The sequence below is a fragment of the Perognathus longimembris genome, chromosome 2 (genome assembly GCF_023159225.1).
Source record: "Perognathus longimembris pacificus isolate PPM17 chromosome 2, ASM2315922v1, whole genome shotgun sequence".
Lineage (NCBI taxonomy): Eukaryota > Metazoa > Chordata > Mammalia > Rodentia > Heteromyidae > Perognathus > Perognathus longimembris.
The window spans coordinates 1,009,756-1,131,651 of record NC_063162.1 but is presented as its reverse complement, the minus strand read 5'-3'; the positions used below and the strand labels follow the sequence as shown (position 1 = coordinate 1,131,651).

Genomic DNA, 121,896 nt, shown 5'->3' with positions numbered 1-121,896 from the left:
TCGGCCGTGAACGCCGAGGGCACCGGCTCGCTCCGGGCCCGCCTCGGGGATGGCACCGCGCCGTGGCGGGACCCGAGACCGGTCTCCAGCTCCAGAGCCCGGGGCGCCTTGGGGACCCCCACACCAGGGACCGCGGCCCAGCGACCCCGAGCCCGGCGCGGGGCGAGCTGCGGGAGATGGGAGGGGCCGCCTGGGGGCGGGGCCGGAGGGCGAGGCCGGGGCGGGGCCTGGCGCGCGGGAGGCGGGGCCTTTGTTCCGGGGGCGGGGCCTCGGAGAAGGGGCGGGGTCTTCTCTTGGGGCGGGGCCGGGGGCGGGGTCGGAGGCGGGGCCGGCCCGCGCCCCGCGCGCTCGCTCACGGACGCCCCGCGCACACGCTGGGCTCCGTGCGTGTCCCCGCCCGCACACCCGCGCCCGAGTTGCCCCGACCCGGTCCAAGGCCAGTCCAGGAGCAAGATGTCCTTCCAGGGCAAGAAGAGCATACCCCGCCTCACGGTGAGCTGTCCCGCCCCGCGCCGCGCCGTCCCGCGCCCGGCCTGCCCGCCCCGCCCGCGGCTCTGGCCCTGGGCTCGGCTCCCGCCCGCGGCTCTGGCCCCGGGCTCGGCTCCCGCTCCCGCCCGCGCCCGGCCCCGGCTCCCGCCCGCGCCCGGCCCCCCCCCCCCGCCCCCCCCCCCCCCCCCCCCCCGGCTCCTCCGCTCCCTGCGACCCCCGCGCGCGGCGGCGCAGGCCCGGGGCTCGCCAGCCTCCTGGAATCTGCTCGGTGGCGGGGTCGGAGCGGCCCGGATCCCGAAGCTCAGGTGTGCGGGGCCGGGAAGGCGGTGACCGGGCCTCGAGCTCCGCCCCCGGCGGCGGGCGGCCCAGGCCTTTGTTGGCCGGGGACGCGCGGGTGCCATTCAGCCGGCCGCCGGGCCGGGACGCGCTGCTGGGGCGTCGGGAGCTCTTTGTCCAAGACAAAGCTGTTAGCCCTGGCCGCTCAGCCCGACCCCGGAGCCCCGAGCCCTCCACGGAGGGGGCTCTGACCACTGCTGGGCCAGCCCCGGCCTTCAGGAGGACAGAACCCCCGTCACAGGTGCGGGCCAGGCTGCCCACTGCCTCGCCAAGAAACAAAGCCTCCCCACTGAGCCCCTGGGGGGCGGGAGGGGGAGGACCGGGCCTCTGCCCGTGACCGCGGTGTGCAGATGGACTCTGACTCTGAGCTTGTCCTCGGCATGGGGGCCGTCCGCTCAGGCCTTTTGGGGGTTCACTCCTTCCTAAGCAACTCAAGAAACTCCTTTATTGCCTGGACTGGAGGAATCCTGCACTGCCCTCGGGGACCCAGGCCAGAGGAGCCCAGCAGCCAGCTAGCACTGGGTGGAGCTTGGGGGGCCTGGACCTCTGAGGTTTACCAGATCCCGGTCAGGATGGGACCCCAGGTAGGGCATCGGTACAGCCCATCGGTTTCCTCTAGGTGCCAAATCCTGGAGAATCACAGAATCCAAGCGTTGGTGCCTGAAAACAGAGACCTGGACCCCAGGCAGAGACCCCAGACCCCAGGAACCCCAGACCACAATCATACCCCAGACCCAGGCAGAGACCCCAGACCCCAGGCAGAGACCCCTAGATCCCAGGCAGAGACCCAGACCCCAGGCAGAGACCCCTAGATCCCAGGCAGAGACCCCAGACCCCAGGTAGAGACCCCTAGACCCCAGGCAGAGACCCCAGACCCCCAGGCAGAGACCCCTAGATCCCAGGCAGAGACCCCAGACCCCAGGCAGAGACCCCTAGATCCCAGAAACCCCAGACCAGACCACAATCATAGACCCCAGGCCACAAGCAGAGACCCAGACCCCAGAAACCCCAGACCACAGTCATATCCCAGACCCCAGGCAGAGACCCCTAGACCCCAGGCAGAGACCCCAGATTCCAGGCAGAGACCCCTGGACCCCAGGCAGAGACCCCTAGACCCCAGGCAGAGACCCCAGATCCCAGGTAGAGACCCCTGGACCCCAGGCAGAGACCCCGGACCCCAGGCAGAGACCCCAGGCCATAAGCAGAGACCCCAGGCCCTAGGTTTCCAGTGGAGCCTTTCCTTCCGGCACCTGTCTTCCTGGGGTTGGCTGAGGATGGTTGGCTCGGGCCCAGGAGCAATGGCCCAGCCTGAGCCCTGGCTATGGCAGCCGGGCCCAACCGGTGGCGGTGGTGTTCAGAACAGGGCCAGTGCTGGCGAGGGGCGGAGGGGTGGGCGGTGACCCCTGTGGGGAGGGGCTCAGCTCCTGAGAACTGGCAGTGCCGGGGACCAAGTCAGCAGGCGTCCAGGAGCAGACACTATTCTGAGCTTGGAGGGCCACTGCCGCCGTCTGTCCCGGCCACGGGCGGGGGGCCTCACGGGCGTGACTGTATTCCCCAACGAAATCACGTTCATTTCACGTATTTCACTCTTTGGCACTGTGGCTTAGTTCACCAACTTTTTGGTGGACTTTGGGGTCGTGGGTTTGCCTTTAATTAATCACATTCTCCAATTCAGCGGAGCAGTCTGCGTCAACAAGACTAGCGAATGGCACAGCCAGGCTCCTCTGCGCGCGCTCCGGGTGGGTCCTCTCGGGGCGGAGCGGCGAGCCGGGCTGAGCCCCGGCCGGGCTCCCGGGGAGGGAGAGCCTCGAGACTGCACGGCAGGCCGGTGCCTTCCTCCCTCCACCCCCGCCCCCTCTCTCAGCCCCACGCCCATCATCCTGGACAGGGTCTCGACCCACGTGGACGACCTCGGAACCCACCCATTTCCTCACTTCACATGGCAGCCTAGCCAGTCTCCTTCCGGTATCGACCCAAGATCCGCGTATGCCCCGCAGCGTCAGCCCAGTGACTCCCAGAACCCTAGATGGCCGCCCCGCCCCCCATCTCGAGGTCCTGCTCCGGCCTCCTGCCCCGACACTCAGAAGCTTCCAGCCCCCCTTTTCTTCTGGGGTCGGATACAGTTCCGGCTCTGTCCCGCGTCCGTTGTGTAGGCTGCTTCCTGGCCGGGGTGGCTTCCGGTTCAGCCCCGAGCAGCCGGGCCTCCTGCCCTGCCCTGCCCCTGCACGTGCTCTGGGGGTGTCACGGGCTGCTGACCCGCGCGTGTGTTCGGCCACTTCCATCTGCCTCCCCGGGGGCCGCGGCCTCCCGCGCTGGGACTGACCGGGTCTCCGCGGTCTGGGCAGCAGAAGCCCAGCACAGTCAGCCCCCAGCCTCCCGGGTGCAGGGGGAGGAAGACGTGGCCTGGGAGGTCAGGCATTTGAGTGTGTGTGTGTGTGTGCGTGTGCGTGTGTGTGTGGTGCTGGGCGTGAACTCAGAGCCTCACGCTCTCCCGTGTGACCGCACCCCTCCCGCCCGCGTTCAGCTTGGTGCCCCGGCCACAAGCGTCTCTTGGGGCTGTGTGGGTGGCGTGGTCTGGGCCGTGGGGTCGCGTCGCCGGCCCCGGCCTGGGCTGGCCCTGGGCGTCGCGGGGCGTCACGGGGCACCCGCGCCTCTCGGGCAACTCCAGGGGAGGAGGAGTCCAGTGGCTCCGTCTGGAGGGAAAAACCCACTTCTTTGTTTCCACCAGAGCGACCGCCTCCTGGTCAAGGGTGGGAAGATAGTGAACGATGACCAGTCCTTCTACGCCGACCTGTATGTGGAAGACGGCTTGATTAAGTGAGTCTCCACCCCACGTGTGTGGCGTACACGGTCACCTGTGTGAGTGTGCTGACACCAGAGGCAGGCTTTATCCTCTCAAAACCCCTCTCCCCAGGGGCTGGGAATACGGCCTAGTGGTAGAGTGCTCGCCCCGTATACCCGAAGCCCTGGGTTCGATTCCTCAGCACCCCATATGTAGGGGGAAAAAAAAAGCTGGAAGGGCGCTGTGGCTCAAGTGGCAGAGTGCGAGCCATGAGCAAAAAGGAGCCAGGGATAGTGCTCAGGCCCCGAGTTCAAGGCCCAGGACTGGCCAAAAACCAAAACCCCTCTCCCCGCACGGATCCGCAGCCTGCGTCCTGACAGCCCCCAGGCAGCGCGAGGCCCCAGGAAACAGAACAGCGGCGGCCACGTTTCTTTTTGAGGATGTGGTGTGCAGTGTTGTGCTTGGTAGATCTCTGTAGGGGCTCAGCTGCTGGTCAGGAAGGGGCCTCCAGTGGGGGAGGGGGAGGGGGAGGGGGTGCACAGGTCAGGGAGGGGGCCTCCAGTGGGGGTGGGGGGCACGGTGGGGGAGGGGTGCACAGGTCAGGGAGGGGGCCTCCGGTGGGGGTGGGGGGCACGGTGGGGGAGGGGTGCACAGGTCAGGGAGGGGGCCTCCGGTGGGGGTGGGGGGCACGGTGGGGGAGGGGTGCACAGGTCAGGGAGGGGGCCTCCAGTGGGGGAGGGGGTGAGGGGTGAGGGAGGGAGTGCACAGGTCAGGGAGGGGGCCTCCAGTGGGGGTGGGGGAGGGGGAGGGGGTGCACAGGTCAGGGAGGGGGCCTCCGGTGGGGGTGGGGGAGGGGGAGGGGGTGCACAGGTCAGGGAGGGGGCCTCCGGTGGGGGTGGGGGGCACGGTGGGGGAGGGGTGCACAGGTCAGGGAGGGGGCCTCCGGTGGGGGTGGGGGAGGGGGAGGGGGTGCACAGGTCAGGGGGGGCCTCCAGTGGGGATGGGGGAGGGGGAGGGGGTGCACAGGTCAGGGAGGGGGCCTCCAGTGGGGGTGGGGGAGGGGGAGGGGGTGCACAGGTCAGGGAGGGGGCCTCCGGTGGGGGTGGGGGAGGGGGATGGGGTGCACAGGTCAGGGAGGGGGCCTCCGGTGGGGGTGGGGGAGGGGGAGGGGGTGCACTGGCGTCGCCCCTCAAGCTGCAGGACGGCAGGCTGTGCTCTCTGGCCTCTCCTGGACCCGGCGGGCGTGGGGTGAGCTGCTGCGCCCCTTCTCCACGGGCCGGGGTCCAAACCCCGGCTCTCAGCCCCGCTCTGTGACCCCGAGCCCCGTGGGGCCGGGCTCTGGGGCGCGCGCGTGGCGAGGCCTCTCCCGTGGCTTTCAGGCAGATCGGGGAGAACCTCGTGGTGCCCGGGGGCGTCAGAGCCGTGGAGGCCCAGGGCCTGCTGGTCCTGCCCGGCGGCGTGGACGTGCACACCAGACTGCAGGCGCCGGCGCTGGGCATGGCCCCCGCGGACGACTTCGCCCAGGGCACCACGGCGGCCCTGGCCGGGGGGACCACCATGGTCTGTGAGTGTCGGGGCCCGGCCCCTAGGGGCGCCCGGGGGGCACTGCGGCGGGGTGCTCCTTCCTCGGCCTGGCTCTGGGGAGTGCTCGGGGCCTCCAGGGCCGCTTCCCAAGGGCCGGGCGGTGGGCGGGCAGGGCCTGGGGTTGGGAAGCCCCCCCCCGCGGGAGCGAGGGAGGGGCTGGGGACGGGGCTGCCCTGCAAGCGAACGGGGAAGGCGGCCGTGGCTGTGTGGCTGGGGCAGGGCGGTTAGTGACGGGCCCCGGAGCGGGGGGCCCGGGGGGGGGGGGGTTGTCCCTCCCACCTGTGTGGTCTTCCTCCACTTCTCGCTGCGGAGACCGTGACCCACCCCCGGGGGGGCCCCGCGGGGCCCTGGGTGACGGTGCTGCTCTGCAGTGGACCACGTGTTCCCTGACCCGGGCGTGAGCCTGCTGGCCGCCTACGAGCAGTGGCGGGAGCGCGCGGACAGCACCGCCTGCTGCGACTACTCCCTGCACGTGGACATCCCCCACTGGCACGAGAGCATCAAGGAGGAGCTGGAGGCCCTGGTCAAGGACAAGGGTGAGCCGAGAGCTGGGGGCCCTGGGCAAGGTCAGGGGTGAGTGGAGAGCTGGGGGCCTGGTCAAGGTCAGGGGTGAGAGGTCAAGGGTGAGCGGAGAGCTGGGGGCCCTGGTCAAGGTCAGGGGTGAGCGGAGAGCTGGGGGCCCTGGTCAAGGACAAGGGTGAGAGGTCAAGGTCAAGGGTGAGAGGAGAGCTGGAGGCCCTGGTCAAGGTCAGGGTGAGAGGTCAAAGACAAGGGTGAGAGGAGAACTGGGGGCCCTGGTCAAGGACAAGGGTGAGAGGTCAAAGACAAGGGTGAGAGGTCAAGGTCAAGGGTGAGAGGTCAAGGTCAAGGGTGAGAGGAGAGCTGCAGGCCCTGGTCAAGGTCAGGGTGAGAGATCAAAGACAAGGGTGAGAGGTCAAGGTCAGGGTGAGAGGAGAGCTGGAGGCCCTGGTCAAGGTCAGGGTGAGAGGTCAAGGACAAGGGTGAGAGATCAAGGGTGAGAGGAGAGCTGGAGGCCCTGGTCAAGGACAAGGGTGAGAGGTCAAGGGTGAGAGGTCAAGGTCAGGGTGTGAGGAGAGCTGCAGGCCCTGGCCAGGACAGGGGCGGCCACTCCCATAGCCCAGGACGGGGAAGGGGCTGGAGCCTGGGCCTCCCTGGCCAGCCAGCCTGGGGCCTGCCTGCCGTGTGAGGAGGCCACTCCCCAGCCCCGCCCCACCGCTCCCAGGCCCCGCCCCACCGCTCCCCGGCCCCGCCCCACCACTCCCCGGCCCCGCCCCTCCGCTCCCCGGCCCCGCCCCACCGCTCCCCGGCCCCGCCCCCACCGCTCCCCGGCCCCGCCCCGCCGCTCCCCAGCCCCGCCCCGCCGCTCCCCGGCCCCGCCCCGCCGCTCTCCGGCCCCGTCCCACGGCTCCCCGGCCCCGCCCCGCCGCTCTCCGGCCCCGTCCCGCCGCTCCCCGGCCCCGCCCCGCCGCTCCCCGGCCCCGCCCCGCCGCTCCCCGGCCGCTCCCCGGCCCCGCCCCGCCGCTCCCCGGCCCCCGCCGCTCCCCGGCCCCGCCCCGCCGCTCCCCGGCCCCGCCCCGCCGCTCCCCGGCCCCGCCCCGCCGCTCCCCGGCCCCGCCCCGCCGCTCCCCGGCCGCGCCCCGCCGCTCCCCGGCCCCGCCCCGCCGCTCCCCGGCCCCGTCCCGCGGCTCCCCGGCCCCGCCCCGCCGCTCCCCGGCCCCGCCCCGCCGCTCCCCGGCCCCGCCCCCCACTCCCAGGCCCCGCCCCGCCGCTCTCCGGCCCCGCCCCCCACTCCCCGGCCCCGCCCCTCCGCTCCCCGGCCCCGCCCCGCCGCTCCGCGGCCCCGGCGTCCGGGAATGGAGACCCGCAAGGCTCTGCTTTCGGGCGGATGTGGAGCTCTCCCCGCCGCGGCTCTGCCATCAGGGAGCGGGGGCTGGCTGTCCCGCGGCTCGTCCCCTGGGGTGCGGGGAGGCCACAGCCCCAGAGAGCCCCCCCGCAGAGCCGAGGGCGCCGTCGGGGCGGGCGGGCCGCAGCCCCCGTCTCTGGCTTGAAGCAGGCTGGTCGGGACACCGGGACGAGGGATCCGGAAGCTCCGCCGGCTGCCCGCGGGGGGCTGGGCCAGGACTGGGTGCTGACTCGGACCTCCGGGCCCTGGGTCTCGGGTGGGGTCCACGGGTCACAGACACGAGCCCAGCACATGGGGCTCCGGCGTGGGGTCGGGGCCCGGAGTGCGGAGGGTACGGGCTCCTCCTGACCCGGCCTTAGCTAAGAGCCTGCCCTGCGGCCCGCCTCCTGCCCCGTGCCCCGCCTCCTGCCCCGCGCCCCGCCTCCTCCTGCCCCACACCCCGCCTCCTCCTGCCCCGCGCCCCGCCTCCTCCTGCCCCGCGCCCCGCCTCCTGCCCCGCGCCCCGCCTCCTGCCCCGCGCCCCGCCTCCTGCCCCGCGCCCTGCCTCCTCCTGCCCCGCGCCCTGCCTCCTCCTGCCCCACGCCCCGCCTCCTGCCCCGCGCCCCGCCTCCTGCTGCCCCGCGCCCCGCCTCCTGCCCCGCGCCCCGCCTCCTCCTGCCCCGCGCCCCGCCTCCTCCTGCCCCGCGCCCCGCCTCCTCCTGCCCCGCGCCCCGCCTCCTCCTGCCCCGCGCCCCGCCTCCTGCCCCGCGCCCCGCCTCCTGCCCCGCGCCCCCCTCCTGCCCCGCGCCCCGCTTTCTGACCCGCGCCCCGCCTCCTGACCCACGCCCCACCTCCTGCCCCGCGCTCCGCCTCCTGCTCCTGACCCGCGCCCCCCCTCCTGCCCCGCGCCCCGCCTCCTCCTGCCCCGCGCCCCCCCTCCTGCCCCGCGCCCCGCCTCCTCCTGCCCCACGCCCCGCCTCCTTCTGCCCTACGCCCCGCCTCCTCCTGCCCCGCGCCCCGCCTCCTCCTGCCCCGCGCCCCGCCTCCTGCCCCGCGCCCTGCCTTCTCCTGCCCCGCGCCCCGCCTCCTGCCCCGCGCCCCGCCTCCTGCCCCGCGCCCGCCTCCTGCCCCGCGCCCCCCTCCTGCCCCGCGCCTCGCTTTCTGACCCGCGCCCCGCCTCCTGACCCACGCCCCCCCTCCTGCCCCGCGCCCCCCTCCTGCCCCGCGCCCCCCTCCTGCCCCGCGCCCCGCCTCCTCCTGCCCCGCGCCCCCTCCCGACCCAGGCGTGGCAGAGCTCGGCAGGCTGGAGACGCCGCAGTGGCCCAGGGAGGCTCCGGCAGGCAGCCCGGCTGTGTCCCGCGGAGGGTGGGAGGCTCGGCGGCCCCTGCCGCTCCGTCCCTTGCAGGGGAGGGGACCTGCCAGGCAGGGCGGCGGTCCTCACCGCCCTCCCCACTGAAGCCATGGGCGTGGCCCAGCTCCACCCCCCGTGTCCTGAGCCTGTGGGGGGCCATGCCCGGCCCGGGGCATGCGGGAGAAGGCCCCTCTGCCTCCCCCAATGCGGGAGAAGGCCTCGGCCGGGCCCCCTGGGGAGTGGGCGGCGGCAGTTGGGCCTCTGGGTCGCCTGAGCCCCTCCCTCCCTCCCTCCCTCCCTCCCTCCCGCGGCTCCTCCAGGTGTGAACTCCTTCCTGGTCTTCATGGCGCACAAGGACAGGTGCCAGTGCACTGACGGGCAGGTGAGGGGGCCCGGGGGCGGGCGGCCCGAGGAGCCCCGCGGAGCCCCGCGGCCCTGCCGCCCCGGCTCTGAGCGCGGCCCTTGCTGCCCCTCTGCGCAGATGTACGAGATCTTCAGCATCGTCCGGGACCTGGGGGCCGTGGCGCAGGTCCACGCGGAGAACGGGGACATCGTGGAGGAGGTGCGGGGCGGCCTGGGGCGGCGGGGCGGGAGGGGCGAGGGCCCAGGCCCGCACCCCCTCTGGGGCGGGAACGGTGTGGTGGGAGGCAGCGCGCCTGAGGTCCGGGGCTGAGTAGCCACAGAGCGGATCCTTAGGGTTTGAAGCCACAGTTTAGGTTTTCCTGTGATCCCCATGCTTCTTAACAAAGTCCCCTGAACTAAAGCGTGACTGCGGGGGGGGGGGGGACCCAGGACTGTGACTGGGGGGCCCGGGAAGGGTCCCAGCACCTCCAGACTGCGCGCCTCTGGATCAGGACCGTCTTCCAGGAGCTGAGTCCCGGCTTCCCTCTTGTCGGCGGGGCCATGTTGGGTGGAGGGGCCTCCGTGCAGCCCAGAGCCTTGGGCCAGCGCTGCCCCTTCAGCCGCGGCCCTGGTCCGGAAGGTCCACAGGGCTCGGGCCGGCCACCGTGCGGCCTCGGGGCGGGGCGTGCATGGCGCACCTTGGCAATGCCGAATCCGTGTGGGCCCGGCCTCGGCCCCCACTCCCAGCCCCTGCCCCGTGCGTTCTCGGGGCCTCTGCTGGGTGGTGGGGCTGTGCGGTGGATGCGCGTGGAGGGCTCGCACCCCCGTGGGGCCCAGCCAGCTTCCTGTGGGGTCTGCCTAGGAGCAGAAGCAGCTGCTGGAGCGGGGCGTCACGGGACCCGAGGGCCACGTGCTGAGCCACCCCGAGGAGGTGAGCGGCGGCGGGGGGGGGGGGGGGGTTGGGCGGCCCGAGCCCCCTCCTCCCGGCCGATCCCACAGCCCCCTCCCCCCCCAGCCCCGGCTCTGCGGCCTGGGCGGGCCTCACCTGGGTGCCGTGGACCGGCCCCGTGACCTGTCACCCCCAGCCTTACCTGAGGTGACGAGGCAGCATGGGGGGGGGTCCAGCCGACACCAGGTGCTGGGCCCGGGATCTACCCCCGCCCCCCATCCCCCGCGGCCTGAATGCCCGTACCCCTCGCCACCCCCAGGTGGAGACCGAGGCTGTGTACCGAGCCGTGACCATTGCCAAGCAGGCCAACTGCCCGCTGTACATCACCAAGGTGATGGGCAAGGGCGCGGCCGACGTGGTCGCCCAAGCCAAGCGCAGGGGTGAGTGGCCCCCCCACCCCACGCTCTGCTGCCCGAGGCCAGGAGGAGGCCCGTGGGCCGCCCAGTGCCTCCCGGGTCAGACCGGGGGTGCAGCCAAGGGAGGTGCAGACACCCCGACCCCCGACCCCTGTCAGCGCCGCTTCCCATGGGGCCATTGGAAACTCGAGGCCTGTGTGTGCGCATCCGAGCGGCTCCCCGTTCCGGGGGGGGAGGGGGGGCAGTGCACACGCACATCTGCTATGGCCGCAGGGCCGGGGTCCAGCCACAAGGCTTGAGGTGTCTGCACCCCACCCCGCTAGAGTTGGGCCTACATGCCTTGGGGATCAGAGGCCCCCAGTGGTTCCCCAGGGTGCTGGAGGCGACCCAGGCGGGGGGCAGAAGGTGGGGTCTCCAAGAAGGACCGGGGTGTGGCGGGGGCCCCGCCCTGGTTGGCAGGTCCAGGTGGGAGAGGCGTACACCAGACCACCTTCCACGTGGGAGGCGGGGACGCCTGGCCTGCTCCCGGGGGCCGGGGCCGTGGACGCCGTCGCTTCCCAGGATGCTTCACGGCGGTGGGGCCGCCCGGGGCCCGCGGGCCCTCCCTCCCCTCGCGGCGGCTGCCCCCGTCTGGGCCAGGGCGGCCGGCGCGGCGGTCAGCGTCCGGCGGGGCGCTGGTGCGGAGACCCGCTGCCCCGTGGGGGCCCAGGGCCGGTGCCGAGCGGGGTGCCGGGGCGGCCCGGGGGCGGGGAGGAGAGGGCCGCTCACGGGCCTCACGGCAGGTGCGGTCGTATTCGGGGAGCCCATCACGGCCGGCCTGGGCGCCGACGGCGTGCACTACTGGAGCAAGAACTGGGCCAAGGCGGCCGCCTTCGTCACGTCGCCGCCCATCAGCCCCGACCCCTCCACCGCCGACCACCTTGCCTCCCTGCTGTCCAGGTGAGCGGTGCCCGGGCCCCGTGGGGCTTCCCCCGTGGGAGCCGTCCCCCCTCCCGCCCCGTGGTTCTGTCCACGCCGGCGGCCGTCTCCCCGGGCACCTGCTCCACCCGTGCGGACGCGGGGCCCGTGGTCGGGAACGCCCCAGCCCTGCCCGGGGAGGAGGGGCTCCCCCTGCGCCCCCTGACCCCGGCCCGCCCCCAGCGGGGACCTCCAGGTGACAGGCAGCGCCCACTGCACCTTCACCACCGCCCAGAAGGCCGTGGGCAAAGACAACTTCACGCTGATCCCCGAGGGCACCAACGGCGTGGAGGAGCGCATGGCCGTGGTCTGGGAGAAGTGCGTGGTGAGTCCAGGCCGGGCCGCGTGTCTGTGATTGGGAGAAGTGCGTGGGGGGGTCCAGGCCGGGCCGCGTGGACACCGGGAGGTGCCAGGAGCTCCCCCGGGGCCCCACTCCCACCCACAAGCGTTCCCAGTGGAGGCTGGACTCGCCCTCGGCACCGGCTTTGCCCCGGCTCCCGGGGCGTGGATGCGAGGTCCGGCTCCCGGTCCACACCGGCGTCCGCCGCAGGCCGCCACCGCCTGCCCTGCGGATTCTGACGTCTCGGTCCTGTGGCCCCAGCTCACATTGCATCCCCCACGTGTGAGCCTTGGAGAGCTGTCTTGCACACCCAGGCTGGAGGGCGTGGGTCTCTCCTTGGTGCCTCCATCCTCCGCCCCCCCCCCCCCCCCGTCTCCCCATGGAGACCGGCTCCTCCAGGACTCCGCGCCGTCAGCAGGGCCTCCCCCTTTACCACGAGGGAGCTGGGAACCCGGGGCGGCCCTGCCGGGGTGGGCGCTGGTCCCGCCGGCATGCTGTGTGGGCGTCGTGGTTGGCCCCCCCCCCCCCGCCTGACCCTGGGGTGCTCTGGCGGTGCCCACGAAACCCAACCCGCCCCTCCCGGCGGGTGCTCTTGCTCCTCAGGCCTCCGGGAAAATGGACGAGAATGAGTTTGTGGCAGTGACCAGTACGAACGCCGCCAAGATCTTCAACTTCTACCCCAGGAAGGGGCGCGTGGCCGTGGGCTCCGACGCCGACCTGGTCATCTGGAACCCGCGGGCCACCAGGGTCATCTCTGCCAAGACCCACAACCTGGTGAGGTGCCCACCGCCTCGCGTGGGGCCCGGCTGGCGGGCTGCCCTCGCTGCCCTCGCTGCCGAGGCCTGGCCGGGCTCTGGGAACGGCCCCGGGAGGCCGAGGGGGACCCCGGCCTGGCCGTGGGGAGTGGGGCGCCGTCCCCATCCCCCGGGAAGGGGGGCTCCGCCCCTCACCTCCTCCAGGCCACCCGTGGCTGAAGCTGCGTGCCCGCCCAGGCAAGGGAGGGGGGGTTGCCCGTGTCCTCGCGAGGACAGCGAGGGGGCTGCGTGCCCCGGCCCCCCGGCCCCGCCCCGGCTGCATCCTGCTGGGTTTTCCCATGGCCACGGCTTCCCGAAGGCCACTGTGCCCGGCGGCCTGCCTCCTGGCAGGACAAGCGAGGACCCATGGCACCCTGTGGGCCTCTCTCCCCAGAACGTCGAGTACAACATCTTTGAAGGAGTCGAGTGCCGAGGGGCCCCGGTGGTGGTCATCAGCCAGGGCAGAGTTGTGCTGGAGGGCGGGACCCTCCTCGCCACCCCGGGGGCCGGCCGCTTCATTCCCCGCAAGACCTTCCCCGACTTCGTGTACAAGAGGATAAAGGCTCGAAACCGGGTGAGGCCCTGGCCTCGGGGCAGATGGGTGTGCAAGGAGCCCCTCGGTGTGTGGTTTGGGGCTGTCTTGATCAGGTGTGCAGGAAGCCCCTGTGGGCTGGGGTGAGTGTGTAGAGGAGGAGGAGGAGGAGGGCTGGGGTGAGTGTGCAGAGGAGGAGGAGGAGGAGGGCTGGGGTGAGTGTGCAGAGGAGGAGGAGGGCAGGGGTGATTGTGCAGAGGAGGAGGAGGAGGAGGAGGAGGAGGGCTGGGGTGAGTGTGCAGAGGAGGAGGAGGAGGGCTGGGGTGAGTGTGCAGAGGAGGAGGAGGAGGAGGAGGGCAGGGGTGAGTGTGCAGAGGAGGAGGAGGAGGAGGGCAGGGGTGAGTGTGCAGAGGAGGAGGAGGAGGAGGAGGGCTGGGGTGAGTGTGCAGAGGAGGAGGAGGAGGGCTGGGGTGAGTGTGCAGAGGAGGAGGAGGAGGGGGGCAGGGGTGAGTGTGCAGAGGAGCGTGGTCTGCCGGGGGCGGGGAGCAGTGCGGGTGTGCAGGGGGGCTGGTGCGTTGCACCCCTCAGCCGGCTGGTGTGCGGGTGGGGGTGCACGGTGCTGGGAGGGAGCAGTGTGCAGCTGTGGTCTCCTGGCCGCGGGCAGCCTGGGGTGCTCTGGGGGTGCTGCCCCCCGCCCGCCCCGCCCTCGCGCCCGCCCCGCCCTCGCGCCCGCCCCGCCCTCGCGCCCGCCCCGCCCTCACGCCCGCCCCGCCCTCACGCCCGCCCCGCCCTCACGTCCGCCCCGCCCTCACGCCCGCCCCGCCCTCGCCCGCCCCGCCCTCACGCCCGCCCCGCCCTCACGCCCGCCCCGCCCTCACGCCCGCCCCGCCCTCACGCCCGCCCCGCCCTCACGCCCGCCCCGCCCTCACGCCCGCCCCGCCCTCACGCCCGCCCCGCCCTCACGCCCGCCCCGCCCCCCAGCTGGCGGAGGTCCACGGCGTGCCCCGCGGCCTCTACGACGGCCCCGTCCACGAGGCGGCGCTGCCCGCCAAGCCGGGAGCGGCGCCCAGGCCCGCGCCTCGTGCTCCGGCAAGATCTCCGTGCCGCCCGTGCGCAACCTGCACCAGTCGGGGTTCAGCCTGTCGGGTGAGTGGCGCCGGCCAGGCCCGTGCGTACCCCGAGGCCCTGCACCGGGGTCAGCGTAGGGAGTGGGGGCCGGGAGAGGCCGCCCCGGGGAGAGGGTGGGGGGTCGGCACCCCTCTGGGAGCCCCTTCCTGTGCCCTGAGTGTGGGGATCCGCCCCACCGGGGCAAGCGAGCCCAGGATGCCCGGCGGCCATGGCGGGGGGGGGGGGGGGGCTCCCATAGCCTCCCGTGCCCTGGAGAACGCAGCTCCCAGAGTCACTGTGCCCCGACCCTGGGGGTCACTGGCACCTGACCCGGGGCGCGTAGAGGCCGCGGTGCGAGCCGCGCTGGCGTCTGGGCAGAGCCTGGCTGTGCTTCCAGGGGCCTCGCAGAGATCTTTCTAGAGCCCCGCTGCTGCGCCCCCTGGTCTTGGGGAGGGGACGGCAGCCCCGCCACCTCGGGGCACGCGGACCCCTGGGCGTCTGCGGCCCCGCCTGGAGTCGGGGGCGGGCTCACCCAGCACGTGGGCCCAGGCCCGGCGGGCTCCCGGGGGGCTCCCTGGAGGGTCAGCCCGGACGACGTGGTCCCCACAGAAGCCAGGAGGGATCCGCCAGGGGAGCGGGGCCGGCCCCCGTCGCGGGGTGACACCGGCCCCGGTGCACGCGCCTGCGGGGTGCGGGGGGGCTCTGCGGCCCTGGCCTTCCGGGCGTGGACCCCCCCCCCCCGCCTGCCCCCTCTTGGGGCAGCTGGCGCCCCGCACCGGCCTCATGGTCCTCTCCACGCAGGGTCTCAAGCGGACGACCACATCGCCAGGCGCACAGCTCAGAAGATCATGGCGCCCCCTGGCGGTCGCTCCAACATCACCTCCCTGTCTTAGGTCGGCCCGGCCGCTCCAGCTTTCAGCTCCTCTCTCGTAGTTTTGTGGAAAGGTGCTTGGCCTCGTCTTCCCCTCCCCCACGAGCTCTCCTTTTGGGGTGCTAGGTCTTGTGATGAGACCCCCCTCCTCCAAGAGGGCTGCCTGGAGAGGTTTCACTGCCAGGGTGAGGAGGCAGGGCTCGGCAGCCTGGGCTCGGGTGATCCCCGCCCCCCAGGAGAGAGTGCTCCCCGCCCTCGTGGCTCAGCTCAAAGGTGCTGCCTCACGGAGAAGCCCCCCGCCGGGCTCCCGAGCCCCAGGCTCCCCGTCCAGCCCAGGGCGGGCTCGCTGCCCTCCCGGAAGCCCCGGGGCAGACGCCCCTCGCCGTCCCGCGAGGCCGCGGGGGGACTCCAGGGATCCGCCCAGGGCGCTGGGGGGGCCCCACCCGGGTCCCCACGGCAGCCGTGCCCGGGGGCTCTCTGACCCGACGCCAGGCGCCTCCTCCACTGAGATGTGTACTTCCTAGACGTAGTAGACTAGCGGCTCTGTACCCCGTGGACACTGCAGCCGGCCACCGGCCACGCCTGGCTCCTCAGGTCCATTAAAGACATCTGGGTTCGAGGCTGCCTGTGCGCACCGCCCGGCGTCCCTCCCTCCCTCCCTCCCTCACCCTGAGCAGCGGCGCCCAGTGCCAGAGCCACACTTGGCCGCGTCCGTCGGGTGCGCGGGGCCCGCTCTGCGGAGCCTCTCCCCGGGGAAGGGGCCACGGAAGGGGCCACGCTGGCGCGGCTCGCGGCCCTGCGTCACAGGGAGGACCCCGTGTCCATCCCCCGGCTGGGCGCAGGCTGGGGTGGGGCAGGCCGGGAACCGCGAGGCGGGCGCCCTCGGCAGGCGGCGGGGGTGTGGGGGAGGCTCCGGGAGATCCGGCGCACAGCCAGTCCCGGTCTGTCAGAACCTTCTAGAAGCCCTAGCGGCTGAGCCAGCCCCCTGGTCTCAGCCTCTTTCCGTCCAAGCCCAGCTCTGCAGGGGCTCCCGGTGCCCCTGCCAGGCTGTTCTGAGCCTGGGTCCTTTAGCGCCACGGGGGTCCCGACACTCCCCGGGGAAGCCTGGCCCTCCCACCCAGGCCTCCGCCGGGGCTTCCTGTGGCCCAGAGGCCCCGGGCCGGCTGCCGACTGACGGCCGCTGGGCCGGTGCTGCCCTCAGTCTCCCTACAAGGACAGGGGTGATCAGGAGGGTGATCGGGGTGATCGGCAGCCCACATCCCTGACGGCCCCGCAGAAAGGACACGAGCACAGGCCCCTCGGGGCCCCACGATGCATGCTGGGATTCACACATTTCTACGAACCCACAAACCCCTCGGGCTCCCTCCCAGGTGTGGCCCTCTGGGCCTGGCTGGGTCTCTGCGTCCTCACCATCACAGTCCTGAGGACGGGGGCCTGCGCTCAACCCCACTGCACCTCAGAGACGGCAGCCGGGGCCAGGCCGCCCCTCTCCACCCTGCGCCTCCTGGACCTGCCTCCGGCACAGCCAGGGACTCCCCAAATGCCCCGGGGCTGCGCGCCCCCTCTTCACCTCTGGCCAGGCAGGAGAGTGTTTGCTAGGGTGCAGCTGGCACCAGACTCGGCCATGGACACGGAGTCCCCCAAGCAAAGGCTCGTGTAGAGCCCTGTGACGAGGGCAAGCCCCGCGGGCCAGTAGAGTGGGAGCCCGTTCTGACCATGGAGCCCACGGGCCCGCAGAGTGGGAGCCCGTTCTGACCATGGAGCCCGCGGGCCGGCAGAGTGGGAGCCCGTTCTGACCATGGAGCCCGCGGGCCGGCAGAGTGGGAGCCCGTTCTGATCATGGAGCCCGTGGGCCCGCAGAGTGGGAGCCGTTCTGACCATGGAGCCCGCGGGCCCGCAGAGCGGCACAGCCCGTTCTGACCATGGAGCCCGCGGGCCTGCAGAGCGGCACAGCCCGTTCTGATCATGGAGCCCCGCGGGCCGGCAGAGTGGGAGCCGTTCTGACCATGGAGCCCGCGGGCCTGCAGAGCGGCACAGCCCGTTCTGATCATGGAGCCCGCGGGCCCGCAGAGTGGGAGCCGTTCTGACCATGGAGCCCGCGGGCCTGCAGAGCGGCACAGCCCGTTCTGACCATGGAGCCCGCGGGCCCGCAGAGCGGCACAGCCCGTTCTGACCATGGAGCCCGCGGGCCCGCAGAGTGGGAGCCCGTTCTGACCATGGAGCCCGCGGGCCCGCAGAGTGGGAGCCCGTTCTGACCATGGAGCCCGCGGGGCCGCAGAGTGGGAGCCGTTCTGATCATGGAGCCCGCGGGCCCGTGCTCCTCCGCCTCCCGCACCCTGGCGTGCGACACCTCCAGTCCGGCACGGGCGCGGCCAGCTGGCTGTGTGCGTCCCGGCTGGCTTGCCCTGCCTCAGGCCAAAGGTGCTGGGCTCACACCGCCCCACGGACGCAGCGCGAGACAGAGAGGGGGAGAGGGGAAGCAGTTCTTACACTGTAATTCTCAGAGTGAAAACTATACAGAAACAGCAGAAATTGCTGGAATGGTGCAGATCTCTAGAAAACATTCTTTGCCTTCCCACCCGCTCCTCCCACCCCCACCCTGGATAAACATGAGCCCAGCAAAACCTGGGGTGCCCCACAGCTCCGGGCAGCAAGCTCAGGGGCGGGGGGGCCAGGCGGGGGCCGGCAGCAGGCGCTATGTACAGCTCCGTCCGCGAGGGCCGGGGGGGCTCCTCCCCTTGGGCACCCCCGGCCCCAGGGCCTGCCAGGCAGCGGCTGAGGAGCGGCCGGTGCAGCACGCGCCCACGGGCAGCGGCCCCGTCTGACCGCCACGCTGGACGGCAGGCCACCCCGGCAGCCGCCCGGCGGGCCTGGCCACCCGCCCCCCGGCCGACCTGAGTCTCCAAAGGAGCTTGAGAAGCAAGGGCCCTCGCGCTCTAGCTGCTCCCCGCCGAGGGGCAGATGGAGCCGCACATGGGCAGGGCCGCGGGCTCCGCCTCGCTGTCCACCGTGGATTCCATGGCGTCCGGGGCCTCGGAGGGCAAGAGCTCCTGGGTGGGGTCCTGGCTCCTCTTCAGCCTGAGGGGCAGACGAGACATCAGCGCCCAGCAAGCACCGCCGCCCCGGCACCTGCCTGTGCTCGGGAGGCCCGAGTCCCTGGGGGCCGCAGTGTCCAGTGGTTACCCACCCCCCGGGAGGGAGGAGGCCCCGCACCAGGCTGTGCCGGCTACGCAGACGCCGAGAGCAGCTTGAGGCCAGGGACCAGAGGCTGGGCCAGCGCAGCACACGCGCACACACACATACACACACACACACTGTCCCTGTTCACACTGACAGAGGATAAGGGAGGGCGGGGGCCTGGGCCAGCGCAGTGCACGCACACACACACACACGCACACATACACGCACACTGTCCCTGATCACACAGACAGGCTAAGGGAGGGCGGGGGCCTGGGCCAGCGCAGTGCACGCACACATACACGCACACTGTCCCTGTTCACACTGCAGGCTAAGGGAGGGTGGGGGCCTGGGCCAGTGCAGTGCACACGCACACGCACACACACACACACACACACACACTGTCCCTGATCACACAGACAGGCTAAGGGATGGCGGGGGCCTGGGCCAGTGCAGTGCACACGCACACACACACACACACACACACTGTCCCTGTTCACACTGCAGGCTAAGGGAGGCGGGGGCCTGGGCCAGCGCAGCACACGCGCACACACACATACACACACACACACTGTCCCTGATCACACAGACAGGCTAATGGAGGGCGGGGGCCTGGGCCAGCGCAGTGCACGCACACACATACACACACATACTGTCCCTGTTCACACTGCAGGCTAAGGGAGGACAGGGGCCTGGGCCAGTGCAGTGCACATGCACACGCACACACACACACACACACACTGTCCCTGTTCACACTGACAGAGGATAAGGGAGGGCGGGGGCCTGGGCCAGCGCAGTGCACGCACACATACATGCACACTGTCCCTGTTCACACTGCAGGCTAAGGGAGGCGGGGGCCTGGGCCAGTGCAGTGCACACGCACACGCACACACACACACACACACACACACTGTCCCTGATCACACAGACAGGCTAAGGGATGGCGGGGGCCTGGGCCAGCGCAGTGCACACACACACACACACACACTGTCCCTGTTCACACTGCAGGCTAAGGGAGGGCAGGGGCCTGGGCCAGCGCAGTGCACACACACACGCACACACACACACACACACACACACTGTCCCTGTTCACACTGCAGGCTAAGGGAGGGCAGGGGCCTGGGCCAGCGCAGTGCACACACACGCACACATGCACTCACTTTTCTCTGTTGAAAATCACGAAGTCCTGCTGGATGGCGTCCAGGCAGTCCTGGAGGTAGTCGTTCTCCTGTGACAAGAAAGGCACAGGAAGGGGTCGCCGTCACGCCCGGGAGCCGGGCTGGGGAGCGGGGAGCGTTACCCTGAGCCTGCAGGGGCCCCGGGCCCGCGGTCTGTCCCCGCAGAGCACAAGCGCCCCCAGGGATCGGCTCTACTCCAGGGGACCCAACGCGGCCAGGGCTGGGCCCAGACGGGCAGAGAGGCATCGGCTGCAGAGCCGCAGCTACTGTGGCCTGGCCACGGTGCACGGAAAGAACCGGGAAGGCAGTCTGGAGGGCTGGACAGGGTGCGGGCAGAGAACACGGCTGAGGGGGAGGGCTGGACAGGGTGTGGGCATGGCAGGCAGGTCTGAGGGGGGAGGGCCGGACAGGGCGAGGGCGTGGAACACAGGGCTGAGGGGGGAGGGCTGGACAGGGCATGGCGTGGCAGGCAGGGCTGAATGGGGGGATGCCGGTTCAACATGAGGACTTTCTCCCATGCTGGTGTTGGGTTTGAGCCTGAGGCAAGACAGCTCATGGAAACCAGACGGAAATAATGCCTGGGTGAAGAGCAGAGGCTGCCATGCGGGGTTGAGAAGGCGGGAGGTTCAGCAAGCTCACGATGAAAGACCCCAAGAGCAGCCGGAGGGCCCTGCTCTCTGCACGGTGACCAGGCCCCCACGGCGGGGCGGGAGGAGAGGCCTGGAGGCCCCGGCCCGCAGTGCCCCTCCCGGGCTGGCATGGGCACTGTAGGCAGCTGGGGAGGGGCCCGTGCTGATGTCCACATGGGCATCGGTGTCCAGACACACCAGTCGATGGAGGACGAGTGGGCAAAGGTTGTCAGCCACTGCTGGGGCCCTAGAAGAACCTGTCACCCGTGGGGACTGACCGCACTCTCAGACCTACTGTTGCAGGTCCCCTGAAGGGACAGGGCCTTCACAGGCCTGACACAGACGCCTGTAACACAGGTGAGCCAGAGGGAAAGCTGCAGCCATGCAGATGGGTGAGCTTGGGAAAGCTGTGTGTTCTGTAAGTTCTGTGGCGTGCTGCAAGGACAGATCTTGCCCAAATGCACAGTGAACTGAGAAGGCGAGTGCAGAGGCAATGGGTTAATCAGCTCAGTGGTAGGGATTAGTGCATTTAGTATTGACACATCAAAGGGCACACCTGAAACAGACAGGATTTCTGTCAGTGTCTCCAGAGAGCTACCAGAGTCACTGTTGCAGTGTAGGGGGCCAGTGAAATCTCCCGAGTCACTGTTGCAGTGTAGGGGCAGTGAGATCTCCCCAGGGTTACTGTAGCAGTGTAGGGGGCAGTAAGATCTCCCCAGAGTTACTGTTGCAGTGAGGGAGGCCAGTGAGATCTCCCCAGAGTCACTGTTGCAATGTAGGGGTTAGTGAGATCTCCCCAGGGTCACTGTTGCAGTGTGGGAGGCCAGTGAGATCTCCCCAGAGTCACTGTTGCAGTGTGGGAGGCCAGTGAAATCTCCCCAGAGTCACTGTTGCAGTGTAGGGGTAGTGAGATCTCCCCAGTGTCACTGTTGCAGTGTAGGGGCAGTGAGATCTCCCCAGTGTCACTGTTGCAGTGTAGGGGGTTAGTGAACTCTCCCCAGAGCCACTGTTGCAGTGTAGGGGGTTAGTGAGATCCCCCCAGAGTTATTTTGCAGTGTAGGGGTAGTGAGATCTCCCCAGAGTCACTGTTGCAGTATAGGGGGTTAGTGAGATCCCCCCAGAGTTATTTTTCAGTGTAGGGGTAGTGAGATCTCCCCAGAGTCACTGTTGCAGTGTAGGGGTAGTGAGATCTCCCCAGGGTCACTGTTGTAGTGTAGGGGTTAGTGAGATCTCCCCAGAGTCACTGTTGCAGTGTAGGGGTAGTGAGATCTCCCCAGGGTCACTGTTGCAGTGTAGGGGCAGTGAGATCTCCCCAGTGTCACTGTTGCAGTGTAGGGGGTTAGTGAACTCTCCCCAGAGCCACTGTTGCAGTGTAGGGGGTTAGTGAGATCCCCCCAGAGTTATTTTGCAGTGTAGGGGTAGTGAGATCTCCCCAGAGTCACTGTTGCAGTGTAGGGGCAGTGAGATCTCCCCAAACTGCACCTGGGCCCTTACCAGCAAGCCAGCCTAGACATAAAATGATGCCTCACTCACAGGGGTGATGGGAAAGGCTGCAGAGACGTGCACCTTTTTCCCTCCCAACTTTTAGAGTGCAGGGGATGTGGTCCCATAATTCTCCTGTTCAGTTCACCAGCGGGGGGGGGGGGGTGTTGGGCATGCCAGAGCTGATTCACAGGTGAGGGTTCAGATCTAGGGATGGGGTCCTTCAGAACACCTGCTCCAAGGTAAAGCAAGGGTCCCCGACCACGCACCTCGTCCCACTAGGAAAGATGCGCACAATGTAGCAGGTTGCTTAAGGTGTGTCCACTCCTGAGCAGTGACCTCCGGAGGGCTCTCTGTGATGCTCACATGTTACTCGGGATTTTCAGGCCTTCCTTGTGTGAGCTCTGCCCTTGTGTGCTGGAGCCTTTCTAGTGGCCCTCCCTCCATCCAAGTGGCTCTCCCTCCATTCGAGTGGCTCCCCTTCCTTTCTAGTGTCTCTCCCTCCATTCTAGTGTCTCTCCCTCCATTCTAGTGGCTCTCCGTCCATTCTAGTGTCTCCCCTTCCATTCTAAATGGCCACAGAGGCACAGGTGCCTTTGTGGATTGTGGGTGCCGGAGCAGGACACCTCTGCAGGCTCTGCAGGACAAACTATGCTCCACAGAGTTCCACCTGCAGCCCGGCGGGCTTCCCCCTCCTCCACAGCTCCTGGAAAAACTCCCTGAGGTGGGGAAAGCGCCTTTGGAGCCTCTATAAATGCTGAGACTGAGCACCAGACCCTAGACGCCCAACCAGTGACAAAGGGCCTGAGCTCCAATCCCTGACTAAGTTACAAAGAACCGGTGGGGGCTCACATACTTCCCACCCCCTGCACTCATCACAAATGCATAAGACTCCAGGCAGTCTGCTCGAAAGAGATACTGCCCCCACTCTCTAAACTTCCTGCAAAGCTGCGGTAATGAAGGCCACGTGCCTGACCACAGGGCCTGTCAGTGCTGCCAGACTGCCAGTCCACAAATAAACCCTTACATTTATGCGCAATTGATTTCTAAAGAATAGTATCAAGAAATTCAATGGGAAAGAATAGGGTTCTTTTTGCAACTGTCGCTGGGCTGACTGGATACTCACATACCAAAGAATGAAGTTGGCCCCTTACCTGACCCCATGCACAAGAATTCAGCTCACAAAGATCATGGCACAAGTGTAAAGGCTAAAGCTACAAAATGCTTAGAAGAAAACACAGGTTAGGTGACGTATCTCAGAAGTGACAAAGCACAGCAAAAGAAATGATGCATTTCCAGGTTTTGGTGGCTCACGACTGTAATCCTAGCTACTCAGGAGCTTGAGAGCTGAAGATCATGTGCGAATCCAGCCCAGACAGTAAAGCCCATGAAATTCTTATCTCAACTAACTACCAAAAAGGACACAGGGAGAGCTGTGGCTCAAGTGGCAAAGCACTAACCTTGAGATAAATAAATAAATAAACAAATAGCTTAGAGACAGCACTCACACCCTGAGTTCAAGCCTCAGCGTGCGCGCGCGTGCACACACACACACACACACACACACACACACAGTGATGTGTTGGGCATCATCAAGATCAAAACTTTCCTGCTGCAAGGACCCCATCAAGAAAGAAAAGCTAGTCCTGAGAGCAGAAGAGAGAGCTTGCAAACCACCTGAGAAGCCACTTGCCTCCGGAATATACAGATACATCTACAAAGACACACGAAGACGCACAAGGACTTCTGGGTTGGGTCCAGCCATGCTGTCTGTCACTCCCAGAGGCCTTGCAGGGCGGAGGGCCTGGTGGCGCCCCCTCCCCCCACCCCCTCTCCCCACCCGCACGCGGAGACAGCCTGCCGAAGCCCTGTGCTCACCGACTGAGAGCTGTCCCTGCTGCTGTCCCGTGACTTGTTCTTGGCCAGACGCTTCTTCTTCTTATGCAGGGGCTTGGATTCCAAGATCATCTCCTCCAGCTCAAAGGTGGGGTCGCAGTGCAGGCGGCCTTTCTGTGGGGGGGGGGAGGGGGCAGGAGCAGAGGGCTGAGCCCAGCCCACAGGGCCACCCCACCCGCCCGGGGACTGTCTTCTGCGCACACAGCTTACGTTGGGCACGAAGCCCGGCTCCACCTTCTTCTCGCTCAGCTCATCCCACAGCACGTGGGCCAGGGACGGGGCTGCCTGCATGTCCTGGAGGCTGGAGAGCCGGTGCTCAGGGTTCACAGTGAGAAGCTGCAATGAGGCCCCCGTCAGCAGGCGGCCCAGCCAGCCCGGCGCCACCCACAGAAGGGCAGCCAGAGACTCAGGGGAGGCCAGAGCTGCGAGGGTGGCAAAGGAACGGTGGGGCCGTTCTGCCAGGATTTACCAGCAGGTGGCGGCAGAGGCTGGCTTCTGCTCCCTAGGAGCCCCGCGGACAAAGCCATTTCCAGTACAGAGTGGAACTTCCGAGCCCCACGGAACCCCCTTCAGGCCAGTGCGCACCGCCAAAGCAGCAGGGGCACGGGGCTGGGCCCCTCCTGGCCCCACAGGCAGCCTCTCGGGGCTCTGATCCAGAGCTCGGCTCTTAGACTCCGCCCCTTCTGGATGGATGGTCCGGTCCTTACAGAACAGTCCTCCAAGTTGGGAATGGCCCAGCCCAGCCCGGGACCACGGGTGGGCGGCAACACTGCACACAGCACCACAGCCCTGTGCACCTCCCGCCCTCCTGCCGGAGGCTCGCAAGCCCCTGGCCTCGTCTCTGCTTGCTCTCTGTCAGGGGCGCCTACCAAGGTTAGGGCCAGAGCCTGGGCCAGGGCCAGGGCAGAGGAGGCTGGGGGTGGGGCAGTGCGGGCCTGCACCCGGCCTGGCACAGGGGACAAGGTCAGCGAGGGTGGCACCCGGCCTGGCACAGGGGACAAGGTCAGCGAGGGCGGCACCCGGCCTGGCACAGGGGACAAGGTCAGCGAGGGCGGCACCCGGCCTGGCACAGGGGACAAGGTCACCCCGGGCCTGCACCCGGCCTGGCACAGGGGACAAGGTCAGCGAGGGCGGCACCCGGCCTGGCACAGGGGACAAGGTCAGCGAGGGCGGCACCCGGCCTGGCACAGGGGACAAGGTCAGCGAGGGCGGCACCCGGCCTGGCACAGGGGACAAGGTCAGCGAGGGCGGCACCCGGCCTGGCACGCGGGGGACAAGGTCACCCCGGGCCTGCACCCGGCCTGGCACAGGGGACAAGGTCAGCGAGGGCGGCACCCGGCCTGGCACAGGGGACAAGGTCAGCGAGGGCGGCACCCGGCCTGGCTCACGGGGGACAAGGTCACCCCGGGCCTGCACCTGGCCTGGCACACCTCCCTCGTACACGCAGACGCAGGAAGCCTGACATCTGGGGGGTCGGCTTTGGTGTACAGTGGTGTGATGGGCTGTGCCCCGACTCCTCACGAGAACAGACAGGAAACCGTGGGCGGGGACCCCACTCGTGGCCTTGAAGAAGCATGCGGTGCCCTGACTGCCGAGGCGCACAGCGAGGGGCTGGACTCGCCTCCTCGCCCAGGCGCTCAGCTGCTCCAGGAAGGGGGCGCACAGTGCCGGTGGCGGCCGGTGCCTGTGAGGTGGCGGGCGGTGAGCCGGGGGTGGGGCTGGGGGGGGGCTCACCTTCCGCAGCAGGGCCACCATCTCCTTGGACCAGGTGGGTGCGTACTGGACGCTGACGGTGCTGAAGAGCTGCACCAGCGACTCCACGGTGTTGCTGGAGTGGATGTCGTACGGCCTCTGTGGGCGAGGAAGCGCGGGGCCCAGGGCCTCCTGCCCACCAGGCGCAAGGGCTGGCGTCCCCAGAGCCCAGGTCTCAGCTCCCGTGCCGCCTGCCCTGGGCCCCGCCCGGAGGCTCACCGGGCCAAGAAGCACATCGCCCCTGGGGCCCGGGCCCGAGGCCAGCCCTAGATGACCAGGGAGGGGGCTGCCTTCCTCAGGGTGGGCTCCTGTGGGGCCCCCCAAGGAGGGGGGAAGGGGAGGACAAGGCCGGGGCGACATCCAGGCTATGGCCCCCGCGGGGACTGACGGAGCGCGGTGCGCCCCCCCCCAACAGCCCCAACGAGACCCTCCTTTGCCAGACGACAGCGAAAGCCCGAGTCAGCCTGGGGATGGCCTCCCCCTCCCCCGCGCTCCGGCCCCCGGGGCAGGGGCGGCCCCGGCTCCATACCCATCCTCGCAGCAGCTCGTACGCCATCACCCCCACGGACCACCAGTCCACCTCGAAGGAATAGCCGGTCCCGCCGTTGACGAAGGAGTAGAAGATCTCGGGGGCTGGCCGACAGAGGGGAGGGAGGGAGGGGGGACGGCGCTGGTCCCTGCCCCTCCTGAGTGAAAGGGGAAGCTCCCCAGCGATCCTGCCCCTGGGGAAAAGGCCCCAGCCGAGCGGGCCCGGCATGTCCTCCCCCGCCCCCCGGGGCTCAGGTAGGAGAAACGGGGTCGGAGGCCAGGGCGCCGCCGGCAGCCTCGGCCTTACCCATGTACGGCTTGGTGCCGGCCAGCGCGGTGGCCCTCTCGCCATCCTTCAGGATGGTGGCGATGTTGAAGTCAGTCAGGTGCGCGTGGCCTGTGAGGAGAGGGCAGGGCCAGTGCAGCACTGGAGATGTGCGCTTGTGGGCAGAGCCCCCCCCCCGCCCCCCCAGCTTACCCCCCCGCCCCCCCGGCTCCCCGGGGCTCCCCACACTCACCCTGCTCATCCAGGAGGATGTTGTCAGGCTTCACATCCCTGAGAGGCACAAGGCAGAAGGACGGGACTGAGTCCACCCACTCCTGCCCAGCCTCACGGCACAGCCGGGGGCCCAGGGGCCGCACCACAGGCGGAGGCGGGACAAGGCAGGGGCCTAACTGCCCTGGCAAAGGGGCAGCCGCCAGCACCCCACCTCCGGACTCCAGATAGAATTCCTAGCTCTCGAGAGCTCACTCACAGGTGCATGCCGCCTGACCCTCCCCAGGACAACAGCAGACCCTCCTGGCCAGAGCCCAGGCTGCCCCTCGTGAGACCCGGGGCTTCACAGAGCCCAGGCTGTCCCCAATCAGACCCAGGGCTTCACAGAGCCCAGGCTGTCCATCGTGAGACCCGGGGCTTCACGCTTCACAGAGCCCAGGCTGTCCCTCCTCAGACCCGGGGCTTCACAGAGCCCAGGCTGTCCATCGTGAGACCCAGGGCTTCACAGAGCCCAGGCTGTCCCTCATCAGACCCAGGGCTTCACAGAGCCCAGGCTGCCCCTCGTGAGACCCGGGGCTTCACAGAGCCCAGGCTGTCCCTCATCAGACCCGGGGATGTCCCTCCTTACACCCAGGGCTTCACAGAGCCCAGGCTGTCCCTCCTGAGACCCAAAGCTTCACAGGCTGTCCCGACGACAGACCCCAGGCTGTGTAACACGCTAGCTCAGGTGTCCTCCTAACTCGCCCTCAGTCCTCTCTGTCCTGACTCCCAGCCACACAGCCCTGGGCTCCTGGGGCCCGGTCATGAGCAGACAGTAGGCTCCCCCAGGGCAGGCAGACAGCATCAAGATGGTTTGCCTTTGTCTTTCCTTTTCTTTTCTGTCAGCCACGCTATCTATGGTGCTTGGGCTCTGTTCCTGAGCTCTTTTCTCAAGGCTGGCGCTCTACCACATTGAACCACAGCATTACTTCTGGTTTCCTGGTGGCTAATTGAAGGTAAAAGTCTCTAAGACTTCCCTGCATGGGCGGACTTCAAACCGCAATCCTCAGATCTCAGCCTCGGAGCAGCTAGGATTACAGGCGTGAGCCACCAGTGCCCGGCTGACTTTGTCTTTTCTTTCTGCTCTGGCTACAGAATTTCAGCCTAGGCTGGGAAGGTGGCCTAGTGGTAGAGTACTTGCCTAGCATGCATGAAGCCCTCAGTTTGATTCCTCAGTACCACATAAACAGAAAAAGCTGCAAGTGGTGCTGTGGCTCAGGTGTAGAGTGTCGCTAGCCTTGAGCAAAAGAAGCTCAGGGACAGTGCTCAGGCCCCGAGTTCAAGCCCCAGGATTGGCAAAAAAAAAAAAAAAAAAGAGTTTCAGCTTAATCTTTGCTCTCTAATTCCATCTTGTTCCTAATTCCACCTGTTGCCAAATGAGGTTTCTAACGTTGGCTGTGTCCTGATTTCACCCATGGTGAGCAAATGTCTACAGGTCAGGTTGAACCCCCAGGACACGGTAGACGTGCAGGCAGGAGCCTTCCAGAGCGCCAGGATGACGGCGACCAACGCACCCTGGAAGCCACCGCCACGAGCGCTCAGCGCCAGAGGAGCTGGAGCCAGGCAGGGATCGGCCCAGTCCACCGTGAGGGACAGGCCCCCGAGGCAGGGCGGGGCTCTGCCGCAGTGTGGACGACCCGCGGGGAGCCGCCGAGACGCCCGGCCAGGTGTGCACACACCTGTGGATGATGTGCTGGCCACGCAGGTAGTCCAGGGCCAGCGCCATCTCGCAGATGTACAGCCGCACCGTGTCCTCGGAGAACTGCACGTTCTGCTGCAGGTGGTAGCGCAGGTCCCCACCCAGGAGCAGGTCCACCACCATGAACATGTCCTCCTCGTCCTGGAAGGAGTACCTGCGGCACAGAGGGCTGGCATGGAGACACGGGGCCAGGGCCACGGCTCCCGTCACGGCGCACGGGAACTTTGTGTCTGAGGACCACGGCCCTCGGTGAGCCGGGGGGCACGGGCGAGCGAGCGAGGGGGACACGGGCGAGCGAGGACACGGGCGAGCGAGGACACGGGCGAGCGAGGGGGACACGGGCGAGGGGGACACGGGCGAGCGAGGACACGGGCGAGCGAGGGGGACACGGGCGAGCGAGGGGGACACGGGCGAGCGAGGACACGGGCGAGCGAGGGGGACACGGGCGAGCGAGGGGGACACGGGCGAGCGAGGGGGACACGGGCGAGTGAGGACACGGGCGAGCGAGGGGGACACGGGCGAGCGAGGACACGGGCGAGCGAGGGGGACACGGGCGAGCGAGGGGGACACGGGCGAGCGAGGGGGACACGGGCGAGGGGGGACACGGGCGAGCGAGGGGGACACGGGCGAGCGAGGGGGACACGGGCGAGCGAGGGGGACACGGGCGAGCGAGGGGGACACGGGCGAGCGAGGACACGGGCGAGCGAGGACACGGGCGAGCGAGGGGGACACGGGCGAGCGAGGACACGGGCGAGCGAGGGGGACACGGGCGAGCGAGGACACGGGCGAGCGAGGGGGACACGGGCGAGCGAGGGGGACACGGGCGAGCGAGGACACGGGCGAGCGAGGGGGACACGGGCGAGCGAGGGGGACACGGGCGAGCGAGGACACGGGCGAGCGAGGGGGACACGGGCGAGCGAGGGGGACACGGGCGAGCGAGGACACGGGCGAGCGAGGACACGGGCGAGCGAGGGGGACACGGGCGAGCGAGCGAGGGGGACACGGGCGAGCGAGGACACGGGCGAGCGAGCGAGGGGGACACGGGCGAGCGAGGGGGACACGGGCGAGCGAGGGGGACACGGGCGAGCGAGGACACGGGCGAGCGAGGACACGGGCGAGCGAGGACACGGGTGAGTGAGGAGGACACGGGTGAGTGAGGAGGGCATGGGCGAGCGAGGGGGACACGGGCGAGCGAGGGGGACACGGGCGAGCAAGGGGGACACGGGCGAGCGAGGAGAGCATGGGCGAGCGAGCGAGGGGGACACGGGTGAGTGAGGGGGGCCCCGGGGAGTGAGGACAAGGTGGTCCTCTGTGAGCAAGGCCGGGGCCCGCACAGATGGCCGAGGCCACAGTACGGATGAGGAGGGAGGAGCTCCCCCGCTCCATCATTGTGGTCTGCACAGCCAAGCTCTCCCATGCTCGGGCCTGCGTACGACCTCACTCCATACCGGCCCAGACCCCTGGGCCGCCATGTCCAGCCGCAGGTCAGCCCGGCCGTTCCTCCTCAGTACAAAGGCAGACGCAGGCCCCGAGCCTCGCCCAGGCCTCTGGGGGGTGGCCAGGGTCTTCCTGTTGTGAGGACTCCAGGAAAACCCCCGGCAGGAGGCAGGGTTGGGCTCCAGAAAGCCTGGAACAATGGCTCCAGGTTCGCTGTCCACCAGGCGGTGTTGCTCTGCTAATGGACACTGGGACCCTGGATGGGGAGGATGAGGGTGGGGGGGGGACCCAGAGGTGAGGCAGGGAGGACTCTGGAGAGGACGGGGGCAGATCCCTGTGCCTCCCAGTTGGGCTCGGAGCTGCTCCGAGGGGAGGCTGGGTATTGAACCGAAGGCCTCAAGCAGGCTCGGCAAGCACTTTGCCTCTGGCCTGGAGCTCGTTTTGCTGCAGGCAACTCCAGGTCAACTCCTGATCTCTCCTCACTCTCTCAGCACCAGAAAGCATGGAGGCTCCTCCACGGTGGCAGGCTCTGGGGGACGCTGCACCAACCCCAGCAGGCCAGGGGCTGCGGGACCCCTACAGGCTGTAAGCACAGGAAGGCGAGCGGGCGGAGAGATGCAGGGAGGGCAGGAGGCAGGGACCAGCAAGGAGGGCGGCCCAGGGAGGCGAGGGCAGGGGTCCGGGAGGAGTGCCCTCCACAGGCGTGCGTGCACACAGGGCCGGGAGGCGTGTCCCCACAGGCGTGTGCACGCAGGGCCGGGAGGCGTGTCCCCGCAGGCGTGTGCACGCAGGGCCGGGAGGCGTGTCCCCGCAGGCGTGTGCACGCAGGGCCGGGAGGCGTGTCCCCGCAGGCGTGTGCACGCAGGGCCGGGAGGCGTGCCCCCGCAGGCGTGTGCACGCAGGGCCGGGCAGCTCACCAGAGGTTCACCAGGAAGGCGTGCTCGATCTCCCTCAGGACCTCCAGCTCCCGGAAGACGTTGCGCACCTCGTCCCGCTCGATACACTGCTGCTTGCTCATGTACTTCATGGCATACATCTTCTCCGTGTCCCTCTTCTGCACGATGCACACCTGCAGGCCAAGGGCAGCTCAGCAGGGCGCCTCGGGTGAGGGCACTTCAGCCCCTCCGCCCGGGCAGCACCGGGAGGACCGGGCTTTCCGCAGACAGGCGGGGCCCTGCTGCAGGGCCCCAGATGAGCGCCCGAGCCGCCCCGCGGGCCAGCCCGCCGAGCCCCTCCCCAGAGCCTTTCCGGGACCTGCATTATCATGGGGCTTGTGGGAAGTGGGGGGTAGGTGAGAGAACCCACTTAGCGCAGAGCTGCGCGTCGGGAAGCCTCGTCGCCCGCAGCGCCACTCTCCACCACGACAGGGCGTCCGCCCAGCCCTGAGGGTGCGACACCTTCTGAGCAGTGAGCCTCCAAGTGTTGGGCAGCGGGGCTGGCATCGCTAACCAGCTGCTAATTGCTTGGCAGAGAGAAGCCGGGCAAAGAGAGCAGCGAGGCGCACGGAGCGAGGGGAGGGGCGCCTGGAGGGCCGCGTGGCTGAGGGGTATTAATCAGTCAAGGACAAAGATCCCCAGAGGAGAGTCAGGAGTTGAGGCACGGGGACTGTGGCTACGGAGCCAGAACCCCACCCCTGCTGCAAGGCATGGAGACTCAAGGTGGTGGAGTAAGCAGGGCCGGTGGTGAGCGTCTCCATGCCTGCACCGAGCGAGAGCTCCAAGTGGAGGGGGAAGAAGTGACTCCCACGCTCCCTGCCCCAAGGCCACGGCGTCAGCCTCCGCCAAACCTCTGGATCCTGCCCCAGGGGCCCCCACCGCCTGGACTGGGAATGCACCTAAGATGGGAGCATCTGCACACAGGATACGTAAGTCAGTGCATGCAACGCAGCACCTACACACCGGGGTCCATCCAGGGCCCTGTGCCCTGGTGCCCTGCAGCACCCCTGGGGTGGACAGGGAAGCGGGGCCTCTGTCACACAGGCGCCTTAGTGACACTTGCAAGGACATCTGGGGTGCCAAGCAGGAATGCTATGCTGAGCAGTGAAGCTGAGCAGACACACAATGCGTGCACAAACAGGAAGGAGCCCCTGGGGACAGGGGCTGGGTGACCCCTTTTTGGCTGCACTCCCTGTCACGTGACTGTGGCAAGCCTGGCAAGACACCCTGGTGTGGCTGTGTGCCGTGGCGTGAGGGCTGCCAGTGGCTGCTGATCTCCAGGATTTCTGGGTGCCAACGCCACACATGCCCCTTCCATCACCCAGAGATGCAGCCTACATTGTAACCACGGCTGCTGTTTCCAAGGCAACACCATGCACACCAGTACCATGCCCACAGGCATGTAGCCAGCCTGAGGGATGGGGCGTGAGGCAGCATCTGCCCCTCCCAAGTCCTCCCATCCAGCCCAAGCCCCGTCAGGTCCCTGCACAGGCCACCAAGACCCTGCAAGCTCTGTCCCAAACTGCCTCTGCTGGGCCTGGTCCTCAAGGTGTGTCGCTTCCTGCCTCCAAAGACTCCCCCAGGGCTGGGAACAGGGCCTAGTGGTAGAGTGCTCGCCTCGCATACATGAAGCCCTGGGTTTAATTCCTCAGTACCACATATACAGAAAAAGCCAGAAGTGGCGCTGTGGCTCAAGTGGTAGAGTGCTAGCTTTGAGGGAAAAAGAAGGAGAAGGAGAAGGAGAAGGAGAAGGAGAAGGAGAAGGAGAAGAAGAAGAAGAAGAAGAAGAAGAAGAAGAAGAAGAAGAAGAAGAAGAAGAAGAAGAAGAAGAAGAAGAAGAAGAGGAAGAAGAAGAGGCAGAAGCCGCCGCTGTCAGGGACAGTGCTCAGGCCCTGAGTCCAAGCCCCAGGACTTGCAAACAAACAAACAAAAAAGACTCCCCCATACCAGCACTCTGCTGCCTGGAGACTGAGGCCCAGGGAGCAGGGCTGCAGGAAGCATGCAGAGGAGGGGAGGCTGAGTCCCATGTCCTGCCCCGCCCTTGTGCCAGGCCCTGGGGTATCCAGTGCCTTCCCTGCAGAAGGGCTGGAGCACTTCCTGCCTCCCTGAACCAAGAGGATGGGAAGAGGTTTCCCACAGCGTGCAGGCCATTGGGAAGCATGGCCGCCGAGAGGGGCCGGGGTCCAGGCAGAGTTTTCATGGGGCACGCTGACCACCGCACTTACGACCCCTTTGCCATCAAGCACGTGCTCACATGACCTCTGCCGCTGGGTCCAGGCCGGGGACCCGAGGCCGAGCAGACATCCAGAGCCTTCTCCCATTCCGCTGTATTGCCTTTGCTTGCCCTGTCTGCACACTGTTAACCGTCTGGACGCAGGGGCTCTTCAGGTGCCCAAGGCCAGCCCTTACGCCCACAGCCTCCCCATCCAGTCAGGGGGCCCCGAGGCCCTGCACCTGCCCGTAGCCCAGCCGCACCTCACTGTTCAGTAGCCTCTGACTTGTAGGGCTGCCTATTTCGCTGATGAGAGAGAGCTTTGTGCTGGGTGAATACAACCCTGCAAGTTGCTCATGCTCAGAGTATCTTCCAGGCCTTCAGCTCACAGGCCTGGTCAGGTGAACGACAGCTCCAAGGATGTGCCTCGTTCTCAGAGCCTGAGGATGAAGAGGGGACTCTGCAGAAACGATGTAACTAAGGGCACAGCCGGGAAATCATCCTGGGTTATGTGGGAGCCTAAGCGCAGCAATGCGGCGAATCGCACGAGAGGCCTCGCCACGCATCGCAGTGGCCTCGGGGACACTGCAAGAGGCCCCCAGGCATGGCGTGTGGGGAACACAGCCAAGAGAAGTTAGGGAGGTGAGGAGGCTTCTCCTCCGGGTCCCTGTGTCACCCGATCCAGCCCAGGTAAACTTGCTCCATACTTCTGGTCTCGAAGACCATAAGTAAACACCCCCTCAAGGCCACTTGTGGCAGCATCGATAGAAAATGAATATGCGGTCTTGGTGCTCCCGGTGCCACGGAGCCAGAGATGAGCCTCCACCCTGATGACCATGGCATGCATCCATCTGTGCTGGGGGGCACTCCCTTCTCAAGCTGCCACGGCTGCTGGTGCCACGGGAGCCAGAGATGAGCCTCCACCCTGATGACCGTGGCGTGCATCCATCTGTGCTGGGGGGCACTCCCTTCTCAAGCTGCCATGGCTCCTGGTGCCCCGGAGCCACAGAGATGAGCCTCACATTGGTGACCATGGCATGTATCCATCTGTGCTGGGGGGCACTCCCTTCTCAAGCTGCCACGGCTCCCGGTGCCACAGGAGCCACAGAGATGAGCCTCCACCCTGATGACCATGGCATGCATCCATCTGTGCTGGGGGGCACTCCCTTCTCAAGCTGCCACGGCTGCTCTGGGAAGGACCTGGGCACGAGGCTCAGGCAGAACCATGCAGAAGGAAGCCCAGGAAGTAGTCTTGCCAGGAGGCCTTTAGAAGATCTCTTGTCCATCAGGCCGTAAATTTGGTCCTTCCTTTACCTTTCTTCTCTTTAATTTAAAAAAGTGTCTGGGAAGTTGTCCTCAAGATAGCTGATGGTCTTCCTGGCTGCCCCAGGCCCAGATCTGTGAACACACTGGGGTCCCAGGAAGGGGCCGCTCAGTTCAGCTTTGCCCTGCTCAACCCTGCCCCATGGGAGGACGGGAAGAGCATGTAACGCGTGTCATGAGGACCATCAGCCAGCAAGTGTGTAGACAAAGGGGTCTGAAGGACACAAGGAGTCCTGACTGCCCCAGGCCACTGCAGGGAATGACAGGGAAAAGCAGGGGTCAGACGTGTGGGCAGCCGGCCACAGCACAGGCCACTGCAGGGACTGACAGGGTCGTGGGCAGCCAGCCACAGCACAGGCCACTGCAGGGACTGACAGGGTCGTGGGCAGCCGGCCACAGCACAGGCCACTGCAGGGACTGACAGGGTCGTGGGCTGCCGGCCACAGCACAGGCCACTGCAGGGACTGACAGGGTCGTGGGCAGCCGGCCACAGCACAGGCCACTGCAGGGACTGACAGGGTCGTGGGCAGCCGGCCACAGCACAGGCCACTGCAGGGACTGACAGGGTCGTGGGCTGCCGGCCACAGCACAGGCCACTGCAGGGACTGACAGGGTCGTGGGCTGCCGGCCACAGCACAGGCCACTGCAGGGACTGACAGGGTCGTGGGCTGCCGGCCACAGCACAGGCCACTGCAGGGACTGACAGGGTCGTGGGCGGCCAGCCACAGGCCACTGCAGGGACTGACAGGGTCGTGGGCTGCCGGCCACAGCACAGGCCACTGCAGGGACTGACAGGGTCGTGGGCTGCCGGCCACAGCACAGGCCACTGCAGGGACTGACAGGGTCGTGGGCTGCCGGCCACAGCACAGGCCACTGCAGGGACTGACAGGGTCGTGGGCGGCCAGCCACAGGCCACTGCAGGGACTGACAGGGTCGTGGGCTGCCGGCCACAGCACAGGCCACTGCAGGGACTGACAGGGTCGTGGGCAGCCGGCCACAGCACAGGCCACTGCAGGGACTGACAGGATCGTGGGCAGCCAGCCACAGGCCACTGCAGGGACTGACAGGGTCGTGGGCTGCCGGCCACAGCACAGGCCACTGCAGGGACTGACAGGGTCGTGGGCTGCCGGCCACAGCACAGGCCACTGCAGAGACTGACAGGGTCGTGGGCTGCCGGCCACAGGCCACTGCAGGGACTGACAGGGAAATGCCCTGAGGTGTTGGCAAGACAATTCAGCAAAGCTGGGCTGCAAAGAACTTTAAAAAAAAAAAAACGACAATTATTTTTCAAATTATTATTTTGAAAGCCAGTGGAAATTTTCAGAATGGAAACAAATGCGAGCCCCCTGGTTTCCTCTCCAGCCCCTCCCTGGCTGACATCTCTTTCTGCCAGGTGGGAAGAACCCTGGGTTTGCCAGCCACAACACTGGCCGCTGACAGGGCGAGCTTCCTGTGTTCCGAGCGCACGCCATCGGGAGGCCCAGGTGCCAGCCACCCTGGACGGGAGATTTGGCCTCCTCCCTGGAGGTCAGGCTCAGGAGAAGCCCCCCTCAGCGCTGGCGTGAGCGCCCCTACATGACAGGCTGCGCGGAGGGCAGCAGCAGGGCCCGGACTCGGCCTGGAGAGGCGAAGGTGGGTGGGCGGGCGGGGCGGTGGACGGGGCGCGGGTCCTCCGGCCTGGCGGCCTAGGGCTCGGGGGACTCACGGGCTGGGGTCCCGTGCCGGCGGCAGTGCTACTCTACGCAGGGCTGCCTCTCAGGGCACAGTGACTACGGCCCCACGCCCGGCCCAGAAGAACGCGTGGGCCCTGCCGTCCATTCGTTCCTCCCCCCGGGGAAGCTGCTCAGGTGACCCACACTTCTCTGCGGTCCGTCTGTCTCCAGGAGGGCCTCGTGAACGCCGCCCTCGCGATGCCCACCGCAGGAGGGAGGATGCCGAGGCGCCGCTGCTGGCCCCAGCCACCGGGAAAAGCTGGTGGTTCTGCAGAGTCCACGTGGGAGCAGGAAGGAGCAGGTGGGGGCCCAGGGCTCCTCAGCCGCTGGGCTTTGGGGTCTGGAACATTCTCAGCTAGATGAGACAGAAGCAAAGCTCCCGGATCTTTCTAGGGGGCAACCTTGTGCAAGGAACCAGAGGTGTGGGTGACTCATGGCTTCTCCCCGGTGCTGGGGTGAATGCCTCCAGCCCTCATGAGTGGGTCCAGGTGGCCCCCAAAGGCATGACCCCCTGGAACCTTAGGGTGGCCTATTTGGGGCAAAGGGCTCTGAGGGTGGAATTAAGCTGAAAGTCTGAAGGGTACGGATTGTGACAAACCCTACATCATCGACAGGAGGCCTATGAGGGATAAGACACAGGCAGGCACAGAGGTCAAGACTGTGTGCAGACGATTCAGAGCCAGCGGTAAAGACGTTGGCCTGGAAGAAGGGGAGCTGGAGAGGGGCCGCTACAAGCTGAGGCCTGCCAGGGGCCTCGGCAGCCACAGAAGGCGGGAGAGGCCATGACGCCTCCCGAAGGAGCCCACCCTGCCTAGCTTTCAGACCTCTCCAAGGCCGCACTCCTGATGTTTGCAGCTAGCATGCCTCAGGACTTTGTTGTAGCAGATGTAGGAAGGCAAACCCTGGCCTTTTCCTGCACATGCCCCTTGTGGAAACACCAGCACATCCTGCTAACTTGGCCACTTTTTTTTTTCTTTTGGTGGTACCGAGGTTTGAACTTAGGGCCTTGTTCTTCCTAGGCAAATACTCTACCATTCGAGTCACTCCACCAACCCCTTTGTGCGTTGGTTATTTCTGAGCTAGGCTCCTGCTTTATAAAGCCCAGGCCACCCTGGACTACAATCCTCCCGTCTGTGCTTCCCCTTGCCACGGACGGGCTATTGGAGCAGACCACCCCGTCCAGCCACAGGCTGAGACTTGAACTGCAATCCCCCCTTCTATGCCTCCCAACTAGCTAGGATTGCAGGCTTGAGCCACACTGCACTTACCTCTTCCCCATCCTAGCGCTTTCTCTACCTGAGCTCGTGACTCTCGTGACTGTACCTGACGTGAGCTGAGCGCAAGCTGATGACCTCTCACTGCTCTGCCTTTCACCATTACTTGTCTCTCTACCGGTCTGGATTCATCTGGTGACTCTTCAAAGGCTCCAAATCCTTCCCCTCCTCTTAGTCCCAGGCTCCTGACCTTTTTCCCATCTTCTACCCGGGCCTGGGGAGGCGGGGAGCCCAGCGAAGGCTAGCCCGGCCTCGCCACGGCTGCCGGGGGCCAGGCTGCGGGGCCTCCTGGCTGTCCTCAGGCACAGCTGCTCGGCTGCCGCTGGCGTAACCAAGGACTTCAGTGGAGGCTGCTGAGGAGGAGAGGTGGACGCCCAGATGGAAAGGCCGGGCTCCGCCAGCCTCTGCCATCAGTCAGCCCTGCTCCCGCCCCATGGGGAAGCCGCAGAGGGCGGCAGGTTGGAGTCTGTGCAATCCCTGCTCAGAGGGACCCAAGGGACCTCAGGCCCAGCACATCAGTGCTTCTAAAAGTGAGAGGAAGGCCGTCTGATGGACGGCCATCCGGCTGAGCCTCAGCGGCTGAGAGCAGGCCCAACTGAAGTACTTCCTCACGAGAAATCGGTCTGCTTTCTGGGCCACTCCCTCCAACATTGCACTTGTTCGTGACAAAGAAGCAGCAGAATCCAATCTGAGCAACACGAACCCTGCTGGTCCCAGGCCACGGGGGGCCGTGTAAAATGCCACGGCACAGCCCAGAATAGGCTGGTGACTAATGGTGGTGTAATTGCCATGCTAATTGAATGCTGTTTACGCATTTTGCAGACTTAAAGTGATTCACCCCAAGTGCTTCTTCTTTCCAAGTAATTTCTGTTCCCCAGAAAGCAAAGACCTGACAACAGGTACTTAACAGTCTCCAAACACTGCAATGAAACCATGTCCCGGCCTTGGGCACCACGGGATGGGCCTCCTGGGTGTCCACAGAGCCACGGGGCTCTTCGCCTCCCAGGGCTCTGTCCAGGGGCCGGTCAGCAGCACACAAACGGGAAACCCAGTGCTTTGATGGGCCTGGAGGCGTCTGCCGTGTCCAAGGGCTGACCCTGAAATGGGGTGACCGGGGATGCTTACGGAGGAACAGGGTCCCCTGAGCACAGCTAGTGTCTCAGGCAGGCAAGAGGAAGAGGGTTCTGAGGGCCCACAAGGGGGTCCCGATCGTACACAAGACACCGGGATCCCACGACCACACGTCCTGCGGCCATGGGGTGAGGCCGCCCCCGACCAGTTCTTGATGGCCTTCTCCCTGAACAAGGAACCCAGGACCTGTCACCAGCCTAGACTCTTCCATGTCTCTGGAGCTGGCGTTCCGTGCTGGCCCCTAACCATCATCCAGGGGAGGCTCCAGGGCCTTGAGCAGTGTCTTCCGGTGGGAAGGCTATTGCAGGGGTGGGAAGGGCCAGAGCTGGAGTTCCGCTTTCCCAAGCTAAGCATCCCAATGCGCAGTGGCCGGCAGAGTTAGATGCTTCCGGTGCCGTGGGAAACGACCACACACCTCTCACAAGGCGGAAGAGACAGGCAGACCCCTGGGGGCCCCCAGAGCAGCTGACGAGGCCTCCTGATTCTCCACCCGCTGCGTGTCATCGGAATCCCCCGTCACTCCTGGCTGTCACTCGGCACAGTGACTGATTCGCCTGGCTGGAGGTCCAGGGGGGAGAAGAGCAGCCTGGGGTGGCCTCCAACACCCACCACGTGTGTTCCTGACGTGGGCCAGCACCCCCCCGCCCCGGTGAGAACAGCACGTCTGCAAGGGGGCGTGGACCCCCCACTCTGGCAAGGACAGTCCAGTAGGCCACCCCCCCCGCACCCCACCCCAGTGAGGACAGGCACCATTCTTGATCTATGCTCATTCCTGGCTTCAGCTGCTTCCAGCCAAAGCCACCATTCAATGGGAAACTCATCCCTGGACTGTCGTTGCAGCTGCATCCGGACCGGGTCCCTGGGCGTTCATGGCTGCACCCCGACTCAGTCCCTGGCTGATCCTCCTTGACCCTTTCTTCCTGACCACCCGTGGCTCCCTGACTTTGGGCGAGGGCTCCTAGCAGACCTCCCGTAGTTCTCTTGCTGCCCTCCGCCCTGCAGTCAGGATCTGTGTGGCACTAGACTTCACAGGCCCCCCCCCCTACTTCCTTCTGCACAGGAACCCGGGGCGTCTGCCCCTCAGGCTCCGCCCAGAGCCCAGCGTGGCCCCTTTCTGAGCTGTCTGGCCGTGGTGGTGCCACCTGCTCTCTGCTCACAACAGACGGAGCACGTGAAGTGGGTGTGGCCGTCGGCCCCTCCTAGCTGGGGCCCTCGCTTCTGGCTTTCCTGACCTCCTCAAGTGCTCAGGGGAGGCCCACCATAGCTCAAGCGCCCCGGAAGAGCTGTGGAGAAGGCTGGACGGAGGTGCAGGCAGCCCCCAGGACACACACACCTTTGGTGAGTGGGTCTGGCAAAACAGAAGAGTCCAAAGGCACAGGAGCACTAGCGGCAGAAACCGTGCCTCGAGGCAGAACCACCGGAGCTCAACAAACCACACAGGGGAAGGGAGAGGCAGGGGCCCGCAGGACCTGACCTGTGGAATAATCGGGGATGATGATAAACAGTCCACGGCCATCAGGAGAATGAGCGTCGGGGTCACTGACCATGGTAGGTGTGAACAAGTGCCGTGGCTATTTGGGTAAAAATGTGCTTATCTCTGGGAGACATCACCGAAATATTGACAAGAAGAGGAGCCGCTCTGAAATGCATCTGAAATAGCCCGGCGTGTGGGCGGGGGGGGGAGGGGCGGCGGTGGAAGCAAGATGAGCATCAGGTTAGGAGCGGGGTAGGCTGAGAGGCGTGCAGGGTGGAGGCAGTGGGGGTGGAGACGGTGCAGGGCAGAAGCGGGGGGGGGCCTCTATTTCTGTACATATTGGCAGCTTTAACTATCAAGAATTAGAGAGATTTCAGGACACACTGGTGTGGCTCAGAAGCCAGAGCGGTGGGCCTCAGTCAATGGCGGCCGGCAGCGGGGAGGCTGGCTCTGCCCTGCCCTGTGGGAGCGCTGCACCTGCCACATCTTGGGCCATGGGGGTGCGGCCCGCACAGGACCTGCCTCCACGCCTGCGCTTTGCCAGGGGGCGGGGGCAGCCTTCAGCAGCTCAGCGGTGGCCCCAGAATGCCCATCCGAGGGAGAGCCGGGGCACGGGGTGAGTGGCCTCCTGACCACCAGCTCCCAAATCTCAGGCACCCCGCTGGCCTGGTGGCCGCGCCCGTCGCCCAGAGGCCAAGGATCCGGCAAGGGCACGGCCTCCGCAACAAGGGCCCGGGGAGGAGGCCGTCCGCGCGCCCGGCCTGGCCAGCGGGCAGGCCTGACCAGCCTCAGCAGGCACCTGTGCGGGGAGCCCCCAAACACCAGCCAGGATGAGGGGCGAGGTGGGAGGGCCACGCACACACCTTCCCGGGGAAGAGGCAGGAAGACAGACACCAACACCGTCCTGCTCTGGAGCCAGTCACAAGGGAGATGGCTATTTTAAGGCACCAATCGCAGCCTGGTGACCCTGAGAGGGGCCGGCACATTCACGCGGCGCTCTGGCCCACTTAGGAACAGTCGCTAACGCCCTGCTCCTTCTCTGCTCCTCAGAGGGGGCCTGGCAGGCTTCTTTGTCTGGTGGCAGAGACAGCAAACCAATGACAGAGGAGGGGCTTGCAGTGGGCTGCTGCTTCTGGTTCCAGTCCACAGGGCCCCCAACCTCCATCGTATCTGTGGCCCCGTGGCACCCTCAGCCCTGTGACATCCTCAGCCCTGTGACATCCTCAGCCCTGTGACACCTCAGCCCTGTGACACCTCAACCCAGCGACATCCTCAGCCCTGTGACAACCTCAGCCATGTGACACCTCAGCCCTGTGACATCCTCAGCCCTATGACATCCTCAGCCCTGTGACACCTCAACCCAGCGACATCCTCAGCCCTGTGACACCTCAGCCCTGTGACACCTCAGCCCTGTGACACCTCAGCCCTGTGACACCTCAGCCCTGTGACAACCTCAGCCGTGACATCCTCAGCCCCGTGACATCCTCATCCCTATGACATCCTCAGCCCCGTGACCTCAGCCCCGTGACATCCTCAGCCCTGTGACCTCAGCCCTGTGACATCCTCAGCTCTATGACATCCTTAGCACCGTGACATCCTCAGCCCCGTGACCTCAGCCCTGTGACCTTCTCAGCCCTGTGACACCTCAGCCCTGTGACCTTCTCAGCCCTGTGACACCTCAGCCCTGTGGCACCTCAGCCCTGTGACCTTCTCAGCCCTGTGACCTTCTCAGCCCTGTGACACCTCAGCCCTGTGACAACCTCAGCCCTGTGGCACCTCAGCCCTGTGACACCTCAACCCAGCGACATCCTCAGCCCTGTGACATCCTCAGCCCCGTGACCTCAGCCCTGTGGCACCTCAGCCCCGTGGCACCCTCCCCCGCCCCCGGGGTGCCCTCCGCTCATGTCTCTGAGTAGAGCTGCCCCCAGCAGACCGGGCCTCTCTTCCATGCAGGGAGGAGGCCCGCCTCTGCAGCCGGGACTGGCCGCCTCCTGGCCTCTGAGAGCCCGCCCCCGCTGTGCACACGGCCTCCTCTGGGCTCTCTGACCGGAACCTCCGACCCCGGGGCGAGGGTCCTGTTTGATTCTCAGCATCTCCCCATCTTCAAAGCCACGGTGGCCAGCACCCCTGACCTTCACGAAGCAAAGCCTGTGGTGGGAGCCCCTTAGAGCGAGAGGCGGGGTCATCGAGGCCTGATTGCAGCCAGCAGCCCCACACAGGGCCCCCTCAATCTGAAGGGTGTAGGTGGGGGCGGGGGGAGCGGGGCCCATGTGACTTCCAAAGAGGTCTGTGGCTGTGGGGCCCGGGGGGGTCAGCGGGGGGACCCCCAGACAGGCTGGGCACCTAGAGACCGCAGCACCTACCATGGTCCTAAGCGGGAAACGTCTGGCGCAGAGCGGCACTGGGCATGAGCTCTGTGGGTGGGCTCGGGCTGGGGAAGCCCCGCCGCCAGGCCCCCGAGGCTCCGAGTGCCCCTCACCTGTGCAGGACTCGGAGCTGGGCACCTCCACAGCTCCTCTGCTGGGGCCCCGGGTCACCAGCTCAGACCCCTGAGCATCCCACAGGACGTGCACGCGTGTGCATGCGCACGTACACACACTCACCGCAACTAGAGAAACCTGCAGCCAGTCCGCACCAAGCCATCCGAGGCTCCAACCAACAGACAACCACTACCCCTGCTCCGAGGTCTCCCGAAAGAGGCCCCACGACATCTGCCTGGCCAAGGTGAAGACGTGGACTCGGCAGGGTGGCGTGCCAGGGCTTGGGCGGCTGGGGCAGCAGGGGCCAGGGCTCCGGTGCCTGCCATGAACGCAGGTGGCCACACTCAGAGGGGCCCCGGGCCGTGGCATGTGCCTCGCCGGCCACGGGAGCAGCTTTCCCTCCAGCACCGGGACCCGGCTGGGGAGGAGGGGAGCAGCAGGCAGGGCCGCCATGGATATGTACAGAGCCACAGTGTCTCAGAAGAAGGGACAAGAAATCCCTACTTGCAGGGGCACAACAAGCACAATGACATGATGTCGAACCGCAACAGAAAGAGCAGCTAATAGCAAAATGTAACACACATAGCACGACCTGAGTAAACATCTGGGTCCCTAGCTGGGTAAGACGCCATCGTTCCTCGTGGTTTATCTTACAACGCAATCCGCACTCGACTCCCGGGATCTTGTCTTTCACCTCACCCAACGTGTTTCCCAGTTCAGTCGGGAAGGTAAACGTGAAAATAGGGGAGATTTTTAGAGGGTCGAAATGGAGACACACTCAGGCCACCGCAGACCACATGGCGTGGCAAGAGATAACGTGAGCCATGACAGAAGCCTAGGGGAGTGTGAGGACGTAACTGTCCCTCTCGGGCCGGGGCGGGGGGGGGCGCCCACAGTGGCTCAGGACTGAGCGGCTCCAGGCAGACAGGCTCTTCTGCCATGTTTCTTGCTCCAAAGGTGCATGTGTCCATCCTCTTGGGAAATAAAAGCCGGGTGAAACAGCCGCAGCTAGATACAGGCGCAGACTTCGTGCACGTCTGGGGTGGCCTCGTCACTAGCAAGGTTCCCAAGAAGGGGCCCCTGGCACAGACAGGAGGCAGCAGGGGACTGAGAATGGAGCAGCCAGCAGCTTGGAGCCTGGCCTGGAGGGCAGGCTGGGGTGCATGGGGTAGGGGAGAGGGCCGTGCCCGAAACTCTGCCGGAGGAGTGTAGGGAACGCTTGGGACTCGGCTGCAGACGAGCCCTCCAGAGCAGTCACCCACCACAGGACTGCTGGGAAAGGCCGGCCCCAGACAGGTCTTCCACAGGCCAGTGTGTCCCCATCAGTGCCACTCTGCTTCCGACGGGTGCCCCGTCACCTCCCTACTGAGAGGGGGTACGGTCAGTTCCTTCAACGTGCTTGTAACCAGTTTACTTGTTCCCTCCCTCCCCACCCCTCCCCCTCCCCCACACCAGGCATGGGATGGGATAATGGCAGCCACAGGCCAGAATTCAATTTCCTAGATTCAGAGCAAAACTAATCAGAGAGGCTGGGGCGTGGGGGCGGGGGTGGCGGCTTCCCAGACGCCTGGCCTTTTCTAACCCCTGGGCGTGAGCCAAGATGGCCCCACGTTTTTAATCACAGTGCAGAGTGGCCAGGGGCAGGGAGGGAGAGCAGAGAACGTGCAGGCGAGACCGGTGTCCAGAGCAGACCGAATCGATTCTCTCCATGTCTTGGTTACTCCCACACAGGTGACACGTCTCAGAATTGATTGTGGCCGCATCACTCCCTAGATACGAGCTGGACAGCAGAGGAGAGACGGGGGGAAGGGAGTGTGGCGTGTGGGAGGGAGCAAGGGAGGGAGGGAGGGGCGCCCACGCACCGCGATGGCTGCTGGGGGAAAAGCAGGTGCACAGCGACCCTATGCAGGGCAGAGCCTGGGCACCGCCCGCCCCGGGTGAGGCTCCGGAGCGCCATCCCACAGGCACAGGGCCAGGGGGAAGGGTCCTCTCAGCAGCCTTCCATGCAGCCAGGGGTCCCCACGTTCTGTACCCCATCTTGCAGCTAGTCGCGGGCTGTGGGCTGGGCCACCATCTCCCCCTCTCTTGGAAAACAGACCCTGCTCTGAGACACGAGTTCTCTCAGCTTCGGATATCCATGGGGTGGCCCCGTCCCACGCTCTTCAAGGCTGAGCTACCATTTTGGAAGGCACGGAAACCTGGCCAAGCGGTAACTCCACCCCAAAGGGATCCTTCCCACAAGGCTTTGAGCGTTCCGCTAGGATGCCCCTTGGAGTACTGGCTCCATAGGGAAAGCAGGCAGGAGGCCAAGTGCACCGTCAGGGCCTAGTGCCCCCTGCAGGTGGTTTCTGGTACTCAGCTCATGCTGGACGAGGGATGAACGTGAAAAGCTAGTGCTTAGAAAGCCGCAGCTTCCGTGCTGGGCAGCACCAAGGTCGCCTGATGTGTGGCTGGGGACAGACATTTCAGCTAGCTGGCTCTTCTGGTCTTTATCCTCACCCTCATGCTGGCCACCTGACACTAATCTTCCTATTTCTACATCTCTGCCTTGATCTACACTTCTGAACATCCGTCTGTATTCTGGCACTCCATAAGAACTGCTTATTCTTCATTACAGGAGCTGGTTCACCAGATTCTGCTCTTCCCACTGTGACTTTCTACTCACGAAAACCAGAATCACAAACATCAGCCTCAAGTGCCCCTGGTGTTGGCTCAGAAGGTCACGTCCAGGATCACCCTACGACCCAGCAATTCCCCCTCTGTATACAAAAATTACAAACAGAGATCCAGAGGCTTCCAGATGTGTCCACGGCAGCGTTATTCACAAGAGCTAAACAACAGAAGTACCTCACACGCCCGTCAATAAGTGCAAGAACACACGTAGGACGGACAAGCACTTGAACGTCACTCCACCTTAAAAAGTAAGGAATCTGAGACGTGATGTGCCAGGAGCAATCTCTGTGGACGTTGTGCTACGTGAATGTGATTTCACCTAAATAATGCAACTGAATGCTGTCTGACACCCCCAAAACCAATTCTTATGGTGAAATCCTAGCCTCCCCTATGCCAATATTAGAAATGGGGTGGCTATCTCCTAGGTGAGGTTTATGCCCCCCCCCCCCCCGCAAGGACTCCCAAGAGGTCTGATCTTCCTCTCACCCTGCGAGGACACATAGAAGGCTCAGAAAGCGGGTCCAAAGGGGCATGATCTCCCTGTATATGACTGTTAAAATGGGGTGACGGGGAGACAGTAGAGACCAGGTCTGTGAAACCAAAAACCTCTTGTCAAATGGTATTTCCCACAGGTTTGGGTCAGCGACCCTATATTATGTAACTAAAACCAAACAACTACTCAACATATAAAGGTCAAAAATTGACCTCTCAGTGGATCACAATAGCTCAAAAGCTATGTATGTATGTTCATATAAGACTATTGTCGACATACTGTCTATTGTAGACATTACATTTAAAGCCCTAGGCGAATTTCCTTTGGAGTAGGACATGTGGCTACTGTATATGGTTTTGGTACACTGTGTATTGTATATATGTCTACCTGACCTAGGGAAAGGAAAGAAAAACACGGTCTAAGATAACACAAGAAATGCACATACTGCCCTACTATGTAACTGTACCCCTTTTGCACAACACCTTGTCAAAAAAATTTTGTTTAATAAATAACTCAATTTAGAAAAAAAGAAAGTGGGTCCATACCATACCAAAAACTACCTTGATCCTAGACTTCGAGTCTTCAGGACTGAAAGAGGAAACAAATGTCCATGGTTGGAACATCCACCCCATGGCACCTTTGTTATAGCAGTCAGAAATGAGTAAGACCATGAGGCCTCCAGAGAAGAAAATGCATGGGAGAGAAAGCAGAGCACTGGCTGCAAGGCACGGGTTATGATTTAATGGAGCACAGCTTCAGTTCTACAAGATGGAAAGGTATAGTAGCACTCTATTGTGACTATGCTGAATACATAGTGCATAAAGAAAGATTGTGCACCTGAAAGCCAACAAGATGGTCAATGCCAGGTTACATGCAATGTACCACGTTTTTTGTGGTAGGGGGTACTAGTTCTGGGGCTTGAACTCAGACTCTGGGTACTGTCCCTTAGCTTTTTCACTCAAGGCTAGTGTTCTACCACTTGAGACATAGTTCCAAATCCAGCTTTTTCTGGTTAATTGGAAGTAAGAGTCTCATAGACTTTCCTGCCAGAGCTGGCTTCAACCTCAAACCTCAGATCTAGCCTCCTGAGTAGCTAAGATTATAGACACACGCCACCAGTGCCTAGCTACCAGAGTTTGGTTTTTTGTTGTTGTTTATTTTTACTTTTTAGGCCCTGGGGCTTGAACTCAGGGCCTGGGCACTATTCATGAGCCTCTTTATGCTCAAGGCTACCACTTAAGCCACAGTGCCACTTCCAGCTTTTTTTGAGTAGTTTATCAGAGATAAGAATCTCATGGACTTTCCTGCCTGGGCTGGCTTTGAACCACGATCCTCAGATCTCAACCTCCTGAGTAGCCAGGATTACAAGCATGAGCCACTGGTACCTAGCTTATAATTTGTTTTTAATAATTTAAATAACGACAAAATAAAACCAAGCTAAGAGCCAAATATTTCAAATCTGGCGAATCCATCTCTGAGAGCCATAACCTTAAAAGATAAAGTGGCTGTTGGTTAAAGGGACATTTGTCTGGGGAAAAACCAGTCTAGACAGATGGGCCAGCTCTTGTGTCCACCCGGAACAGGACTGGGCTTAGCTCATGCTCACAGACCCACCCAGGAGGCCTGAGTGTCTTCCCCAGGGAGGGAAACATCCCAGGCCCAGCCAGATTCCTGGGAGAGCCCCTCCTTGTCCCCACTCCTTCTTGTCTAGGGCCACTGCTCTGGTCACTGAGAGCAACAGGAAGGACTTAAGTCTGGCTGGAGACAAGCCACACCCTCCATACACTCCCAGAAACCCAGGCAACCAGAGCCCAGAGCCCTGGAGATCTAATTAGATAGCAAAACAGGGGGCACAAAGGAGCCCCGCCAAGTGCACCACTAACTTGCCTTTGAAAATAAAACCCGCACTTGCACTGTCTCCTCATTCTGCAGCAGCCCCCCTATGAGCCAGTCACTTTTTGGAGCCAAGACCTGGGCAGAAGAGGCAGACTCTGCAAATGTAGCCGAGCAAGGGCTTCCCGGCTGTGTTAGAGGGGCAGGCATGGGGCTGCCCGAAGTAGGAGGTGCCAGGGCACCTGAGAGAAGAAAGGTGCAGCAGCAGAGGCAGAGGCTGGGCCAGCCCGCTCACCTTGCCCCCCACCCCAGGGTGGTCTCTGCCCTCCACTTGGTCCTCTACAGCAATAGCAGCTCAGGCCGGAGTTCTGAAGGCCTGCTGATCCCAGTGCCTTCCTGTCTTGGCCACCCTGCTGAGCCCAGCCACAGCTGCTTCTCTCCCCAGCCACAGCTGCTTCTCTCTGTGCTTCCCTGGGGACCCAGGAGGACAGAGGTCTCCCAACCAGCCTTGCACGCCTGACAGTCAGGACCTTAGGGTCCAAGCCCAACCATCCTTAAAGCCGTCAGCCCACAGGGGCCATGGACACCTCCCGGCTCACAGATGTTAGAAACATCTCTCCTTGGTCCTCATCTGCTCTGACGTACGATCACCAGGCCTCCGTGCCTGAGAAGCCGTCCCTTGTGACACAATAAAGCGGAGGCACTTAGTCACGCTCCAATGCCCCATGCATTTGCTCTGGTAGCCATCTCTTTAGAACGGCCTGGTAAGGCCTAAATAAACAGACACGGCATCCAGACGGCGGTGCTGGCAGCCGGTGCCACCGCCAAGCCCGGAGACCGCTGAAAAGAAGCATCCATTCAGAAGGGACGCAACCGCGCGGTCACCGCAGAAGCCCACAGCTAATTCCAGCCTTTTCAGAGCTCTCGCTAAGCCTCTTTGAGTTATAATTACCCCAAGCTCTGGATATCACAAAGCAACAACCGGGAAGTTAGATCTGGCCAAGAGAAAACAAGAGGCAAGCGGAGGGCTGGCTTCAGCCGGTGGGCCGTCTGCTGGAAGGGAAGCTGCGGAGGGTCCCCGCCCGGACCCCTGACCTGTCCCCTCTGCACCCTGACAGGCAGGCACAGGTGCAGTTGGCCTCTGGGCCAGTGGCCGTTGCTGAGTGTCCCATTGGCCCCTGGACTGTGGGGTATGGTCACATCACGCTGCCCGTCTGGGATCCTCTCCCTCCACACCCGCGCTATCCTCGCGGCAGAAAGTGCCTCCGCCATAATAGGGGCCTTCGTACTACAGCAGGTGCCGGGGTGCCACCCTCTCCCACGGGGACAAAGGCTCTGCAAGGGCTGAGCTGTGGCCACCTCTGGTTCTCCACTGAGCTGAGACTCCAGAGACCCAGAACGAGGGTCAGCAGCCCCAATGCCCTGACACCCCACTTCCTCCCTGAGACGCCCAAGTCTGCTGCCCAGCGAAGCCAGCTTCCCCTAAGGAGACAGGGAGCTGGATGGCTGCGGGGCCCTGGGTGCCCACACGCGCCCACCCCCTGCAGACCCACGCACTGGCTCCCCTTACCTTGCCAAAGCTGCCCTTCCCAATGGCTCGCAGGATCTGGAAGTGGTCGAAGTTCACTAAGGAATAAAGCAGAGAGAAGCCAAGTAAGGCAGGAAGGAAGACCCTCTAGCAGATCCCTCCCCCTTGAACCCCTGCAACCTGAAGCAGTCACCACCCACCCACCCTGTAGGAGGGTCTCCTGGCTCGGGGTGACTTCAGTTTGTCTACCCAGACAGAGGACAACCAGCCAGCCATGTCCTCTTCTCAAGATCACTATGGGGCGGGGACACGAGCCTGGCCCACAGCAGGTACAGGGACAAATGAGTCAACATGGCTCCCAGGACATCAGCTTCTGCTGCAGGCTTGCTATTCGGTGGCTCCCACAGAAAGCCACCCTTAAGTCCTAAGCCTACATCCTGGGAGCCTCCCCTAATCCCAGACTTCCTGGGAAAGCTGGAGGCCCTTCTCTACACCAAGGGTCCAGAGGGACAGAACACAGTCATTTGCCCCGCTGGGAACCATTGGACACCTCTGGGGACTGGGACATGGGTCGAGAAAGACCGTGGCTCAGGCCTGGTCCCTGCTGTCCCTTCTTGGGACCACAGAAGCACATTCTCCCAGAGGCCTTTATACTGTGCCCGACACAGGTAAACCCCGTCCTGACCGACAGCCTGGTCTTCCAGTGCTCTGGCCTCAGACACCTGGAGGCCCAGCATGTGGGTGGGGCAGGGATCGCAGGTGACTGTCAGACAGATACCTGGAGAGCCAGCAGGCTGCAGTCCTTGAGGCAGGGCCAACACAGTACTAGGACCACCAGCAAAGACCGTCCCAAAGGGTAACCACTATATCCACAGACACCCCTGCTCAGAAGACACAGCCCCCCCCCCCCCAAGTCAGCCTTAATCCCTAGGGCCATGGACCCGCCGGCCCACCCTGACCCACAGGTACTATCTCTTGACTATCTGGCTTGGGTATGAAGCGCCTGGCTGTGCTTATCTTTCAGAGTTTTGCAGAGAGCAATATTGTAACCAGTCAGACACACTGAAAAGCGCCTTGCAACTACCCCTCTCCAGAGAGCTGTAGCACAAACAAACAAAACAAGACAGGTTCCTAACTTTCCCCATACCTTCTTCCTTCTAAGCTCTGACCAGTCCTGCCTCATGCCCCTGCAGTGCACTGTCAATCCCCGCTAGCTGTGCCTCCAAGGACACCCAGAATCCAGCCTGCCAACCCCTCCCCTGCAGCTGAGGGTCCGGCTCAGTTGTCACTGCTCACACCTGCCTCGACAACCTAGAATCCTGCCTTGATGCCCCATCTGACACTGCCCAGAAGCATCCATACATTACTGATTGGGGCAGCAGCCAGATCAAGACAGCATCTCCGGCCAGCTGCCACTCAGCTCTTGGGGGGAGGCTGCCTGGGAGAGGCGGGAAGGGACCCTGAGATGAGGTTCTTGAGCATTCCTTCCCCGGGGACATCCAGAGGGTGCAACCGATGGTCTCCAGTGGCTCCTGGACTAGGTGCTCGGCAGAAGCTGTCCCCGCCCCGTGTAACCAGAGCGGGCAGCGGAGCTTCCTGAGTGGACGGGGGCAGGCCGCGCTCTCAGAGGCCATGGGGCTCGTCCGCAGTCAGAGGAGGTAGCGAGGACCAGCCCACAGGCCCAGCAGTGCAAACAGGAAGTCCAAGTCCCCCAAGCCAGCAGTCACATCCTCTGTGAGCCCCACTGTCCGGGCCACCCCATCTCTACCCTGCTCTGGCCCCCCGCCCTCTGGGTCTTTGGAGAGCCCCTTCCCAGTGAGCCAGCCCTACGCTGTTTACTCTCAGCGCAGCCAGGAGCCCCCGGCAAAAGTGAGTCCCACAGTTGGGATACCTGTACCTCCCGAGTGCTCAGGATCTATACAAGACTCGGCAGTGGGCCGGCCTGGGCGAGAGGGAGGCCTGGGGCCTGCAACAGCAGGAATGGAAAAGGACAGGGAGCAGGAAACTGCCAGGGAACCGCGGTATCCGCAGCAACCCCAGAGGGACATGCCTCCGCAGGGGCAGAGTAGACAGACCGTTCTATAGGGGCCTGGTTGCGGGGGTTTGGCTAGAAGGCTGGGTGGGGTGGTCAAATCCCCCACAGAGTCCAGAGGCCAACAATTATGGAGAGATGTGAAGCCAGGCCTAGAACCAGAGAAGCCCTGTCCACAAGCTCCCCTTACTCCCTTCCCTCTGTAGTCTGGATCCTGCCAGTCCTTGCCGGGCCCCAAGTCCCAACCCCCCACCGGAGGAAGACTAATTGCCTCACGGGGACAGGTGGCCATTGGACAGCCAAGGCAGTGCCACAGAGGAAGGCCACGGGCAGTGTGCAGGCAGAGAGGAGGTGGAGGCCACACAGCTGGGGGCCAACAGGGGCCGCACAGGCCCGTGAGGATCCGCCGCCCCCCCACCGCCCCTGGGGCCATTCTGAGGCCCCTGTAATGGGCCAAAGTCAGACAGGATGTCTACCAGCAGGCTCACTCCCCGGACCCTCCCAGGTGCGCTGGAGAAGACGGCCATCCTCCAGACGCAGCACCCACACCCTCCGATCCCCGATGCGGTCCTGCGCTTCCCGCTCTCCTCCCAGGCACCGAGTGACAGCAGGAGGAGGCCCGGCCGGCTGCCAAGGCGGCACACAGGGTCTGCCTGGCACAGCAGGGCAGGTGTGAACACACCTCGCTTTCACACACATTAGCACTTCTCCAGCAGGCGAAGACACCTTTTCCACAGCCTCCCTTTTCCTGGAATGTACCTAGCAACTCGTGCCACGTCACACAGCCTCCTTTTCCTGGATGTGTCTAGCAGCTAGTATCCACCCCCCCCCCCAGGGCTGTTTGTGGTAGCCTTGGGACAGCCCCCAGCCCCCCAGAGCCCCTCGAGCTGCAGGGGGTGGAGAGGATGGCAGGGCAAGCAGAGGGCTCCCCCACAGAACTCCCCAGGCTGGGCCCACCCCAGGGGTATGGCATCCAGCCCCAAGGGCCACCCAGGGTGGGTGGGTGGGGGCGGCAGGGCCCCGGGCCTCATCCCAGGGCGGCCTGGCATGGCCGTGGGTGGTGATGTCCTCAGCCGGCTCGGTGCCGCCTGCCACTGCTCACCGCAGGGCCGCCCGCCTGGCAGCTGGGCGACCAGCCGCAGCACGCCACCTCGAGGCCCTCACGGGGCCATGCAGCCCCAAGAAACCGCCTCTATGTGGAGACTTCCTTGCTCTGAGGGCCTCTTTTCAAAACGTTCATCTGTGATTATGATATTCTGGTCAACTGGGGCAGGCCCTACCCCTGCCCGGCATACCCAGGTGTCATGAGAACGCTGCAGGCCTCAGGAGCCGGCCACTGCTGGGGACAGGCAGGGTCGTGGGCCTCAGGGGCCGGCCGCCGCTGGGGACGGGCAGGGTCGTGGGCCTCAGGAGCCGGCCGCTGCTGGGGGCGGGCAGGGTCGTGGGCCTCAGGAGCCGGCCGCCGCTGGGAGCTGGATGGGGCACAGCCCACCTCCATGGGGTCGTACGAGGGTGCACTAGGCAGATGCTGAACAGCACCACCGACGGCTGTTCTAACGGGGATCAGAGGGGCCCTGAGACCTGCTGGGGGAACAGAGCAGGCTTCCTGGAGGGGAGGCTGGGGCTCAACCTCCTAATGGGGCAGGAGCGAGCCTCTCCTGCCGGGTGCCCTTCCCACCCCTTCTACATACCCAGACTGGCCAGGAGGAAGTCTAGCCCTCCCATGAGGTTCCAGAAAGTCTATGGGGGAGGGTAGACAGGGTGAATGTGGGTGCAGATTGTACAGGAAGTGTTGTGACTCCAACTCCAGGAAGCAGAGTAGGCTGGACCCATGAGCAAGCAGATGCCTAGGTACCCTGCCCAAGGAGGTGGCCTACTGCCCAGCAGACAAGGACATGTGGGCACGTATGTGCACACACGTGTGCCCACTGGTGAACACATTCCTATGTTAGAGCCGTGTTGACGTGGGTGTGTACACACGCATGTGTGCTCTTGGGTGGGTGCGCTGAGTATGTCTGGGTGCCTAGTGTGCATCGAACCTTTGTGTATGTGTGCAAGTACATGCACGTTCTTCTATGCGTGCTTAAACGTTTTACAGGAGTGTGTGTCCATGTGTGCACACTGGCTGTGCCCACCTGACTTCCAGCTTCGCAGCGGGACACGGTGGGCCGCACCCTGCAGAGCCTCATGCCCCGAGAGCCTGTCCCAGACAGCTCCATCTGGACCGAGTGCCACCCTTTTTGTCCCCTGCCTGTACCCCAGCCCAGGAAAGTGCTCTGGCCGCAGGGAGGCCTGCCCATCCCCACCCCACCACGGCAGGGAAATGGGCCCCAAGTCCCTTCTCCTGTCCGGGAACGATCGGGAAATGGCCACCGAGCAGAGTCGACCATGAGCTGGGACGGCAGTGGCGTCAGGGCACCGTTGGGGCTGATCTGGGTGAGGTGGGGAGGCTGGCCCTGCATCTACTCAGCCAAGCAGGGCTCCCCCAGCGTGAGGAGGAGGGGACCAACGCAGACCTCAGCATCCTTCCGCCCTTGCACCACATGCGTAGCCCTTCTGAGGGTCCCACTGTCCTAGGTGCTGCCGGAGGGGACTGGTTCCACCCTTCGCCCGGGGAACTGAGCGCTCTAGGGGACAGCTCTGCTGCCATGCCCACCCCAGCGGGCACCACAGAAAACAACAAGGCCCCTACCACCTCTCTGCCCCCGCGCATCCGGGAGCCAAGGCTCCATCCCACATCCTGCCTGTATGGCCCAGGGGGGGCCACACAGCACCACGGGGTCGGGGGACAGTGTGCGCAGGGCCTGCTGTCTCCCCAGAGCCAGAGACGCTGGCCCAGCTGTACATGAGCTTCTCTCTCTTTCAAGGTGGTTACCCTAGATGGAAAGCGGGGGAAGAAGTAGTGCTTAATCAAGTTTCATTTCCCCAAAGGTAAAAAGACAACAGAAAATATCACTTGAACGTGTAAAGCAGCTTTACTTTAACTCTTCTTCAAAGAGTATCAAACCAGGTAGTCAGAAGCCCAGTGCCACCCAGCAGATCCAAACTTATCCATCCTCAAGCCAGGTCCAAGAAAGCACCTGGGGCAGCGTCGCATCTGGTTGACCACTGCTACATCGGAGCAGCAGGACCAGGGGCCAGCAGCTAGCCAGGGGACCAGTCACCGTGACCGGCAGCCCCGTGGCGCACTAGCCCTGCTCCGGGAGTTGCTATCCTCTGCACAAGTCTCAGGGGCCGAGCTACTCCCCACAGGTTCCTCCCAGGGCTGGCCATCCTGTGAAGCGTTCCACAGGGCCAGCTACCTCTGGCCACAGAGGGGCCCCGAGAGGGCTGCAGGAGCCGGATCTCAGCCGGGAGGCGGCCGCTACACTCGGGGTGCCTGACCGACTAGGAAGGCGGCACCCAGGGCAGCAGAGCCGAGACACGGGGGCTGAGAACAGGCAGCGCCCCGCCAGCCTCCGCTGACCCCTCAACCCCAACTCCGGAATTCTGCATTCCATGTCCTGAACCACCGGGCTCTGAACCAATGCAGTCACAGGCAGCCAGAGACACAAGGAACTGTGGCGGATTAACCTTAAAGCAAACATTAAGTAATTAAAAATAAGCAGCAGACAGGCGTGCGCACAGGGTTCCTGAGAGGTAAGAGGTTGTGTGTCATTATTCACCCCAAGACACAACCAGATCCCCCCACCAATACCCCTGCCTTGCATCCCAGGCAGCCCAGCCTAGCAGGGTAGCACATGCCAAGCTCTTGGCAACGAGTTGTGGCAGAGCGCAGTAAGTCACAACGCTTCTCAGAAAGTCAAGCACACACTCACTGTGAACCCAGCAGGTTCCACTCCGAGCTGTGTGCCCGAGAGACACAACACAGGGGTCACACGGGAACGCAACCTGAGTCCTAACGGCCGGCCGGTGGGAACCCCCAGGGTCCACGCCAGGACAGGGGAAGGAAAAGTGACCTGGACTTCCCTTCTGCAGCAGACACAACTCTCCTTGGCAACTTGTAAAAACATTTTTGCCAGCATGTATCCGTTGTGGTATTTCCATACTTGCATAAAATGTGCCCAGATGAAATCCACAGCCTCCATCACTCTCCCTCTGTCCATCTCCTGTCAACAACTTTTTAGTGGCTTTTTTTTGTTTGTTTGTTTGTTTTTGCCAGTCCTGGGGCTTGGACTCAGGGCCTGAGCACTGTCCCTGGCTTCTTTTTTGCTCAAGGCTAGCACTTTGCCACTTGAGCCACAGCGCCACTTCTGGCTGTTTTCTGTATACGTGGTGCGGGGGAATCGAACCCAGGGCTTCATGTATGCGAGGCAAGCACTCTGCCACTAGGCCATATCCCCAGCCCTCAACAACTTTTTAAAGGAATGAGCTACTGATATGCAACCACATGGATGAATTTCAGATTGAGCTGACTGAAGAAAAAGTAGTGTGCCATACAATTCCATTTACACAAGTTCAAGAACAGGCACAACCCACAGTGATAGAAAAGGCTCAGTAACTGTGTCTGGGGTGCAGGGACACCTAGAACAAGAGGACACAGGACCATTCTGAAGCGGTGGCAGTTCTGCATCCTGGGAAGGTCAGGACTTCTCAGGGTCACAGGACTTCAAAGCTCACCAATCTGTGCCCTTCAGAACTGACTCTGTGGCTCCAGCTCAGTAAAAATGCCTGACATACACATTACAGATATTTTGTAGAGGAGCACTGTGTATTTAACCTGCATTTCAAGAAGTATGTTTTGCCATTTGATTGCAGGAAACAGGTTCATCAAGTCCGATGACTGCCCCACAGTCCCAAATGACAGGGCCAGTAAGACGTGAATTCTGTATCCAGGATGACCATCTGTGCTAAGCAGAAGGCTGGACAAGTGATAAAAGAGGGCGTGAGCTGGGTGGGGGAGCAGCAAGGGGGCTACAGAGAAGACAGGTAAGTGGGTGGGGAGTTGGTCAAGGGAAAAACCTCAGCAATGTGATTTCTCAGCCAGCCTGGGGTCTAGACAGCAATGGAGGAAGGTGTGGACAGGGTCGCAGGCCAGCAGAAGCTCCATCTTACCACTCTCCACTCAGCTACAGGAGTCCGGGCTATCTGAGAGGGCAGCTGGGGTCAGCAGAGGCTGAGAAGTTCCTCAGCCCATCCCCAGCTCCCCCCACCCCCCGGGTGGCTCCTTTGGCTGGGGTATGAAAGTCCTAGAATGAGGAGGCACTGATCAGACCTGCTGCACCAGGAACAAACTATAGCCCTTCTTTGAAGGAGGGCGTCTAATGTAGGGCACTGTCTCTTCTGGGACCCCTTGAAACCTGCCCATGAGAGATGCTGTGCTTCAATTCTGGAGGCTTTTGATATAGCTCAAATCACGTAGGCACATATGTGTGCCTCTGGATACGGCTGTATAGATGCATGTGTGAATGTATCTGTGTCTGTGCAGTTCTGTGCACGCATCCATGCATGTGTCTGCAGGAATGTGTGCACACACACCCCTGCATGCACAGCTGCGTGTGCAAGTGTCCTCTACGTGTCCATATGTCTATGTAAATATATGTGTGTATGTATTTGTGCAGCTCTGTGTTTGTGATGTCCCTGTGTGTGCGCGCCTGTCTGCCGCTTTGCGCCTCTCTGCCTCATGTGTCTCTGTATGTCTTCATACGTGTGTGCGTGCATGCATGCATGCTCACACAGAGGTAAGGCGTAAAGAACGTTGTTTGGTTATGTACCTGTCCTCAGCAGGCAAACGTTTCCGGAGTCGGAAAACAGTGCTAGGATCCCAGTGGTTTTTAAGCTGTGATAGGAGGTGCAGCATGCAGCTGCTGCCGGCTGGCCAGGGTCTTCCCTTGAGACCTGAGGACGCTCCCACCCCTGCCAGCTGACAGGGGAGAGAGCTGGGGCTCACAGCCATTTATCACTACCATCCCTCGGCTCAGAGCCGCTGCCTCCTCCCTAGACTGGCTTCCGGGCTTCTGTCTGCGCATGAATCAATTTATACCCAAAGACAGGAGGCCCTTCATACGGCTGGTAAGCCACAGAAATCCTACCCCTGCCCAGAGTCAGGGAGACGCAGACGGTCCCACCCCTGCACGGAGCCGGGGAGACGCACACGGTCCCACCCCTGCACACAGCCGGGGAGACGCAGACGGTCCCACCCCTGCCCAGAGCCGGGGAGACGCAGACGGTCTCACCCCTGCACACAGCCGGGGAGACGCAGACGGTCCCACCCCTGCACACAGCCGGGGAGACGCAGACGTCCCACCCCTGCACACAGCCGGGGAGACGCAGACGTCCCACCCCTGCACACAGCCAGGGAGACGCAGACGTACCACCCCTGCCCAGAGCCAGGGAGATGCAGACGGTCCCACCCCTGCCCAGAGTCGGGGAGACGCACATGGTCCCACCCCTGTCCAGAGCCGGGGAGACGCAGACGGTCCCACCCCTGCAGGTTGGCTCACCAGTCAGACCCCAGGCTGTCCCCATATTGCATCCTACAAGGGAGGACTCTGAGCCCTGGCCTCCCCTTGGGAAGGAGGGCAGCCCTCCTAAGCCCTGGGTGGGTAACAGGAGGAGAGGTCCGGGACGGTCTGCCTGCCACGCCCCAGCTGATGCCCGCTGGTGGCCTGTCTCACGGATGACCTGCTGTTCTCGGAGCCATGCTCCCGCGGGGGCCTGGTCTGCACCCATTCTCCACAGCGGCTGCTACTGCCAGCCAGGCTGCAGTGGCCTGTGCCAAGACTCCCGGCAGCCGGGCAGGTGTCTGCAAGCTGGTCTCTCGTCCTGGACCCATCACCGCAGCACTGACGGAGGGCGGTACTCACAGGGAGGAGGAGCCAGGCAGCCTCCACACTCAGGCTGGGCAGCACTCTACAGATGACCAGCCCTCATCACCCAAGCCTGGAAACGGGTCCCCTCCCATGGAAAGAGGGAAACGGTGGATGGAAGCGGAGACCCCGGGAAGGCGAGAGGGTCCTGGATTGTCCAGGGGCCCATAATTCCATCCTAGGTGTGGTGGAATCAGAAGAGGGGCGCAGTGAGGTCCTCTGAGGGACCGCAAGGGGACTCCTTTGGGACAAGGCTGTGCTGCTGGCCTCGTGGCCGGAGGGAGAGGCTACGAGCCACAGTCTGCGGGTAACACGGCCCCCCCAGGGGGACCCCCGTGACTCCTGTGTCACGTCCACCCTGGCCCGCCGGGGATTGGCTGGCAGCTCCCTGAAGGGCCCAGAGGAGGCCACATGAGGTCTCAGCCAAACACAAGCCCACGACAAGGGGGGATAAACAGAAGCAGCACTTCATTGTTAAGGAAACGTTGATATTTTAAAATCCATCTCACAGCAAGTGCATGTTTGCATGTGCTTTGATGGAAAGTCATTAGAAGATTAACAAACCACACGGTTGTTTGTTTTGCAGGAAACAAAGCCTTCGTGAGGTGTGTACACGGTCCTGGATACCCCATCCCACGTGGCCCTCCCTCCCCTCCACTGTCCTGACGCGTCCTGAGGTGTGTACACGGTCCTGGATACCCCATCCCACGTGGCCTGCCCTCCCTCCCCTCCACTGTCCTGACGCGTCCTGAGGTGTGTACAGGGTCCTGGATACCCCATCCCACGTGGCCCGCCCTCCCCTCCACTGTCCTGACCCGTCCTGAGGTGTGTACAGGGTCCTGGATACCCCATCCCACGTGGCCTGCCCTCCCCTCCACTGTCCTGACCCATCCTGAGGTGTGTACAGGGTCCTGGATACCCCATCCCACGTGGCCTGTCCTCCCTCCCCTCCACTGTCCTGACGCGTCCTGAGGTGTGTACAGGGTCCTGGATACCCCATCCCACGTGGCCTGCCCTCCCTCCCCTCCACTGTCCTGACGCGTCCTGAGGTGTGTACAGGGTCCTGGATACCCCATCCCACGTGGCCTGCCCTCCCTCCCCTCCACTGTCCTGACGCGTCCTGAGGTGTGTACAGGGTCCTGGATACCCCATCCCACGTGGCCCGCCCTCCCCTCCACTGTCCTGACCCGTCCTGAGGTGTGTACAGGGTCCTGGATACCCCATCCCACGTGGCCTGCCCTCCCCTCCACTGTCCTGACGCGTCCTGAGGTGTGTACAGGGTCCTGGATACCCCATCCCACGTGGCCTGCCCTCCCCTCCACTGTCCTGACCCGTCCTGAGGTGTGTACAGGGTCCTGGATACCCCATCCCACGTGGCCTGCCCTCCCCTCCACTGTCCTGAAGCGCAGGGACAGCCCTCCACCGGGGCTCAAGCCCACAGGCCCGTTCTCTGGGGACTTGGCAGAGGTGCAGCCCATCCCTAGCTCCTTTATTCTTCCCCCTCCCACCTCAAGAGATAGGCTTATGGCCCTGGAAAGGGGCACACTTATTTTTAACCAACTGAATTGAATTAAGGGAAGGCATTATTTCCAGACAGAGCATAAGACTTCTGTTCTCTTTGATGTTTCCAAAAATAAGAGTTAGAACTCTAGTGTGCTCGAGTCTTGGCCACGTAGGAAAGCCACGTGATGGTGGATGGAGGCCGTCTGGCTGATGGTCTCCCCGAGAGCTGGGGACTGAAGCCAGCTCCAAGGGCCATCAAGACCCAGACACAGCCACGCCACAAAACTAGCCTCGGGTGAAGCTGGGGTCCTATCCCGGCTCTGAGCTGCTTCTTATTCTGGGGACAAACTTCAGTGGACTCCACGCTGTGCCCCAAGACCTCCACGGGGCAGCCGCCGCCAAATCACTGGCTAGCCTGCAATGCCCCAGCACAGCCCCAAATGTCATGTCCCAGGCCTAAAGGGGGCTTTATCTGGCCCTGACCCAAGATGGGCCACATTCTTTTCCAAACCTTGGGCCGAAGGCTGTGGCAACGCCTTTCCTGTGTAGAGCCTCCCCGCAGGGCTCCCTAAGCTTCTTGTCCACCACAGCCCAGACACCCAAGGGCCAGGCTGTGATGGGACCGGCCTAGGGTGGGGGTGTCTCTCACTCCCTCTCCAGCCACAGAGGAATCCACACTGCATCCTGCAGAAAGCAGAAGCCACAGCAGCAAAGCAGGACTCCTGGGCCCCGAGAGTGCAGTGGGCCTGAGGGGCAGCCCAGGGACAGCTCCCTCACATGAAGATACCCTTGCTGCAGACCCCACCCCCCGACCTGGTCCTCCACTGCCTTTCCAAAGGAGGCAGGCCAGCAGCAGCTCACACAGGGTCCAGAAAGACCCAGAAACACTGAGAACTGAGCACATGACCAGGACGGCATTCCAGACCAGAGGACAAACTTAAAGCTGCATGCTTACTTCACTCCTAGTGACGCTATTAATTCCAAACACAGCACAATTCCTACACACAGAGTCCCCTGGAGTCCTGGGAAGATGGGAGACGCCGAGCTTATTTGTAACTCCACAGCAAGAGGTCTTTTCCAGTAGGTCAACCCCCGAAGCCACGGACACAGGAAGGGCTTCAGATGAATCCACTGGATCACACAAAATTTAAAAAGTTCTGAGCAGAGAAAAAGAAACATAGTCTTTAATCAAAGTACCAAGACTTGCCGCCTTGACACGTGGTGTCTGCACAATGTGTAAACTCAGCATGATGTCCATGCTGGTGCCAGCCCAGAGCTCTCAGACTTACAGCCTCCAGAACCAGGAGCCAAAGAAGCTTTTATTCATCAATTCTGTGAGGAAGGAGAAGGGGATCTTGGGGCTTGAACTTAGGGCCTAGAGCTGTCAGTGAGCTTTTCTGCTCAAGTCTAGCTCTCTACCACTTGAGCCATTCTACTACTCCCAGCTTTTTATTTTTTAGTAGTTAAAGAGTCTCACAGACTTTGCTGTTCAGGCTGTCTCCAAACCACAATCCTCAGAACTGAGTAGCCAGAATTACAGGCATGAGCCACCGGCACATGGCTATTCATAAACTGTTTTTACTCTTACAAACTGTAAGGTTCGGCAGAAAGGAAACCCTCCACATGGTTCAGGCAGAAAGGAGCTTATTGGGGAGAAAGCAAACTGCCAGCCCACACAAGATGGACGTATGGGGAGCAGAGGGGAAGGAAGGAGGGAAACAGAGAGAAAAAGCAAGAGAAAATAAGAGAGAAAAGGACAAAGAGCGGGGACCACGTTGAGCCGGATTCTATAGGGAAAGGTGGGTGATCTGGCCAGGTGCACTGGATGTGACCTCAGGGAGGAGGAGGTCACCGCCTCCAGGTGTGCCCGTTACCTCGGTAACGCAGGTCCTGGGCGCAGACTTAACCAGGTGGGGGCATCTGCATGGAGCCCTCCCGGGGGTGGACCGTACACAAACTAGGTAAAGGTATTGGCACATCATGCTGAATTTCCTTTAAAACACAACAAACCTGTACAGACTAGTGAGAAAACAAAATCGACAGAGAGCAGGGCAGAGCCGCAGGACCATTCTCTATAAAAGCTGCACGTCAGACAGGAGCCTGTGCCCACCTCATCCCAGCCCCAAATGCCAGCTGAAATGCCACGGAGACAGCACTTTGACACACCAGCGGAACTGTGCCCATAGCCCATGCCCACCCTGGGCAGCCACTTTACCGTGGAAAACCTCAAAACACAGTACTATGTAAACATGAGAAATGAGGCAGCTCGAGGCTGGCACACAGCTGTAGTGCCAGCTACTGCAGGAGGCCAATGCCAACGTGGGCACAAGTGTGAGACCCAATCTGACCCAGGGACCAGCACCCTGGCGGGACCCAGCTTCGCTCTCTGAGGACGACTGTGGTGAGGAGCCACCGGCGGGCTGTGGCTGCCACTTAGTGCGGTGCGGGCAGGACGCCTCCCTCGGAGGGCGGGGCCACACCGAGGCCGGAGGAGAGGGGCGGAGTTGTGTGACACCCGGCCAGCGCTGCGCTGAGCTCCGGGAGCTGGGGCTGGGAGGAACACCCAGGCTGCGCTTCAGCAGCACCCCGGGGCTTCGCAGAGCCACCCACAGCCGCTCCTCTCCAGAGAGAAGCCAACTCGTGTACCCTCCCAGGTCCCTGCCAAGCTGGCCCTCCGGTCTCCTCTAGCTCGCTGTGGGAGCGGCCGGCCGGCCCGCACAGCCTTCTCATGGAGGAGGAAGCAAGCGGGGCAATAAGCCTCCATGCAACTGGGGGGGAAATGAGCCTCTGCTCCTACATCACACTAGGCACAGAAATTCATTTGAAATACCTGCTAGAGCTAAGCCTGACTGAAAGGTTGGGGTGTAGCTCAGAGATAGAGCATGTGCTTCCCACATGCTTACCCTGGGTTCCGTCCCCAGCACTACAGTCAATCAAACCAACCCCACTTGAGGTTAGACAAAGATTTCTCAGAAAAAACGAAGAAATCACTAACAAAAAAGACTTAAGAGAGAAGACTGGGAGAAGGAGGGGGTAAGCCACAAGCCGGGGAAGGACTCACAAGTATTTGCCCCAACAACTGGAAAAATTCAGGTTTTAAAAAACACCTACAACTTGACGTGGTGGTGGCTCAGGTCTTTAATCCCAGCTGCTCAGGAGGATCACAATGCAAGGCCAGCCCACGCAAAAATGCTGTGAGACAAACAGCGAGCAGGCATTGGCTCGTGTGTGATCCCAGCAAGGCAAGAGGCCGTAGGTAAAAGGCTCATCATCTCAATCCAGTCCCATGAAATGAACAAACAACAAACACCAAGGCCCCATCTAAAAAATAATTAAAGCAACAAAGGGTATATAGCTCAAGTGGTAAAGTGGATGCTTTTCAAGCACAAGGCCTGACTTTAAAATCCCGTAACACACACACACACACACACACACACACACACACACGAACCTCTTCTAGAACTCCATCTTAAGACACACACACAGACAGACAGACACACACACACACACACACACAGAGCACACTTTAACAGATACTTCACAAAATAAGCTGTACAATGAGAATGTCTTATTCCTATAGATTTGGGTTACCATGGCCTGGGGGCTTAAGCAACACTGGCTTCTTCTCTGACTTATTTCAGCTCTCTGCTTCTTACCGCACACGGGCTCTGCCACAAGCCCATCACCTCCCAAGGCCCACCTCTAACACCACCCCCTGGGATGTCTGCTCTAGCAGGGATGCTCGCGTTCTCTGCTCACCTGAGCACTTCCCAGACCCGTCGCCCTGGGGCCCTGGTGAGCTTAGCCGGACCTTTGCTTGCACCGAGGGGAAACAGGTCCTGGCTGCAGGTCTTTCTGCGGGGGCAGGACGCCTGTCTACGGCTGGGTGTGAGAGTGAGCGCTCCGCTCACGTGGGTGTGGAAGTGAGCACTCCGCTCACGTGGAAAGACTGCCGGCTAGACCTGCCCTCTGCCCTGGTGTTTATTACAATAATCCCCAGAGCCCCTAAGCCCCCAGGCAAGGTGGTGCCAGGCCTAGTGGGGGTCATCGGGAGGCAGCCTCCTGCCCCCAGACCCGAGGTGCTGGACGCCACTTCCCTAGAGGCTCTTTCCGGAGGCACTCAATCCAGGGCCACCACACCCGAGGGAAGCCGGCCGCCCGCCCCTGAACCTGCTCCTGTGTCTTCACTTTCACCGGGTTCATGTTCTCTTCTCTCTCCTTTCGGATGACATCTCGCGTGGCTGTGGAAACGCAGTGAAGAGACAAGCCCCATGGATGGCAAGTGTAATTAGTGGAAGCTTTCTACACCTTCCAATTAACTGGCTCTGCCACGGAGCCGGCCTGTGCTCTCTGGAGCATTGCATTTTTAATTTAGAGGGATTTGAGTTCATTTTGGTGAAAAGCTCTTGAGATGGCACTGCCTTGGAGACCACTGGGCCTGTCTACTCTGCTCTGGAGCCGGGAAGGGCCTGCCTGGCCCCGGTGGCCGCTGCCGGGGCCTTTGGTCTGTACATTGCCCGGCGGCACACGTAGGCCTGATGTGGATCTCTTCCACGAGAGCTCAGGCCTAGCCTTCCAGGGACCTGGCCCTCAAGAGAGGCCACCTCCTGGACTGGTCATCCACGGTAAGCAGGCCAGGGGTAAGCGCAGTGCCGTCACTGAGACCAGGCTCCCTGGCACCGCACCTGTGCTGGGAGACGTCAGCCGAGGCGGAGAGAGGTGCCCTGATCCACCTCCAAGCCTGCGCTCAGCGCCGTGCCGGGAACCATCCCGCCGCCCTCTCCCCCAGCCTCCCGTGTGGGTGCCGGGGCTACGCTGAGCGGAGGCCGGTCACCACGCCCGGCTGGGCTCCAGGGACAGCTCACGACAGCCATGGGGCTCGGGCACTGGCTCCGGAGCTCTCTTCTCAGAGCAGATGGGGCTGAAGGAGCCAGGCCTGGGGCGCCAGGTGCCCAGGACCAACTCACTACAGTCTCTGAGCACACCTGCCACAGAGAAGCCTCTGTCCACACAGCTGGTGGGCACAGACCGCGCAGGTCAGGCACACTTGTGTGCCCACACGCAAGCCTAACTTCCTGCCCCAGGGAACTTGATGCTGATCCTCACATGTATACTCACACACACACACACACCATGCTTGCACACATCTATGCACACTCATACTCGCCCCTATACTCATCTGTATATGCACGCTCATCCCCTTGTGTGCAAGGGGATGCTGCACTCACACAGGCCGACCACCCCGTTTCCTGAAAGATGCTCGACCCCTCCGAAGCAAACACTGAAGCGAGGACAGGTTGTGTCAGGTGGTGCCGGGGCGTGAGCCCGGGGAAACCCCATCCTCAGCCCGGCCCTGATGTCCAATGAGGCCAAATGCTCTTCGGAGCTTCCTCGGTTCTCATCTGCAAAGGAGGCCTCCTGCCAGACCTCCTTCTGTCTCCAAGGCCTTTCAGAGACAGACACCAGGAGCCCCGGCCCTCAGAATCCCCAGCCCCCGGCCACGGCCTCCGCCACCTCCCTTCCCCTAGCCGCCGCCGCCGGGGCCTCCACCACGTCCCCTCCACGGCCCCCACACTCCGAGCCCTCCCTTCCTCACGCTCCGGGGTGACCCTGCGGATGTGCGGCAGGACGACACCGTGACTGGTGGTCCCGAGCATCGGATGCCGTCAACAACACGCGGGCAGCCCCCGCATCACCGAATTTGGTCCTGAGATGGAGCCAGCCCTGCTTAACCTGGCAGCCCCCGCCCCCCCCCCCCAGCACAAGGAGCTCAGCCTGCGGGAGTCCAGGAAGGTCCTGTCATCTCAGCCACCCCACTCCAGGCGCAGCCCCGCCAGGAAGTACTACACACCCCTGTCCCACAGAGGAAGCCACTTTAGCCACGGCACAAGGTTTAGGCTCGTTACCAAACCGAATTTTCAGCTTGTGTTGCCTGCAAATTTCATAGCCGACCTGCCTCCGGAGCTTCCTACCAAACTCAAGAAAAGCACCCGCAGGAATGCGTCCCTGTAGCCACCAAGATGTATGCGCTGCATTCAGGCTGAAGGAAGGTGCCGGCCAGGCTGCCGTGTCTCCGAAAGTGCCACCCCACCCCCCCCCCCAAACTCATCCTAACGATTTCCAGGAGCTTCTCGGTGTCATGAGAGTGTGCCTGGACTGGACTGCCCTGGCAGCACAGCACACACACCAGACAGACAAGGTGCAGGTGCAGGCGCTGGAGGCCAGGTCTGCAGTTAGGGATGGCAGATCTCCAGCAGGCCCTGGGCACCTGTTCTCCAGCCACCTGCACCTGGATGGAGCCTGAGCCATGCCCCATTCTACCTGTCAGTGAAACGGCGGGAGTGAAGCTTCAGGAAGCCCTAGGGAATGACAGGCAACAGCGCTGCTCTCAGGAGACCACCATCCAGGAGAGGCCACGGTGAGAGACCTGACCAGCGAAGGCCATTTCAGACATCAGGCTACCAGCCTTTCTCCATCAAGAAACTGGACCAGAGGGCTGGGAATATGGCGTAGTGGTAGAGTGCTTGCCTCATATACATGAAGCCCTGGGTTCAATGCCTCACTACCATGTAAATAGAAAAAGCCAAATGTGGCGCTATGGCTCAAGTGGTAGAGTGCTAGCCTTGAGCGAAAAGAAGCCAGGACAGTGCTCAGGTTCTGAGTTCAAGCCACAGGACTGGCAAAAAAAGGAAGAAATTGGACCAGAGTCATACTGTCAGGTACAACAGTCATTCCCATCATCTCCTTGTCCTATAACACCTGCTACAGGCGTGAACCCACGTCATTCCCATCACCCACCTGCACCACACCAACTGCTACAGGAGTGAACCCAAGAGGCTCACCCTGGTCTGGGCTTGGCAGGGTGTTCCCTCCTGTCCTTGAGAGGGCCCAGAGCCAGGCGATCACTCTGGTTACAGCTGTGAGCCACTCTTAGGCCTCAGTCTTTCCAGAGTTCTCTTTTCCCTGCTCTGCCCCATGGGCCAAGTCTCTGCTAGGGCCAGCGTAACAAAGACAAGCTGAACTGTCCTGGCGGCTGAAGATGGATGTGGAATTAGAAGCAGAGAGAGCTCTGCTAGCCTTGGCTGAGGACAGAGACGCTTGTTAGTCAGAAGGTGCTGACAGCAAGAAGTGGGGCTTTGCAAGGAGCTATAGAGTCAGACCGAGGGAAGACGGCAGAAAGACAGACAAAACCAGGTAGGTCATGAGCTTGGATCTAAAGAACCCTCAAGCCAGAGTGCAGGGCAGGCGGGAGCAGGGGTGCAGGGCAGGGAGGAGCAGGGGTGCAGGGCAGGCGGGCGCAGGGGTGCAGGGCAGGCGGGAGCAGGGGTGCAGGGCAGGCGGGGAGCATGGATGCAGGGCCAACTCTGCTGCCGCCCCGGGAGTGGAGGAGAGCCGGGGTGCAGGGCAGGCGGGAGCAGGGGTGCAGGGCAGGCGGGAGCAGGGGTGTAGGGCCCACTCTCTGCTGCCGCCCCGGGAGTGGAGGAGAGCCGGGGTGCAGGGCAGGCGGGAGCAGGGGTACAGGGCAGGCAGGAGCAGGGGTGTAGGGCCCACTCTCTGCTGCCGCCCCGGGAGTGGAGGAGAGCCGGGGTGCAGGGCAGGCGGGAGCAGGGGTGCAGGGCAGGCGGGAGCAGGGGTGCAGGGCAGGCGGGAGCAGGGGTGCAGGGCAGGCGGGAGCAGGGGTACAGGGCAGGCAGGAGCAGGGGTACAGGGCAGGCAGGAGCAGGGGTGCAGGGCAGGCAGGAGCAGGGGTGTAGGGCCCACTCTCTGCTGCCGCCCCGGGAGTGGAGGAGAGCCGGGGTGCAGGGCAGGCGGGAGCAGGGGTGCAGGGCAGGCGGGAGCAGGGGTACAGGGCAGGCGGGAGCAGGGGTACAGGGCAGGCGGGAGCAGGGGTGCTTGGAGCACAGGAGAGCCGATGCAGAGCTATGGGTCTGCTCTCTTGAAGGATCACCTAAGAGGACACCCTGAGAGTGTAAGCAGGGCATGAGGGGCAGGGGAGGGGAAGAGGGTTAGGCACGGAGGACCTGGGGACCTGCAAGGCCAGCCAGGGTGGGGACTTGAGGAGGTAAGAGATGTGGGGGGAGTTCAGAAGCCGGTTTTGAATGTTCTGAATTTAAGACATTTTACAAGACATATAAGGAATGATGTCACTGGACAGAAAAGTCTGGAATGTGGGGGACAGGCCCCAGCTGGTGATGTAAATCAGGAGTCGCTGACATATAGTTGGTATTTGAAGCCATGAGATCACCGATGTGTGAGGACAGGAAGAGCCGGGAGGTGCCATGCTCTGGCAAAGTTGGAGAGACAAGAGCGGTCTGCCAAGGAGGCTGAGGAGGAGAGAGGGGCAGGACGCACGTGATGACAGGGCTGGGAGCCGGGGGGGGGGGCGGGAGGGTGCAGTCCCACGGGGTGGCGGAGGGCCCCGTGCTGCTACGTAGACCCGGTCTGTGGAAGACCCGTCACGAGACAGCTCTGAGGCAGCGGGCCGGGTCCTGACGGCGTGACGCTCAGGAGATGGCGGGGACAGGGTGGGTCGGCAGGGCCCACATGCTCACGGCACCCTAGTTTTCTAAGAACAGGGACTGAGACGAGGTTCACAGGATCAAGTAAGACGCTCTTGACATGAGGAAAATAAAGAGTACTGCCTATTCATTCAACAGGGGCACACACAGAATGCCACCAGGGTGCCTGGTGTCATGCTCTATTCTGGGAACATATAAATGTGTGGTTCACTCTCTCATGCCCTTAAGAGCCTGGGACATGACAAGTCACCCACTAAAACCCATTATTAACTTAGCACAATGCACAGCTAAGTGCTCGGGCTCGCAGTTTCCAGCACCAGAGCCTAAACAACAACTGCAGGTACCTTGGACAGCTCATCCCACAACTCCAGATTCTCTCTACAAAGCCTCTGCCAGGGCCTCCTCCGGGGGGTTCGGGGGGCTACACATCTGTAGGCTGCGGCTCTCCACATGGAGGCCTGTCCCAGGCCTGAGGATGCTGAGATGGGCAGCGACACTTGGTGGACACAGGTGTTACAAGCAGAGGCCAGTGGGCACAGGAGGCGGGCACGCGTGTGTGAGCAGCTCCTCAGGGCCAGTGGGCACAGGAGGCACACGTGTGTGAGCAGCTCCTCAGGGCCAGTGGCCGTGGAACACACTGCCATCCCAAGGACCAGATGTGCACGCGTTGCCCTAAGGACAGCACAACTGGCTGAAGCAGAATTTCTGGGCAGGCCTGGATGCCTACGCTTTTACTCTCCCTGCAAACTTAACAGAGAACACGCGTGTAAAACATAACCTACTCTGCAAAATATGCCTATCTGCATAAACACGGCCAGGTCCTGCAGCTCGGTCTCTGCCCTGTGCTCCCACACAAGTGAAGCGCGGCAGCCCGCGCCCGCATCTGGCTCTTGCCCTGCAGCGTGCCTGAGGCTCGTTGTGTAGCAGTGGGTGGCTCGTCCCATCACTAGGGAGGATTCCGCTGTGTGAACGCACATGAAGTCACATGTCCAGGTAGTGCCCTTGGATTGCTGCTCCTGGTGCCACACGCAGAGCCACGGTGGCATTCCCAGGGGTGTCTTTGAGGACCCAAGAACATCTTGCTGGGTCTATATCTGGGGTACACTTGCTGTGTTACAGGCTCAATGCCCCCCAGGGCCACTAGAAACGGCCTACAACCAAACAGGATAAGGTTCATGGCTCATTGTTGGCAAGGAAGAGCACAAACGATGGGGAAGCTGTGCACTTCAGGAAGAGGCTGCTGGAAAGGACAGGCAGGTCTGCAGCAGGTGAGCTTCAAGAGGACTCGGGGTACCAATGCTATCATCAGGTAGGATACTCTTAAGAATGGGCATCTTAACTGACACAGAAGGCAGAAGCAAGGAAGTCAGCCTAAAGTCGTGGCAGGTGAGCAGCAGCACATGCATCAGACAGCATGAGGGCCCCGTCATTTATATTAGGCCCATGCTCTCTCTCTCTGTGTTCAGATGCAATGGTCTTGTCTTGGTCCACCTGGCCACAGAGTGGCAGACTCTGGTGTGGGTGTTCTGTGACCGTGCTGTGGCGAACACCACCAGAGCCCAGCTGGAGGCCCCAGGCCAGCTCCCAGGGTCTGTGGAGGCCGGGTATGTCCCCGTCCAGCCGAGATGGCTGGTGTCAGGAGACAGGCAGCTTCCCAAGCTGGAGAGTCAACCCTGGCCCCTCTCGCCTGCGCAGAGCAAGTGTATGAAAATGAAGTCAGATGAAAGGACAGAGCCACAAGAGAAGGTAGACTCCTAAGCCAGCCAGGGATGTGGCTAGCCCATCCCTAGGAGCAAGGAGAAAACTCTGTTCACTGACCTTGTCTTCTGGACCTTCTCCTTCAAAAAGGAAACCAGGGCTCCGGGGAGAAATGTAAGATTCTAAGGCTTGGTGAGGAAACCAGGGCTCCCGGGAGAAATATAAGATTCTAAGGCTTGGTGAGGAAACCAGGGCTCCCGGGAGAAATGTAAGATTCTAGGGCTTGGTGAGGAAAGTTTTCCTGGAGCTCAATAAAGCAGGAACATGGTTGAGAACCACAGATGACGCACGCCAAAGTGCCCAGGAACTCACTGAGGACGGGAGCAAATTAACTAAGTATTGGCTTATAACCCAAATGACAAAGCAGATACCCACGCATCCATCCTGCTATAAAAGGATTAAATAACAAAATAGACAGAGAAAATGGACAAATCTACACCAGCAAATTCCAAATGCAGGCAGATCCACAGGAACAGCCGGACCCTGGACTCAGTGTGATGACAGAGCACTTTGCCTCTGTGACCCTGCTCCTCAAAATCGGTAACCCAGAGTAACCCTCAAGGAAAAATCAAACAAATGTCGGTGAGGGATATTTTATGACATAAGTACCATATTTGGGGGGTTTTGTGGGACTGGCAGGATTCTTTTTTAGTTTTTGTTTGTTTTATTTGATTTTTTTTGTTTGATCTTGGTTTGGGATGGGATTTTTTGTTTGTTTACCCAGGCTGGCCTAGAACTCACAACGTGATCCAGGTTGACCTCCAACTTAGGATCCTTTATCTTTGCTTCCTGAGTGCTGAGATTACAGGTGTATGCCACCATGCCTAGCTACGAATGTACCTTACTAACATAAAATGTTAGCATGAAAGAAAACTGGGTATGGAATATATGGAGACTCACGGTACCATCTCCATAGCATCCCTATAAATCTAAAATACTCTAAAACAAGCTTATTAGAAAAAAGTTTTTCAAAAGATGTGCGTGTGTGTGCGTGTGTGTGTATATACATACATTGTGTGTGTATTCAAGTGTAGGTTGGACAGTAACATGATAAACAAAAATAGTTGTTACATTAGTGCTAAGATTATGTAAGATACTGGATTCTTAATGTTTTTCTTGTCACATTACATAATAAAAAGCTAAAAAGGAAGAAAAGATCAGCGCGTGGCAGCCGGGCAGGAGATACACATAATTTATCATCCAAACCAGGACACTGTTTTGAGTGAAAGGGGACACTATTAATAATCAGGCTGGGTCAGTAGCACAAGGCCAATGTCCTAGGTGAGCCAGGCGCCCAATCACTGTGGGGAAACGGGGCCCCAAGGGGGTCCTATCAGCTTCCGTGGCCAGGTGAGGAGAGGCCGGGCTGGGCAACGTGGGGCAAGAGGGAGGGCCGGGGAGTGAGGCAAAGGACGGGGCATGCCCCCTCCGGAATTCTTCCCCAACAACCACTTTTATCATGATCATCTCGTGGTAAAAATCACACACACACACCCTTGTGCCTAGCACAGTGTCTACCCCATGCCTTAGCTTATGGGCAGGTGACTGTTACCGGCCAGGCACCGTTTTCCAGAATGTCCTATCTGCTAGGGGCTCCAGGACAGGCCCCAGGCCCCGATGATTTGCCGGGGCTCACACGCTGTCTCCCCAGGCACCGCCTTAGCCTGCAGAGCCTCGGGGGCTCTCACAGCTGCCCGGCATTACGGGGCAGCCAGCCCACCCCTGCCCTCCCAGTCCTGGGCCTCAGCTGCTGTGGCTGGCAGCAGCCAGAGCCCTAGAAGGCCCACCAAGGCAGTGCCCAGCTCATCCACGTGCGTTCCCAACCGTCGGGTGCATGTCTCCAGCCTGCACATGAGCAGGGCACACCCAGGCCTGGGGGCCTGCTCTGCTCCCCATTTGTCTCCCTCTCTGTTCCATCTTTTCCTTCTTTCCCTCCTCTCGGGCATGTGCTAACTTTACCAATTGTCTTTTCTGCCTCCAGAGCTTTGTAAAGTATGGTTCCAGGAATGTGAGACGAGCTTGGTTTTTAGAAGGAAAAGAACAAATGGGGCAAAACAACCAACCAAGAGCCCGGGACAGCCCTGGGTAGATCCCACAGTAGCAACTCAGGAAAAAACTGAACCTAGGATTTCTAAGACTTTCCCAGAGAAGTGTTCCCATCCAGTGGGGACCGAGTCATGGCAAGCCCCTTGCTCTTCAAACTCAGGAAGGTGTAGAAAGACTTGATTCGGGAGCAGCTCTTCAAGTCTCAGTGCAATGAAGATCCTGCCTGTCTGTGGGCATTTGGGGGCCTGGTGCTGTGATCTGGGCATGCTAGCTGGTAGGAGGCTGACATGGCTGAACTGGAGTCCCGCATAGCCCCAAGTCAATGCCACCAAGAGGAAATTGTGACACACGGGGTCAACAGACAGAAGGCAGCAAGCAGCCCATTCTGAAGATCACCAGCGATCTAAGTGTGGTGGGATGACTGCCACCCTTCTAGACTGTTCCTGATGGCCCCATCCCTTCTAGAATCAACAGCCAACATTAGAGACCGAGGCCAGGGGCCTGACTTTGGGAGGCTCCCCGGCCTCCTGCCTAAGCCATGCTGGCTGGGCCCTCACCTACCTGAAAGAAGAAGCCACCTCAGAGATCTGGACATTGCCTGGGCCAGAAGGACCAGTCCCTGCTGGGCCCTATGCAAATTCCCAGGCCACGAAATCATAAGACATGCTAAAAAATGGTTGCTAAGTTGCCAAGTTTGGGGGAGAGTTTATTACCAGAAAAAGATAAGTGGAGCCAGGTGCCGGTGGCTCATGACTATGATCCTAGCTACTCAGGAGGCTGAGATCTGAGGATTGCAGTTCTAAGCCAGCTGGGGCAGAAAAGTCCCCGTGAGACTCTTATTCCAATGAACCACTCAGAAACCAGAAATGGCGCTATGGCTGGCTCAAAGTAGTAGAGTGCTAGCTTTGAACAAAAGAGCTCAGGGACAGTGCCCAGGCCCTGAGTTCAAGCCCCACTACCAACAGGGGGGAAAAGATCACTGGAATGGAATGACGGTCCCTTGAACACAAACAGCACCTGGTTGGAGAAGTACCGTACGTGGACCCTGATGCTGTGGGCTGCTGGGAGCACCAGCCCCGAGCTCAGGTGTAGAAACGACAGAAGAAAGGCCTCGGTGCTCTTGGGCACCGGGAGAGGCAGAGGGGCCAGAGGAGGCACCCAAGACCCCTGCACTGACCCTCACAGCCTTACACACAAGGCCACACCAAGACCCCAAGCCACCCCACCGGCAGCGAACCCACAGAGGAGCCACGACCCCGAAGGCGTTCACCTTCCACTGCCGCCCAAGCGAAGCCTTCCGCATTCGAAGCACGAAGAGCTGACGGGAATGCTGAACGCTCAGAAACCTTTCGAAGTCAGTTTTTAAAATCGTTGTGAAAATGGAATGTGCTTGGTTCCTATTTTTAATAAATTGGGGGGCGACACTGACACCTACACCATCTCGTGGCTTCATAACTTAAATAACATCAAGCCGGGGTTTCACACGCTCTATCCGGGCCTCACACCAGCTCCCACCCGGCCTCCACGGACGGGAGGAAGCATGCTAGAGAACAGCCGTGGGCTTCCCGGGTCATGCTCGGGGAACAAACCTGGGGGAGCAATCTGCCTCCCAGCTAGATATAGCCAGCCGCGGTGCGCGTCGGAGCCTGTCCCCATCGCAGTCAGGCTGATCTTTGCAGCTGTCTTGGTTTTTAAAACAACAGATTTCAAGTCTATGGGAAAATTATTTTTTGGTGCAGCAGCATTCTGGGGTGTGTGTGTGTGTGTGTGTGTGTGTGTGTGTGTGTGTGTGTGTGTGTGCGTGTGTGTGTTGAGAGCAACAGTAGTACTGATAACAGCTTCTCCCATATATTGATCATACTGATCATAAAGTCAGGGTGTCTTCTAGGGGAGAGACATTCTCCAGACTCTTATCAGGAAGGAGAAACTGCGGGAGAACCCTGGGCAAGCTACAGCAGACTCCCCCCTGGGAGATGGACGAGAGGACCAGTCAGTGTGCAGCCACTGCCAACACGGGGCTCGGTGAGAGAAGTCTTTTGTCATATATTGGCACAGAGAGTAGAGGGAGGAGGGAAGGAGGGGAGGAGGGAAGAAGGAAACAGGGGAGGAAGGGAGCCACAGAAACACACCATGGCCCCAGGTAGAAGCCCTGGGCCTTTGTTAAGGCCAAATGTAGCCTTGAGTTTCCCCACAGGTAGGAAACGGGACGGGACGGGCCCCAAGCCCTTAGCTTCTGAACTAGCAGGCTCCAAGGGGCCTGGAGCCTTCCCTGGGACCCAGATCCTCCTTCCAGCGCCCTGCCTGGCACGGTGGAGAGACCCAACCAGCACCCCCAGGTGTGAGCCTGCTGCTCTGCGCCACAAAGACCCAGAAACCAAGAGGCTGGCGGCCCTCAGCAGCCATGGCTGGGATGGGGCTTTGGAGGAATGCCAAGGCCCACTTAGACGTGAAATTTGGCTGTGAGGCAGGGGACCCAGGCCCATGAAGAGTGCCATCACATTTTGGGTACTCATGGAAAAGGATCTGCCTGATAAAAAGGCTGAGATGACCAACTGAAGTAGAAACCATGTTAAAAAAAAAAAAAAAAAGAGGTTCTAGGGCTGGGAATATGGCCTAGTGGTACAGTGCTTGCCTCGCATGCATGAAGCCCTGGGTTTGATTCCTCTGAGCCACATAAACAGAAAAAGCCAGAAGTGGCGCTGTGGCTCAAGCGGTAGAGTACAAGCCTTGAGCAAAGGAAGCCAGGGACAGTGCTCAGGCCCTGAGTCCAAGCTCCAGGACTACTGACTACAATTCTGTGAGGCCTGTCTCATGCCTGGCAACAAGTGCCAGGCTGGCAACAGTGCCATGTGTCAGGTTACATCAGACAGTTTTCATCTTCTGTCCAGCCAGTGTCCAGTGGAGTCGGGACAGGCAGCAAGCCCACTGTGCCGACTCAGCAACCTAGGTCCAGGAATCCCTGACCCAGGGGCTTACTTCCTGCCAGCGCTCATGGAGCTCCTGTGTACACCGGCTGTGCACACTGCCATGTACTCCCTCAGCTCCCTGTGTACACCTGCTGTGCACACTGCCATGTACTCCCTCAGCTCCCTGTGTACACCTGCTGTGCACACTGCCATGTACTCCCTCAGCTCCCTGTGTACACCTGCTGTGTACACCTGCCATGTCCATCAGGTCCCTGTGTACACCTGCTGTGCACACTGCCATGTACTCCCTCAGCTCCCTGTGTACACCTGCTGTGCACACTGCCATGTACTCCCTCAGCTCCCTGTGTACACCTGCTGTGCACACTGCCATGTACTCCCTCAGCTCCCTGTGTACACCTGCTGTGCACACTGCCATGTACTCCCTCAGCTCCCTGTGTACACCTGCTGTGTACACCTGCCATGTCCATCAGGTCCCTGTATACACCTGCTGTGCACACTGCCATGTACTCCCTCAGCTCCCTGTGTACACCTGCTGTGCACACTGCCATGTACTCCCTCAGCTCCCTGTGTACACCTGCTGTGCACACTGCCATGTACTCCCTCAGCTCCATGTACACTTGCTGTGTACTCCTTCCCTGTACTCCCTCAGCTCCGTGTATACCTGCTGTGTACTCCCTAAGCTCCGTGTATACCTGCTGTGCACACCTGCCATGTACTCCCTCAGCTCCCTGTGTACACTTGCTGTGTACTCCTTCCATGTACTCCCTGAGTTCCCTGTGTATACCTGCTATGTACTCTCAGATGCTACCTGTGTAAACCTGCTGTGTACTCCTTGAGCTCACTGTGTACACCTGCCATGTACTCCCTGAGCTTGTGTACACCTGCCGTGTACTCCTAAGCCTGCTGTGTATACCTGCTGTACACTTACTGATGCTTCCTGGGCTCTTGCTATGTGTCTGTGGACTCACAGCACTGGCACTGCCAAGGTGCAGGTGGAGATTCACTGTAAGGCCCCAGGCCCACAGAGCCCGGGCCCAGTGACAGGTTGGGAAACTGAGCCAGGTGGAGCCAACTGTTTAGATCTCATGCTTTCCCACTGCTTGGTCTCCTCGCCTTGGTGTCTCTGCAGGCTTCATCAGCTGAGAGGCCTGGACAAGAGTCACCACAGTGCATTCTTTTACTTCTCAACTGAAGGTTGGATGGTTAAAATTTAAAACACAAACAGGCTTATTTTTAGCACTGTAAAATGCACGAGCAGATGGATAGGCACGCAGAGATGGCACTTGTCACATAAAAACGTACAATGGTGGGTCTAAGCCCCTTCCAGAGGCACCTGTCAGCCGGGAAGCCAGCAGTGCTCCAGGGAGGGCTGGACGTGTAGTGCTGGGCCTAGAACAGGGAGATCCAGGAGCAAGCATGCAGGCAGGTTGGGCGTGAGGCCGGGGCTAGGCCTGCTTCCCACCTGAACCCGAACTCCTGCCCCCCGGGGCAGCACAGCCAGTGCCCACCAGCCGCAAGGGTCCTCTTGCTCTGTAGCTACTAAGGCTCCCCCGCTCCCCACCAGGGAGTAGGAAATCAGCACAGGCCTGGGTCAACCAGAGGGTCCCGTCTCCCTGCTCCCACCCTTGCTCAGGTCAGGAGGTGACAGATTCTGAGTACACCGGGGCCAACCCAACACTTGGGCAGGTCCCTGCGCCAGCCTCTGCCGCGAGACCTCTAGGGGTGACTCCCAGGACAGAGATGCACGACCATCACGAAGAGTGGGACCACTGGATACAGGTAACATGCCTTTCCCCAGAACCCCAAGAGAAGTGCACACAGCCCTCAAGCACTGCAAGGGACTTAGAGCAGTGGGTGTATTCAAGATGGACAGTTTTGTTTTGACTGGTTTGGGTTTGAGACAATGTCTCAAGTATGCTCCTGAACTTTTGATTCTCTGTCTCAGCTTCCTTAGTTCTGGGATTACAGGTGTGCACCACCACACCCTGCAAGATGAGTGATTTAACAAACAGTTTCCCTTCATGTCATGTTACCAGCGTGAAACAAGATCAGCTTTAAATGTACCATTCACACTCAACAACAAAAAGTAAAAAACACTAAGGAACAGCTTAACAAATGACTATGAGGAAAACGTCTGCAGAGGTAAGGTCAAGGGAGAGGGGATCGATGAACGGAGAGAGGAAGGGGGTAAATACAGTCACAGTCAACAGACATGTGAAAAAACACAACGATGTGACCCGAGGATCCCAGCAGGATGAAGGGAAAGACGGGCGACAATGACGGGAGGGCGACACGGATCAAGATGCTTTGTGCTCATGATCTCATGTGAAGTGAGACCCCCACCACTACCTAACACTAATAAAAGACAAACAGAAACCTAAAAGCAAGCACATACAATAAGGAATACACTGAACCTTGGACCTATCTTAAACATGTTCAAGTTAAATGAGTGCAGAACTTACAAGATGAAACTTTGTGAGATTCCCAATAGACTGAAAATTTCAATATAAAAAGTAAAACCACACAACCACTGAAGACAATTTTTAAAAAGTAAAATCACAGCACTAGAAAAAAAGTACATGGCAATTTATGAAATGAATGATCATTAACTGTGCCTGACACTTGATGGGAAGCAGATATTGATCATTCTGACCATGCGAAAATTAAACAAATCTTAGGCTAACCACGGTGGTTCACACCTGTAATCCCAGCCACCCAGGAAACAAAAGAAGGAGAGTCAGCGCTGGCAAAAATTTGAGACCCTATGTGACAATAACTAAAGCAAAAAGGGCTAGAGGTAGGACTCAAATGGCAGAGGACCCCAGTACTGCTAAAAATAAAAATTTAGACACATCCAAAGAGGGGGAAATTTAGCAACATGAAGAGATGAGCGGCAGATGTGGGTGGGAGGCTGCTAAAGGTTAAGCCTTAATACTTAAGGAAGAGTTCAGAGAAAAGACAGCAGCCATCCCAGCAGGAAACACGGGCAAAGATGATAAGCTCGCACATGCAAAAAGAAAGAATAAGACACACAAAAAGTTAAGTACCCCAAACACAAACATAGAAAAAGAGTATTCGTCTCTCTGGTAATCAAAGAAAGTCAAGTGTTAATGTCATCTTGTTATTTCTTAGATTGGTGAAAGAAAAGAAAAGAAAAAGATGGAGGGAAAGAAGACAGGAGAGGGGGGAGGGGGAGGCTGCTGACAACCCAAGTTGGTGAGAATCTGGGGAGAAATGTGGTGCGATCTTGAAGCAAGTGGAAACCGGTCTTCCCTTCCCTGGCCAGCTCCATCTGAAGCGGGTCTCCCTGCACTTGCTTTACTCATTGCGCCTTGTCCACCGCCAGGCTCCTTGCTGCCCGGTGGGCCTCATCACCCCTGACAGCAGAGGCTGTCCCAGGGGAAGTGGGTGTTGTGCAGCAGCTCCGGAGGGCTCACCGGCCCCCACCCTGTCGCAGTGTGCCAGCCCCACGGCCCCTGTCCATGGACACCCCTTTGGCTTAGCGATGGCATTCCTAGAAATCCCAAGGTAACAATGCCAAGTGCACAGGGTGAATAACAAAGGCCTCCGTGGACAAAGAGTCCACAGTATATTAAAAATGGAAACGCCTCAGTGTCTTTCAGTAGGAAATTAAGTCAACAGGGGAGTTCAATCCACTCAGAGGATCTGTACAGAGCAGGGATTCTCCACTCTGGACGTTCAACTGAAGCACAGGAGGATGCACTGGGTACCAGGGGCTCAGGCCTGTAATCCCAGCTACCCAGAGGGAGGAGCTATGAGGATCGCCGTCTTAAGCCAGCCAGGGCAGAAAAGCCCATGAGACTCTACCTCAAATTAACCAGTAAAAATGCTGGAGGTGTGGCTCAAGTGATAGAGCGCCAGCTATGAGCACCAGATCCTGAGTTCAAACTCTGGTACCAGCACACACACACACACAAAAAAGAAAAAAAGAAAAGGAAGGAAGGAACAAAGGAAGGAAGGAATAAACGAAGGAATGAAGCAAAGACGGAAGAAAGGAAGGGAGGGAGGGAATGGGGGAGGAAAGGAAGGAAAAGAAAGTGAGAGAAAAGAAAAAAGAATTAGAAGCTTCATCTATAACCCATCCCAACTCCTCCCCCAAAGCTCAAGGGCAATTTCATAAGGAAGGGGCCCGGGCATTTTTAAATAGTACCCACTGAATCTAATACCGAGCCCAAGTGAACTGCCGATATAAATTTAGCCAACAATCGATGCTTTAGACTTGTATGACATTGATGACAGATTGCTAAATAAAAAAGCAGGTTACAACAAAATGGTATCTAGAACACAGTCCCAATTCCGTGAAAAAGGAAGGTGCGTTTCCACGGCTGTGAATGTGAGTGCATTGCGAGATTCCCTAGAAGGCTGGGGAGATGAACACCAGGCAGATGTTGGCTGACAAGACCTCACAGTACAGGTATCTTGGCATACAGTATAAAATGCTTTCAAATTTATACACTGCGGTGCTTTTATACTTGGACAACAAAGGGTTCTTACACTTACTTAAAAAGCAGTCATGATAAATGGGCAAAGGAGCTAAGGAGAGACTTTTCAGAAGAAGAGGTAAGAATGGCAAAGAAACACACGAGGATATGCCATCAACCCTGGCCATAACGGATATGCAAGTCAAAACAACTGAGATTCCACCTCACCCCAGTTAGACTGGCCCACATTGTGAATTCAAACAACAAATGTTGGTGGAGATGTGAGGAAAAAGGAACCCTACTCCACTGTTGGCGGGAACGAAAACTAACACAACGACTCTAGACGGCAGTCTGGAGGTTCCTCAAAAACTAAACACAGATCTTCCCCATGACCCAGCCATACCACCCTTGGACCTCTACCCTGAACACCATGCGCCAGGACGCTATAAGGACACCTACATCCACACGCATTGCCGCACTAGTCACAATAGCCCAGACATGAAAGCAGACCAGATGCCCCACCACAGATGAAAGGATCCAAAACATGTGGAACCCATACACGGTGGAATTTTACACAGCCATCAGAAAGAATAAAGTAATGTCATTCTCCGGGAAATGAATGGAACTCGACAAATCATGTCAAGTGAGGTAAGCCAAGCTCAGAGAGACAGCGCATGTTCTCTCTGATATGCAGAAATTAGATCTAAAATACATTGGGATATGATAAATTATACAGGATTCTAGAGACTCACACACAGAGGATAGTCTTAGGAGAGAAACCAAAGGTGCAATGCCTACATGCCTCTTTATATAAAATAAAACACATAGTGAAACAAACTCCAAGATATGGAAACCAGGGATCTTCTTTTTGCTGCTTTTTTATCTTTTACTTTTTATATTCTTATTTTTGATGATTCTTTTCTTTGCCGTAAGTATAGTATATTCACATGTATACCTTCAGGAGGGGAGGAGGAGGGTACAAAATTTGGGGAGAAAAGGGTGAATATTTCAGCAGTGGAGCTCACTGGACATAGGTGAAAGTGAACTATACAACTGGAGGGTGGAGAGGGACTGGGAGGGAGGGACGGGGAGAGAGTGAGGGAAGAGAAGACACTGCAGGAAAGGAAATGTACTCATTATCTGACTCACGTAAACGCAATTAATCCCTGTGTACACCAGCTCTATAACAACAACAAAGTAAATTAATTTAGAATAAAAGCAGTGATGAGCACTGGAAGCCCCCATTCCACCCTGGTGCCCCTATTTGCCCTAGGGCGGCAGCCCTGCAGACTTCTCAGCGCTCTTACAAGGTGCCTCCCATTAAGACACCTTGTGGAGTCTGAGATGACAAGCGATGGCCCTGAGATGGGCCAGGGCCCCGCCCAGGGCCACGACTGTCCATGGGAAAGGCCAAGAACCACAGCCACGACACGAAGGCAGCAAGAAGTGAGGGGTCCTCCAACTGCAGGTAGCTGTGGCTAGGCATGGTCCACAGGAAGTTCACCCCCTTGAAACGAATTCCTCAAGGAAAAGGGTAGAGAATACGAGGGTCAAGAGGGAAATGGAACCCTTGATGTGAGGAAGAAGCGCAGAGAATTCCACATGTGCGCAACATCTGCCAAGGAAGCCCCGCGGCTCTGGATTCCACAAGGATCGACACCACAGGGGACATTTAAGGTCTTTCATAGCATAACCATACTTTTCAGTTGAAATTTACCTGGTACTTTGTTAAATTGCCCTCCTCTTTCTTTTCCCCTTTTTTCTCTGCATACCACACTTGATATATTAATTAGGTGTTTTAATCTAAAAAATTCATCAGAGGTCTCCCATTACCATGGCAACTGTGCAGTTCCCGTACATGCAAGTCACCAACATGGCATGGCCGCCTCTGTGGGCCTCACAGCAGTGGGGAAGTAATGAGGAGACACTTCACCCCAAGCCCGAGGGACCTCGGGGCCTCGGTCCCCGCTGGCACGCCGTCCTTCCTCCCTTCGCCTCTGCGCCCTTCCCATCGAAACCAGTGCCGGGCCTCACATTCACGGAAGGCTGCACACACTCCCATGCTGTGCCTTTCAAACAGTGTGTGCCCGGCCAGTGAAACAGAAAAAAGAGGAACGAAGTGGCCACCCACCCAGAGATCATTCTCTGCTGCTGGCCTCGTAAAGTCCTAGCGACAGGAGTGACGAACAGAGCCCGTCACGCATCACAAAAAAATACCTGTGTGCCAACATCAATTCATCACCTCACACGAGCCCAGAACGGTTGGTTCCTGTCCATCCCTGCGACAGTGAGGAGGAGGAAGGAGGCACGTGTGACTCTCAAATCCAGCTGCGAGCACCATAAACACACAGTGCTTTTTCGCTTTCCTAGCCATCCTTGAGTTCCTAGACATAGCACACTGAACAAGTGGAACAACTGTGCCTCAACCATAGACGGCAGCCCCTTCACGACAGCTCCCTGGCTCCACACTGACGCCACCAAGCAATCAGATGTGGTTCCCCAACATTTCCTCCTCCCATCACAGGCAGATCTGCCTGCTGATCAACTCCTGATGGTTTCACTCTGGGCTTCTTTTGCTTTGAATATTGATGTTAACAACAAAGTCCCCACACATCCACCCCAGGGAGCCATGCTGTCCCTGAGTCCAGCACACAGTGATGGGCCACCCCAGAACCTACTGGGTCTGACGCAGCCAGACCCCTCTCTTGTAACCATGCTCCTGGGAGCCCCAGAAGCCCCTGGCTGGCCCAGCCCCATGGCTATCTGTGAGGAAGGCCTAAGACTGGACTGAGGTCCTGTTAAGTGACATTTCCTATAATGTTTAAATTATTTATTGAAATAAATAGCTGGGGTTGTGGAACTGAGCTCTGCTCTAAATTATAAAGATCCATCATCTCTCTGTAAGCTGCCTACAAATGAAAATGCATATTTCAACTATTTTAGGAAAATGTCAAAAAAAATCAAGTGTGTCATCATTGTACCATTTTAAATTATCTCCATGACATTTGTAGAAAAGAGCTATATGTTTGCATGTGAATTCATGATCGGACCTGGAAGGCATGGGCCACACAACCACTCTCCCGCCGGGGTGAGGTCAGAGGTCCCTGGTACGCAGCATGGTCCCAGGAGCTGTGCCGGCTGGGTCAGCTGCCTGTCACCTGTCACTCCCGGCTTGTCCCCAGGGTGGGTGGCTTCACGGAATAAACTAGTTCCCTCGGAGGGCAAGTCTTTGCACAAAGGCCAGGCCTGGTTTCACAGCACAACCGTATGGGTCTGGGCACGCTGTGGCCCTGAGTGCTGGGGGGGGGGAGGGCAGGGCCCCCCACCACCTGTGGGGCGGGTACCCCCTTCACAAACTCTGCACGTGCGGCCGGGGCAGCGCCTCCTGAGATCCCCAGTGCCGGCCGGCCGGGCCTGCGCGCGGCCCGGGGCAGAACACGGAAACAGGGCGACGGCGGGCAGAGTCCTGACCCAGTGCAAGCCGGCGGCCCTCGACCCTCGCCGCCCCCCGGCCGGGCCCGCCGCGCCGGCTCCCCCGGGCGCGGCCCCGGGGGCGGTGACCCCCCGCGGGCCGCGGTGCCGGGGCGCGGGGTCCGCAGGCCCCGCGGGGCGGCCGCACTCACCGTCCTCGCGGTCGTCAAACACGGGCCTCCGCGCCGCGGCCGCCGAGATGGACGACATGGACATCCTCTTCTTCCACTTGCTCCACGGGAACAGGGGGCGCGGCTGCGCGCGGACATCGCCCGCGTCCCGGGCCCGGGGCTGGCTGGCGGCGGGCGGCGGCGGGGCCGGGGCCGGGGCCGCGTCGGGGCCGGCGGGGCGCGCGCGGCCGGGGGGCGGCGACCCGGGCGGCGCCGCGGCGCTGCTGCCCCTGCGCTCCGCGCCGCTCCTCATCGCCGAGCCGGGGTGCGCGCCGCGGCCGCAGCCCCGAGCATGGCCCGCGGTGGGGCCTGGAGGGAGGCGGGCGGGGGCCGGGGCGGGGGCCGGGGCGGGGGCCGGGGCGGGGGCCGGGGCCGGGGCCGGAGCGCGGGCAGCCCGCAGCGCCCGCCGAGCGCCGCGCGGTGCCTGGGCTCGCGGGGACCGCCGCCCGGGTGGGGCGGAGCCGAGCGCGCCGAGCGGAGCGGAGGGAGGGGAGGAGGGGCGTGGCGGGGACCGGCGGGCGGCGCGTCGGGCCCGCCCCCCCCCCCCCCCGGCACCGCGGAGGCCGCGGGGAAAGAGCACGGCCGCGTCCCCGGAGGCCCCGAGAGGCCGGGCTCCGGGGACGCGGCCGCCCGCCCCGCTCGCGGCGCCCTTCTCCGAGACCCGACCGGGCTGAGGGGGCCTCCGGGGGCCCGGGCGCGGCGTCCCGGGCGGCGTCCCGGGCCTTCCCGTCTCCTCGGCCCGCGGGCTGCGGCCCCTCGGCCCGGGAGCCCTCAAACTTCGCGACTCCGCGCTCGGCCGGGGACGGGGACCGGGAGCGGCGGCGGCGGCGCGCGGCCGGCGGGGCGCCCTCCCGGCCTGCGGCTGCAGGGGGCGCCCGAGCGCGCGGCCCGAGGCGGGCGGGGCGGGGCCTGGCGCCGAGCCCCGCCCCGCGCGGGCCCACGCCGGCCTCCGCCCGGGGGCGTGGCGGCGCTGAGCACGCGCACCTGCGTGGCGAGGCCCGGCCGCCCGGGTTCCGGAGCCTTCGGGGTGCCCACCGGCTTGGGCCCCGGCGGCCTGGCCGGTCTGCGGGCCGCCGGCCTGGGAGGCCCCGGCGTGGCCGGGCCTCTTCACCCGGTCCTGGGTGGACCCAGCTTCCCGGGCTGAGGCCTGGACTGAGGAATGGTCATGCGTGGCCTTCCCTGGTCCGGGTTTTGGAAGCCTGCTTGGGCCAAGGTAGCTGTTCTCCCACAGTACAGGAAAAAGTGGCCGAGCAGCCCAATACGGCGAGCCATTATAAAGCTTCTAGAAGAAAGCATGGGGGCTGTGCCGAGGGTTACTGCGCGTGACCCCTAACGAACGCCCTCATCATTAAAAAGAAACCAGACGTCGATCCCAATTTAAAACTCTGGAGCTTCAAAGAAGAGCATCAAGAAAACTGAACACAGTACAGACTTGTACCCAGATGTGCACATGTACACACGGCCAGTACACACTTGTGGGTGACACCACCATCCAGCACGCAAGGGAGAATGAAACCAGTGCAGTGCCTGCAGACACCATGGAAATGGCTGCCAGGAGCACAGACAGTTCCAAACTGGGCGAGCAATAGCAAGAGCCCACACTTCACTGACAGAGGTATGTAATGGCACAATCACTTTGGAAAACTAAAAATATATGCCAACTAAGAGGGTATTTGTAGCCGTATTATTTCCCAACCCCACTATGAAAAGTTCAAATGTCTGTCTCCTCGTGAGCAGTTTAAAAAAAATAGCATGTCTTTAACCAGGAGATGCAATTCGGCAACCAGACAACCTGCTACAGCATGGCCGAGCCTCGGTGTCATTACCCTAAATGAGTAAAGCCACATGGAAAGAAGGCAGCCTGTAGGATTCCATTTGTATGAAATGTCCAGAGGAGGCAAATGCATGGAGCAGACAGACCAGTCTTGGGATGGGCCTGACTGCAGACCAGCCAATGGTGAGTGCTGGGCTGTGGAGAGGCCCTGAGGTTAGAGTGTGCTGGGGTGTGCGTTCCACAGAGGCTCTAGGAGCCAGTGGATCCATTCTTTACGGTGTTCTCGCCAAGGGTCTTCCTCATTCATCATTATGTCTTTACCAAGGTGCAGTTCAATGACCATGAAGCCCACCCTTGCACCTCAGGGGTATTTGTAAGGGTTAGCGGTGAGGAACAGTGTGGAGGGTGAAGTGACCCTGTACTTGTAGGCTCTTCCCATAATACCCCTATATAACAAACCACCCCCAAAGTTATCACCAAACGTGACCACTGTCACTGCATCTACAGGAAACTAAAATCTGATCTTGGCTGGGCTAGGCCAGACTTAGATTCAGTTCTCTCATTCTTTGGGAAACACCAGGCTATCATGGCTTCCCATGGAAGAACAGGACAAGTCTACGGTGGAGAACATCTAGGACTCGCTCTACCGGGACCTCCTCCGTCTTGCTGACACCCCATCCAATATCCCACTAGCTAATCAGAACTGGCCCTGCTAGCATCCTATCTGCTAACATCCCATTGGCCTAACAAGCCATTCGGCCAAGTGTAAGTTCCAATGGGTGAGATACATTCCACTCACCAAGAGGCCACAGCAGATGTATCAAAATCATTTTACGGCAAGGAGTCAAACACGTGGGCCAGTCTTCAGAGATACCAGAAGAGGTGCAGCAGCCAGAGGCTCAAAGGCTCAGCAAGCAACAGCTGTCAGCATCTTCTTGGGCATGCCCTAGGTTTAAGATCTGTAGGTTTGGAGACTTTTCTAGGGGAAACATCAGGTGGATGTGGGGTTGTTCCGACCACAGTTCCCTCAGCCTGGGCTGGTCAGCTCCGCCAGGGGAGCTCACAGAGACAGGGAGACCCTGTGCCCACTTAGTGCTGCGACATGGCAGAGGTGACTGAGCCATCGTCTTCTGCTTACCACTTTAACAAAGTAAAAATGATAATAATAAAAATAAAAATCTGCCCCACAGCTTGCAAAAGGTGAACTTGTGGAGGGGAGAGTTGGGAGAAGAGGCACCCACCATTCCTTCTAAAATGTTCCACACACGTGCCATCAAAATCTCCAGAAAAGGGTTGGGGATATAGCCTAGTGGCAAGAGTGCCTGCCTCAGATACACGAGGCCCTAGGTTCGATTCCCCAGCACCACATATACAGAAAACGGCCAGAAGCAGCGCTGTGGCTCAAGTGGCAGAGTGCTAGCCTTGAGCGGGAAGAAGCCAGGGACAGTGCTCAGGCCCTGAGTCCAAGGCCCAGGACTGGCCAAAAAAAAAAAAAAAAAAAAAAAAAATCTCCAGAAAAGGAGCCAAGCCGATTTTCTGCATCGAGGTCTGGTAGCCCCCAATCCTCTTTTCAAAATAGGCTTACTGTCTCCAGAGCTGCCTTATTCACTTGTGCAGCTGTGAAGCAAAGGCAAGTGTGCAGCAAAGTATCCGTCGCTTTTGAATATGGAAGAAGTACTACAGGACGGGAGAAAAGTCGCTGCCTCAGCTGAAGCTTCCCAGTAGCAGCAGCTTGCCTAGGAAGGGCTGACTGCGGCACTTGCCACCCGCCACGACGCCCCCATGAATGAAGCCCAGCATTCAACACGTGAGGAAGGTGCTGGCCCGGCTTAGAGCCGCCCTGTGGCAAAGGCATCTGTCAGGAATGGAGACCAGGGCCTCGGCAATACAGTCCCACCTGCTCAGACCCAGCTACAGGGCTCCATGGGTGCTGCCTGGACAAGGGGCCACAGCTGTCATCGTTATTGGTCGGATTCCCTTAATATTGTGAATTTTGCTGGCGTTAAGGCTCCAGAAAAGATCCCTATGGGATACTTCTTTATTTACACATCCTAATGGTGGGGGGGGGACCCCACCTGGTTGCTGCGGAGTTCTACCGGAAGGGGGTCTTGCCTGGAGGATGAGGGAGCCCTGGGCCACGATGATTCCCTACTTCCTCTGCTTGCTTCCAGGGGGCACTAAAGCTCCCCTGTGACTGCCTACTCCATTCTTACACGTAAAATCCGAACAAGAAACTGAGCACAGACTGCCATTGTTCCTGGGATGCTCTTGTCTTAGCCTTCCGAGTGCTTAGCTATAATGCATGACGTGCCGTGATGTGCTAGTATGCATCTCCCGTGGCTTCTCTAGGGATCCAGAGGCACTGTGGGGCTTTGCACAAAGAACTCAGGCCTGCACAGGACCGCCTAGGGGCCCCCCAAGGCACCACTGGACCCTTCCCAGCAGTGGAGCTTATGAGCTCGTCAACATGGGGAACTCCTAGGCTTTGCTAGTCAAATGTGGATACTATGGATAAAATTGTATTTTCCTAATAGCTGGAAATGTATGTGTATATATGTGTATATATGTATATATATGTGTATATATACACACACACACACACACACTCAGCCATTCCTTTCTTTTTTGGCAGTACTGGGGCTTCAATTCAGGGCCTTGCACTTGGAAGGTAGGCACTTTATCTCTTGAACCAACCCCTCAAACTTTTATATATTCGTTGGCCATTTGTTTCGTTCTGAGTTATTGGTCATGTCTTAACTTAAATCTACTGTCTTTAACTTTTCTTAATAATGAGTATTTTTTATATATTCTTGGTTACATTATATATCCTGAATAGTAATCTTCTTTGGACTAAGAATTGGCAACATCATCTCTCATTTTTGCCTTGACTTTTTTCTTTCTGATGTCTCCCTGTTGATCTAGAGACTTCTAATGCCATGAATGAATTTATCAATGCTTGTGTTTATGGTTTTTATAACTTCAGAAGTCACTTAGTAAATAAAAACAAGTTTTCTTAGCCTGAGAATAAAATTAATTCACCCATATTTTCTCCTAAGAACGGGTATAGAATGAACTCTTGTATTGGTGTATGACATTCCTAGGAAAGCTATGCAGGCCTTGGGCACACCTCCCAACGAACTTTCACAACATAAACAAGCCTCTATAGCCACCAGCAGAAAACAGTGCCGCTGGAATCTGAGACGCCTCAGGACTTCTGAGTCCTTCCTCGGACTGTGCCTCCCAGGAGTGAGCAGAGGTGGGCAGAGGGCAGACAGCCAGGGAAGACCTGAGGAGCACCTATCTGGAGTCACTCTGCTCTTGCTCTAGTATCCTAGCGTGGAGGCTGATTCTCTCATCCCAGCAATCGCTGGCCTGGGGACCAGTTCATCTGCACGTAGCTCTCCTGAACATACTCGCTCAGTTACCAAATCTCAGAGCGTTCTTACGAGCCTATCTACAGATGCATAATGCCCTTGTATTCAAACTTCTACAGAACTGAAGTTTTTTTTTTTTTTTTTTTTTTGGCCAGTCCTGGGCCTTGGACTCAGGGCCTGAGCACTGTCCCTGGCTTCTTCCCGCTCAAGGCTAGCACTCTGCCACTTGAGCCACAGCGCCGCTTCTGGCCGTTTTCTGTATATGTGGTGCTGGGGAATCGAACCTAGGGCCTCGTGTATCCGAGGCAGGCACTCTTGCCACTAGGCTATATCCCCAGCCCAGAACTGAAGTTTTTGTTAAATAGTTACTTCTGCTTTGAGGTTTTGATCACACCCTGAGGACGTAGATCTATAGGCAATGTAAGTGCTAGGTAGCATATCTGAAAACCAGTCTGCACTCAGAGTTACTGCAGTAACATGGAAAGGGAGTGGGTTTCCTTCGCTCAGATGGCAAGTAGATCAGCAGCACCGGTCTCAGAAGCAAACAATGAGTAAAACCCCCAAATTTTGGTAGAAAACATCTGTCAACAAAGAACTCTCTCAGCTAAACAATCATTCAAGAATTACACCAAAATAATATACATTCATAAAGCCTGTACACATCAATGCAAGTTTATTCTATACCCATTCTAGAATGATCCAGAAATGTCCAAGAAAATTACAAACAAAACATGTTAGCTGGCCAAAAAGTGAGCATAAGACATGGCAAAATAAGCTCCTACATATAATTAACTGTTGAATACAAAATATTAAATACAGAAACTCTAGTGTTTTTAAAAAGCTAAATATTTGAGGAAATGGGCTCAAATGGTTAGGCGATGTTGCTTTGTTTGCGAGAAACGTCACTTTGTGAGAAAGCGGCCTTCCACTTCCCCTCAGAGCTGCCCTCCACCCAGGCCCCCTGCTCCCAGAGGCTCCGACACTCCTGGCCCTGGTGACAGCTCCGGCACCTCATTCTCGGGCAAGATGCATCCATTTCCCACACGGTGCACACATCCGCCTGGAGGCTGTCTCTTCTCTGCTGTAAACCTACACTAGGTACCTTTTTTTTTTTTTTTTTTTAGAAATGTTAAGAAATTAAGTTCTTGTGCTGACAGAACTGTCAAGCTGGCTGTTTGGGGGGGGGAAGATAAAAGGTAGTTAGGGTTTGTTATATGAAATTGGACTGCTTAAATAGATTGTGGCGGTGTGAAGGTTGTGGAGAAATTTGGAAAATAAAATTTCCCAGGTAAACGTAAACTGAATGGGTGTTAATGAGTGTGCTAAGCACAGTACCACAGAAGGCTTTGGGGCAGGGCCTGAGGTCTGTGCATTTAGTTCATCACTACTTACCTTTTTTTTATCAAGGGAATTTGACTCAGAGGGAAGAGCTCAGGGCCTCAAGATCTAATCAAGATCTTCTAGGGGCTGGGAATATGGCCTAGTGGCAAGAGTGCTTGCCTCGTATACATGAGGCCCTGGGTTCAATTCCTCAGCACCACATATACAGAAAATGGCCAGAAGTGGCACTGTGGCTCAAGTGGCAGGGTGCTAGCCTTGAGCAAAAACGAAGCCAGGGACAGTGCTCAGGCCCTGAGTTCACGGCCAACGACTGGAAAAAAAAAAAAAAAAAAAAAGATCTTCCAGATTTGCCTACCGCCCGGGAACCTTTATGATGTACACGAGGCCCATCCTCCTCTGTGGGTCACCTGGAAGCAGCTCTTCTGAGCATGTGTTGCCAGACAGGGGAGCCTGTCTGGTTGTACTGCAGAGGCAACTTGCAAAGAATAGACCCCTACCCTATTATCTCAGGGACTTACCGACGCCAGGCAAAACCCCAGGTATGCGCACACCTGCTTGACAAGCAGGGCAATCTGACCTAAGCCTGGCCATCAACGTTCCATTGTGGGCCTAACCAAAAGTCCCCATCCCCTCTCCCCCAGCCCTAATAGCCTTTCTGATAATCTCTGTCTCCTTGCTCAGACCCCATAAAAGCCCAATTCCAACCCCACCTTCTTGGACAACCTCAGATCCCACGGGAAGGTTGCTGCCCCTTGCTGTTCTAACCTGTTGGAAATCAAGTCTGGCCTATTCCTTTTCCTTTCTCCTCCATTTTCCTAACGTATGGTGCTGAAACTGGCCTATTCCCTTTGCTTTCTCCTCCATTTCCCTAACACCTCGGAAGTTCTGTTAGTGGTTGATCAAGGCTACCTAGCCACATGAACTCATATTCATTCCCCGGGCCCCATGTCCTGAGGTGTCAAACGTTCATCCCTCATTTGCTTTGGGATTTTTTTTTTCTTCTGATCTGCTGTCCATCCCCCAAATTCTCTTTTCAATTCTAAACAAGCTGCTATTTAACTAATCCAATGAATATTTTGTTACTGTATTTTTCACTTCTAGAATTCCACTTTGGTTCCTTTTTATAGTTGTATCATTTTTACTTTTACTGACTTACGTTTAAAACATGTTAACCACAAAATGCATGCTTAGCCAGGTGCTGGCGGTACACACCTGTGATCCTAGCTACTTGGGAGGCTGAGATCTGGCGGATCACGATTCCAGAACAGCCCAGGCAACAAAGCTCGCTAGACTCCATCTCCAAAATAACTAGCAGTAAGCAGGGCTGGGGGCACGTCAAGGGGCAGACCACAGACAAGGAAGTCCCACGACTTGAGTCCAAACCCAGTACTGTTAAAAAAAAAAAGAAGTGTACGTGTGCTGACTCCATAATGTCTGGATCTCCCCAGGCTAGTTTGTCTTCCTGGATTTGGTCAAATGCTCACGCTGCCCTCTGCGTGGTACCCTACACCTTAACAATCAAGGGGTTCGCTTAAGATCTCAGGTGGTATTTTCTCTATCCTCCAGCTGGTAGGGGCGAACCCCACCCCTCCAACACTCCCCCTGCCCCCCCCCACCATCGTGGGAGAGTCCATGCACTCTGCAGCCAGGCAGGCGCCAGTCCTCAGCAGGCCTGGTCTTTGGGGGTAGCTCGCCCTCCTCCTATGAAGCCCAGGGTCTGGGCCTGGCCATCTCCTGGGCAGCCCCAGAACAAGTTAATCCTGTGGCCCTTGGTGTAGGGAGAGCCTGGATGCTTCTGGTTGATGGGTAGAGAGGGGGGGGGGGGAAGCGAGCGCGCACACCCGGCGAGGGCGGGGCGGCCGGAACTCGTCACCTTTGACCCCGACTCCCCCGGCCTCGGTTCTCCCGCGGGACCCGCCGCCTTCGCTCTGGGCGCGCGGCCCGTGGCGTGTCCGCGGGGCCGTCTGGCGGGCCCGGCGTGCTCCCACGGGCCAGTAACCGTCCCGCGCCGGTGCGTCCCGCGCCCGCCCTTCCCCCCGCCCGTGCCTTCGGCCGCGCCTCCCCCGCGGCTCGCGGGCCCCGCCCCGCCGGCTTCTCGCGCGGCGCGGGCCCCGGGTGGCGCGGAGGGCGGCCGGCCCCGCGTGCTGACCTCGGGTCCGCGGGGCGGAGCGGGCGGGGCGGGGCGGGGGCGCCCGAGGCCCGGCCGGGCGGCCCGCGGGGCGGGAGCCCGTGGCTCTCCGCGGAGCGCCCGGCCCCGTGGAGTCTGCGCGGCGCTGGCGCTGGCGCTGGGCGGCGGCCACGGGAACGACCGTCGGGCCGCGAGCGCCGGAGAGGGGCGCGCCGTCTCCGCGCACGGTGGCCACCCCGGCCCGGCCCGGCCCCGCCCTCCGGCACCGGCTCGGGCGCTGCGGTGGCCGACGCCCGGCCGACTGGACGGGGCGCGCACGCCCGTCGCGGCCCCTCCGCCGCCCGGCTCCGCGGGGTTTCCATGGCGACCGTGAGGGCCGCGCGGCCGGCATTGTTGGCGGGTGCGTGCGCGCGCCCCTGAGGCGGGGCTGGGGGGCCGGGGGCGGGGCCTCGCGCCGGCGGGGCGGGGCCGGCGGGGCGGGGCGGGGCCGGGGCGGCGGAGCGCGAGCGGGCGAGGCGGCCTCTCCCCGCGGCCCGCGCTCTCCGTGCGCCCTCGCTTCCCCGCGCGCCCCGCTCCCGTCCTCGCTCCGCGTCCCCTCGCTGCCCGCGCCCCTCTCTCTCCGCCTCCGTCGCCCCCCACCCCGAAGACCCTGCAAGAGGCCCGAGGGTCCCCTGACCTTTCTCGGAGACCCAGAGGCCAGCGAGCTCGCAGACCGGGGCTGCCCCGGGCCGGGCGTCCTCCTCCCGGAGGCCGCGGGACCGACCGTAAGCCGTCAGCCAGCGCTGCGGTGCGGGTGCTCCCTGCGGCGCGGGGGGCGGGGGGGGGCGGGAGGCCGGGCGTGGACGTGCGCCTCCCCGAACGGACGCCACAGCCCTCGGGTCCTGATGAGCAAAAGCCTGGGAGAGCCGCTGGAGTCAGGATGCCCCCCTCGCAGGGCTCCCCGGGGCCCACGGGGCGCTGGCCACACCTGGCCGGGGCCAGGCTGTTCCGCTGGGCCTCCCCGCAGGGAGCGCCCCGCCGCGGGGATGAGAAACCAACCGGGCCCCCAGCCGTGGTAGGGGAAGCTTAGGCGGTGTTTACCGACTGTAAAATGCTCCTCCAGCCCGTCTCCATCCTTTCCCCCAGAGTTAAAATGTTGGGAACTCCATGATGCAGCCAGCGTGAGGAGTGGAGGATTTCAATCCAAGCCTACTTGGACTCCAGTTTGTTAGCTTATTTCTAACAGATTTCAAAGTCAGGTCCAGAGTGGTGTTTATTAGAAATGATGTCCTGGGGATTCTGTGTTGCCTGTGTAGTGGGTGGGTGGGGGTGGGATTCTGTGTTGCCTGGGGGGGGGGGGGTTGCTATGTCCTCCCTCCTGTGTTTCCAGGTGACTCCTGACCAAGAAGGATGAATGGTGTCTGCTGGTGGGCAACAGATGGAGGAAGGCAGCGCCCACCCTGCAGCCTCCTGGGCTGTGCCTAATATCATGGAGGCCCACGAGAGTCCAGCTAGGACCAAGAGCTTGCCGGCCTCCCCCTACAAAGAGGTTCACAAGGACCCTGAGGAGGTCATCTGTCCTCCCTCTTTGATTTTAGACTTGAGTAGCAGTGGTCTGAGTCATGTGGGAGAGGCCTTGAAAACCCCCAACCTTCAAGTAAGTGGTCAGTGCCCTGAGACGGAAGTGGCCTGGAAAGAGAGCACTGCCCTCCTGTGCCAGGACTCTCTCCTTAGGAGAGATGGGTTGTGGACTGAGACACAGGAAGGCTTCACGGGGTTTCATATGCTGATCATAGCACAGAGCAACTGAGAGGCAACACCAGGCAACAGAGATGGGTACTTGCCATATGTCGCCTTTCCTCTCTGCAGGTTGCCTCTCTACCAGGAAGTCTCAGGCAGAAAACATCCAAGATACTCAGCTGCCCAGATGACCTTTCCTTTTTCCTTTTCTTTTCTGTCCCCCTCCACTTTCTTCCCTTCCCTTCTCTGGCCCTCCCCCTCCTGTCCCTCCCCCCCTTCCTCCTTTCCTTCCTTCCCTGCTTCCTTCCTTCCTGTTTTGAGACAGGGTCTCACTGTATAACCTCAAATGCACAATCCCCCCAGTGCACTCTTGCTATGCCTCTCATGAACAACACCTCCTTCTAGGGATGCATTACTGGCCTCAAGGACTCCTTACCTGTGTTCCTTTCATGCACTTGTATTTTAACAAAGGAGGCTGGCCATCCTTCATGCAGGTAGAGGAAGAAGGAGAGTCCAAGTCCTTCAGGTTTCACACGGAGCTTCATAATTTATACTTCCAAAGGACAGGTATCTATCATAAGAATTTTATCACCACAACCAAAGTCAGTAGGCAAGGCACCATTCAGCGTTGTAGACCACAGGTCATGAGGGGACCACTCTGAGCTGCAGACCAGTAGGCGTTACAAGATAAGCTATGCAGCTGCAGCAGCAATCCCTGGACCCGCAAACAACCCTACCAGACACACAGACTTGGGGACACAGAAAGAACCTTGAATGCTCGCATACTCAGACCCCCAAGTAAAGCCAGAGGAAGCCATTCCACCCTCCAGCCTCAGATGTGAAGCAGTGCCTGCTTTGGCCGGGAAGGAGTGCTGGGTATCTTTCTGGAATTCATTTACCGGCATTCAGAAGGACCAGTGGCTTCATATCTGAGCACTAGAATTAACTCACATGGAGAGGAGAAAAGCAGGTCTGAGAAGCTGAAACATCTCCACTCTAGTAAAGGAACAGGAAGGGTTGTGATGGAGGAGAACACACCCATGTGCGTGGAGACGTGTGTGCCCTTGCATTTCAAGGTATACATGGGTGTGCTTAGGACGTGCGCTCTCCTGCACCTGGAGGTGTACATGACAGGTGTTTGCGTGCACCCGGATATGCCCATGAGCACCTGGAAGCATGTTCCCTGTACCTTAATTGCCACTCTGCTCTCTAGAGACCATACCAGTTGCCAGGAGACAGGAGTGGTGATTTCCAGTCAGAGTTTCTCGGAAGTCTGGAAGTGATTGTGATTTGGAAGACAGGGCCGGCAGTTGAACTGGGATTTAGGAAGCTGTCACAGGAAGTCAGAATGGCTAGCATTCATGGGCACTTCCTGGATCTCTGCTCATTTGGTGCTGCTCTGCAACTTAGGTCCCAGACCCTCACCCTGCAGGTAAGGACGCAGCAGAGAGAGGCTGAAGAACGTGCCGAAGGGCATACAGCTGATCGTTTTTGAAGTCTAAATTAAGCCCAGATGACCTGCTGTCCAGTCAGTGCTCTCTCTATTTCTAGGGCCCGGCTGAATGTGGATACTGGTGCAGATATGTGTGATAATGTGAATAAATATGTGGCATAGCAACAGCATTAACTAAGGCATTTTTAATTACCTTTAAGTTAGCCATGGTATGGCTATGTGTTATAGACACAGTGTTCCCCCATCCAGAAATATTAAGTAGAAAATTTGAGAAAGAAATTATTTATGCTCTAATAGCTTATTACAATCTGTCGTGAGTTTTACTAGTTCTCGTCCATACTGTGCCTCCTGAGTAAGTTGCACACCCTAGGAGGCCCTGGAAGAGCAGTATCTCCCAGGGCTCTGTGGTCCGGGCGCCTGCAGGAGACGGCTCAGGTCTACAGGGCGCGTTTGCTCTGCCCCTCCCTTCTCTTATTTATGACTTAAAACTTCCACTGAGGGCTGGGGACATGGCCTAGTGGCAAGAGTGCTTGCCTCGTACACGTGAGGTCCTGGGTTCGATTCCCCAGCACCACATATACAGAAAATGGCCAGAAGTGGCGCTGTGGCTCAAGTGGCAGAGTGCTAGCCTTGAGCAAAAAGGAGCCAGGAACAGTGCTCAGGCCCTAAGTCCAAGGCCCAGGACTGGCCAAAAAAAAAACAAAAAACAAAAAAACAAACAAAACTTCCACTGAGACGAGCGTCACCCTTTCTGGAATGATTAGTTCCGCGGTGGTTTGATGTGGCTGTTCCTCTTCACTCGTGCCGCAGTGAACGTCTCCAGAGCCTGGGTTCTTGAGTCCTGTCAGCGTAGACTGAATCCCTGGCATTAGTCACACCTGTGCGTGCTCACGGCCAGGGCTGCTGAGAGCTGTGCTTGCTTCCCGCGGCAGGAAGCAGAGGCTTGAGGTGGAGGTGAGGCGCGTGCCTTTGCACGTGTGGCACGGAAGGCCCTCACAGCTCCGAAAGCAGCTTTTTTCCTATCTGGTGTGTGTCTGCTGTGTTAGCTCCTTAAGTGTAAAACTTTTTTTGTGTGATATCTGTAGTCGTGGCTGTTGGCAGGCCTCTGGCAGTGTTCTTGGACATAGCCACTTAAAATGCCGCGGCTAACAGAATGTTCTGGTTCCCCTCTTGTTGTGGAAGCAACTGTACCTGCAGAGGAATGCCCTGTGCGCCATCCCTGGTGACTTCTTCCAGCGGCTGCCCAGCCTGACGTGGCTCGACCTTCGCTTTAACAAGATCAGGGAGATTCCCACTGGCATCGGATCTCATAAGTAAGTGATGGGTGTTTCTTTCTAGATCTTAAGAAGTATGGTTTTAAAATGTTTACGTGCCTGGTCTCTGACAGCTTGGCTTCTCCTCTGCAGTGAATTTTTACTTCAGAAAGAAGCACCAGGTTTTTAGTCAGCCCAGAGGTGTGAAGGCATGCTGTCCCAGGCACACCTAGCAGGAACCACCATGACTACAGTTGGGGCTGTAGGGCTCTAGGAGGAGGGGCAGAAGCCAAACCGCTGTTATGGGCAGTCCACGCAGGTTCTGTGACAGCTGATTCCATTCTGGCTCACTTGTGTAAAGCTACCCATGAGCCAGGTAACTCTGGTGAGCTAAATCCAGCCACCCACATAATTTGAAAATCCTCTTTTTGGAAAGTTGGAAAGGCCCAACATCCCTGCCCCTGAGATTTCGAGGACATCTTGCCCTCCCACCCAAGAACAACACCCTGCCTATCCTTGAAAGCCCAGCCAGTGGCCCGTCCTTGAGCCCCTCCCAGTAGCTGGAGCCTCTTGGAGTCCTCCTCTTTCCCAAGCCCACCCTGCAAGCGCATGTCCTCCTGAGCCAGTGTTTCTTAGCCCTCAGAAGCCACCGTGCAACGGACACTTAGACCCTCCCCTGACATCAGTGCATCTGGGCAGATGGAGGAGCTCATGCCTCGGCCCGTGGGAGAGGGTGGGGACAGCAAAGAAGCCAGTGTGGAGGAGCAGAGCAGGATGATGCAAAGTGAGGCCCAAGGATTGAAATCGGTGTTCTCAACTTGGGCGTTTATTTGGAAAGAGCTGAACGTCGCAGGAAGGCTGGAAGGTAGGGAGGTAGAGTTGGACTTGAGCTCAGACCACTGAACAGAGGTCACTTGCCGTCCCTGCAGGAGGCCAGAGTCAGCTGGGCCTCCAGGCGCTGGAGAGCAGACTGACTCCGATGGATGCGGGGATCAGAGAGGTCTCCAGGGTGATGCTAGGTCTCTGTGATGCTCTGTCCAGCTTGCCACATGACAGTAGCTGGAGCCCCACACAGGGAAGCTCAGAGCCCCTTTCCCTGGGCTCCGGTGCGCTATACTTAACAACATTATAAAAAGTATATATCACCATTCAGAATTGCGAAGGGGCATGGACTCCGGGTCTGCAGGGAAGTGGCTTACTTCTGTGGCTGTTAGTTCTTAGCCGCTGGAATCCCCTCCGTGAGCCCCGGGTACGTGAATGGGTCACAGATGAACCCAAAAAGAAGGGCAGTGTCCTTGGGCACCAGGCGTATTTGCTGCATCCTGCTAGCCAGCTGGGTGTGGGGCAGCCATCCAGGTGGCCCTGCCTCCCAGTCCTCTGAGCCTTCGCTCCTTCACTGGGCCTTTCAACCCACATGCAGTGTCTTCTGGCTGGGAACTGCGTACTCCCTGTCTAAAATTCCTTTAGCCTCAGCATTCAGTTCTGGAGAGTAATTGCTATGAAGAGTAAAAATAAACTAAAGCCTATTCCTGTAAACACCACTTCTTCCTGAAATAAGCACACAGCTCTCAAATCAGTCAGAGCCAGCTGCTTCTTGGTGTTCAAGATGTAATTTGGCTGTGATTTATAACCCATTAGATCAGAATTGGATCAGCTTGCTGAAGATCTGAAACCTATCAATTAAAAACTTTAAGGAATTATGCCTTATTAAAGTCTTAAATGTAAAAAAATACAAAACAATGACGCTATTAATGTTCTCACCTCTCCGTGTCTTGGAGGTGCGATCTTCCTGGCAGAGGAGGCTTTTGAAAGGCGGAGCAAGTTCCTTTGCCTCCTGAGGCCAGTGAGCCCAGGGCAGTGTATAGGTTCCGAGGTAGTTGAGAGCCAGTGACGTGAACTGGCAGTCAGTGGACTTGGCATTGCAGACAGCATTTACTGGATTGACATTCACAAATGTATCATTTAACGTGTATACTGCAAATGGTAGGAAAATCTCCTCCCTAGTTACAATTTAATATTGGTAAATGTTTTGCCATTTCCCCTGCCAAAAAGAAAAGAACACAAGCCCAGCCCCCGGGTTGAGCCCCTCCTTGGCTCTGGCTGTGCAGAAGCCGGGGGCTGCTGTCCTCGGAGCCTAGAGGCCTCGCCCCCCCCCCCCCACACACACGGTGTAGACTCCAACACTGGGCCATTTCTGTGTGAACAAAGATAAATGGCTGAAGTAGCCACGGGGAAAGTCCCCTCCGGGATTTTATTTTTTAAACACACCAAATAGTAAGAAAAAAGTGAGAAATAAATGAATGATCCCACGGTGAGCAGAAGGTGGTGTGAGCTGCCGCAGCCCCGGGGCACTGGGGGGTGCTGTGCACATGCTGTCCCCATGGTCCTGGGCCCAGCAGCCCCGCAGGGCTGCAGTGGCCTGGGAACCGCCAGCCAGCCGTGGGGGTGAGGGGAGCAAAGCCCAGCGACGGCCCCCTCAGTGCTGTGCTGTGTGGCACGGAGCAGCAGCAGGCGGAGCCTACGGATCCGCCCTCCACCACTGCGCCCTGGAGCTGGCAATCACAGGAGGGACCGAGGATCTCTGGGAAATCAAAGAGAAGAGAAACCCATCATTCGTCTCGGGAACAGTCTTAAGAGCTAAATGTGAAAATAAGAAGCAAAGTAGTATAAAGGAGGTGCAGGAGGCAGTTGAATTGGAAATAGGAGGTTGTCTGTCATCAGATGCCCTGCGCAGCAAAACTTGCAAATGCAGTTGAGAGCTGCTTCTCACAGACCACCTTGAAGTCTTAGCATCGCTCCCAGCACATCTTAGGAAACCCCACCCACTGTGAGGTCGGAACAGAGGGTGGGAAGCCCAGCCCCGGGCCTGCACCAGGACCCGCCGGCGGCGATGTCTAGAGACGTTAGCGGTCATCACCGCGGGCAGGGTGCTGCTGGGCCCCCAACATTCGTAACCCCAGGGCAAAGCATCCTCCACAGCCCCGAGATGCACGGTGCGTCTGTGGCGGCCCGCCCACGCCTGCGGCGGGCCCTGCCAAACTACCCAGGAGAGAAAAGACAGAGGTAGAATCTCGTGATAACTTTAGAGATGGAAACTTAATTTTCTGCCTCTCAAATTATTTTTTTTTTGGTCTTGTTTTAAAGGCATTTGAAAACTTTGCTTTTAGAGAGAAACCCTATCAAAATGTTACCTGTGGAGCTGGGTAAGTGTTGAAACAATTCAAGGAGTGACTTTACCATGCTGCCTGGGAGGTTTCTGTGCCTGTGACAGACACGTGACCAGTATTGCAGTACCGGAGGCACGGTAGAGGGCGAGCGGTCACATCTGTTCTCGGGCCCGGGGCGACCTCTGCTCCAGGTACTGTCCGCGTGGAGGAAGCCCGCGTGCACACGAGGGAGGCGTGGTGAGGGCGGCTCTGCACACGCAGTCTGCCTCACCTCAAACCTGTGCTCCCGGCCCTTGGGCCCCTGTGCTTTTGCTGGCGCTCCAAAGCCTTGTCTGAGTTGCTCTTTCAGAGTGTTATAACTTGATCTGGCCCTTGTTCCCCTGGTGCCTTGCTTATGTGGTTTGCCTCTGTGTGTGTGTGTGTGTGTGTGTATGTGCGCACGCGTGCGTGCTTTGTCCACATAACCGTGTAACAGTTTGCTCATTTGTGTGCATTTTTCCTGTTGCCCATGAGGAGGAAGACAATTTTCTGTCTTGCATTTGAATTGTTTCAGAGTTCTGCTCTTTGTTATTTTTGTCTGCTTCACCCAAGTGAAGCTTTTCAAGCTTAATTGAGTTGAAAGCTTAGGTTTTGATTTTAAATTGTTTCTTTCTAATGTGTATTTACAACTACAATACTGCCCTAAACACTGCCTTAGCTATTTTCCTCCTGTTTTGACGTGCAAGTGATTTAATCATACAGATGAAAATGTTTTCGGATACAATTGCCCCACTGGGCTATACACCAGTATGCTGCCTAATTTAAAAAACAAAACTAAGAGACTTCCCAACTATTTTCTGTTGGCAACTTTTACTTTAGTCACCATCTTAACGTTAGACTGGATTTTAGAAAAGCAAAATCCAACTATATATGATCTGCTAGCTGTAAGGTTCGCCAGAATGGAAAACCTCCACGTGGTTCAGGCAGAAAGGAGTTTACTGGGGGAAAAGCAAACTGCCAGCCTGCCCAAGATGGAGGCGTGGGGAGACAGAGGAGAAGGAAGGAGGGAAAGAGAGAGAGAGAGAGAGAGAGAAAAGGAGAGAGAGCAGGGACTGACTGTGTTGAGCTGGACTATATAGGGAAAGGCAGGAGATCTGGCCAGGTGGATTGGACGTGACCTCAGGGAAGGAGGAGGTCACCGCCTCCAGGTGTGCCGGTTACCTAGGTAACGCAGGTCCTGGGCGCAGACTTAACCAGGTGGGGGGCATCTGCATGGAGCCCTCCCGGGGGAGGACCTTGCACTAGCAATGCATTAAACTACAGATAGCCTGACAGGTTGGAAAGGAGTGAATGGAAAACACACTTTATCCACAGAAAGTGTGGCGGGTGGCCGTGGCCGCAGGGTGTGTCTGGTGCTTCCTCAGTGGCTGTCAGCCGCCTCCTGTCCCCCAGGAGGGGCCCGCGCCGCCCTGTCGCTCCGCCGCTGTCGGCACTGTGGATGCGGTCACCGTTTCTGTCCCACGGGCTCTGTGGGGCTCTGTGACCTGGGCGCGTGTTCTGTCATCCGGGCGCAGTCCGTGACGATCCGTCACCAGGCACTGCCCGCACGGTTCTGTTGCTCAGGCACCATCAGTCACTCTGCCTGTCACTGCGGCAGTGTCAGCTCCCTCCTGTCACCCGGCTGCCACCAGGGGGCTTCACTCAGGTACTGTCAGGTGCTCTAGTGTTCTTCTGTCGCCCAGGTGCTGCCGGGGTCATTCTGTCAGTCAGGTGCCTCCGGCAGTGTCCCCTGTCACATGGTCTGTCAGGTCTGTTCTGTCCCTTGGGTGCTGGCGGGGACATCCTGTCACTCAGGTGCTGTGAGGGCTGCCATCACTTAGACGCTGTCAGCATCATTCTGTCTCTAAGGTACTATTCATGGGGAAAAAAAAGATGGGTTTTCTTTCTTTTTTTCTGAATAATTACTTATTTATTGTCAAAGTGATGTACAGAGGGGTTAAAGTTTCATATGTAAGGCAGTGGGTACATTTCTTGTACAATTTGTTACCTCCTCCCTCATTTCCCCCTCCCCCTCCCCTTTTCCCTCTCCCCCCCATGAGTTGTTCAGTTGGTTTACACCAAATGGTTTTGTAAGTATTGCTTTGGGAGTCGTTTGTCTTTTTATCCTTTGTCTCTCGATTTTGATATTCCCTTTCAGTTCCCTAGTTCTAATACCAGTATATACAGTATCCAGGGTACTCAGATGAGATACAGTGATAGTGCGGGGACAACCACAGGAAGGGGATACAAGAGGATCATCAACAAAAAAAGCTAGGGTTTCACATGGCATGTTGAAAGTAATTACAACAGTGATATAACAGTCGTTTCCATAACATGGAGTTCATTTCACTTAGCATCATCTCATGTAGATGGTTTTTGTCTCTATTCCTCAGAGAAGATGGATAACTGTCCTCAAGTTCACAAAGTCTTTTATCCCTCTTGTTTCCATTTGCAAATCCTGCCTAGTAATTGTTGAGAGCACTGTCTTCAGTTTTCATTTATTTAAAAAAACAGTTTCTGTTTTTCTGTGAGGGGTCTTTTTGTTTTGTTTTGTTGCTTTTGGGTTTTTTAAATTTTTTTTGGTGCTTGTGAGACTTGAACTCAAGACCTGGTCACTGTTCCTGAGCTCCTTTTGCTCAAAGCTAATGCTGTACCACTCTGAACAACAGCTCCACTTCCAGTTTTCTGGTGGTTAATTGGAGAGAAGAGTCTCATGCACTTTCCTGCCCAGGCTGACTTTGAACTACAATCCTCAGATCTCAACTTCCTGCGTAGCTGGGGTTACAAGTATGGGCCACTGGTGCCAGCTTGAGGAGCTCTATTTTTTAATTTGGTGCAGACACATTTTTCCTCCACACCTTTAGCCATAGTTGTTATCTACCAAGCTATTTGGTCTCAAGGTAGGTTAACCTTGAGGTAAAGGTGGCTTTAATCTTATCTCAAATTTCTCCCAAATAATTTCCTTTTAATTAGCATTTCATATTTGTTGCCATTTTATTATATTGTCCTCTAATTCTTCAAGCACTTTTTTTCCATCTCTTTGGACGTATTTATAATGAGCATAACGTGGCTCTATTGGTGCGTCCTGAGTTCAGGTCACATGCTGTGCCTTTCCTTTCCTTTGCAGGTCACACCATCTTCAGGTTGCACCTAGACCGTTTAGGTCATATAGCAGCTTTGGGCTGTGAATTTTACCTGAAGGTTTTGCTGTTGTCTAATTTTACTTATTTTTCTGGCTTGATCTTAGCCTGCCCCCACTGCAGTTCTTTAACAGTAAGTCGTCCATGATCTCTTCCTGTCATCTTGAGCTGTGAGGGTCGTTGCCTCCCCCCCACTGTCCGTTCATTCTGCAGAGGAGTGCAGAGCGCCGAAGCCCCTCTCCCCCTCTGCAGGGAACGTGGCTACGCTGAAGGCGCTGAACTTGAGACACTGCCCTCTGGAGTTCCCCCCTCAGCTGATTGTGCAGAAGGGCTTGCTGGCCATCCTGACCTTCCTACGGATCTGTGCCGCAGATAACAGCTCCAGAGACACAGCTCCTCCTCCAGGTCGGTAGACAAAACCAAATGGAGAGCTTTTCGGGATCAGGGTGGGGCTTGACGGTACCATGGAGAGCCCCATGTACTTCCCTGCCGAGCTCACGTGGCAGACACAAGTCCCCAGGGGGCCAGGCCTCCCCGTCATCCCACTCTGTATATGGATGTACAGAGTCTGGGGAAGGAAGAAGCATGGGAGAGCAGGGGAGAGGCGGGGGAGAGCGTGGAGAGCATGGAGAGCATGGAGAGGCGTGGAGAGCATGGAGAGCGTGGAGAGCGTGGAGAGCATGGAGAGCGTGGAGGGCGTGGAGGGCTTGGAGAGCATGGAGAGCGTGGGGAGCGTGGGGAGCGTGGGAGAGCGTGGGGAGCGTGGAGAGCGTGGAGGGGCGTGGGAGAGCGTGGAGAGCGTGGAGGGGCGTGGGAGAGCGTGGAGAGCGTGGAGAGCATGGAGAGGCGTGGGAGAGCGTGGAGAGCATGGAGAGGCGTGGAGAGCATGGAGAGGCGTGGGAGAGCGTGGAGAGCGTGGGGAGCGTGGAGGGCGTGGAGAGCATGGAGAGCGTGGGGAGCGTGGAGAGGCGTGGGGAACGTGGAGGGCGTGGAGGGCATGGGGAGCGTGGAGAGGGTGGAGAGCATGGAGGGCGTGGGGAGCGTGGAGAGGCGGGGGAGAGCGTGGAGAGCGTGGAGGGCATGGGGAGCGTGGGGAGCGTGGAGGGCGTGGAGAGCGTGGAGAGCGTGGAGGGGCGTGGGCGGGGCATGTACCGTGGCATCAGAAGTGTCTGGAAGGTCAGCTGTGACACAGACGGACAGCAGTGTGGAAGGTACCTTTCACCATGAGCAGGGGCGGCGTGGCCTGGGAAGGGCGTCGTTCTGAGGAAGGCCTGAGGATCTAGACCTGTGCCCTGTGAGGTCGGGGCAGGGCCTTCGGACAGCCTCTGGGCTCTTGTCATGTCGTATCAGTGAGGATACAGTGACAGACCCTGAGTTGGAACATTCTGGAAGATACTCTGTACCCTCACAGAAGGAAAATACCTGCAGAGAGGAAACATTAAGTTCAGTTCCCAAATGGAGGAAACATAGGCATAAAAATGGCTTGAGCTGTTTGAATGCAAAGTCCGGAAGGGCAAGAGGACAGTGAGGCACTGTTTGCCCTGCCCCTTGGCTCCCACCTAGCTTGGCATGGGCCCCCACTTGTTCCGGCCCGACCCCTCCTGGCGCGCGGTTCTGTGTCTGCCTGTGTCTGGGCTAAGTGTGTTGTGGGCCTTTGTTCTCTCACTAGTTTGTACAGCTCTGAAGTCTTTAACAGTGAACAAAGCAGACCAAATGCAGTAGCTCACACCTATCATCCCAGCTACTTGAGAAGTAGAGATTGGGGGCTGGGGATATGGCCTAGTGGCAAGAGCGTGCGCCTCCTATACATGAGGCCCTGGGTTCGATTCCCCAGCACCACATATACAGAAAACGGCCAGAAGGGGCGCTGTGGCTCAAGTGGCAGAGTGCTAGCCTTGAGCAAAAAGAAGCCAGGGACAGTGCTCAGGCCCTGAGACTAAGCCCCAGGACTGGCCAAAAAAACCAAGATGGTGGTTTGAGGTCAACCCAGGCAATAGCGAGTCCCCATGTCAACCACGAGCCCTGGGCCTGTGTTCCCAGTTACATAGCAAACATAGGTGAGAAGACTTCATGGACTGCAAAGTGGGAGGCCTCATCTGGAAAACACATGGATCGAGTGGCAGAGCACCTGCCTAGCAAACACCTGAGTTCAAACCCCAGAAACAAAGCATTGCCCACAGGAACGGCAGGCACGGTGGCTACCAACGAGCCAGAAAGAAAGATTCAGAAGACGGGATGGGGGAGACACAGAAATGCCTGTGGATGTGGCCAGACTGCCTCCCAGGTACCTGTAGGAGGTACCCCAAACAGAAGAACTTGTGTGAGGCGCCCAAGCCCTTCAAGTGCTGCGTCCACACCCTGCCTGGGTGTAGGACAGCCTTCTAGGGCCTGGGGGGCCGGGCTGCCTCCCCGCACACCCCGTCCCCCGAGGACTGGGCATGGACAGCGCCCGCCTCGGCACCTGGCTGAAGGACAGGCGTCAGGCTGTTGGGTTGGTCTCGGGTTGGAGTGGCACGCAGGCTAAGATGCTGTTTACTCCACCAGAGGCCTCACCAGCTAAGAAGACGGGCCCGAATGAGCTCCCGGCCCTCGGAGTGGCTCTACCCCCGGAACGCGTGTCTGCTGAAGAGGCCGTCAGTGTGCCCGAGGCTGTGCTAAAGGGAAAGGATAACTTCCTCCCACCTGTTGACAGGCATGACCCGAGCGAGCTCAGAATGTCCACCGACCCCTCAGAGCAGTGGCCCAGCAAGGAGGAAATCCGGCGCTTCTGGAAGCTGAGGCAGGAGATTGTTGAGAACGGGAAAACCAAGCTTCCTGGGAACCAGCTCCTGCCGGTTGAGCTGCCTCCTAATATCAGGGCAGCTTTAAAGAGTAAGGACAAGGACTACCCGCGGCCCAGGGACATGTTCAGGTAGGACTCAGCAGATCTTGGCAAAGCTGTAAGAGGGTTTTGTAATTATCTTAGAGCACAAGGCCAGAGTTCAAGCTGCTCCCGTGGACTCTCCTGCTTGGTTTTAGGATGGCAGAGAACAGCCCAACAGAGGAGACCATTGGGAGAGGCATCTCTTGGGTGGTGTGCGTGCGTGTGTGTAAAGCATGGTATATATAGTGTGTCTGGGGGGATGGGCATGTGAGTGTGTCTGTGTCTCTATAAATACCTCTGGAGAGAGCGAGATCGTAGTCATGTGTGGAGTCTGGCTCGCACACTCTCGGGGAGTGTCATAACTTGCAAGGGGACCACAGCAGTCTCTTGGGAGACAGAAGTCTAGGGGCGGCAGGAGCAGCCGTGCCGATGTCACTGTGTCGCTCTGTGGGAAGGGGGGCGGGGCAGGATGAAGGCAGGTGGAGGGGGTAGGTGGGGGTGGGGGTGGGGCGGGCACGGATGACACTGACTTTTCAGCTCTTGTGTAGATTCAAACATTTCAAACACAAAACACCCTGGATCACCACTGACAGATTATAGCCTAGAGATGACTAGCAGCGCGCCTTCCCGGGGCTTCCAGCAGCCGTGGGGCCTCAGAGGCGCTGGAGCTGCTGGCCTGTCGTCAGGGAGCAACGTTACAAGCCGAGAGTTCAGGAACACTACCACCCACCACCTAGAAAGCCCTCTCCTTCCCCGCTTACTTACCGTGATGGATAGTAATGGCAGCTGACTGGACTCAGCTGCAGTAAGCTCAGTAGCAGAACTTACCCTGTTGTCAGTCTGTCCACGTGTAAGACCCTGGGCTCCAAGGTTGATCTGGGTGGCGTGGACGGCTGGGGCAGCCAGGCCCCTAAGCCTGCGCGTCCAGGCGGGCGCTCTAGCTGGCCCAAGTGCCGCGTCTTGGCAGTGACTTAAGGAGGCCTTTTCCTATGGGCTTGTATTTGGGCAGCAGCCATTCAGTGAGGGTTATTTAGGGTATAGTGTCCCTCCCACCACAGTCTGCCCATCCTCATACAGCTTCCGGAGTTGACACAAATACAGTGGCTTCTGATGGAGACCTGGTCTGTAATCACTGTGCAGTTGACCCGCAAGCCTTGCTGCTTGATTGCTGAGTAATCTGGAACATTGTATTTCATGCACATGAAAATACGTGGTCCTTACAGGGCATCCCTACCATATTCACTTAAGAACACTTTGTGATCTGAGGAGTATTCAGTGAAGAACACTGTGATCTGAGGAGTATTCAGTTAAGAACACTGTGATCTGAGGAGTATTCAGTTAAGAACATTTGGTGATTTCAGAAGGAGTATTCAGTTAACAGTTTGTGAGGCTGGGAATATGGCCTAGTGGCAAGAGTGCTCGCCTCATATACATGAAGCCCTGGGTTCGATTCCTCAGCACCACATATACAGAAAATGGCCGGAAGTGGCGCTGTGGCTCAAGAGGTAGAGTGTTAGTTAGCCTTGAGCAAAAAGAAGCCAGGGACAGTGCTCAGGCCCGGAGTCCACGCCCCAGGACTGGCAACAAAAAACAAGCAAACAACACTTTGTGATTTCAGGAGGAGTATTCAGTGAAGAGCACTTTGAGATCTGAGGAGTATTCAGTTAAGAGCACTTTGTGATTTCAGGAGGAGTATTCAGTGAAGAGCACTCTGTGATTTCAGGAGGAGTATTCAGTGAAGAGCACTCTGTGATTTCAGGAGGAGTATTCAGTGAAGAGCACTCTGTGATTTCAGGAGGAGTATTCAGTGAAGAGCACTTTGTGATTTCAGGAGGAAGACTGCCTCCTTCAAGAGCATCTTCCCTGCCCTTACATCACAGTACCAAATGAGACTTGAGGAGAGTCGCATGGCCGCGCTCAGGGAGATCCAGGAGAAGCAGGCTCTGGCGGAGCAGCGGCGAAGGTGCGTGTACACGGGGGTGAGGCCGTAGGAGCGGCTTCCGCGCTCGCTCCATTCGGTTACCAGGCCGTGGTCTGCTTGCTCATCTGGAAGCTGTGGTGTGTGCTTCTCAGTGTTGTGTGTGTACTCAGTGTGTGTGCTGCTCAGTTGTGTGTACTCGGTGGTGTGTGTGTACTTGGTGGTGTGTGCTGCTCAGTTGTGTGTACTCAGTGGTGTGTGTACTCAGTGGTGTGTGTGTACTTGGTGGTGTGTGTGTACTCGGTAGTGTGTGCTGCTCAGTTGTGTGTACTCGGTGGTGTGTGTGTACTTGGTGGTGTGTGCTGCTCAGTTGTGTGTACTCAGTGGTGTGTGTGTACTTGGTAGTGTGTGCTGCTCAGTGGTGTGTACTCAGTAGTATGTTCTGCTCAGTGGTGTGTACTCAGTGGTGTGTGTGTACTCGCTGGTGTGTACTTGGTGGTGTGTACTCAGTGGTCTGTGTGTACTTGCTGGTGTGTACTCAGTGGCGTGTACTCGGTGGTGTGTACTCAGTGGCGTATGTGTACTCAGTGGCGTGTACTCGGTGGTGTATGTGTACTCAGTGGTGTGTACGTGTACTCAGTGGTGTGTGTGTGTACTCGGTGGTGTGTACTCAGTGGTGTATGTGTACTCAGTGGTGTGTACTCAGTGGTGTATGTGTACTCAGTGGTGTATGTGTACTCGGTGGTGTGTACTCAGTGGCGTGTACTCGGTGGTGTATGTGTACTCAGTGGTGTGTACGTGTACTCAGTGGTGTGTGTGTGTACTCAGTGGTGTGTACTCAGTGGCGTATGTGTACTCAGTGGTGTGTGTGTGTACTCGGTGGTGTGTACTCAGTGGTGTATGTGTACTCGGTGGTGTGTACTCAGTGGCGTGTACTCGGTGGCGTGTGCTGCCCGGTGGTCCACAGCTCCCCGGAACGCCTGGGCTCTTGCTTTCCAGGTCTGAAGCTGCCCCTCTGGGCACCGCACGGGCACCCGTCCATGTGGTCACACAGCCGTTCTTTGCCTTCTTATTTCCCGCTCCTCCCTCACCCCTTCCTCCTCACCTGCCCACCACTTGGCCTGCCCTCCACTCGTGAAGAGTGCTATGTGGAAGGAGCATGGGCGCGGTGCCTTTCCCCTGCCGTGGCTCACCACACCAACTCCCGCCCTGTCCGTGGTTCGCGGTGGCCAGCGTGTTGGGAGGCTGCTCCGGCCCCATCCGCAGTGTCTGCCGTGCCCACCCCTGAGCCGTGCGGGCTGCGCGCTTCACCCGCGCTGAGCCCCGGGGTGCTGGCCAACAGTGTGCTGGTGTCCCTCACCTCGCGAGGCGCTCAGGCGGGCGTGGGGCCCAGCGGGGACCGGGAGGGGGCGGGGCAGGGCGAACTCGGTGCCTCTGGTCCCTCTGCAAGCTTCCTTGGGCTGGCCAGTCCCACACACTGCTGACTCCAGCTTTTCTCCTGGCTCGGGTAGATAGCCCTTTCGGGATGGGCCGCAGATCTGGGGTGGCCCTGCATGCCACGGCCTCCCCGCCCTGGACTTCCTGCCTCTACCCTCCGGAGGTCTGGCTGTGAGTGGCGCCTTCTCAAGGGTCTGTGGGAGGGCAGGTCTGTTTCTCGGGGACCTGAGGAGGACACGTGGCTTGTGAAGCGGCCTCCGTCGGGGGCCGGCTGACTCTGAGCCGGACATACCTGTGGCTGTGGGTCCTTCTTTAATAACAGGTTGAAGGGAGTACTGTGAGTACAAAGAGCAGGAAAGACTCAGCCCTCGGCCCTGAGGTCTCGTCTGTGCCTCCTTGCCGGCGGCTCGGGAAGCCTGCTACGTGCTGCTTCAGACTTGGGGCACGGCCCCCCGGGGCTGCTTCTGGCCACCAGGCTGGGAGCGTCATCCTCTCACCTCCCAAGGGGCGGGCAGGTCCGTCCTGCCCCGTGGACAGAGAGGTGGCAGACACGGTGCGTGGGAGCGCGCGCGTCGGGGAGGCAAGGGGCAGCAGTGCACCGGAGCTGGGGTCCCAGGCCCAGCCAGGCACCTGGGCGAGGTGCCGCCTCGCTCTGCGCCCGCCTGGTGGAGTTGGAGAGAGCCCTGTCAGGTGTGAGGGCCCCCGGGAAGCCGGCTCCCGGAGGGCAGAGCCCTGCGCCTGGATGGAGAGCGCTCCGCAGGTGCGCCACAGGCCAAAGGTGGCTGAGTCCGGGGCGGAGCCGGAACACCTGCCTGGACGAGCCTGGGGCCGAGGGGAAAACAGGAAGAGGCTTATCTGAGGACAGGAGGGGGGCGCCAGCCACCGGATGGCACCTCAGGAGCTGTCCCCATAGGCAGGGGCCCCTGAGGCCACGGTGGAGATGAGCAAGGTCTCATCCCATCCCTAGCCACGCTGGGCAATTCAGCTCTGGATCAGTCAGCTCCCCACAGGCCCTGCAGCACCCACAGCCAAAGGGAGAGACCCACAGGAGGCTTGTGAGGAATCAGGGACCCCGCTCGGGGTTCTGTACAGAGAGAGGCATCAGCTTGCGCGTGACAGTCTTTCCGGCCTTCAGTGCCTGTGCCCTGGCTGACATCCACCACAGCCCCCGGCTCTGGGCGCTGGCCAGAGGGGCCCTGCTGTCCTGGCCAGGCGTAGCTGCTGCTGGCAGCACATTCAGATACGCAGAGGGTCTTGGCTTGGAATCTGCAGCTCCCAACTCTTGCCTAAAATGTGTGGGAGGATCTCAGAGGAAGGCGTGCACACCCTGCTCAGTGCTGCCCTTCAGGAGATGGGCAGACAGGAGAAAAGCTACCTGTGAAGCCAAGATCAACTTCGCTTGAAGCTGTGCACAGCTTGGGACTTAATGTGATCGCTGTTTCCTCTAGGGATAGAAAAGCCCTGCAGGAGTGGCGAGAGCAGGCCCAAATGAAGAGGAAGAAGAAGCCTCCCAGCATCCTCTTGCCTCTGCAGAAGAACACGGTACGCTGTCCAGATGGGCCCTGCTGCCCCCTTCTGAGTGAGGACGCAGATGTGGGGCAGGACTTACTGTCATTCCGTGGCCTGGGTCATCCCTCCAGGGCCCAGGAGGCTAGCTGTCGCTCCCACACCGGCCGCTGCCCGCGCACAGACCCTGGCTGATGGGGCTGGCTGGACGTTCTGGCCTTGGAGCCTGGCTCTTCGCTTGCCGACCTGTAGGCACTGCCTGAGAAACGGGGTCCTCCAAAAAGGAGGGGAGGAGGGGTCGAAGGGAGAGGATCAAACACTCCTGAGGCCTAGCAGTGTTCCCAGTCGTGTCCTGGCGTTCCGAACCCGCCTCCCAAGGTCCGGGGTGGCCTTGGAAGCCAGGCGCGTGGTGTCCGGGCCCCGGCCCGGCCCCGGGAGGTCAGCGCAGCGCCGCGGCCCAGGGCAGTCCTGGAACAGCACCCCTTTCCCCTCAGCCATTGGTGGGTCTCGTCCCAGTGGGGCGCAGTGGTGAGCACGCTTGTGGGAGCTGGCTCTTTCTCCAGGCAGGGTCCAGCCCCCTTCGTCCTTGGTCACGAGTGGGCAGGGTGTCTTTTAATGGGTCGCGGACATATCTTCAATACTCATTCCTTAGGATAAAGGATGTCTGGGGGGGGCGGGGGCTGGGGCCCCTCAGCTAGGGAAGGTCCCCGGGGCTTGACCTTGATCTTGGCCTTCGCCCCCGATGGCGGTCCCATGGTGGGCTGCGGCTCAGGTGACCTCGCACAGGTTGAGACTTCCCTTTAAACGTTTTGTACCAAGCTGATTTTAGACTTAGAGAAAGTTGCGGGAGCAGCGTGGGGCGTCGCCTAGGCTCCTCACCCAGCTTCTCCGGGGGACGTCTTAGGTGGGCATGGCGTGGTGCTGGGCGGCACCGGTGGTGGTACGCCGCGAGGACGCAGCTGGACGCTGTCCCTCCCTGGCCCCCGGCTCAGTCCCCTGGGGCACAGAGTCCTGGCGTCGTTCCCCCCCTTATGACCCGGCACCTCTGAGTCGCCCTGACTGGCTATTTTGTGGAATGTCTCTGATTGGATTTGTTGGACTGAGGTTGTGCGTTTGAGCAGAGTTTTCCTAACCCCATCCGAGGTGAGGTGCGTCCCCCCGGAGGCTTCGCTGACCGTTCCTGGGGGACTGATCCAGGCTGAGGCAGAGGCTGGAGACTTTGGCTTACCCACCTCTGTCCAGCGGGAGCCTGTCCTCCTCGGGGGGCCCTGGTGAGGGACAGATGTCCTGTCAGGACTCTGCCACTGGGTTCTTTTACCATTTACCATTCCCTGAACTGTCTTTGTTCATCCAACCTAAACGATGATTTATTAGCTCTAGAAAGAGGAAAAGAGCAACACAATGGAACCTTTTGCCTTCTGGAATGTCCTAGCAGAGTGGCAGTGTTACAGGGTGGGTGTACTCAGGTTCGGCGCTGCGGAGGCCCCTCCCCCCGCCTGGCAGCGTGGGTCTTGCTCATGGCCAGCAAAGACCACGATGACTCTGCCACCCTGGAGTGAGGGAAACGAGCAAGAAGATGGTTGCAAAAGTAAAAACCTGGCACGGCAGGGTGCTGGTGGCTCCTACCTGTCATCCTAGCCGCTCGGGGGGCCGAGGCCTGAAGATGGCCGTCCAAAGCCGGCCCAGGCAGAAAAGTCCCCACGAGACTCCAGTGAACCACCAGGAAACTGGAAGTCGGGCCGTGGCTCAACGCGGCAGAGTGAAAGCACTGGGGCGCGCGGTGCCTTGTGTGAGCGAGTGGCTGCCCGAGGGAGGCTGAAGTGAGCAGGGGGGCGGCGTGTGTGCCCAGGGAAGTGGGAAGTCAAGGCTTTGGCAGCCGGCAGCTCCCTGGAAAGTCTCCCCGAGTGTGCCTGCTCTTTGAGCACTTTGGAGAACCGTTTTACAGAGATAAAGGCCGCTAGGTCATACATATTTATGAAGAAGGATGTGGATTTGTGTGTTTCAGAACTGTTTGCAGAGGCAGGTACACAGGAATAAAACTGGGATTCACACGTCTACAGTAGCGACTCAGTTACCGCAGCCCCGGGGGCGGGAGAGCACCCGGCTCCTGCCGGCTCCTGCAGTTGGGCACGGGGACACCAGAGGGCGCCAGGGCCCTGGGCCCGGCCTGGCGGCTGCACGGGTCACAACCGCTGCCGCCAGGGCTGCACGGTCACCGCCAGCTCCGCGGCCTGGCTCTGGGTGTGCCCACCCGCCCCGCGTCTGCCCTCCACACCGTGCACCCGCTGCCGGGCCCCGGCTGCCCCAAAGCCCTGGCCGGGCAGGACGCCGAGGAGGGGCCTGGGAGCCACGGCCCTCTCCCGCAGACCCCGTGGTTCTCCTCTCCACGTGGCCCCGGAACCGGCAGCGTGTCGGGCGTTCCCACGGGAGTGGAGGGCTCGGCGCGGGGCCGGCGCCGCGCCCCCCGCGTTCCCCGGTCACGCGCCGTGCTCCGCATTCTCACCCGAGCGCTGGGTGGTCCCTCTCGGCGTTTTCTAGCAACGGCAGAGCGCGTCTTCTTGGGCCTCTTCCCAAATACGTTTTTAATATTTAAGCCACCTCCCCGTCTGAGCTTGATCCCGCCGGGTGCTGCTCTTTGTGGGAGTCCCCTCTAGCGAGCCCGCAGTCGGCAGGCATTGAATCCTGACGTGCTCCGGGCCTGCACAGCAGATGGGTGGCTCTAGGAAAGGGGTGCAGTGCTCTGTCACCAGACGCGGTCCTGGCACCGGCAATCCGCCCAGAGGGGAGATGGCACAGCCCTTCCAGACCACAGACGGAAGGAGCCCCAGCAAGCGCTCCCTGCCTCTCCACGTCCCGGTCCTGCCACAAGCTCCGCGTCAAAGAGGCGTCGAGTCTGCGGTCCCCTCCAAGCAAACAGGCAGGCACACGCTTACGCACCACAGACCAAAAGCTCCCAAGGTCAAGGCAGAGCTGGTTCCCAAGCTCTGTGGGCAGCAGGAGCCACATGCGTCTCCCCCACCCCCCCCTTGCCTAGCACCTCACTTCCGGGCGGCCCCTCACCGTGGTGTAACAGCCCTGAAGCTGCGGGAACAGGCAGGGACCCGGTGTCCAGTACCACAGACAACCCCCGCAGGAAGCTGAACGGCCAGTGTTCTGCAGAGTGCCCGAGGGCACCAAGGGACGGGCAGGATGTGTTCAGGAGTGGACGGTGCAGAGCAAGGAGCAACCAGAGGACAGCAAGTCCGGGAGCGGTGCAGAGCAGGACTGCAGGGCCAGGCTGACCCGGCACGGGAGCACTCAGGGATGGGAGTGGAGGTGCTCCAGATGCGGCAGTGGTCAGGAGACGGTCAGAACCAGGAGTCCAGCAGTCTGCCCAGGCGTAGCCTGTGTTGGCAGGCAGGGCAGGGCTAGTGAGCAGGGAAGCCGAGTCCCACACTGACCCCAGGTGGGTGAGGAAGTCAAACCAGGCAGGCATGTCAGGTAGCCAGAGGTCGGGAGACATCCAGCTGTGAGGAAGCTGAGCATCTCGCCGGCCACGCTCGCCCTGCAGCTCGTGGGGACTTTGTCTACCTGCAGACCCGTCAGTTTCCGCGGCTGTGCCCCCCAGGATGCCCCCACGCCCAGTGAGATCAGGCGTGAGGAGGGCCGTTACAGAAGCTCTGTAGAAGGGAAAAGAGACCTCCGTGAGGAGCCCTGGCCACAGCGGGAGGCCATGGCCGTGCTTGGAGCTGCCTTGCCCTGTACTGGCCCCAGCTCTGGGCCCGGGGATGGGAGGGCTGCTCTCACCCTGACAGTGTTCCCCCGGGCGGTGGGCACTGTCTGCTGTCCCTCCGACTACAAGGGTCTGCAGGGGAGCCACAGTGCTGTACTTCCAGGGTTCGCGCCAAGGGTCCCTGGCCAGTGATCTTTGTATGGTCTTTGTATGAAGGCTCTCCAAGTACAAAGCTTCTCCTTTCTGTCTCACCTGTTTATATCCTCTGTTCACTTGAAAATTCATGATCTGAAATGATGGCCACGACTGTGTAAGAGGCTTGGGGACCATTTTCAGTCATGCATATTTTGTCAGTTGTATGATTGAGTTTTGGGGTATCTTGAGCCAGGAGCAACAACCTCAAGGCCGTGTGTGTGTGTGTGTGTGTGTGTGTGCGCGCGCGCGTGTGTGTGTGTGCCTCACTGCGCTTTCCTCCGCCCCAGCATGAACCGTTAGGCAGCCTCTGAGAAACGCACAAGTCAGGTCTGTGGTGAGAGTGACCCCTCGCCAAGGCCTAGGGTGGGGACACACGTGTAAATGTAAGGAGTGGCCCCTCTGGGCCGCCATTGGTCAGCCTTCAGGTTGAGAACCGGCTGATGAACCTGGTGTAGGCACTCAGGCTAAAACCTTCCCTCGGAAGACATCTTGTTGCATTTTCTTAGGTGGCACCCAAGATCCCATTCACCACAAATCTTGTAAACCAGGGGCAAGTTCCAACAAACCCACTTGAGAGGGTGAAACAGAGGAAGGAGAGACCAGTGCAAGAGAGAACAGATGCAAGGTTGGTGAGCGTGCTGTGGGCCGGGGCTCCAGAGCGCAGCCTCGCTGCTGGCCGGGAGCGCCATGAGCACCAGCAAAGGTCCCTTGTGCTGGTGGAAGGGCAAGCCTGGGAGACGGGATCCCCGCCCTGGAGGGGCCTGGGAGACGGGATCCCCGCGCCGGAGGGGCCTGGGAGACGGGATCCCCGCGCTGGAGGGGCCTGGGAGACGGGATCCCCGCCCTGGAGGGGCCTGGGAGACAGGATCCCCAGGCCTGGGAGACGGGATCCCCGCCCCGGAGGGCCCTGGGAGACGGGATCCCCGCCCCGGAGGGCCCTGGGAGACGGGACCCCCGGGCCTGGGACCCCCCCACCCTGGAGAGGCCTGGGAGTCGAGGCCCCCACCTTGGGATGATCACTGGGTCTTGGAAGGCGGCCTGGCCCCTCTGCAGGGTGCCCTACCTTGCCCAGCTCCTGTGTGCCCACAGCTCTGACCCCAGTCCTTAGCCCCGGTCCTCTTGGACCTGATCTCAGGACTCTGTGTCCAGCTTTCCCATATTGGGTGTTGGAGCCTTCCAAGCCATGCGACCTCATCCACAAGAGCATGCAGACGCTCGAGGACTTGGGGCCCTGGCAGTGTTGGCTAGGTTGCTAGACACGTAGGGATGTTATGCTGGGAAGTTAACTAGCCTATTGGAGCTTAGGAGAGCAGGAGGTACATTGGAGAAGCAGGGTGCCAGCCGGTGGTTGGCAGGTGGGGGATGGGGGAGCCCCGAGCCGACCTCAGGACTGCATAGGTAGAGCCGTTGGGTCGCAGAGGACACAGGTGAGGTCAGCTAGTGGGGAGGTGGGCGGGGCCGCTGGTCAGCTCAGATTCCACGGCCTGCCCTTGAAGGCATGCTATTTACAAAGAATGGCAGCCCAGAGCTCCAAGTCCCACCCAGACAGAACACTTTGCAACCTCTGTCTCATGGTTTTATTTTTTTTTTCAAATTTTTATTATCAAACTGATGTACAGAGAGGTTACAGTTTCATACGTTAGGCATTGGATACATTTCTTGTACTGTTTGTTACCTTGTCCCTCATGCCCCCCTCCCTCCCCCCTCTGCCCCTCCCCCCCAGGTGTTCAGTTCACTTACATCAAACAGTTTTGCAAGTATTGCTTTTGTAGTTATTTCTCTTTTTTACCCTGTGTCTCTCAAATTTGGTATTCCCTTTGAATTTCCTACTTCCAATACCAGTAAACACGGTTTCCAATATACTCAGATAAGATTACAGAGACAGTGTAGGTACAACCATAGGAAGGTGATACAAGAACATCATCAATAATAGAAACTACACATACACATAGGACGTTGAAAGTAGTTACAACTGTGATATAACAATTGTTTCCATAACATTTGAAAGTAGTTACAACTGTGATATAACAATTGTTTCCATAACATGGAGTTCATTTCACTTAGCATCATCTTATGTGTTCATAAGGGTATAGCTATTGGGCCTTGTGATGCTCTGCTATGACTTGCCTAAACCTGTACTAATTATTCCCAATAAGGGAGGCCATAGAGTCCATGTTTCTTTGGGTCTGGCTCACTTCACTTAGTATAACTTTTTCCAAGTCCTTCCATTTCCTTACCACCCAGACAGAACACTTTGCAATCTCCGTCTCATGGTTTTCTGTGGCTCTGTTTAATGATGTGGCAACACTTGTTCCCATGCACGCATGTTTTTCACATGTTTTTCACGTGTCACCATGTAGCATCCTCTGCGCTGTCTCAAGTGGGTTTAGGGCTCTCAGTAGAGTGTGGTCCCGGGAAGGGAAGGGAGAGGAAGTGCCGCCTGGGGCGAGGGCAGCCCGGAAGCCCCACCCACCACGGCCAGTATGCGGCCTGCGGAGGAGGACTCCCTTTGTCCTTGGCTGGGACGGGGACAGCTGGACTCGATCCCCTGCCCCAGCATCGGGCCTCCCTGTGTCCTCAGTGCCTCCCGGTTGGCGGATCTGGAGGAGAGGATTCGGCAGCACATAAAGCAGCTGCAGGCGCACAGGAGGCTGCAAGGCACCGACCTGCTGCAGGAGGTGAGGACAGCCATCCAGGACCTGGAGACCGTGAGTGTCCACCTCGTTCGGGAACCCGTTCCCCTCACAAACGCCCTCTGCCACGGGGCCACGCGCACCGGGCCCTCGGTGCAGATGTCCCCGAGTCCCTGCCGGTCAGATAGGAAGATGTCCTAGCCACATGAGGCCCGCAGTTGTGCCAGCAGCCCTGGAGACGGGGACGGGATGGGGACAGGATGGGGCAGGTCCCCTCCATGCACCTGCGGGGTCCTTCCCGGAGGTTTCCCAGCCACCAGACGAGGCCAGGACCCAGGCCTGGCCCTGGGGCTGCTGTGGCGCAGTGGGCTTGGCTGTGGCATTGTGCCTCTGCCCCTGTAGCCGTGTCGGCTGAAGCGACGGTGAGGTGCAATCTAACCGTCTTCCCTGCCGCCGGCCGGCAGCGGTCAGCATGGGGCGAGGAGAGGCCTTTCTGACGGCCATGACCAGCCCCAGCCGCAGTCGAAGGAAGCGGAGACCGTCCAAGAATGACTCTCAGCTGCCCCGCCACGTCGCCTTTCCATGCTCTCCCAGGACAGCCAAGGCCCTGGGGTGGGCGGCTCCTCGCCAGCACGCCTGCCCCGAGGGGGCCGCTGCAAGCAGGGCTCCTGGCGCTGGGTAGAGGGCCCTGGGCCCTGGCTTCAGAGCCCCCCGTGGCTGCATATCTGCCATGTCCAATAATCAGCTGACAGGATGGACCCTCCCGGGGCAACACAATCCATCCATCCCGGACCTTGGTTCACCGTCACTCCACCAGGAAGACGAGAGGAGCACAACCCGCACGCACGCCTTGCGCCCCGGAGCTTTCTTTCCCTCGGTTCCTTCCTTTAGGGTCCTGAGTTTCAGCGGGGCACAGGAAACCCAGCCACGTTCCCTAGCCACCTGTACAGGCGGAGCAGGCGGGACCATGTTCTGAGCGACGGGATGAGGTCAGAAGAGGAGCTCAGACCTCTCGAGCCGTGTCTTCTCTCTCTCCCAGCTGGAATGCACACAGGATAGCCAGAGCTGGGGCAGTCACCTCAGACGCTGAGGTTCCGGCCGGAGATGGGGGGGCTGGGTGATGGCCTGCGGGGGAGCCGGTGTCTCCACCACGGGGCTCTGCTCTCCCCGGGAAACCTCCGCCACAGCTCTGGTGCTGTGACCCCGCAGCCTGCTGGCCGCACCCAGCCAGTGGTGCTGGGCTAGGGGAAAGCCTTGCACTGAGGGCCTGCGGAGAGAAAATCACCCCACGGGACCCAAACACAGGAAGGCAAGCTAGGAGTCCTGGGTTGAACACTGAAAGTCTGGTGGGTCGAGTTGGCCACAGGTGTCAGCCCCACCGCTGGCCTCTCCGTGGCATCGACCTGGCTAGGGGCTGCCCCCCACCCCACAGGCGTCACCAGAGTGGGGACAGTGGCCGCAAGCCTGTGTCCCGAGCTCCGAGGAAGGGGATGGACGCACGAGCCCCCCTCCTGTCCCCCTCCCCCGCCCAGCCGCCTCTCACAGATGGTAGGGGTCCCTGCTGGGTGACCAGAGGGCCACTGTGCCCTTACGGGGGCCGAGTTGGTCTCGAGCCTCATCCTGCTAGAACAGGGAGCCACCAGGAAGCGCACCCGGGCCCAGTGGAGACCCCAGGGAAGGCCACTGCCGCAGACCACCACAAGGGGTGGTGAAGGCCACCTGCTCACGTACCCCAGAGGAACGCGCAGTGGCAAGACTGTAAAACTTACAACGAACAGAGAAAGGGGAAAATAGAGGCAAGACTTAAGAAAGAAAAATCCTAGAGGATCGACCCAGGAGGCCCCACACAGCCCAGCGAGTGTGGCAGAGACACTGGAGCGTGAGAAGGCGTTTCGCACGCCTCGCCAGAGCCGGCGGCCGCCCACCGCCACCAGGACTGCGCAGAGCCAAGGCCGGATCAGAAGAGCTCCTCCCCCACAGCCTTTCCGTGGGGGCCGCCGGAGAATCCGCCCGGCTGTGGAGGGGAGCCCTGGGCCGCTCGGGGACCAGAGCAGCGGGAGGCGTGTGCTGCGCAGGAGACGCGAGTGACAGGAACACAGGAAAAGGAAGACTTCTGAACGGAGGCGGCGGCAGCGGTTCCTTCTACCGAGGAAACCCACGTCCGTGAGGCAAAACAGTGCACGAGTATTGGCCGGACCACCAGCCGAGCGCGTACCCTGGGATAAGGGTGAAGTGCCGGTGGGGAAGGACCGGATGCCCACCGTGCCCCCAGGAGACGGAGGGCTGAGAGGCAGTGGCAAGCCGCAGGCGGCACTGGGTTTAGGGCCCCGCTTGGCACCCAGCCACCGGGTGGCGTGGAGTTGGCGGGACTCCGTTCACACTGCCTGCCGCCTGCACGCACCGTCCGCGTGGGGCTTGTCGGGGACACTGAGGGAGCCCCCAGGCGGACGTCCTGGGGCAGAGGGACAGCACGAGGACTGGCCGGGGCAGCCTGCCCAGTCCCCTCACCGAGACGCGTCCCTCGGGGCCCCGTGCTGTGCCTGGGCCCAACCCTCCCCTCCTTCCCCCCAGGCCAAGAAGCTGCAGGCGGAAGTGATGAAGCTGAAGCTGGAGTCGACCTCGAACAAGGGGCACCCGCTGTCGGCGGCGCTCAGCGGAAGCCGCTCGCGTCACTCACCAGAACCGCAACCCCAAAATGTATTTTTTGACGGGAAGTCGTAAGCCACAGGGGGTCCCGGCAGGGAGCATGCAGAGGGAGCCCCCCGCCCCCGCGGCCCGCGGCGGGGCGAGGCGACGGCTGGGCGGCCCCAGGCCCCGATCGAGGCCGCGGCGGCTCAGCCACATTAAACGAGAGTACCGTGACCCCGCCACGTCCTCGTCACTGCCACACCCAGGGTTGCCCGCACCTCCAGCCCTCCCAGCCCTGACCACACGCGGGCCGGCCGGTGGTCTCATTAACTCTGCGTTCCCCGGGGGGGGGGGGGGGGGGGGCGGGGCGGGGGGAGGGTGACTGGCCTGCTCCTCATCAGACCAGCCGCCAGGTAATGGGCCGCCTCTGGATCCGGCATCCTCTTGGCGTATGGGGAGTGCACAGGCGGTAGCTTTGGGGTGCCGGGGTGGGTGCTTCTCCTGGCTTCTGCTCCGGCGCCACAGTTCTTCCCGCCTCCGCGGTGAGAGAGAACCCCCTCCGATTGGCACGCCTCCTCCCTCTTCTGTCCCAACACCAGGGCAAAGGCTGCGCTCCTGGGGCTGGGGCTAGGTGATGGTCCCGGCCGGGCTAGCCTAGCGAGGTCCAGAGTGGTTGGTACAGTCAGGCCCCGCGGCCGGCACTCGTCCTTGTCGCTGCTTGGGAGGCAGAAATTGGAGGATGGTCGGTGGAAGCCAGCCCGGAAGTAAAAGTTGTTGAGACTCCGTCACATTCAGTGGCTGGGGACCATGCGTGGCTCATGCCTCTCATTCCCAGTGTCACGTGGAAGCACGGAGGGAGGACCCCCGTCCAGGCTGGACAGGGACCGTGACATTCTACTTCGGGGCTGGGGATATGGCCTAGTGGCAAGAGTGCCTGCCTCCTATACATGAAGCCCTGGGTTCGATTCCCCAGCACCACATATACAGAAAATGGCCAGAAGTGGCGCTGTGGCTCAGGTGGCAGAGTGCTAGCCTTGAGCAAGAAGAAGCCAGGGACAGTGCTCGGGCCCTGAGTTCAAGGCCCGGGACTGGAAAAAAAAATAAAAAGAAGTTAAGAACTATTCTACATTGTACTTTGAAAGTGACCAAAGTGAGAAGGCACTGGTGGTGCGGCTCACGTGGCCTGGCGGGGTCGGCATGCACCCCTGGCCCGCCCCTCCCCCGCAGGCAGCAGTGTCCCCGGAGTGAAGCTGCTGAGGGACTCCAGCCCTCAGGGTGGAGCCCGGAGCCGCGTCACCAGCAGAGACAGGAACGCCACGGGCCTAGCGCTGCCCTCCCCCACGGGCCGGACCCGCAGCCGCCGGGGGGCGGGGGGGTCTGGGGGGGGGCGGCCCCGCCCCGGGCAGGAGCCAGTTAGAACCCTGAGGCTCAGCTCCACACAGGTGTCAGGGTGCTGTGTGGAGCCCCGCGAGGCCCTGCGCGTGTGGGTGGAAGCGGAATCTGGGTGAGCGCAGGTGGCTCCAGGGTGGGGTGCGGGCCTCAAGTGGACACGGGTCTGGTCAAGAACACGGCAGCACTCAGGAGAGGCGCAGCCAGATCCCAGGCCGGGGGCCGCGGAGCCGCGGGGCTGCGGGCCAGGGTCTGCGCCCCACGCTGCGGGCCAGGCCGAAGCCGTGGCCTTGCTGCTCTGCTGCCGCGCAGGCCTCCCGTCCCGAAGCCGTGGCCTTGCTGCTCTGCTGCCGCGCAGGCCTCCCGTAGCAGGCCCAGCGGTGAGCTGGGCCCCCCGGGGCCAGGCCGGGTGACACAAGCCTGCATCCTCCCAGGGGGCAGGCACCCCGCCGGTGGGGACTCGAGCAGCAGCTTCCGTCCAAGTGGGAGTAAACAGGCGGCACCGGCCCCGAGCAAACCACCGCCAGGCCCCACCCTGCGCCGGCCCCTGCGAGCCTCCCCCGTCCCGCGTTCCCAGCCCCCGTGACCCGAAGCTCCCCGGGGGCTGCACCCAGCCAGGGCAGACTCCCTCCCCGTGAGTGTGGGGTCTGAGGACAGTGATGTGGGAGGCCCAGGATGTCGCTTCCATGGGCAGAGAGCCCCTGGCAAGGTCCAGCAAGGCCTCCCTTCCCAGAGGGCTGGTGCAGAGCCCCACGCGTGGAGGAGGAGGGGGAAGAAACCCCCACGGGGCTGTGGAGGAATCGTGCCCACCTTGTGGTAGACACTGGGGTGGGGGCGGGGCTCCCCCCCTCAGTCTGGCCCAGAGGCCACACCCTTAGCCAGTTCTCCACACCACATCCAAGCACTTCTGGAAGGATCTGTTCCCTCCCGGGAAAGCCCTCTATCCCTATGACCTGCGGGGCTTGGAGGCCTGAACGGACCCCACAGGCTGCTTGGAACAAAACTGGTCCTACAGGCTCGGGTTCCCCCTGGAGGGCCTTCATTTGGAACAGAACAGAACAGAAGCTCCCAAGGCTCTCTGACCTGGGGGAGGTCCAGGTTCTCAGGCAAGTCCTGCATCCGAGGATGTCCAGCGTGCGGCTTGGGACAGGCTGGGGAAAGCTGGGACCCCCTGCAAACGCACTGTGGTGAGGCCTGCGTGCTCGCGGACCCCTCTCGCTACACCTCTGTGTGCTCAGGCCCCAAGCCAGCCACGAGGCGGCTGGGCCTTGGCCTCTGGGAAGTGTTGGGCCTCTGACCCTCAGCCATGACCTGCAAGGCCTCCGCCCTCACCAGCTTCCTTCAATCCCCATGGCAGATTAGCAGCTCAGGCAGCGAGGCCAGGGGAGCGCGGAGCCCGAGGCAGCGGCAGGCCCAGGAGTACATCGCCGTCCGCGCAGCCCGCGGTCCTGGGATGAACCTGGGGCTCTGGCGGTGGGCGTTGCCATGTCCCGGGGAGGCCCTGACTACTTCAGTGTTCCGTGAGGCTCAGGAAGGGCTGGGCTGGGCCTGCCCAGGTCAAGGGGTATGGGGGAAGGGCTGTTTGAGCCTGACTTGCAGGAGAGTGTCACTGAAAGACAGAGGGGCAGGCACGAGGCTGGTGGCCAGCTGAGAAGGGTGAATCCCAGAGCCCATAACCCAGGGAGAGAGCCGGTAGCTAGCCTTCTTGTGAACCTCTGAAGTCAGCCCCTCCCCCCTGCCGCCCCTCAGGCCTAGAGCCCCTGCTGCCCCCCAACCTGCCAGTCCTGGTTACCAAAATCAGCCCCAGTGAGAGCTGCAAGCCGCTTCCTGTCCCTAGCCACTCACACTTTGACTTCTTACCTGGGTTCCAGCCCAGGCAGGCACAGGGTGGGGCTTCTGGGTGGGGGCACTGGCAACTGGGGCCCAAGACTTTAGGGACTCAAGTCCCTAAAGGCAAAGCCTACAGACCCAGGAAGGGATCCCCGGCAAAGCTGCGGTCCTGCCCAGAGCAGGCTGAGGGAGGCAGGCACATGGCAGCAGTGTGCGCGAGGTCAAATCCTATCCCAGGCCTTCTTCCAGAGAGGCGGTCTTGGGGCTGTTTCCAGAGGAAGCACACAGACATGTCCCCCCCCCCAACACAGGTCAGCGAGGGGTGGTCAGGCACCCTGGACAGCTGAGCACCGGAAGCAGCCCCAGGCCATGCTCATTTTTAATAAGGGAGTCTGGAAACTCCCACAGCCTGCTAGAAACGAGGGGGGGAGGAGAGCAGAGGGGCGCAGGTGGGCAGGCCTGGGCGACAGCATCCAGACCCTGGAGCCCATCGTTTACTCACAATGAAAGCCGATATCTTTTTAAACATTCTACCTAGTGGAGAGCGGTCTTTTAAAAATGGTTCCCAAGTCCCCAGCACCCAGGCTAGCAGAGGCAGAAACAGCACAGACTAGTGGCAGCTTCTCCCTGCCTTCTTTCTTCCATCCTCGCCATCTCTGACAACCAC

At 60.3% G+C, this 121,896-nt stretch overlaps 4 protein-coding genes across 4 annotated transcripts in view; 3 read left to right on the top strand and 1 right to left on the bottom strand.

Moving 5' to 3' along the window:
* The first annotated feature begins 376 nt into the window (after positions 1–376).
* Positions 377–14,808, top strand: Dpysl4 (dihydropyrimidinase like 4). Its single transcript, XM_048334789.1, is given in 15 exon segments — positions 377–492; positions 3,554–3,642; positions 4,987–5,171; positions 5,563–5,727; positions 8,766–8,827; positions 8,927–9,007; positions 9,650–9,718; positions 9,996–10,116; positions 10,875–11,031; positions 11,233–11,374; positions 11,993–12,163; positions 12,578–12,757; positions 13,697–13,772; positions 13,775–13,861; positions 14,624–14,808. Coding segments are annotated over 15 exon segments (1,716 nt in total). The 5' UTR covers positions 377–453; the 3' UTR covers positions 14,716–14,808.
* Positions 14,809–17,573: 2,765 nt separating this feature from the next.
* Positions 17,574–82,047, bottom strand: Stk32c (serine/threonine kinase 32C). The gene is made up of 12 exons (XM_048334776.1): positions 81,734–82,047; positions 48,117–48,172; positions 29,924–30,075; positions 27,550–27,723; positions 25,854–25,891; positions 25,643–25,732; positions 25,337–25,440; positions 24,790–24,906; positions 23,266–23,391; positions 23,038–23,169; positions 19,031–19,098; positions 17,574–17,771 (listed from the first exon to the last, which is right to left on the bottom strand). The coding sequence occupies exons 1-12, from the start codon at positions 82,002–82,004 to the stop codon at positions 17,630–17,632; spliced, it is 1,470 nt and encodes a 489-aa protein (XP_048190733.1). The 5' UTR covers positions 82,005–82,047; the 3' UTR covers positions 17,574–17,629.
* A 9,132-nt stretch (positions 82,048–91,179) lies between these two features.
* Positions 91,180–118,129, top strand: Lrrc27 (leucine rich repeat containing 27). The gene is made up of 11 exons (XM_048338006.1): positions 91,180–91,274; positions 91,736–92,004; positions 94,723–94,853; positions 97,938–97,996; positions 101,371–101,523; positions 103,663–104,029; positions 105,813–105,944; positions 108,785–108,878; positions 113,256–113,374; positions 115,331–115,457; positions 117,954–118,129. Exons 2-11 carry the CDS (start codon positions 91,762–91,764, stop codon positions 118,101–118,103), a joined length of 1,575 nt encoding a protein of 524 aa, XP_048193963.1. The 5' UTR covers positions 91,180–91,274; positions 91,736–91,761; the 3' UTR covers positions 118,104–118,129.
* A 2,576-nt stretch (positions 118,130–120,705) lies between these two features.
* The window catches only part of Pwwp2b (PWWP domain containing 2B), a 17,474-nt gene continuing 16,283 nt past the window's right edge, over positions 120,706–121,896 (top strand). Inside the window, 2 exon segments of the mRNA XM_048334687.1 lie at positions 120,706–120,919; positions 121,149–121,205. Of these exon segments, the coding sequence (XP_048190644.1) occupies positions 120,706–120,919; positions 121,149–121,205 (271 nt within the window).

Coding starts and splice junctions, on each gene's coding strand:
- Lrrc27 (XM_048338006.1), top strand. CDS start 91,762: ATGGTGTCTGCTGGTGGGCAACAGATGGAGGAAGGCAGCGCCCACCCT. Junction 97,997..101,370: donor AATGTTACCTGTGGAGCTGG/GTAAGTGTTGAA, acceptor CCCCCTCTGCAG/GGAACGTGGCTACGCTGAAG. Junction 101,524..103,662: donor AGACACAGCTCCTCCTCCAG/GTCGGTAGACAA, acceptor TTACTCCACCAG/AGGCCTCACCAGCTAAGAAG.
- Stk32c (XM_048334776.1), bottom strand. CDS start 82,004: ATGAGGAGCGGCGCGGAGCGCAGGGGCAGCAGCGCCGCGGCGCCGCCC. Junction 27,724..29,923: donor GCCTTCCTGGTGAACCTCTG/GTGAGCTGCCCG, acceptor TCTGTGCCGCAG/GTACTCCTTCCAGGACGAGG. Junction 17,772..19,030: donor GTGATTTTCAACAGAGAAAA/GTGAGTGCATGT, acceptor TCTGCCCCTCAG/GCTGAAGAGGAGCCAGGACC.